Here is a 143,767-nt window from a genome sequence, read left to right on the forward strand (position 1 = left end):
ACCTCTTGAATGTCTCCTGTTCCTCTCCTCCACCCTCTATCCTGTTTTAATCCCACTACAAATGTTTTGACAGCAATAAAAAATCATTTAAAAAAGATCAGCACATGCAAATCCTTTGTTACTGATCCTTCAGCTCTCTCCCAACCTCCCTCTATCTCTCACTCTCTCTCACTCTAGCTCTCTCCCTCCCTCTCTCCCAACCTCCCTCTATCTCTCACTCTATCTCTCACTCTAGCTCGCTATCTCCCTCCCTCTATCTCTCACTCTATCTCTCACTCTAGCTCGCTATCTCCCTCCCTCTATCTCTCACTCTAGCTCTCTCCCTCCCTCTCTCCCATCCTCCCTCTATCTCTCACTCTAGCTCGCTCTCTCCCTCTCTCCCTCCCTCTCTCCCACCCTCCCTCTATCTCTCACTCTAGCTCGCTCTCTCCCACCCTCCTTCTATCTCTCACTCTAGCTCGCTCTCTCCCTCTCTCCCACCCTCCCTCTATCTCTCACTCTAGCTCGCTCTCTCCCTCCCTCTCTCCCACCCTCCCTCTATCTCTCACTCTAGCTCGCTCTCTCCCACCCTCCTTCTATCTCTCACTCTAGCTCCCTCTCTCCCTCTCTCCCACCCTCCCTCTATCTCTCACTCTAGCTCGCTCTCTCCCTCCCTCTCTCCCACCCTCCCTCTATCTCTCACTCTAGCTCGCTCTCTCCCTCCCTCTCTCCCACCCTCCCTCTATCTCACACTCTAGCTTGCTCTCTCTCCTCTCTTTCTCTATATTGGGTGTAGGGAGAAGAGCAGTGATGCTTATTTAATTGGTTGTGGACCTCCCAGAGTTTCAGTATTTCCAATTATCAACAAATTCTATGCTAAACTATTCTAATGTATGGTTTGTATTGAAAAGCAGTATAGTCTCATGTTATTTTGTGTTATTCTATTGTGGTACAATGTAATGTACAATGTAATTGTAATAGCAATAATAAAGAGATTAAATCACATTAGGCCTTGTACTTGTTGCACCCTCCCCTAACACACACACAGCTATACACCATTACACCACCAGATGGCAGTGTGAGAGGTTAAGGTCATGGGGAGATTCTAGTGACCACACACGTACCTACCTACCTACCCCATCCCCAAGTCAGGTAGCACCAGACGCCAGCCTCAAGGCAGGGAGCACCAGACCCCAGCCCCAAGGCAGGGAGCATCAGATCCCAGCCCCAAGACAGGGAGCACCAGACCCCAGCCCCAAGGCAGGGAGCACCAGACCCCAGCCATAAGGCAGGCAGCACCAGATCCCAGCCCCAGGGCAGGGAGCACCAGATCCCAGCCCCAAGGCAATTAGTACCAGATCCCAGCCCCAAGGCAGGGAGTACCAGACCCCAGCCCCAAGGCAGGGAGCACCAGACCCCAGCCTTAAGGCAGGGAGCACCAGACCCCAGACTTAAGGCAGGGAGGACCAGATCCCAGCCCCAAGGCAGGGAGCACCAGACCCCAGCCTTAAGGCAAGGAGCACCAGATCCCAGCCCCAAGGCAGGGAGCACCAGATCCCAGCCCCAAGGCAATGAGTACCAGATCCCAGCCCCAAGGCAGGGAGCACCAGATTCCAGCCCCAAGGCAGGGAGCACCAGACCCCAGCCCCAAGGCAGGGAGCACATGACCCTAGCCCCAAGGCAGGGAGCACCAGACCCCAGCCATAAGGCAGGCAGCACCAGATCCCAGCCCCAAGGCAGGGAGCACCAGATCCCAGCCCCAAGGCAATGAGTACCAGATCCCAGCCCCAAGGCAGGGAGCACCAGACCCCAGCCCCAAGGCAGGGAGCACCAGACCCCAGCCTTAAGGCAGGGAGCACCAGACCCCAGACTTAAGGCAGGGAGCACCAGATCCCAGCCCCAAGCAGTGCAGGCTAGGGCCGAGACTGACAAGCCAGAGGGCCACTGGGGCAGACGACGGGGGGAGTTGTGTGGCTTTCAGAGGAAGGACGGAAACAGGGGAGGTAAACAGGGTCAGGGGAGGGGAGGGATTGCTGGGGTAAGAGTGCATGAGGGGGAGAGAGAAGAAGTGAAGAGAAAATAAGATGCATAATGGTGGGGAGATTGAAAGAGGGGGAGAGAAAGAGAGAAGGGAGAGAGGGTGAGGGTGAGGGAATGGTAGTTAGTCTCTCCTAACGTGTGGATCCGGTGTGGGATAGTTCATTTATCATCCTCACATGTTGGGTATTTACTTTGTCAATGATAGGGAGTGGAGACTCCGTGCCACTACAGAGATAATGAATGTGTGTGTGTGCATATGTTTTGTGAGTATGTAGAGGGGGAGGGGTATGGTCTGGCTCTAACAGACACACAAACATTCTAGTTCGAGTTGCGTCCTCTTTTATTCAGGTTGTACAGTCAGTGTGGCTAGCTCTCTGGGATCCTATCTCACCCGCCCCCCTCCCCATCAAAACTACCCCCCCCCCCCCCCCCCCCCCCCCCCCTAGCTACATTGTCTGGGTCGAGACAGGATGCTTGTTGCTGGCCTTCTGTCTTTGTATGCTGAGTGCTTGACCATGGGATGTTTTTTTTTAAATACACAGACAATCAATATAAAGAAAAATCCCTACCTCCTGTCTGTTATTGTCACTATTTTAAAAAGTTGACCTTCTAAACTTCTCCTTTTTTTCTTCAGATTTAATGCTTTATTCACTTCATTTGAATCCCATGGCACAAATGCAAACATTTAATTTCATGGCATTTGGCATAGAAAAATGTAGCATTGAGAAGTTTATTGTGAGATGCTTTTTATGACCCCTTTATGTATACTCTTTTTCTCTAGTTTGACGTCAATAAAACATTCTGAAAAGGATAAGCTTGTCATCATACTTTAACGATTTTTCTAATATACTTAACAACTTGTCTAGCTGATGCAACAAAGTATCACATATGGCTTCATTAAAATCCATACAGAAAGACTTCTAATTCTCTGACAGAAACAGTGATGCCAAACAGTCATCTCCATCAAATCAGCCTTTTATTGTAAATCAGTGTCATTTTACCTCCAACAATTTGTGCAGTTTGCGGTTGTGGGTTGTTTAAGATCAATCTTCCCTATGAAGCCGGACATTTAATACAGTCCTAATTAGTATTGATGTTTGTAACTTCACAGATACTGTTAGCGAGGGTTGAGGAGTAGGGGGGAGGAGTGTGTCAGTAGAGAGCGGGAACAATGGCTAAACCAGATGTTTAGATGGGGGAGGTTGTGTGTGTGGGTGAGGGAGGTGGAGGGTATCAGTGGAGTGTCACTGGGTCGAAACGACCCCTCCCGCAGCTGATAAGCATGGCATATGCCACCCCTCTCCCTCTCTGTACCTCTCCCCTTCCATACCTGCCGATGAAATGAATAACGAGAAACACTCACACAAGTGGTTGTTTAGCCTATGTGCAGGAACCTCAACCGGCCTCCTACTCCTACTCTCTCACACACATATGCTCACATGAGTACACACACACACTAACACTCACAAAAACACACACACTCAATGATATAATGTGGAGGTCCCTAACTAATCAAACTGAAAGAGTCCCACCCCTACTCTCTGTGGTGCAGTCACATACACACGCACACGCACACACCAATATGACATCATAGTAGAAGATCACACTGCTGCAGCCCCAGCCCTCTCCGGGAGGTGATTCTTTGTTTGCAATGACATCAGCCTGAGAGAGTGTGTGTGTGTATGTGTGTCAGAGAGAGTTCAGGGTGAGGTCAGGTGACATAACAGATGACTCGGTTGGGATCTCAAACAATCCAGCGCTGCCATGACAAACAGAGGGGGTTCTCGAGTGGGGGCTCCCGAGTGGTGGCTCCCGAGTGGGGGCTCCCGAGTGGGGGCTCCCGAGTGGGGGCTCCCGAGTGGGGGCTCCCGAGTGGGGGCAGCAGTCTAAGGCACTGCACCTCAGTGCTGGAGACATCACTACAGACCCTGGTTCGATTCCAGACTGAAGGTTAATTAAAAAAGACTATGCAAGAGGTGGGAATGGGATGAGAAACTGGAATGTAGGGAGATTAAGTTTCTTAAACTATGGTGTGGGACCTGAGCATGTGAGAGGTGGGTCGCGAGTTATGAGTAAACCTTTAGAATCACACACTATTTCTACTTAATTTGGGTCGTTAGAGGACAGTATATTTCTCATTTGGGTGTCGAGCTGAAAAACGTAGGAACCTTAAGAAAAACTTAGATACTGATCTCCCACAGTTTCTCCTACCCCAAGCTTAAACTTAAACATTACTGTGAAAACATGAAACTGGCCTTAAATCAGAATCTATGGGCAACCTCACTCTATCCTCCAATGATTTCTCCTTCTGGCTGAGAGACTGAAAGGATGCTTTGGGACACCCCCTACTGGTAAAGACACCAAACGACATGTTGATGAGTGAAGGAGGAGGCAGAGGAGTATGGATAGAGTGAGTGTGAACAATATCATGTTCTATTGGTGACAAATGGATATTCGTAAAAGTGCTTTGAAAGCAGCATAACAAAAGCAGCATTCGGAAAGTATTCAGACCCCTTCCCTTTTCACACATTTTGTTACATTACAGCCTTATTCTTTTCCTCATCCATCTACACACAATACCCCAACTTGATTGGAGTCTACCTGTGATAAATTGAATTGATTGGACATGATTTGGAAAGGCAAACAGCTGTTTGGTCCCACTGTTAGTGCATGTCAGAGAAAAAACCAAGCCATGAGGTCGAAGGAATTGTCCGTAGAGCTCAGAGACAGGATTGTGTTAAAGCACATATCTAGGTAAGGGTACCACAACATTTCTGCAGCATTGAAGGTCCCCAAGAACACAGTGGCCTCCTTTATTCATAAATGGAAGAAGTTTGGAACCACCAAGACTCTTCCTAGAGCTGGCCGCCCGGCCAAACTGAGCAATCGGGAGAGAAGGGCCTTGATCAGGGAGGTGACCAAGAACCCGATGGTCACTCTGACAGAACTCCAAAGTTCCTCTGTGGAGAAGGGAGAACCTTCCAGAAGGACAAACGTCTCTGCAGCACTCCACCAATCAGGTCTTTTTGGTAGAGTGGCCTGACGGAAGGCACTCTTCAATAAATGGCACATGACAGCCCACTTGGAGTTTGCCAAGAGGCACCTAAAGGGCTCTCAGACAATGAGAAACAAGATTCTCTGGTCAGATGAAACCAAGATTGAACACTTTGGCCTGAATGCCATGCCAGGAAACCTGGCACCATCCCTACAGTGAAGCATGGTGGAGGCAGCATCATGCTGTGGGGAGGTTTTTCAGTGGCAGGGACTGGGAGACTATTGAGACTATTGAGGGAAAGATGAACGGAGCCAAGTACAGAGAGATCCTTGATGAAAACCTGCTCCAGAGTGTTCAGGACCTCAGACTGGGGTAAAGGTTCACCTTTCAACAGGACAACGACCCTAAGCACACAGCCAAGACAACGCAGGAGTGGCTTCGGGACAAGTCTCTGAATGTCCTTGAGTGGCCCAGCCAGAGCCCAGACTTGAACCCGATCGAACATCTCTGGAGAGACCTGAAAATAGCTGTGCAGCAACGCTCCCCATCCGACCTAACAGAGCTTTAGAGGATCAGCTGAGAATAATGGGAGAAACTCCCTAAATACAGGTGTGCCAACCTTGTAGCATGGGGGTGTGTCAAGGGGAGGGGTGGGGGTTTGTCAAGGGGAGGGGTGGGGGTGGACTGGGAGAGGAGGGGGTGTGTCAAGGGGAGGGGTATGTCAAGGAGAGGAGTGGGGTGTGTCAAGGTGAGGGGTGGGGATGGATGGGGAGGTTGGGGTTGTGTCAAGGGGAGGTTGGGGTGTGTCAAGGGGGGGGTAGGGGGTGTGTAAAGGGGATGAGTGGGGATGGACGGGTAGGGTTGGGTTGGGGCCGTGTCAAGGGGAGGTTGGGGGTGTGTCAAGGTGACGGGTGGTGGTGTGTCTAGGGGAGGGGAGGGGATGGACGGGGAGGGGAGGGGATGTGTCAAGGGGAGAGGTGGTGATGGACTGGGAGGGGGGGTGTCAAGGGGAGGGGTGGGGATGGACTGGGAGGGGAGGGGGTGTGTCAAGGGGAGGGGTGAGGATGGATGGGGAGGGTTGGGAGTGTGTCAAAGGGAACGGGTGTGTCAAGGGGAGGGTTAGGGGTGTGTCAAAGGGAGCGGGTGTGTCAAGGGAGGGGTGGATGGGGAGGGTTGGGAGTGTGTCAAGGGGAGGGTTAGGGGTGTGTCAAGGGGAGGTTGGGGGTGTGTCAAGGGGAGGGAGTGTGTCAAGGGGAGGGTCATATCAGCGAACTGTAACACCTGTAGTGTATGCTGTACTGTAATTGGTCATAACATGTAGAGGCACACACACACACAGAGGCATGAACATGCAAACACAGACACAAACACACACACACATGCACGAACATGCAAACACACACACACGCACATACACACAGGGACACACACACACGCACGCACATACACACAGAGACACACACAGACAAACGCACACACACGCACAAACACACACACACACAGACATGCACAGAGGCAAACATCTGTCAGGGATTTGTACAGTGAGATGATACCCGATAATAAATAATGCCAACATTTGGAACTGATTTTGGTTCCCGTCTATCTGACCCCAAATAGGGTCAGAGGTGTGTGTGTCTGTATGTGTGTGTAGTTTGAGAATTCTTTGAAGCATATAACTATGGCAGGGGACGGGGATGGGGGTGGGTTGATGGACAGTTGTGTGTGTGTGTGTGTGTGTGTGTTCGTCAGCGTGTGTGTCAGTGAGTGACTTGATGAGAAATGAGGATGATCTTTAAGTGGCAGAATGAGGGAGAGGGCTCCTAATACATCATGCTACTACCCGAGAGGCAGGGGTCACACAGGACTACATAAGGCTACATAGAGATGCACATAATGTTACATAGATTTGCATAGAATAACCCATAACTACATAGAATTTTGTATTTAATACTTGTTGAGGAGTGACACACAGACAGAGAGAAAGAAAGAGTGAGAGAAAGAGAGAGAGAAAGAGAGGCAGAGAGAGAGAGATAGAGAAAGAGAGAGAGAAAGAGAGTGCGAGAGAGAGAAGGAGAGAGGGACAGAGAGAGAGAGAGATAGAGACAGAGAAAGAGAGTGCGAGAGAGAGAAGGAGAGAGAGACACAGAGAGAGAGAGAGATAGAGACAGAGAAAGAGAGAGAGAGAATGAGAGAGAGACAGAGATATATAAAGAGAAAGAGAGAGAGAGAGAGAGAGAGAGAGAGAGAGAGATAGATAGAGAGAAAAGGATTGAGAGATGGAGAGAGAGGAGAGAGAGAACGAGAGAGAGAGAGAGAGAAAAGGAGAGAGAGATGGAGAGAGAGAACAAGAGTGACAGAGAGAGTGAGATATAGCGAATGAGAGAGAGAGAGAGAGAGAGAGAGGTAACTTCCACAAAGCTGTGAACGATCTGAGAGACAAGGCAAGAAGGGCATTCTATGCCATCAAAAGGAACATAAATTTCAACATACCAATTAAGATCAGGCTAAAAATACTTGAATCAGTCATAGAGCCCATTGCCCTTTATGGTTGTGAGGTCTGGGATCCGCTCAACAACCAAGACTTCACAAAATGGGACAAACACCAAATTGAGACTCTGCATGCAGAATTCTGCAAAAATATCCTCAGTGTACAACGTAGAACACCAACTAATGCATGCATAGCAGAATTAAGCCGATACCCACTAATTATCAAAATCCAGAAAAGAGCCGTTAAATTCTACAACCACCTAAAAGGAAGCGATTCCAAAACCTTCCATAACAAAGCCATCACCTACAGAGAGATGAACCTGGAGAAGAGTCCCCTAAGCAAGCTGGTCCTGGGGCTCTGTTCACAAACACAAACACACCCCACAGAGCCCCAGGACAACAGCACAATTAAACCCAACCAAATCACGAGAAAACAAAAAGAGAATTACTTGACACATTGGAAAGAATTAACAAAAAAACAGAGCAAACTAGAATGCTATTTGGCCCTACACAGAGAGTACACAGCGGCAGAATACCTGACCACTGTGACTGACCCAAACTTAAGGAAAGCTTTGACTTTGTACAGACTCAGTGAGCATAGCCTTGCTATTGAGAAAGGCTGCCGTAGGCAGACATGGCTCTCAAGAGAAGACAGGCTATGTGCTCACTGCCCACAAAATGAGGTGGAAACTGAGCTGCACTTCCTAACCTCCTTCCCAATGTATCACCATATTAGAGAGACATATTTCCCTCAGATTACACAGATCCACAAAGAATTTGAAAACAAATCCAATTTTGATAAACTCCCATATCTACTGGGTGAAATTCCACAGTGTGCCATCACAGCAGCAAGATTTGTGACCTGTTGCCACAAGAAAACCAGTGAAGAACAAACACCATTGTAAATACAACCCATATTTATGCTTATTTATTTTCCCTTGTGTACTTTAATAATTTGTACATTGTTACAACACTGTATTTTTATATATATAATATGACATTTGTAATGTCTTTATTGTTTTGTAACTTCTGTATGTGTAATGTTTACTCTTAATATCTATTGTTTATTTCACTTTGGTCTATTATCTACCTCACTTGCTTTGGCAATGTTAACACATGTTTCCCATGCCAATAAAGCCCCTTGAATTGAATTGAATTGGATTGAGACAGAGAGATATATATATAGAGAGAAAGAGAGAGAGAAAACGAGAAAGAGAGAAATAGAGACAGAGAGAGCGAAAGAGAGAGAGAGAGAAAGAGAAAGGAGAGAGCGAGATGGAGAGAGAGAGAGAAAAACAGAGAGAAGGAGTCCTTGGCAGAGGCTAAATGTGGAAAAGTAAAGCCACCTTGTTTCTCTTCTGTTCAGAAAGAGAAGCGGAAGATGTAATCACAAAGGAAACCCGTGTCTTTTCTTCTTAAACCACAGTGGTACTGCTCTCCCCTTCTCCCCCCTCTCCCTTCCTTTCTCCGCTGTCTTTTCTTCTTAAACCACAGTGGTACTGCTCTCCCCTTCTCCCCCCTCTCCCTTCCTTTCTCCGCTGTCTTTTCTTCTTAAACCACAGTGGTACTGCTCTCCCCTTCTCCCCCCTCTCCCTTCCTTTCTCCGCTGTCTTTTCTTCTTAAACCACAGTGGTACTGCTCTCCCCTTCTCCCCCCTCTCCCTTCCTTTCTCCGCTGTCTTTTCTTCTTAAACCACAGTGGTACTGCTCTCCCCTTCTCCCCCCTCTCCCTCCCTTTCTCCGCTGTCTTTTCTTCTTAAACCACAGTGGTACTGCTCTCCCCTTCTCCCCCCTCTCCCTCCCTTTCTCCCCTTCTCCCTCCCTCCCTCTCTCCCTTCCTTTCTCCGCTGTCTTTTCTTCTTAAACCACAGTGGTACTGCTCTCCCCTTCTCCCCCCTCTCCCTTCCTTTCTCCGCTGTCTTTTCTTCTTAAACCACAGTGGTACTGCTCTCCCCTTCTCCCCCATCTCCCTCCCTTTCTCCCCTTCTCCCTCCCTCCCTCTCTCCCTTCCTTTCTCCGCTGTCTTTTCTTCTTAAACCACAGTGGTACTGCTCTCCCCTTCTCCCCCCTCTCCCTTCCTTTCTCCGCTGTCTTTTCTTCTTAAACCACAGTGGTACTGCTCTCCCCTTCTCCCCCCTCTCCCTTCCTTTCTCCGCTGTCTTTTCTTCTTAAACCACAGTGGTACTGCTCTCCCCTTCTCCCCCCTCTCCCTCCCTTTCTCCGCTGTCTTTTCTTCTTAAACCACAGTGGTACTGCTCTCCCCTTCTCCCCCCTCTCCCTTCCTTTCTCCGCTGTCTTTTCTTCTTAAACCACAGTGGTACTGCTCTCCCCTTCTCCCCCCTCTCCCTCCCTTTCTCCCCTTCTCCCTCCCTCCCTCTCTCCCTTCCTTTCTCCGCTGTCTCTTTTCTCTCTCTGACTTAAAATCCCCCTTTACCCAGTTGATGTTTCTCAAACGTGTAGGACGCAGATCAATCAGGTCCTCCGAGAGAGAATTACACAGCTGAATTTGGATGAGGGAAGAAGAAAGCAATACGAGACTAGAACTGAGCATGGGAGAAGAGGGGAGTGGTGATGGATCATCTGGACTGTAAAGTGTTTAGTGTGGCCAGGGTTGGAGAGGACAAACATTTATGGAGTGCTGAGTACACATACAAAACACAAATATGTTAAGGGCAGGAACCAAGAGCACACACATTCAGAGTTAAGCATACACATGTTAAGGTTATCTTTATTGCACAATTTCTACACTCTTAGAAAAAAAGGTGCTATCAATAACCAAAAGAGGTTCTTTGGCTGTTCCCATAGGAGAACCCTTTGAAGAACCCATTTTGGCTCCAGGTAGAACCCTTTTGATTCCAGGTAGAACACTTTTGGATTCCAGGTAGAACACTTTTGGATTCCAGGTAGAACGCTTTTCAATAGAGGGTTCTATATGGAACCCAAAAGAGTTCTACCTGGAACCAAAAAAGGTTCTCCTATGGGGACCACCACAGAACCCTTTTGGAACCCTTTTTTTAAAGTCTGTAATACATTTGACATTCCCTTATAAAGAAGATCCACCTCCATCATGATCTGTTTACGTTGCGGTACATAATGTCCACTACTGCTGTACATGTTGATCATGAAACAGGACAGGCAGCCATGTTATGAGGTCATGGTTCGCAAGGAATAGGCAGCCATGTTATGAGGTCAGGGTTCGCTGGGCACAGGCAGCCATGTAATGAGGTCAGGGTTCGCTGGGGATAATGAACGGCTGTGTTTCTATTCTATTTATTGGTATTAAAGAGATATTTGAGATATGTGTTTAAATGTTAATGTGTGTGTGTGTACTTTTTTATTTTATTTTTTACTTTAGTTTATTTGGTAAATATTTTCTTAACTCTTTCTTGAACAGCATTGTTGGTTAAGGGCTTGTAAAGTAAACATTTCATGGTGAGGTCTACACCTGTTGTATTCGGCGCACGCGAGAAATAAAGTTTCATTTGATTTGAATGTGTGTGTGTGTGTGGGGGGGGGGGTCAGTATGCATGTGTATGTGCGTTATGTGTGTCTGTGTGTGTGTGTGTGTGTGTGTGTGTGTGTGTGTGTGTGTGTGTGTGTGTGTGTGGCGTAAGTATGCATGTGTGCGCGTGTCCAGTGTGTGTGTAGAGTTCAGTGTGTGTGTAGAGTCCATTGTGTGAGAAGAGTCCAGTGTGTGTGTAGAGTCCAGTGTGTGTGTAGAGTCCAGTGTGTGAGAAGAGTCCAGTGTGTGTGTAGAGTCCAGTGTGTGTGTAGAGTCCAGTGTGTGAGAAGAGTCCAGTGTGTGTGTAGAGTCCAGTGTGTGTGTAGAGTCCAGTGTGTGTGTAGAGTCCAGTGTGTGGGTAGAGTCCAGTGTGTGGGTAGAGTCCAGTGTGTGAGAAGAGTCCAGTGTGTGTGTAGAGTCCAGTGTGTGGGTAGAGTAAAGTGTGTGTGTAGAGTCCAGTGTGTGAGAAGAGTCCAGTGTGTGTGTAGAGTCCAGTGTGTGTGTAGAGTCCAGTGTGTGTGTAGAGTCCAGTGTGTGGGTAGAGTTCAGTGTGTGAGAAGAGTCCAGTGTGTGTGTAGAGTCCAGTGTGTGTGTAGAGTCCAGTGTGTGTGTAGAGTCCAGTGTGTGTGTAGAGTCCAGTGTGTGGGTAGAGTCCAGTGTGTGAGAAGAGTCCAGTGTGTGTGTAGAGTCCAGTGTGTGGGTAGAGTAAAGTGTGTGTGTAGAGTCCAGTGTGTGAGAAGAGTCCAGTGTGTGTGTAGAGTCCAGTGTGTGTGTAGAGTCCAGTGTGTGTGTAGAGTCCAGTGTGTGGGTAGAGTCCAGTGTGTGAGAAGAGTCCAGTGTGTGTGTAGAGTCCAGTGTGTGTGTAGAGTCCAGTGTGTGGGTAGAGTCCAGTGTGTGTGTAGAGTCCAGTGTGTGTGTAGAGTCTAGTGTGTGAGAAGAGTCCAGTGTGTGGGTAGAGTCCAGTGTGTGAGAAGAGTCCAGTGTGTGTGTGGAGTCCAGTATGTGTGTAGAGTAGAGTCCAGTGTGTGTGTGTAGAGTCCAGTATGGGTGTAGAGTAGTCCAGTGCAAGAGAGTTAGTGCAGAAAAGGGTCAAGGCAGGTAGTCTGGGTAGCCATTTGTTTAGCTGTTTAGCAGTCTTGTGGTTTGGGGGTAGAAGCTGTTCAGGGTCCTGTTGCTTCCAGATTTGCAGTGGTACCTCTTGCAATGCAGTAGCAGAGAGAACAGTCTATCGCTTCCGTGGCTGGAGTCTTCGACAATTTTTAGGGCCTTCCTCTGACACCGCCTATTAAAGAGGTCCTGGATGGCAGGGAGCTAAGCCCCAGTGGTGTACTGGGCTGTCCGCACCAATCTCTGTAGCGCCTTACAGACGGTTTAACACTTTTTCGTTTACTACATGATTCCATATGTATTATTTCATAGTTGTGATGTCTTCACTATGATTATACAATGTAGAAAATAGTGAAAATAAAGAAAACCCCTTGAATGAGTAAGTTTGTTTGACCGGTTGTGTATGTGAGTGCTACTGGTCGATAGTCATTTAGTCAGGTTACCTTGGCATTCTTTGGCACAGGGACAGGGACAGGCACAGGGACTGTGGTGAAACATGTTACCTGTTTATAGGTCAACCGGCTACGGAGAGCGAGATCACACAGTCCTCCGGAACAGCTGGTGGTCTCATGCATGGTGTTGCTTTAGTGTTGCTTGCCTTGAACTGAACATAGAAGGCATTTAGCTCATCTGGTAGGTTCGTGTCACTGGGCAAATAGACAGTGGTTGTAAATAGACAGCTATCAAAAATATAGATGAAAACTCTTGGTAAATAGTATTGTCTGCAGCTTATCATGAGGTATTCTAACTCAGTGAAAGTGGGAATACATTTATTTTATTACCCAAAGTCGCAAAGAAAATGTTGTGATCCATTTAATAAACACAAGACAGCAAAATGTATAAAAGTGGCAGCAACAGCAACAGGAACAGCGACATCTAGTGGGCAAAACCAGATACTTCCACACTAAATTATTGTAAAAAATGCAAGAGACTTCAATGGCTAATCCCCCCCCCCCCCCTCTCCTCCCCTCCCCCCAGAGTCACAGGGATAAAGAAGCAATAGGATGAAGAAGCAATACTCCAAGCCACAGCTCCATACTATACTGGTTGTTAGGGGGGGTTTGTTGGGTGGCTTTTGATCATTTTATTGGATCTCTAAGATCTTACTCATTGTTAGGAAGAATGATGTTCTAAATCAAATCTTTGGTACTATAGCTATTGAAGATTTGAAGACTTTGAATCCTATAAATTAAAATCGTCAATTTTAAAATCGCCACCCCTTCAAATTGTTATAAAATAAATATATTGGCAATTTGGTGCAATCAATTAGCTTAATTTCTCAGAGAGCTAATTATATGTTTCAGTAATGCTAATTTAGTCTACTTCTAACTACATAAATGATTTCAGCACAATCTGAGATGAAGGGTGTCGAAATCCTCTTGTGCTCTTTGAGGTGGAACGTACAATCACACAGTGTTGGTAGACTAAGTTATGAAAGAGAGGAATGGAAGGGTGGAGGGAAGGAAGGAAGTGAAGGGATGAAGGGAGGGAGGGAGGGGTAACAGTAGAGGTAGTGGGGGTGGTGTCAATTTAGAAGAAATACGACAGGGTTCATTTCCACTAGTCACTGAGTGACTTCTTTACTTTACTTTACTTGACTGACTTTATTGTCCCCATGGGTAAATTTGGTTGCAGTGTCATGTACACGTTTAAAGTGGCTTTTAATTAAATAACAAAAAACAAATTGACAATACAACTTTCATAACAGTTACCTAGCAATAAAAAGAGATTAGGCTGCTGGCCTTACTGGGTTGATAGGAACATTAACCCAAGCTATTTAGGAGGGATATCACACCTGGCACAAATGATTGTCTAGTTGTGTTTTTCCTGCCGAGGGGTGCCTTATACCTGTGCCCAGAGAGGAATAGAATAAAGTCTGGGTACAGGGGGTTGCTTGGGTCTAAAATGATTTTGTGAGCCTTACAGAGGGCCCTGACCTTAAAGATCTCATCCAGGCCTGTCTGTTTGACTCCAAGTAACTTGCTTGCTGTGGTGATAATCCTTCTCAGCATATTTCTCTGGCTGACAGTGGCATTGCCAAAACAACAAACAATACAAGAAGTTAAAATACTCTCAATGAAAGATTTGTAAAACAGTCAGTACAGTACACTTAACTTCAAAAGATCCCAGCTTTTTGAGAAAGTACAGGGGCAGCAGGGTAGCCTAGTGGTTAGAGCATTGGACTAGTAACTGGAAGGTTGCAAGTTCAAACCCCCGAGCTGTCAAGGTACAAATCTGTCGTTCTGCCCCTGAACAGGCAGTTAACCCACTGTTCCTAGACTGTCAATTATTTATTTTTTTAAACAGTCTTATGTAGATGTAGATCAGGTCTGTACATTTACTCCACTGAAGCTTATTGTCCAAGAGGACACACAGATATGTATATTCCTCTACAATCTCTATGATCTGTCCTCTGATAGATGTTGCAGAGGTAGGTGTTGTATGCTTCCTGAAGTCTATGGTCTTATTGGCATTGAGGATCAAGTGTGATTCGTCACACCACTCTACAAAGTCATTTAGGACCGGGCCACGGTGTTCCTCGTCATCATGCAACAGGCTGATCAAGGCAGTGTCATCAGCGAACTTAACAAGGTGTCTGTCAGGATGGGAACTAGTACAACTATTAGTGAACAAGATGTACAGGAGTGGGGACAAAACACATCCCTGAGGAGAGCCAGTGTTGGTGTTGTATATGTCTGACACGTGGGGACCTGTTTTGACTCGCTGTGACCACAAAATCAGCCCCCCATCTAAGGAGAAGTCCCAAATGAGTCTCTGTGCCAGAATGTAAGGCTGGGTTGTGTTGAAGGCAGAAGAAAAGTCAACAAACTAAGAGACTAAGGAGACTAAGAATGGCATCATCAACTCCTCTGCTGTGCTGATAGGCAAACTGAAATGGATGGAGGAGCTTCTCGAGAATATGACTTTTCACAAGTTTATCAAGGTATTTCATAACTAAGGATGTCAAGGCAACAGGGCGGTAGTCATTCAGCACAGAGGGACTAGATGCTTTAGGAATTGGAATAATTATTGAGTTTTTCCACTTCAGTTACACCCCGGCCGGTCAGTAAGTGAAAAGCCTGTGTAAATTAAATCCCTCAAACCCCACCAAAGAGACTTTAAATGTGAAGGAATGTCTTCCCTTTTCGCACTGAACTACACTCATCAGCACACACACACACACACACACACACACACACACACAGCTCACAGGGGTGGGCAGGAATGTCAGACACACTGCGCCTTTTAGTGGGTTTAGCAGAGGAGACCAAGCAATCCACACAGACACTCTGTTCCATTCACTCACACAGGTAACAGTCTCCGCCATTCACACTGCACACTGTCCCCAGAGGGTAATATACCGTCTCTCTCTATATGTGTGTGCGACTGTGTATCCCTATGTGTGTATGTGTGTTCCAGAAAGTGTGTTTCTGCATGTGTTTGTGTGCGTGTGTGTGTGCGTGTGTGTGTGTTCAGGCCTAAAAGAGGTGATGCTGAGAAAGAGGCACCATTCGTATAGGAGAAGAGTGTGAGAGGGAGGATTGGTTGTTCTCCTTATCAAGAATGTTACACGGACACTTTTACTGTCCCAAGCTCCCGCTACACACCCTATCTGTATATCTTTGACATTATAACTTTATCAGAAAACATTGACTTGCCGGCGTTAATAAAAGTATTAACAAGATTTCTCATGACCAAAATACTTAGAACATAACCCTCCATTTTTCAAGGACAGAATGAACAAGAACTCACTGAAATTCCAAGTAAAAAAAAGCATTTTAAAGCTTATTAATTCAGATTCTACATGGCCTCCCCAATTTAACCACGACAACACCAGACCTACCCATCCAGCCCAAAATACATATTTCGTCCATTCCTTCCTTCTATCTGAAGCTTAGGAGCCTATGAGCAGAGTGGTTGTTAGGGCCTAGCTTCAAGACCCCAGTGTATTATTGATGGTCAAATGACAGGGGGTTAATAGAATGTAGAGGGGCGAGGGACAAAGGTAGGCAATGTTCAGTTAGACAGACAGAGCCATGCAGTCTCTCTCTCCCTCTCTGTGTAAGAGGCTGGTTGAAAACCCCATTCAAGGCCAGGGCTAATGCTGCGTTGCAATTAACTGTGATTACTGGAGCAGAGGGTTCTCTCTCTCTCTCTCTTTCTCTCTCTCTCTCTCTCTCTCTCTCTCTTTCTCTCTCTCTATCTCTCTTTCTCTTTCTCTCTCTCTCTCTCTCTCTCTCTCTCTCTTTCTCTCTCTCTCTCTATCAAACACATAGCAATATGCATGCGTTCTGTGATTACTGGAGCAGAGGGTTCTCTCTCTCTCTCTTGAACACACAGCAATATGCATGTGTTCTTTAAGAGTTACAGACAAGGATGCACTATCAATGCCACACACACAATTCATTGTCCCAAAGCCTGGGAGGAATCAGAGAGCTTAGCTTCCAGGTCAGTAGCTTCAACCCAGCATCACATATACACACACATACATACATACACCCACTGATGCTCACAAGCGCCTGATTGACTGACTATTACCTAAACAGTGTTTTATTTTACTTATTTATTTACATATTACATATTTCTCTGATAAGCTACCCAGAAAAGGGCTAAGAATAGCACATACGAATATACAGTTGAAGTCGGAAGTTTATATACACCTTAGCTGAAAACATTTAAACTCAGTTTTTCACAATTCCTGACATTTAAAAATAGTAGTAAAAATTCCCTGTCTTAGGTCAGTTAGGATCACCACTTTATTTTAAGAATTTGAAATGTCAGAATAATAGTAGAGAGCATTAATGATTTCAGTTTTTATTTCTTTCATCTCATTCCCAGTGGGTCAGAAGTGTACATACACTCAATTAGTATTTGGTAGCATTGCATTTAAATAGTTTAACTTGGGTCAAATGTTTCAGGTAGCCTTCCACAAGCTTCCTAAAATAAGTTGGATGAATTTTGGCCCATTCCTCCTGACAGAGCTGGTGTAACTGAGTCAGGTTTGTAGGCCTCTTTGCTCACGCACACACTTTCCAAGTCCTGCCCACACATTTTCTATAGTTTGAGGTCAGAGCTTTGTGATGGCCACTCTAATACCTTGACTTTGTTGTCCTTAAGCCATTTTGCCACAACTTTGGAAGTATGCTTGGGGTCATTGTCCATTTGGAAGACCCATTTGCGACCAAGCTTTAACTTCCTGACTGATGTCTTGAGATGTTGCTTCAATATATCCACATAATATTCCTACCTCATGATGCCATCTATTTTGTGAAGTGCACCAGTCCCACCTGCAGCAAAGCATCCTCATAATATGATGCTGCCACCCCCGTGCTTCACGGTTGGGATGGTATTCTTCGGCTTGCAAGCTTCCCCCTTTTTCCTCCAAACATAACGATGGTCATTATGGCCAAACAGTTATATTTTTGTTTCATCAGACCAGAGGACATTTCTCCAAAAAGTATGATCTTGTCCCCATGTGCAGTCGCAAACCGTAGTCTGGCTTTTTTATGGCGGTTTTGGAGCAGTGGCTTCTTCCTTGCTGAGCGGCCTTTCAGGTTATGTCGAAATAGGACTTGTTTTACTGTGGATATAGATAATTTTCTACCTGTTTCCTCCAGTATCTTCACAAGGTCCTTTGCTGTTGTTCTGGGATTGATTTGCACTTTTCACACCAAAGTATGTTCATCTCTAGGAGACAGAACGCATCTCCTTCCTGAGCGGTATGACGGCTGCATGGTCCTATGGTGTTTATGCTTGCGTACTTCTGTTTGTACAGATGAATGTGGTACCTTCAGGCGTTTGGAAATTGCTGCCAAGGATGAACCAGACTTGTGGAGGTCTACTATTTTTTTTCTGAGGTCTTGGCTGATTTCTTTTGATTTTCTCATGATGTCAAGCAAAGAGGCACTGAGGTTGAAGGTAGGCTTTGAAATACATCCACTCGTCCATCTCCAATTGACTCAAATTATGTCAATTAGTTAATTTTCTGGAATTTTCCAAGCTGTTTAAAGGCACAGTCAACTATGTATGTATGTAAACTTCTGACCCACATACTACCTCAATCCGCCTGACTAACCGGTGTCTGTATATAGCCTCGCTACTTTTATAGCCTCGCTACATTTATAGCCTCGCTACATTTATAGCCTCGCTACATTTATAGCCTCGCTACATTTATAGCCTCGCTACATTTATAGCCTCGCTACATTTATAGCCTCGCTACATTTATAGCCTCGCTACATTTATAGCCTCGCTACTGTATATAGCCTGTCTTTTTTTAAATTTTATTTCTTTTATTTCTTTTTAAAATAAATTTTACCCCCTTTTTGTGGTATCCAATTGTTTAGTAGTTAATATCTTGTCTCATCGCTACAACTCCCGCACGTGACAAATAAACGTTGATTTGATTTGAAACATGCAATTGTTAAGAAACTGTTTCAGCCTCCTGGATTGATGATGAATTTAATATTTATATGATTCAAAGAAATAATGCAAACGAGGTGGAAAAAAAGTAATGATGCTGATTGGTAAAATATATGTTCCTTTATTGTTCTCCACTAACCCTACTACCCCTCCCCTAATTGGAGTAAACTAGTGAACAACAATATCTAGGCCTCTATTTCCCACTTATACATACTATATACATTTTATGGACAAAATCTATTTTACGGTAGTTATATATTTTTTTTCTCCTGTCCTTCCTCTACCCTCAACATGTCCCATCTATTTCTGATGACCATCCAGTTTCTATTTGCCATTTTTAACTGTGCTGTTTCACAAAAGTTCTGAACCTAAATAAAGTCAGCAAAAAAAGATACGTCCCTTTTTCAGGACCCTGTCTTTCAAAGATAATTTGTAAAAATCCAAATAACTTTGCAGATCTTCATTGTAAAGGGTTTAAACACTGTTTCCCATGCTTGTTCAATGAACCATAAACAATTAATGAACATGCACCTGTGGAATTGTCATTAAGACACTGACAGCTTACAGACAGTAGGCAATTAAGGTCACAGTTATGAAAACTTAGGACACTAAAGAGGCCTTTCTACTGACTCTGAAAAAAACTAAAGGAAAGCTGCCCAGGGTTCCTGCTGATCTGCGTGAACGTGCCTTAGTCATGCTGCAAGGAGCCTGCGTTACAGGGAAGACATCCTCCTCCCTCATGTGGTACCCTTCCTGCAGGCTCACCCTGACATGACCCTCTAGCATGACAATGCCACCAGCCATACTGCTCGTTCTGTGTGTGATTTCCTGCAAGACAGGAATGTCAGTGTTCTGCCATGGCCAGCAAAGAGCCCGGATCTCAATCCCATTGAGCATGTTTGGGACCTGTTGGATCGGAGGGTGAGGGCTAGGGCCATTCCCCCCAGAAATTTCCGGGAACTTGCAGGTACCTTGGTGGAAGAGTCTGGTAACATCTCACAGCAAGAATTCTGGTGCAGTCCATGAGGAGGAGATGCACTGCAGTACTTAATGCAGCTGGTGGCCACACCAGATACTGACTGTTACTTTTGATTTTGACCCCCCTTTGTTCAGGGACACATTATTAAATTTCTGTTAGTCACATGTCTGTGGATCTTGTTCAGTTTATGTGTTAGTTGTTGAATCTTGTTATGTTCACACAAATATTTGCACATGTTAAGTTTGCTGAAAATAAACGCAGTTGACAGTGAGAGGACGTTTCTTTTTTTGCTGAGTTTACATTTTACAAACACTATATTTGACATTAGTTATCGTGTTGTTATCAGTCCCACATTTCAGCTCCATTCAACCCCTCCCATCTATCTCTTAACACCATCCATAGTGGACTTCTATTTGCCATATATTTTTCAACTGTGCTGTGATGTTTCACAAAAGTTCTGAGCTTTTCTATTCTCATAGTTTTTTCAGAATGTAAATTAAAGGTAAACATTTTTGTTAAAGTATTATTATATTATTGATCTATTGACTATAACTTTTCAGATCACCCAGTAGTGCTGTCTGCAGAGTTAGCTCCATGTAAATATTGCAATTCTTCAGCCATTCCTGGACCGGTGACCAAAAACAAGCTACATATAGACATTACCAAAATAAATGATCTAATGACTCCGTCTCTTCGCAGCAAAATCTGCAGAACTGGGAAGGTTATATCCCCCCCCCCCCCCCCATATATTTAACATGTTGGGTGCAAGAATGTTGTATAATAATTTAAATTGAAAAATTCAACGGTTTGAATCCGGTGTCGTTTTGCGTATCAATTCATAAACCATGTGCCATGGAATCGGTACATCAAAAATCTCTTCCCAACTATTTTGCAATCTATATGGCACGGCTGTCAATTTTTTGGTCCTTAAACGAAACTGGCATATTATTTTATTTATCACAATTTTCTTTAGCAAATTTTGGTAGTTAATGCAGATGAGTTTCTTACTTTTCCCACTTCTACTTGCCTCTTCCATTTTTGTGGTAATACTGCAAATAGTTGATTAGAACACTGAACACTGACCATATTGGGTAGAGCAGACATTTCCATATATTTTTGTTAGCTACATGTGTGACATAACTCCACCAGTCCTGTTTATCATATCATTTACAAAGATTATACCTTTTTTTCTAAATTTTATAAAAAATTGTTTTTTTAATCAATTAGTATATTTGACTTAAACCACAATATGTGCCATATTACTTGTTCTGTCTTTTCTGGTGGATTGAACTGAAATTTCAACCAACGTTCTATGGCTTCTTTAAAAAAAGCGATATTTTGGAGATTATTTCATTTTCAAATAACCGAAAGTGAGAGGTTGTAATCTGATTAAAGGGAAAAATGCCATTATTGAACATGGGGTGAGACATTCTTACTAATTTGCTAGAGAACCAGTTCAGATTTAAGTATAACTTTTGTATGACTGACAGCTTTAGTGAGAGGGCTAATGCTTTAATATTTAATCATTGCTGCCCTCATATTCATTATATACAGTTGAAGTTAACATACATTTAGGTTGGAGTCATTAAAACTTGTTTTTCAACCACTCCACAAATGTATTGTTTACAAACTATAGTTTTGGCAAGTCGGTTAGGACATCTACTTTGTGCATGACACAAGTCATTTTTCCAACAATTGTTTAATAGCCAACATTTTGATGGTAATGTCGATAGTAAACAACCTTGTTTTACACCTCTAGATAGTTTGAAACTTTCTGAGATGTAGCCATTATTTACTATTTTACACCTAGGGTTACTATACATAACTTTAACCCATTTTATTAGAGATAATCTGAAATTGAAAAATTCCAGGCATTTACAGTGCCTTGCGAAAGTATTCGGCCCCCTTGAACTTTGCGACCTTTTGCCACATTTCAGGCTTCAAACATAAAGATATAAAAATGTATTTTTTTGTGAAGAATCAACAACAAGTGGGACACAATCATGAAGTGGAATGACATTTATTGGATATTTCAAACTTTTTTAACAAATCAAAAACTGAAAAATTGGGCGTGCAAAATTATTCAGCCCCTTTACTTTCAGTGCAGCAAACTCTCTCCAGAAGTTCAGTGAGGATCTCTGAATGATCCAATGTTGACCTAAATGACTAATGATGATACATACAATCCACCTGTGTGTAATCAAGTCTCCGTATAAATGCACCTGCACTGTGATAGTCTCAGAGGTCCGTTAAAAGCGCAGAGAGCATCATGAAGAACAAGGAACACACCAGGCAGGTCCGAGATACTGTTGTGAAGAAGTTTAAAGTCGGATTTGGATACAAAAAGATTTCCCAAGCTTTAAACATCCCAAGGAGCACTGTGCAAGCGATAATATTGAAATGGAAGGAGTATCAGACCACTGCAAATCTACCAAGACCTGGCCGTCCCTCTAAACTTTCAGCTCATACAAGGAGAAGACTGATCAGAGATGCAGCCAAGAGGCCCATGATCACTCTGGATGAACTGCAGAGATCTACAGCTGAGGTGGGAGACTCTGTCCATAGGACAACAATCAGTCGTATATTGCACAAATCTGGCCTTTATGGAAGAGTGGCAAGAAGAAAGCTATTTCTTAAAGATATCCATAAAAAGTGTCGGTTAAAGTTTGCCACAAGCCACCTGGGAGACACACCAAACGTGGAAGAAGGTGCTCTGGTCAGATGAAACCAAAATTTAACTTTTTGGCAACAATGCAAAACGTTATGTTTGGCGTAAAAGCAACACACCATCCCCACTGTCAAACATGGTGGTGGCAGCATCATGGTTTGGGCCTGCTTTTCTTCAGCTGGGACAGGGAAGATGGTTAAAATTGATGGGAAGATGGATGGAGCCAAATACAGGACCATTCTGGAAGAAAACCTGATGGAGTCTGCAAAAGACCTGAGACTGGGACGGAGATTTGTCTTCAAACCTGTCTGATTAGAATGAATAATGTACGACAATACCTTTTTAATTCTATGCGCGATGCATTTTGCTATACTTTTAAAAAAATGGACTGGATCTTTATATTTACCACTTGGATCCTGTTTCAGTAATAATGAAATAAGAACATCTTGTTGAGTGTGAAATTCTACAATTTATAGGAGTTAACACATGCTAATAACGGTTCTCTGAGAATATCTATTTTTTGGGGGGTATACCTCAACTGGTATACCATCCAGTCCTGGAGTTTTCCAGGACTTTAAGGCTTTAATTGCATCAATAAGTTCCTCCTCTCTAATTTGGCCTTAACATGAGTCTTTCTGTACAGCTCTTCATTTCACATAATTAATAGAAAAAAAATACATACAATTAGCTTCGGTTAGAGGAGATGTAGGAGACTGAAACTGAAACATATGCTTAAAGTATTTTGCTTCCTCTTTCATGATATTGTTTGGTGAATCATGGGTGGCTCAGTAATTTGTAACAAGTTTCAATAAAATCTTTTTGGTAGCATTTCTATGTTGAAGATTTAAAAAATAATTTGGCTTTTTTCTCCCATATTCCATCCAGTTAGCTTTATTTTTTATCATATTTTACACTTGATCTTTATTGAATAAGTTCCTCAATAGCTTATTCTGAGCGTCTATGGTACAGTTGTTATTGTAATATATCTGCTCTTTCCATTTCCTTTGTTAATATGGACTCTTTTGCCCTAAATTGCTTTTGTTTTAGAGATGGGTACTGAATTGCATGGCCTCTAAAGGCACATTTGTCACGACTCCTTCCCGTTCGGGTGGCGCTCGGCGGTCGTCGTCACCGGCCTACTAGCTGCCACTGATTCTTTCCTCCCCCTCCTTGTCTGTTTATTGGTTACACCTGTTGTGTATTTGCTGATTAGTTGGGCTTTATTAGCCAGCCGGCCCGCCTGCTCTTTGTGCGGGCTTGTTTTGTGTAACTTGTGTGCACGGCTGTGGGTTACGTGTTTCCCATTTCGTGGGTTTTGCTGGACAGTTTAAGTCCCCGTGTTTGGGGCGTTTGTTTTGTTATACGCCCTGTGTTTTCGTGGGGTTGTGCATTAAAGTAGCACTACCCTGAACTCTCTGCTTCCTGCACCTGACTTCTCACCCACTACACCCAGAACGTTACAACATTTAAAAATGTCCCATACAATAAGGGGATCTGCTGTACCTATGTTATGTCGGGAAAAGTCTGTTATAAATTACTCTGTCCTAATTAAAAGCAAGTTATCCTCAAATAGGCTTGATTAGATTTCCAATATCCTCGCCCACGTGGAAATTCTGTAAGAGTAATATATATGCCAATTATGTGATGGTTCGCCACATTCTGTCCCCTATGAACACTTTTGTTAAACTTTTGACGAGAATTACATAAGAAAGTAGTCAAGGCGACTAGCTTGATTGAGCCTTCGCCATGTATATCTCACTAGGTCAGGATATTTAAGCCTCCATATATCCACTAGTTCCAATATATCCATGACATTCATGATTTCTTTAAGAGCATGAGGGTGATTGTTTGTAGTGTGATTTCTTTAAGAGCATGAGGGTGATAGTTTGTAGTGTGATTTCTTTAAGTGCATGAGGGTGATAGTTTGTAGTGTGATTTCTTTAAGAGCCTGAGGGTGATAGATTGTAGTATGATTTCCTTTATGGTCCATAGAGCTATTTAAACCTTTTTATAATCTCCTACCATAATAATAGAGTATTGCATTGCTTGTAGGTTTGATCAATTATTGTAGATATTTTCAAAGAAGCATGGATCAATAATTATTTGGAACGTATAGGTTAATAAAGCCATAACTGTTTATGGTCCAGTAACATATTTAAAATCATCCATCTACCTTTAGGATCTGTTTGTCTTTCCTGGTTGAGGGTTGATGAGAGATCAACTGCTTCTCTACTAGTTTTCATGAGAAGTGTTGCTGTAATGAAAATTCCAGATGATCTGCAAAATATTGAAGAATCTACAATATGACATATTTTTTGATTTGTTTAACACTTTTTTGGTTACTAGATGATTCCATGTGTGTTATTTCATAGTTTTATATGTTCACTAATATTCTACAATATAGAAAATAGTAAAAATTAAGAAAAACCCTTGAATGAGAAGATGTGTCCAAACTTTTGACTGGTACTGTATCTCTTGCTTTATTTCTCTCTTTCACACACACACACACACACACACACACACACACACACACACACACACACACACACACACACACACATCTCTCCTCATCTCTGTACACTGGTTTCCTGGGCAGACTCAGGACCTCAAACCCCCGGTGCTCATAGGATATTGTGTGCATGCCTGGCCCCACAAAGACCTCCATTCAGCCGCCCTCATGCTTGACCTCTCGGGGGTCAGTGCTCTGCTTTGTGCCCCGCGACCCCACCGCGACCTGTGGTCACCCCCAGAGGTCAGGAGGTCAAATCCAGATGCCTGTGTCTAATTTCACCCGACTGGGTTATCCTCCCAAATCTGCCCTGAAATGTGCCATCTGAAAAATCCCCCCAACTACAACTGCTGCCCATGTACCTTGTCCTGCCTCTGCCAGTCTTGCCAAGGCAACTACCCTCGATATCTGCTCGCACCTACCAGCCTCACACACACACACACACACACACACACACACCAGCCCTATCCCAACCCAGGTCATGGACCTGCCTTGAGGGATTAGGTGTGGACAGACAGGACCCTCCAGCCAATCAACCAGTCTGTCACATTGATTTTGAGGGGTCACTGGAGCACAATGTCCAGGCTTTTCCTGTCTTAACCTCCCCTACCTCCCTGACGCACACACACACACATGCTCGCACATTATCACAGACACACACTCACTCACTCACACATGCTCTCTCTCCCCTTCTCTCCCACCCCCCAAAGCTCCATCGGATCCCTGCCTCTCAAATCCCCTTCCCCAGAGACCAGAGCCCTAGCTGGGGTAAAGTGGTCAGGTCATTCCCCTCCCTTGGTCCCCCACCTTTTTAGCCAGACAACAAAATAACCACCTCAACAGAGCTAAGGTTCAGGTTGGATGTTAACCTTAACCAAATTGACCCATGATCAGTTTACCCTCCCCCAATCCTAACCGTAACATTAGGAAGAAACACACAAAATTTACCTCGAATCCGCGTCTAGGGAACCTAGTAGAAACCTCTTTCAGAGTCAGGATTCTATTGCTCTGATTCCAGCTCCCACATCAACCATTCCTGTTTTCCCGTCCTCCTGGAATCTCTAAGGGATTTAGAAAAACAGAACATCATGGATGTCATCTGTATGTTTGTCGCTTTCACTTAATTTGGGACGAGTTGTGGCTGTGTGTTTGTGATGATAACAAAGTCTCTTACTGTAGGCCTATTCAATCTCTGCCTGCACTTTGTAAATAGAAAGTAATTATGAAAAATGGCTACACCATGATCATGTGACAAATGTGTAATTTCTCAGATGTTATACACTAACTGAAAAATGCCAGACAGTCATTCGTAACATGAACCTGGAGTTTTTTTTTCAAGTTGTCACGGCTGCTTAAAGGCAATTAATGTATTGCATCTTGGGACACTACCCTTTTGAAATGCAGTAACACGGCTGGCCACTAGAGGGCACCCAAGCCTTCCAAATGCATCACGAGACACAGTTGTTATACTTTGATTGTTGTATTGCCAGGAGTTGTCGAGCGAGATTCATACTTCCTGGTCAAGCGTTCAGGAAAAAGTGATTTTCGAAGCTTTTGTAGTCGTCTGTTTCATGGTAAATATATAAAATGTTATGTGATGGATATACATTTATAACGCTATTTTCCAACACAGTGGATCAAAGTAGAATAATCACCGATGATAACATAGCTAATACGATAGCTACGTACGGTTAACCAGTTTTTGTAACAACAGTTCGATTTCCTTTCAGTTGTCAAACTGTCCTTTTAAACGCACATGCACCATGCAGATGAACGTACTTTATTTAATCGAAATGTCTCATACATATTTTAGCTGAATGATCTAGTTTGCCTGATCGGTAGATGCAGTGATGTTTTGTTGTTGTTTCTCCAAGTTCGCTAGCCTACAAGCGTCACGTCACAAACACTTGAGGGATACGTTTTGGAAAAAGCAAACCAGTCACCGGATTCAACTACTGTCATCATCGCAACTTGGACCAGATAACGGCCGCCACTGCTAGCGATTTCCTGTTCTCAACGTAGCTAGCTAGTTCGGTGAACGGTTTTGGGTGGTGAAAAACATCGAACCGTGCAAAATGACGGTGGCGGCTTCAAACTGGGGTTTGATCACGAACGTGGTCAACAGCATCGTTGGAGTGAGCGTGCTGACCATGCCTTTCTGTTTCAAACAGGTACCGCTATCTCACACCGGCCAAACGAGTATTCCTATAGCAGATCTAGTTTTTTATACAGTGTGTATAACTAATTTGTGAACTCACGATAACCTACTGGTGTGACATATGACAGTGAAGAAGGCATTATATGTTCCGTTTTTACCTTTCCACGCATCCTAACAGGTGTAATATACAGGCTGTGGATCCATTTTATTTCTTATGTTAACGCCTTTGTATTGAATTGCCCCTTTAGTCCCTCGTCATGCACCTGTCAATATGAAATGTGTATGACAGATTGCCTTATTTGCTGAGTTTTGACATCTCCCTCTCTCTGTTTCTCTCTAGTGTGGGATAGTGCTGGGGACTCTGTTGCTGTTCTTCTGTTCGTGGATGACCCACAAGTCATGTATGTTTCTGGTCTACACGGCCAGCAGCACCAAACGCAGGACCTATGCTGGCCTAGCGTTCCATGCCTATGGTAAACCAGGAAAAACACTGGTGGAGACCAGGTAGGTGTCCTTTCCTTTGAGAGCCAATGCTTTTGCAGTTAGGGCTGTCCCTGAATACAAACAGACAGACAGTTAGGGCTGTCCCTGAATACAAACAGACAGACAGTTAGGGCTGTCCCTGAATACAAACAGACAGACAGTTAGGGCTGTCCCTGAATACAAACAGACAGACAGTTAGGGCTGTCCCTGAATACAAACAGACAGACAGTTAGGGCTGTCCCTGAAAACAAACAGACAGACAGTTAGGGCTGTCCCTGAATACAAACAGACAGACAGTTAGGGCTGTCCCTGAATACAAACAGACAGACAGTTAGGGCAGTCCCTGAATACAAACAGACAGACAGTTAGGGCTGTCCCTGAATACAAACAGACAGACAGTTAGGGCTGTCCCTGAATACAAACAGACAGACAGTTAGGGCTGTCCCTGAATACAAACAGACAGACAGTTAGGGCTGTCCCTGAATACAAACAGACAGACAGTTAGGGCTGTCCCTGAATACAAACAGACAGACAGTTAGGGCTGTCCCTGAATACAAACAGACAGACAGTTAGGGCTGTCCCTGAATACAAACAGACAGACAGTTAGGGCTGTCCCTGAATACAAACAGACAGACAGTTAGGGCTGTCCCTGAATACAAACAGACAGACAGTTAGGGCTGTCCCTGAATACAAACAGACAGACAGTTAGGGCTGTCCCTGAATACAAACAGACAGACAGTTAGGGCTGTCCCTGAATACAAACAGACAGACAGTTAGGGCTGTCCCTGAATACAAACAGACAGACAGTTAGGGCTGTCCCTGAATACAAACAGACAGACAGTTAGGGCTGTCCCTGAATACAAACAGACAGACAGTTAGGGCTGTCCCTGAATACAAACAGACAGACAGTTAGGGCTGTCCCTGAATACAAACAGACAGACAGTTAGGGCTGTCCCTGAATACAAACAGACAGACAGTTAGGGCTGTCCCTGAATACAAACAGACAGACAGTTAGGGCTGTCCCTGAATACAAACAGACAGACAGTTAGGGCTGTCCCTGAATACAAACAGACAGACAGTTAGGGCTGTCCCTGAATACAAACAGACAGACAGTTAGGGCTGTCCCTGAATACAAACAGACAGACAGTTAGGGCTGTCCCTGAATACAAACAGACAGACAGTTAGGGCTGTCCCTGAATACAAACAGACAGACAGTTAGGGCTGTCCCTGAATACAAACAGACAGACAGTTAGGGCTGTCCCTGAATACAAACAGACAGACAGTTAGGGCTGTCCCTGAATACAAACAGACAGACAGTTAGGGCTGTCCCTGAATACAAACAGACAGACAGTTAGGGCTGTCCCTGAATACAAACAGACAGACAGTTAGGGCTGTCCCTGAATACAAACAGACAGACAGTTAGGGCTGTCCCTGAATACAAACAGACAGACAGTTAGGGCTGTCCCTGAATACAAACAGACAGACAGTTAGGGCTGTCCCTGAATACAAACAGACAGACAGTTAGGGCTGTCCCTGAATACAAACAGACAGACAGTTAGGGCTGTCCCTGAATACAAACAGACAGACAGTTAGGGCTGTCCCTGAATACAAACAGACAGACAGTTAGGGCTGTCCCTGAATACAAACAGACAGACAGTTAGGGCTGTCCCTGAATACAAACAGACAGACAGTTAGGGCTGTCCCTGAATACAAACAGACAGACAGTTAGGGCTGTCCCTGAATACAAACAGACAGACAGTTAGGGCTGTCCCTGAATACAAACAGACAGACAGTTAGGGCTGTCCCTGAATACAAACAGACAGACAGTTAGGGCTGTCCCTGAATACAAACAGACAGACAGTTAGGGCTGTCCCTGAATACAAACAGACAGACAGTTAGGGCTGTCCCTGAATACAAACAGACAGACAGTTAGGGCTGTCCCTGAATACAAACAGACAGACAGTTAGGGCTGTCCCTGAATACAAACAGACAGACAGTTAGGGCTGTCCCTGAATACAAACAGACAGACAGTTAGGGCTGTCCCTGAATACAAACAGACAGACAGTTAGGGCTGTCCCTGAATACAAACAGACAGACAGTTAGGGCTGTCCCTGAATACAAACAGACAGACAGTTAGGGCTGTCCCTGAATACAAACAGACAGACAGTTAGGGCTGTCCCTGAATACAAACAGACAGACAGTTAGGGCTGTCCCTGAATACAAACAGACAGACAGTTAGGGCTGTCCCTGAATACAAACAGACAGACAGTTAGGGCTGTCCCTGAATACAAACAGACAGACAGTTAGGGCTGTCCCTGAATACAAACAGACAGACAGTTAGGGCTGTCCCTGAATACAAACAGACAGACAGTTAGGGCTGTCCCTGAATACAAACAGACAGACAGTTAGGGCTGTCCCTGAATACAAACAGACAGACAGTTAGGGCTGTCCCTGAATACAAACAGACAGACAGTTAGGGCTGTCCCTGAATACAAACAGACAGACAGTTAGGGCTGTCCCTGAATACAAACAGACAGACAGTTAGGGCTGTCCCTGAATACAAACAGACAGACAGTTAGGGCTGTCCCTGAATACAAACAGACAGACAGTTAGGGCTGTCCCTGAATACAAACAGACAGACAGTTAGGGCTGTCCCTGAATACAAACAGACAGACAGTTAGGGCTGTCCCTGAATACAAACAGACAGACAGTTAGGGCTGTCCCTGAATACAAACAGACAGACAGTTAGGGCTGTCCCTGAATACAAACAGACAGACAGTTAGGGCTGTCCCTGAATACAAACAGACAGACAGTTAGGGCTGTCCCTGAATACAAACAGACAGACAGTTAGGGCTGTCCCTGAATACAAACAGACAGACAGTTAGGGCTGTCCCTGAATACAAACAGACAGACAGTTAGGGCTGTCCCTGAATACAAACAGACAGACAGTTAGGGCTGTCCCTGAATACAAACAGACAGACAGTTAGGGCTGTCCCTGAATACAAACAGACAGACAGTTAGGGCTGTCCCTGAATACAAACAGACAGACAGTTAGGGCTGTCCCTGAATACAAACAGACAGACAGTTAGGGCTGTCCCTGAATACAAACAGACAGACAGTTAGGGCTGTCCCTGAATACAAACAGACAGACAGTTAGGGCTGTCCCTGAATACAAACAGACAGACAGTTAGGGCTGTCCCTGAATACAAACAGACAGACAGTTAGGGCTGTCCCTGAATACAAACAGACAGACAGTTAGGGCTGTCCCTGAATACAAACAGACAGACAGTTAGGGCTGTCCCTGAATACAAACAGACAGACAGTTAGGGCTGTCCCTGAATACAAACAGACAGACAGTTAGGGCTGTCCCTGAATACAAACAGACAGACAGTTAGGGCTGTCCCTGAATACAAACAGACAGACAGTTAGGGCTGTCCCTGAATACAAACAGACAGACAGTTAGGGCTGTCCCTGAATACAAACAGACAGACAGTTAGGGCTGTCCCTGAATACAAACAGACAGACAGTTAGGGCTGTCCCTGAATACAAACAGACAGACAGTTAGGGCTGTCCCTGAATACAAACAGACAGACAGTTAGGGCTGTCCCTGAATACAAACAGACAGACAGTTAGGGCTGTCCCTGAATACAAACAGACAGACAGTTAGGGCTGTCCCTGAATACAAACAGACAGACAGTTAGGGCTGTCCCTGAATACAAACAGACAGACAGTTAGGGCTGTCCCTGAATACAAACAGACAGACAGTTAGGGCTGTCCCTGAATACAAACAGACAGACAGTTAGGGCTGTCCCTGAATACAAACAGACAGACAGTTAGGGCTGTCCCTGAATACAAACAGACAGACAGTTAGGGCTGTCCCTGAATACAAACAGACAGACAGTTAGGGCTGTCCCTGAATACAAACAGACAGACAGTTAGGGCTGTCCCTGAATACAAACAGACAGACAGTTAGGGCTGTCCCTGAATACAAACAGACAGACAGTTAGGGCTGTCCCTGAATACAAACAGACAGACAGTTAGGGCTGTCCCTGAATACAAACAGACAGACAGTTAGGGCTGTCCCTGAATACAAACAGACAGACAGTTAGGGCTGTCCCTGAATACAAACAGACAGACAGTTAGGGCTGTCCCTGAATACAAACAGACAGACAGTTAGGGCTGTCCCTGAATACAAACAGACAGACAGTTAGGGCTGTCCCTGAATACAAACAGACAGACAGTTAGGGCTGTCCCTGAATACAAACAGACAGACAGTTAGGGCTGTCCCTGAATACAAACAGACAGACAGTTAGGGCTGTCCCTGAATACAAACAGACAGACAGTTAGGGCTGTCCCTGAATACAAACAGACAGACAGTTAGGGCTGTCCCTGAATACAAACAGACAGACAGTTAGGGCTGTCCCTGAATACAAACAGACAGACAGTTAGGGCTGTCCCTGAATACAAACAGACAGACAGTTAGGGCTGTCCCTGAATACAAACAGACAGACAGTTAGGGCTGTCCCTGAATACAAACAGACAGACAGTTAGGGCTGTCCCTGAATACAAACAGACAGACAGTTAGGGCTGTCCCTGAATACAAACAGACAGACAGTTAGGGCTGTCCCTGAATACAAACAGACAGACAGTTAGGGCTGTCCCTGAATACAAACAGACAGACAGTTAGGGCTGTCCCTGAATACAAACAGACAGACAGTTAGGGCTGTCCCTGAATACAAACAGACAGACAGTTAGGGCTGTCCCTGAATACAAACAGACAGACAGTTAGGGCTGTCCCTGAATACAAACAGACAGACAGTTAGGGCTGTCCCTGAATACAAACAGACAGACAGTTAGGGCTGTCCCTGAATACAAACAGACAGACAGTTAGGGCTGTCCCTGAATACAAACAGACAGACAGTTAGGGCTGTCCCTGAATACAAACAGACAGACAGTTAGGGCTGTCCCTGAATACAAACAGACAGACAGTTAGGGCTGTCCCTGAATACAAACAGACAGACAGTTGGGGCTGTCCCTGAATACAAACAGACAGACAGTTGGGGCTGTCCCTGAATACAAACAGACAGACAGTTGGGGCTGTCCCTGAATACAAACAGACAGACAGTTGGGGCTGTCCCTGAATACAAACAGACAGACAGTTGGGGCTGTCCCTGAATACAAACAGACAGACAGTTGGGGCTGTCCCTGAATACAAACAGACAGACAGTTGGGGCTGTCCCTGAATACAAACAGACAGACAGTTGGGGCTGTCCCTGAATACAAACAGACAGACAGTTGGGGCTGTCCCTGAATACAAACAGACAGACAGTTGGGGCTGTCCCTGAATACAAACAGACAGACAGTTAGGGGCTGTCCCTGAATACAAACAGACAGACAGTTAGGGCTGTCCCTGAATACAAACAGACAGACAGTTAGGGCTGTCCCTGAATACAAACAGACAGACAGTTAGGGCTGTCCCTGAATACAAACAGACAGACAGTTAGGGCTGTCCCTGAATACAAACAGACAGACAGTTAGGGCTGTCCCTGAATACAAACAGACAGACAGTTAGGGCTGTCCCTGAATACAAACAGACAGACAGTTAGGGCTGTCCCTGAATACAAACAGACAGACAGTTAGGGCTGTCCCTGAATACAAACAGACAGACAGTTAGGGCTGTCCCTGAATACAAACAGACAGACAGTTAGGGCTGTCCCTGAATACAAACAGACAGACAGTTAGGGCTGTCCCTGAATACAAACAGACAGACAGTTAGGGCTGTCCCTGAATACAAACAGACAGACAGTTAGGGCTGTCCCTGAATACAAACAGACAGACAGTTAGGGCTGTCCCTGAATACAAACAGACAGACAGTTAGGGCTGTCCCTGAATACAAACAGACAGACAGTTAGGGCTGTCCCTGAATACAAACAGACAGACAGTTAGGGCTGTCCCTGAATACAAACAGACAGACAGTTAGGGCTGTCCCTGAATACAAACAGACAGACAGTTAGGGCTGTCCCTGAATACAAACAGACAGACAGTTAGGGCTGTCCCTGAATACAAACAGACATGACAGTTAGGGCTGTCCCTGAATACAAACAGACTGACAGTTAGGGCTGTCCCTGAATACAAACAGACTGACAGTTAGGGCTGTCCCTGAATACAAACAGACATGACAGTTAGGGCTGTCCCTGAATACAAACAGACTGACAGTTAGGGCTGTCCCTGAATACAAACAGACATGACAGTTAGGGCTGTCCCTGAATACAAACAGACAGACAGTTAGGGCTGTCCCTGAATACAAACAGACAGACAGTTAGGGCTGTCCCTGAATACAAACAGACAGACAGTTAGGGCTGTCCCTGAATACAAACAGACAGACAGTTAGGGCTGTCCCTGAATACAAACAGACAGACAGTTAGGGCTGTCCCTGAATACAAACAGACAGACAGTTAGGGCTGTCCCTGAATACAAACAGACAGACAGTTAGGGCTGTCCCTGAATACAAACAGACAGACAGTTAGGGCTGTCCCTGAATACAAACAGACAGACAGTTAGGGCTGTCCCTGAATACAAACAGACAGACAGTTAGGGCTGTCCCTGAATACAAACAGACAGACAGTTAGGGCTGTCCCTGAATACAAACAGACAGACAGTTAGGGCTGTCCCTGAATACAAACAGACAGACAGTTAGGGCTGTCCCTGAATACAAACAGACAGACAGTTAGGGCTGTCCCTGAATACAAACAGACAGACAGTTAGGGCTGTCCCTGAATACAAACAGACAGACAGTTAGGGCTGTCCCTGAATACAAACAGACAGACAGTTAGGGCTGTCCCTGAATACAAACAGACAGACAGTTAGGGCTGTCCCTGAATACAAACAGACAGACAGTTAGGGCTGTCCCTGAATACAAACAGACAGACAGTTAGGGCTGTCCCTGAATACAAACAGACAGACAGTTAGGGCTGTCCCTGAATACAAACAGACAGACAGTTAGGGCTGTCCCTGAATACAAACAGACAGACAGTTAGGGCTGTCCCTGAATACAAACAGACAGACAGTTAGGGCTGTCCCTGAATACAAACAGACAGACAGTTAGGGCTGTCCCTGAATACAAACAGACAGACAGTTAGGGCTGTCCCTGAATACAAACAGACAGACAGTTAGGGCTGTCCCTGAATACAAACAGACAGACAGTTAGGGCTGTCCCTGAATACAAACAGACAGACAGTTAGGGCTGTCCCTGAATACAAACAGACAGACAGTTAGGGCTGTCCCTGAATACAAACAGACAGACAGTTAGGGCTGTCCCTGAATACAAACAGACAGACAGTTAGGGCTGTCCCTGAATACAAACAGACAGACAGTTAGGGCTGTCCCTGAATACAAACAGACAGACAGTTAGGGCTGTCCCTGAATACAAACAGACAGACAGTTAGGGCTGTCCCTGAATACAAACAGACAGACAGTTAGGGCTGTCCCTGAATACAAACAGACAGACAGTTAGGGCTGTCCCTGAATACAAACAGACAGACAGTTAGGGCTGTCCCTGAATACAAACAGACAGACAGTTAGGGCTGTCCCTGAATACAAACAGACAGACAGTTAGGGCTGTCCCTGAATACAAACAGACAGACAGTTAGGGCTGTCCCTGAATACAAACAGACAGACAGTTAGGGCTGTCCCTGAATACAAACAGACAGACAGTTAGGGCTGTCCCTGAATACAAACAGACAGACAGTTAGGGCTGTCCCTGAATACAAACAGACAGACAGTTAGGGCTGTCCCTGAATACAAACAGACAGACAGTTAGGGCTGTCCCTGAATACAAACAGACAGACAGTTAGGGCTGTCCCTGAATACAAACAGACAGACAGTTAGGGCTGTCCCTGAATACAAACAGACAGACAGTTAGGGCTGTCCCTGAATACAAACAGACAGACAGTTAGGGCTGTCCCTGAATACAAACAGACAGACAGTTAGGGCTGTCCCTGAATACAAACAGACAGACAGTTAGGGCTGTCCCTGAATACAAACAGACAGACAGTTAGGGCTGTCCCTGAATACAAACAGACAGACAGTTAGGGCTGTCCCTGAATACAAACAGACAGACAGTTAGGGCTGTCCCTGAATACAAACAGACAGACAGTTAGGGCTGTCCCTGAATACAAACAGACAGACAGTTAGGGCTGTCCCTGAATACAAACAGACAGACAGTTAGGGCTGTCCCTGAATACAAACAGACAGACAGTTAGGGCTGTCCCTGAATACAAACAGACAGACAGTTAGGGCTGTCCCTGAATACAAACAGACAGACAGTTAGGGCTGTCCCTGAATACAAACAGACAGACAGTTAGGGCTGTCCCTGAATACAAACAGACAGACAGTTAGGGCTGTCCCTGAATACAAACAGACAGACAGTTAGGGCTGTCCCTGAATACAAACAGACAGACAGTTAGGGCTGTCCCTGAATACAAACAGACAGACAGTTAGGGCTGTCCCTGAATACAAACAGACAGACAGTTAGGGCTGTCCCTGAATACAAACAGACAGACAGTTAGGGCTGTCCCTGAATACAAACAGACAGACAGTTAGGGCTGTCCCTGAATACAAACAGACAGACAGTTAGGGCTGTCCCTGAATACAAACAGACAGACAGTTAGGGCTGTCCCTGAATACAAACAGACAGACAGTTAGGGCTGTCCCTGAATACAAACAGACAGACAGTTAGGGCTGTCCCTGAATACAAACAGACAGACAGTTAGGGCTGTCCCTGAATACAAACAGACAGACAGTTAGGGCTGTTCCTGAATACAGACAGACAGACAGTTAGGGCTGTCCCTGAATACAGACAGACAGACAGTTAGGGCTGTCCCTGAATACAAACAGACAGACAGTTAGGGCTGTCCCTGAATACAAACAGACAGACAGTTAGGGCTGTCCCTGAATACAAACAGACAGACAGTTAGGGCTGTCCCTGAATACAAACAGACTGACAGTTAGGGCTGTCCCTGAATACAAACAGACAGACAGTTAGGGCTGTCCCTGAATACAAACAGACAGACAGTTAGGGCTGTCCCTGAATACAAACAGACAGACAGTTAGGGCTGTCCCTGAATACAAACAGACAGACAGTTAGGGCTGTCCCTGAATACAAACAGACAGACAGTTAGGGCTGTCCCTGAATACAAACAGACAGACAGTTAGGGCTGTCCCTGAATACAAACAGACAGACAGTTAGGGCTGTCCCTGAATACAAACAGACAGACAGTTAGGGCTGTCCCTGAATACAAACAGACAGACAGTTAGGACTGTCCCTGAATACAAACAGACAGACAGTTAGGGCTGTCCCTGAATACAAACAGACAGACAGTTAGGGCTGTCCCTGAATACAAACAGACAGACAGTTAGGGCTGTCCCTGAATACAAACAGACAGACAGTTAGGGCTGTCCCTGAAAACAAACAGACAGACAGTTAGGGCTGTCCCTGAATACAAACAGACAGACAGTTAGGGCTGTCCCTGAATACAAACAGACAGACAGTTAGGGCTGTCCCTGAATACAAACAGACAGACAGTTAGGGCTGTCCCTGAATACAAACAGACAGACAGTTAGGGCTGTCCCTGAATACAAACAGACAGACAGTTAGGGCTGTCCCTGAATACAAACAGACAGACAGTTAGGGCTGTCCCTGAAAACAAACAGACAGACAGTTAGGGCTGTCCCTGAATACAAACAGACAGACAGTTAGGGCTGTCCCTGAAAACAAACAGACAGACAGTTAGGGCTGTCCCTGAATACAAACAGACTGACAGTTAGGGCTGTCCCTGAATACAAACAGACTGACAGTTAGGGCTGTCCCTGAATACAAACAGACAGACAGTTAGGGCTGTCCCTGAAAACAAACAGACAGACAGTTAGGGCTGTCCCTGAATACAAACAGACAGACAGTTAGGGCTGTCCCTGAATACAAACAGACAGACAGTTAGGGCTGTCCCTGAATAAAAACAGACAGACAGTTAGGGCTGTCCCTGAAAACAAACAGACAGACAGTTAGGGCTGTCCCTGAATACAAACAGACAGACAGTTAGGGCTGTCCCTGAATACAAACAGACAGACAGTTAGGGCTGTCCCTGAATAAAAACAGACAGACAGTTAGGGCTGTCCCTGAATACAAACAGACAGACAGTTAGGGCTGTCCCTGAATACAAACAGACAGACAGTTAGGGCTGTCCCTGAATACAAACAGACAGACAGTTAGGGCTGTCCCTGAATACAAACAGACAGACAGTTAGGGCTGTCCCTGAATACAAACAGACAGACAGTTAGGGCTGTCCCTGAATACAAACAGACAGACAAGAGTTGTCTGTTCTTTTGACATATTGAAACGTGTATTTTCCATATTGACACTCCAATGTGTTTTATTCAAATCAAAATCAATTCAACTATATTCACTGAGCTTGTCTGATGTGTTAAGCACCTGGTTTGATTAAATCATTAAGACACAAATGACTAGAGGCCGACCAGCAAATGATTTGATTGTGCCGGACCTCAGACTTGCTGTGCTGTGTATTCTTTTTTTTAAAGACAGCGAGTGACTGACTAGCACCCGTTGTCTCTCTCCTCACTGCTGCAGCGACCACCACAGAACATCAACAGTGTTTATAGTGTTGTCTCTCTCTCCTCTCTGCTGCAGTGACCACCACAGAACATCAACAGTGTTTATAGTGTTGTCTCTCTCTCCTCTCTGCTGCAGCGACCACCACAGAACATCAACAGTGTTTATAGTGTTGTCTCTCTCTCCTCTCTGCTGCAGCGACCACCACAGAACATCAACAGTGTTTATAGTGTTGTCTCTCTCTCCTCTCTGCTGCAGCGACCACCACAGAACATCAACAGTGTTTATAGTGTTGTCTCTCTCTCCTCTCTGCTGCAGCGACCACCACATAACATCAACAGTGTTTATAGTGTTGTCTCTCTCTCCTCCCTGCTGCAGTGACCACCACAGAACATCAACAGTGTTTATAGTGTTGTCTCTCTCTCCTCTCTGCTGCAGCGACCACCACATAACATCAACAGTGTTTATAGTGTTGTCTCTCTCTCCTCCCTGCTGCAGCGACCACCACAGAACATCAACAGTGTTTATAGTGTTGTCTCTCTCTCCTCTCTGCTGCAGCGACCACCACAGAACATCAACAGTGTTTATAGTGTTGTCTCTCTCTCCTCTCTGCTGCAGCGACCACCACAGAACATCAACAGTGTTTATAGTGTTGTCTCTCTCTCCTCTCTGCTGCAGCGACCACCACAGAACATCAACAGTGTTTATAGTGTTGTCTCTCTCTCCTCTCTGCTGCAGCGACCACCACAGAACATCAACAGTGTTTATAGTGTTGTCTCTCTCTCCTCTCTGCTGCAGCGACCACCACAGAACATCAACAGTGTTTATAGTGTTGTCTCTCTCTCCTCTCTGCTGCAGCGACCACCACAGAACATCAACAGTGTTTATAGTGTTGTCTCTCTCTCCTCCCTGCTGCAGTGACCATCACAGAACATCAACAGTGTTTATAGTGTTGTCTCTCTCTCCTCTCTGCTGCAGCGACCACCACAGAACATCCACAGTGTTTATAGTGTTGTCTCTCTCCTCCCTGCTGCAGTGACCATCACAGAACATCAACAGTGTTTATAGTGTTGTCTCTCTCTCCTCTCTGCTGCAGCGACCACCACAGAACATCAAGTGTTTATAGTGTTGTCTCTCTCTCCTCTCTGCTGCAGCGACCACCACAGAACATCAACAGTGTTTATAGTGTTGTCTCTCTCTCCTCTCTGCTGCAGCGACCACCACAGAACATCAACAGTGTTTATAGTGTTGTCTCTCTCTCCTCTCTGCTGCAGCGACCACCACAGAACATCAACAGTGTTTATAGTGTTGTCTCTCTCTCCTCTCTGCTGCAGCGACCACCACAGAACATCAACAGTGTTTATAGTGTTGTCTCTCTCCTCCCTGCTGCAGTGACCACCACAGAACATCAACAGTGTTTATAGTGTTGTCTCTCTCTCCTCTCTGCTGCAGCGACCACCACAGAACATCAACAGTGTTTATAGTGTTGTCTCTCTCTCCTCTCTGCTGCAGCGACCACCACAGAACATCAACAGTGTTTATAGTGTTGTCTCTCTCTCCTCCCTGCTGCAGCGACCACCACAGAACATCAACAGACACTCTAATGTTCTTGTCCTCTTGCTCAGTTGTGCATCGGGGCCTCCCACTCTTTCTATTCTGGTTAGAGCCAGTTTGTGTTGTTCTGTGAAGGGAGTATTACACAGCGTTGTAAGAGATCTTCAGTTAGTTGGCAATTTCTCGCATGGAATAGCCTTCATTTCTCAGAGCAGGAATAGACAGACGAGTTTCAGAAGAAAGGTCTTTGTTTGTGACCCCAATCTTTTGAACAGTTGTGTGTGTGTAATATATATTATATTTATATATTATATGTATTGCTACTGCTCGACAAAATTAATCTAATCCTGGATTGCAATTGCAACACCTGGAGAAAACCTGTCTCCATCCCTATGGTGAAGCGTGGTGGTGGCAGCATCGTGTTGTGGGGATGGTTTTCAGTGGCAGGGACTGGGAGACTAGTCAGGATTGAGGGAAAGATGAATGGCGCAAAGTACAGAGGGATCCTTGAGAAAAACCTGCTCCAGAGTGCTCAGGACCGCAGACTGGGGCGAAGGTTCACCTTGCAACAGGACAACGACCCTAAGCACACAGCCAAGACAACGCAGAAGTGGCTTCGGGACAAGTCTCTGAACATCCTTGAATGGCCCAGCCAGAACCCGGACTTGAACCCGATCGAACATCTCTGGAGATACCTGAAAATATCTGTGCAGCAACGCTCCCAATCCAACCTGACAGAGATTGAGAGGATCCGCAGAGAAGAATGGGAGAAACTCCCCAAATACAGGTGTGCCAAGCTTGTGGCGTCATACCCAAGAAGACTCAAGGCTGTAATCGCTGCCAAAGGTGCTTCAACAAAGTACTGAGTAAAGGGTCTGAATACTCATGTAAATGTGATATTTCAGGGCCTCCCAAGTGACGCAGTGGTCTAAGACACTGCATCGCAGTGCTAGTTGTGCCACTAGAGATCCTTGTTCGAATGCAGGCTCTGTCACAGCCGGCAGCGACTGGGAACCCATTGGGGTGGCGCCCAATTGGCCAAGCGTCGTCCGGTTAGGGGAGGGTTTGGCCAGCAGGGATGTTCCTGTGTCATCGCACACTAGCGACTACTGTGGCGGGTCGGGCGCAATGCACGCTGACATGGTCGCCAGGTTTCCGTTGTTTCCTCTGACACATTGGTGCGGCTAGCTTCCGGGTTAAGCGTTGTGTCAAGAAGAAGTGCGGCTAGCTTCCGGGTTAAGCGAGCGTTGTGTCAAGAAGAAGTGCGGCTAGCTTCCGGGTTAAGCGTTGTGTCAAGAAGAAGTGCGGCTAGCTTCCGGGTTAAGCGAGCGTTGTGTCAAGAAGAAGTGCGGCTAGCTTCCGGGTTAAGCGAGCGTTGTGTCAAGAAGAAGTGCGGCTAGCTTCCGGGTTAAGCGAGTGTTGTGTCAAGAAGAAGTGCGGCTCGGCTGGGTCGTGTTTCGGAGGACACACGGTTCTTGACCTTCGCCTCTCCTGAGTCCATACGGGTTGCAGCGATGAGACAGGACTTTAACTACCAATTGGATACCGCGAAATTGGGGGGAAAAAGTTCATATTTCATTTTTTTTATATATATATATATATTTGCAAAAATGTATAAAAACCTGTCATTGTGGGGTATTGTGTGTAGATTGATTACATGTTTTCCTTCCCCCTCATCAATTTTAGAATAAGGCTGTAACGTAACAAAAGGTGGAAAACATTGAGGGGTCTGAATACTTCCTGAATGCACTGTATATCTTGTGTCTTTAGAGCCTCGCTATTGTCTAAATGTCGCTCTCACTTCGTCCCCTCTCTCTCCTGGTCTCTCTGTCTTTCTCTCTTTCTCTCTACAGTATGATAGGTCTGATGTTGGGGACCTGTATTGCCTTCTATGTCGTCATCGCTGACCTGGGCTCTAATTTCTTTGCCCAGTTGTTGGGCCTACCGGTAGGAGTCATGAGTTTTGAGTTACAGAATACAATCAGAGAATAGAACCAGAGAATATAATTCCTTTTTCCGTAACCTAGTTTACATATGAACAGCACATCATAAATCACCTGCATATAGACAAATTAGAATGTCATCATAAACAATACATAAACATTCATAAATGCTCTGATTGGATGTACACTCTCAGAACTGACCGTGTGATATGATTGGTCTGATTCGTTTCCTGTCCCACCCTCCCAGGGCTGCGTTCAGCACCAAAAAATGTATTTGTTCAATTAAACGGAAACGGTGCTGTACTTAACTACCAGTTGAAAAACTGGGAGGTTGTAGGTTGGGGAACGCTGCAATTTACATACTTCACTCATTACTTTAAGCCATGCCCGGCCATCACCCAGCCACGCCCAGCCATCACCCAGCCATCACCCAGCCATCACCCAGCCACGCCCAGCCATCACCCAGCCATCACCCAGCCACGCCCAGCCATCACCCAGCCACGCCCGGCCACGCCCAGCCATCACCCAGCCTCGCCCGCCATCACCCAGCCACGCCCAGCCATCACCCAGCCACGCCCAGCCATCGCCCGGCCACACCCCGCCATCACCCAGCCTCGCCCGGCCACACCCCGCCATCACCCAGCCACGCCCGGCCACACCCCGCCATCACCCAGCCACGCCCGGCCACACCCCGCCATCACCCAGCCACGCCCGGCCACACCCCGCCATCACCCCGCCACGCCCAGCCACACCCCGCCATCACCCAGCCACGCCCAGCCACGCCCAGCCACACCCCGCCATCACCCAGCCACGCCCAGCCACACCCCGCCATCACCCAGCCACACCCCGCCATCACCCAGCCACGCCAAGCCACACCCCGCCATCACCCAGCCTCGCCCAGCCACACCCCGCCATCACCCAGCCACGCCCAGCCACACCCCGCCATCACCCAGCCACGCCCAGCCACACCCCGCCATGCCCAGCCACACCCCGCCATCACCCAGCCACACCCTGCCATCACCCAGTCACACCCCGCCATCACCCAGCCACGCCCAGCCACACCCCGCCATCACCCAGCCACACCCCGCCATCACCCAGCCACGCCCTGCCATCACCCAGCCACGCCAAGCCACACCCCGCCATCACCCAGCCACGCCCAGCCACACCCCCCCATCACCAATGCACACCCAACAAAAGGAGCAATAATACCTCAGTCTATTCAAGAATGTACAAGAGGTTTTGGGGAAACGTGTCATTCAGTACAAACCGTTCCACAACGTAGCAAACATTCAATTGAACATTTCCATGTACTGTTGCTGATTGGTTTGAACTGACTGTATGTGTGATAGGATTGGTTAGAGCTTGTGTCCCGCCCTCTGCAGGTGACATTTGGTTTCCGTGTGCTGCTGCTGATGGCGGTGTCTCTGTTCATCGTGCTGCCTCTCAGTCTGCTGAGGAACATGATGTCATCTATCCAGTCCTTCTCTGCCATGGCCCTCATGTTCTACACGTTCTTCATGTTCACGGTGAGACCAAAACCACAGCGGGGAACGGGTAGGGGTACAGGACTGCCTGGTGTAAAAGAGAGTCCTGTTCAGATGGGGTAAATGTTCAGAGTTTTACTTACAGAAATGTAACTCAATAGATGACTCATTGTTTCTAATACCAAGTTTGATGATATGTTACCTTTCTTGTCCTGTTTCACACTGACAGAATAAGGGATGTGGACAGTGTGACTCCCTTGCCTTTTCTTTGACCCCATTGTGAAATGAATTGAGGTTGGGAGTGTTATTGTTGTTAATCTTGTTGTCGCTGTCTATTTCTGTAGTGTTTGCACTGCTTACACAGTTAGCCTTTAGTACTGCTACTGTAGTATAGTATAGCCTCGTAGTGCTATCATGTGCTCTGCCCCAACCTCCTGTAGTAAAACCATGACATCTCTACTGAACACCACTGTGAGTTGAGGTACTGTGGTGTCTGGGATTAGAACCAGACCCAGTCTTGGCCCCGACCACCGCCCACCCTGGTCCAGACCACTAACCCTCTAACTGTGATGTATTCCTTCCTCCTCTCCTCCTTCCTTCTCTCTCTCACTGTTGTTCCTGACTCTCTCCCTTCCTTGCCGACACCTCCTTTCCAATTCTCTCTACCTTCCTCTCTGTGACGGTTTCTCTCTACCTTCCTCTCTGTGACTGTTTCTCTCTACCTTCCTCTCTGTGACTGTTTCTCTCTACCTTCCTCTCTGTGACGGTTTCTCTCTACCGTCCTCTCTGTGACTGTTTCTCTCTACCTTCCTCTCTGTGACTGTTTCTCTCTACCTTCCTCTCTGTGACTGTTTCTCTCTACCTTCCTCTCTGTGACTGTTTCTCTCTACCTTCCTCTCTGTGACTGTTTCTCTCTACCTTCCTCTCTGTGACTGTTTCTCTCTACCTTCCTCTCTGCGACTGTTTCTCTCTACCTTCCTCTCTGCGACTGTTTCTCTCTACCTTCCACACTGCGACTGTTTCTCTCTACCTTCCACACTGCGACTGTTTCTCTCTACCTTCCACACTGCGACTGTTTCTCTCTACCTTCCACACTGCGACTGTTTCTCTCTACCTTCCACACTGCGACTGTTTCTCTCTACCTTCCACACTGCGACTGTTTCTCTCTACCTTCCTCTCTTATGTTGCTGCTGACTGCTGTCTGGCTGGCTGCTGTAGATAGTCATGTCTTCTCTGCGTTACGGCCTGATCTCAGGCTCCTGGTTCGAGCATGTTCATCTGTGGCGGGTCAGGGGCGTCATACAGTGCCTGCCCATTATCGCCACCACCTTCTGCTGTCACCCGTAAGTAACCATGGAAAGGACCCTTGAACCCCGACCTGGGGGAAGCTATCAACTCCAACGCTAAGGGGAAGAAATTCAACTCTCCCCCACTAATAGCCTCCTCCCTCTTAATCTCCAGTCCTCGCATTCCCATTTCCTGTCCCCTCTTCAAAGTTACTCTTTAGGTTGTTTGTGTTTCTGGTGTCTGGTTGGGAAGCAATGGGGTTTACAGTTGTTGCTCAACCTCTGCCCCCCTCAACTACCATCTTCTGATGTGGAGGATGCTCTTGGAGCTCTCTCTCTCTGGTCCTCTGGAGCTCAATATGGGAAGCAGATACACACCGTAAATGCCCCTCAGAAATACATACAGTGGGGCAAAATAGTTTTTAGTCAGCCACCAATTGTGCAAGTTCTCCCACTTAAAATGATGAGAGGCCTGTAATTTTCATCATAGGTATACTTTACTATGACAGACAAAATGAGAGAAAAAAATCTAGAAAATCACATTGTAGGATTTTTATTTAATTTATTTGCAAATTATGGTGGAAAATAATTATTTGGTCACCTACAAACAAGCAAGATTTCTGGCTCTCACAGACCTGTAACTTCTTCTTTAAGAGGCTCCTCTGTCCTCCACTCATTACCTGTATTAATGGCACCTGTTTGAACTTGTTATCAGTATAAAAGACACCTGTCCACAAACTCCACTATGGCCAAGACCAAAGACCTGTCAAAGGACACCAGAAACAAAATTGTAGACCTGCACCAGGCTGGGAAGACTGAATCTGCAATAGGTAAGCAGCTTGGTTTGAAGAAATCAACTGTGGGAGCAATTATTAGGAAATGGAAGACATACAAGACCACTGATAATCTCCCTCGATCTGGGGCTCCACACAAGATCTCACCCCGTGGGGTCAAAATGATCACAAGAACGGTGAGCAAATATCCCAGAACCACACGGGGGGACCTAGTGAATGACCTGCAGAGAGCTGGGACCAAAGTTACAAAGCCTACCATCAGTAACACACTACGCCGCCAGGAACTCAAATCCTGCAGTGACAGACGGGTCCCCCTGCTTAAGCCAGTACATGTCCAGCCCCGTCTGAAGTTTGCTAGAGAGCATTTGGATGATCCAAAAGAAGATTGGGAGAATGTCATATGGTCAGATGAAACCAAAATATAACTTTTTGGTAAAAACTCAACTCGTGTTTGGAGGACAAAGAATACGGAGTTGCATCCAAAGAACACCATACCTACTGTGAAGCATGGGGGTGGAAACATCATGCTTTGGGGCTGTTTTTTTGCAAAGGGACCAGGACAACTGATCCGTGTAAAGGAAAGAATGAATGGGGCCATTTTGCGTGAAAACATCCTTCCATCAGCAAGGGCATTGAAGATGAAACGTGGCTGGGTCTTTCAGCATGACAATGATCCCAAACACACCGCCCGGGCAACGAAGGAGTGGCTTCGTAAGAAGCATTTCAAGGTCCTGGAGTGGCCTAGCCAGTCTCCAGATCTCAACCCCGTAGAAAATCTTTGGAGGGAGTTGAAAGTCTGTGTTGCCTAACAACTGCTCCAAAACATCACTGCTCTAGAGGAGATCTGTATTGAGGAATGGGCCAAAATACCAGCAACCGTGTTTGATAACCTTGTGAAGAATTACAGAAAACGTTTGACCTCTGTCATTGCCAAAAAAGGGTACATAACAAAGTATTAAGATAAACTAAATCCCTCCCTCAGATGGTGCTGTCCTCATTCAAACACGGGCTACTCAGTGGCTTTTGGCTGGGGCGGGTCAGTATGGTGCGCTGGGACGGCATCTTTCGCTGCCTCCCTATCTGTGGCATGGCCTTCGCCTGTCAGTCGTAAGTACCTCCCAGTCCCTCTCCGCCCTTCCAGCTCATTAGTACGAATCGTATCCCGTAGCGCGTATTGTCTCCTGGTCCCTGAAAGGGTGATAGGATAGGGGTTGTGTTCATTAGGCATAAAAATGGGAGACACCGCCTTTTTTCAAATGGAGGGGTACCTACCTACCAATACATCTTAAAAGGTCCTGTTTTGTGCCAATTGAACATGACCTAGGTTGAATATAATAAAGGTTAGGACAAGTTATGATTCCATGTGGAAGCTTTTTGAGAAATAAAAAGATTCATGGGACCAGCACCGCAGCGACCTACCAGCACCGCAGCGACCTACCAGCATTGCAGCGACCTACCAGCACCGCAGCGACCTACCAGCACCGCAGCGACCTACTAGCACCACAGCGACCTACCAGCACCGCAGCGAACTACCAGCACCGCAGCGACCTACCAGCACCGCAGCGACCTACCAGCACCGCAGCGACCTACCAGCACCGCAGCGACCTACCAGCACCACAGCGACCTACCAGCACCGCAGCGAACTACCAGCACCGCAGCGAACTACCAGAACCCTCTACAAGCATAGCTAAACCAATTGTTGCAAAGTGTTATGGGATATTAGAACAGTGGTTCTTAACCTTGTTGGAGGTACTGAACCCCACCAATTTCATATGCGCATTCCCCGAACCCTTCTTAATTGGAATAATAAAATATGATTTAAAAAAAATTCAAAACATAGGTACATACACTGCCCAGCAACAGTCTCCATGAAGACGCTTCCAATGAGTCATCCGTTTCATAGAAAACGTTCCTATGTTGTCCAGCTGGGAGCGGCCGGTATCATTCATGCCTGACCTTTGACCTCCATGTAGCTGACTGGACTTCAATGAAGCGGCCGTCAACAGGCAGGGATGAGGGAGATTAGAGGAATATACACTGCTCAAAAAAATAAAGGGAACACTAAAATAACACATCCTAGATCTGAATGAAATATTCTTATTAAATACTTTTTTCTTTACATAGTTGAATGTGCTGACAACAAAATCACACAAATTATCAATGGAAATCAAATTTATCAACCCATGGAGGTCTGGATTTGGAGTCACACTCAAAATTAAAGTGGAAAACCACACTACAGGCTGATCCAACTTTGATGTAATGTCCTTAAAACAAGTCAAAATGAGGCTCAGTAGTTTGTGTTGCCTCCACGTGCCTGTATGACCTCCCTACAACGCCTGGGCATGCTCCTGATGAGGTGGCGGATGGTCTCCTGAGGGATCTCCTCCCAGACCTGGACTAAAGCATCCGCCAACTCCTGGACAGTCTGTGGTGCAATGTGGCGTTGGTGGATGGAGCGAGACATGATGTCCCAGATGTGCTCAATTTGTGGCCTGCTGGAGGTCACTTTGCAGCGCTCTAGCAGTGCTCCTCCTTGCACAAAGGCGGAGGTAGCGGTCCTGCTGCTGGGTTGTTGCCCTCCTACGGCCTCCTCCACGTCTCCTGATGTACTGGCCTGTCTCCTGGTAGCGCCTCCATGCTCTGGACACTACGCTGACAGACACAGCAAAGCTTCTTGCCACAATCCTGGATGAGCTGCACTACCTGAGACACTTGTGTGGGTTGTAGACTCCGTCTCATGCTACCACTAGAGTGAAAGTACCGCCAGCATTCAAAAGTGACCAAAACATCAGCCAGGAAGCATAGGAACTAGGAAGTGGTCTGTGGTCACCACCTGCAGAACCACTCCTTTATTGGGGGTGTCTTGCTAATTGCCTATAATTTCCACCTGTTGTCTATTCCATTTGCACAACAGCATGTGAAATTTATTGTCAGTCAGTGTTGCTTCCTAAGTGGACAGTTTGATTTAACACAAGTGTAATTGACATGGAGTTACATTGCGTTGTTTAAGTGTTCCCTTTATTTTTTTGAGCAGTGTATTTTACTGGTGCACAAAATGAACCGTGCATCAACATCACTGTGTTTAAAGAACAAAATCATAAAAACATGATTTTCTCACAAAAACAAAAACATAATAATGAATATTTACTGCAAATCAGTGTGACTTCTGCTGTTGCCTTTCAGAGACCAGTTCAGAAATGCGCGGCTTCACCTTGGCAAGTGCCACTCATGTCATTTTTGCAAAAAAGTCTGTTCCTTTTCTTCGTTTTTATGTCCAGCATCCTTGAAAAGGATTGCTCGCAAAGATATGTTGTAACAAAAGGTATGAAAATCTCCAGAGCTTTCTTAGCAATAACAGGGTACGTTACCATTTGACACCAAAACGTTGAAAGCGTTGAGTTGCTGATGAACCTGGCTCTGCTGAATTTCAATGATTTCACCGAGGTATTCATCATTGACATCTGTTGTCTCAACACTAAACGTGAACGGCTGTCTCACCCATGCTGGATATATCCGTCGAGATACTTTGCAAGCTCATCTAAGGGCGTGGCAATTCTTGCTTCAGTTCCGCTGGTACAGAAATGTCTCCGATTCCAGATACATCTTCGATCTTACTTACACAGTCGTCCAGCAGGGGAAAGTTTGCGAAGTTATCGTTCTCTGTTCGTCGTTTCCATAACGGTAGCTTTTTTTGAAAAGCCTTCAGGTTTTCCTCCGCTTCGATGATGTTGACTCCACCGCCCTGCATCTTTTGATTGAGATGATTGAGAGCTGCGAAGATATCAGCCATGTACGCTAAAATGAGAATGAACTCTTGAAGCAATCTGCATGACAATATTGGTGCTCTTGCAAAAACAGGGATAATTCCACACGCACGGCAAAAACACGATTCAGCACCTGTCCCTGGGATAACCACTGAACTTTAGAATGGTACAGAAGTACCTCGAATTCAGAGCCCATTTCTTTACACAGCTCACTGAAGATGCGGTGCCTCAGAGCACTATTTCGCGCACAGTTCACGCATTCCACTACAATTTGTAATACTTCTGCCAGTTTTGGAGGCAAGGTTTTTGTTGCCAACGCATGCCTGTGCAGAATACAATGCGCAACAATGATGTGTGGTGCATCGGCTTTCACTAGCGCACCAAAACTGACTGGAGCTCAGTCCGAACAAACTGCAGAAACCATATCCCACGAAAGATTGTTGTCTTTGAAGAAGTCATCCACAAGTTTCTTCACATCGGCTGCCTTAGTTGTTGTTGTAAGAGGCTTACAAAATAAAAATTCTTCCTTTATCATGTCGTCTTTCACATAGCGCACGAATACAGCAAGCTGGCTTAGATTGGAAACGTCTGTGGTCTCGTCGAGTTGAAGGCTGAATTTTGCCGGGCTTGAAATCAGATCTGCAACTACTTTGCTCATGTCCTCTATTCTGTCGCTGATGGTGTCATTTGAAAGAGGAATTTGGGATAACTTAACTTCAGCCTCTTTTCCCAGCATGATATTCGCCATCTTCAACACAGCTGGTTTTATGAGTGTTTCACCAATGGTGTGTGGTTTGCCCTGCTTTGCGATCAGGTAAGCAACTTCGTACGATGCTGTGAGGATCGGTTTGTTGATGGGTACAAAGCCGAGAACAGGCAGAGTAGCCTTTTCATCGAATTCAGCAAGCGTTGTGTTCTTGTATTTTCCATCTCCATGCAGCTTAAGGAAGTGTTCTCTTAGTTTTGCCGGTGCTAGACTATAATTGCTCAACTTGGCATTGCAAATCATGCAGTTAGGACGCTGACTCCCATCACGTTCCGTTATACATGTGAATCCATATTGTACATATTCGTCTGACTACTTTCTTTTTTTGCTCGACATAGTAAGTATGAAGGGATTAAAATATTAAGAAAGAAATCACAAGACGTACCATCACGACAGTCACAAGTCGACTACTGAGCACACCAAATTCCCTGCAGCACAGATAGGCCAAGCGATGTAGCGTGATCACCTGCAGCCAATGATGGCCAAGCGGGGCGTGTCATCACGAATCATATTAGTCGAATGTGTGTCTTGACCTCCGCCGAACCCCTGAGACTGACTCACCGAACCCCTGGGGTTCAATCGAAACCAGGTTAAGAACCACTCACTGTATTAGAAGCATAGCTAAACCAATTGTTGCAAAGTGTTATGGGATATTAGAACCCTTTTGTCTTTACCTTTGTCATCTTCAACCTAGAACATGACCAGGATGTAGAGTCTCGAGACAGAACAATAATGGGTAGAATGGACTTGATAGTTCAGGTGGTGATCCATGCTGCACCTAATATGTTGAAATGTGCTTGTGACTGACTGTAACTGTGCTGCTGGCACACAATTTCATTTAAAAAAATGTGCAGACGTTTACTGACACTGGCCATATTCAACGGGTGTTGCACGTTCTTAAATTCATCAGTTATTCTGCTCTCTAGCACACTCAGATGAGAGTCCTCTGAAATTGGAGTAGATAGCCAGAGTAGATAGCCAGAGTGAATTTGCGATTGCACCCCAAGGCTATAGGGGTGGTTAGTTTGCAAGGGGATGGAGACAGAGTTTTTGGGTGGAGAGTTAGGGGGATGTTTGTAGGGGAGTTTGCTGATTTGCTGTTGCACTTTCACAGCTTCATGCTTAACCAATTGGCTTCTTTATTCCCTGTCCTTCCACCAGTTACTGCTACTTCTGGACACAGTGCTGTAAGTGGATCTGTCTAACAAAGTGCAGAATATTGTTTCGGTATGAATTTCAAGAGCTGCATTCTCGCCCTGGAAAATCTATTTTTTATAACAACGTCATAGTTTGCTGGTTAGTTTGGCTGTTGAAGAGTCGCCTGAATACGAGATGTTGATTGGAGATCTTGAGGAGAAAAGTCTCCCCCCTCTACGGCTTAATCCACCCATTCCTCTATCCCTCCCACCATCCATCCCTCCTCCTTCACCTCCATCTGCATGCTCTGTCGCTTCCTCCTCTCTTCTGTCATCGCCGTGGTGCCTGAGCTGCAGAGGGGAAGGGGTGGGGATTCTGGTTGTGGTTAGGGGTGTGTTGGGGTTGGACTGGGTTGGGATTTTGGGGTTAACTTAGTTTGGGACGCGCACTGGAGGTTTGCATGTATGAAGTGTCTTTTTAAGGAGTTGTATGTGAGTATGGAGGTGCTTGGGAGAGGTGGGGGAGGGTGAGGTAGGTGTTGGATGGGTGAGGCTGACTGGTGCTGGAACAAGGCTTTAATAATTATCTCACCGAGGTAACACTCCTCTCATCTGTGTGTGTGTGTGTGTGTGAGAGCGCGCACACTCGTCCCTGTGTGCATGCACGTGTGGGCCTGTCGCAGTCTGGCGGTGATGAGTGGTATTTGGCAGGGCCCTCTGTTGGCCAATGGAGAAACAGTGAACGGAGCGCTGCTCCAGCCAAACCACTAATCAGACCACTGGACGGCGGCCATCTTACGACACACTGATTTAAACAGCTTTCAACACATATGCTTTTTATGACCTTTATTAAAGCTGTTTACTTTCAGTTACAACATGATTTAACATCATTATTAACCAACAAGACTATAGAGTTATGAAACTGAGCAGTCATAGAATAGACTAACACTAATGAAAATGTCCCTCTGTGATACTGCTGTGGATTCAAACAAAACAAGATAAGCAATATGAAGACAATATGTGTTTAACTCTTCCCATGTGCTTGGGTGCTAGTTTCAGTTATCGCTTTCAATTTTACTAGCAGGAATAGCACAAATAATTGTGTATTGAAAGCTGTTTTACAGACCGTATGAACCAAATGAAAAAACATCCATTGGACTGTTTTACAGACGGTGTAAACGGAATGAAAAACAATGGAATGTGATCTATTGAGAGAATGTACAGGTTTGAGGTCTAGTTCCAGTAAGCTGTTTGATTTGCCCTCGGCTATAAGATGGAATAGTTCCTGAGTTTAAACAGGCGTCAAGGAAAAGCACCGTTGGGACAGTGCTACACACTCATAAAAACCACAGGAGAGGGAGAGAATGCAGTAGAGACACAGTAACTGTATTCTCTCCCTCCCTCCCTCCCTCTCTCACACACACACACACATGCACACACACACACACACACACACACACACACACACACACACACACACACACACACACACGAGTAAGTGCAAAAAAGACTGCCAAGAAACTTTCTAATGCTCTAACTCCGGGCTAGCACTAGGTGTAAAGTAGAAGGCCTGTAAGTTCCCCTTTTACAGGCTTGTTTTACAGTGCTGCTGGCCTGTTCTTTTACAGTGCTGCTGGCCTGTTCTTTTACAGTGCTGCTGGCCTGTTCTTTTACAGTGCTGCTCGATGACAGACAGCCCCTTCTCTCTTTGTTTCTCAGAGATAATAACCAGCACTGACATACAGTGCAGTAAAGTGCCCACTCATTCTCACACACACACACACACACACTTGTGTCGCACACACGCACACACTTGTATCGCACACACGCACACACTTGTGTCGCACACACACGTCTTTCTCACCCACTCTACCTACCAGATCATGGAAATACAACAGACTTTTTGTGAAATCGGCTGTTCTCTCCATGACATCTGTTTAGCATGTGTTTTATGTGATATGATACAAATGCTGGGGTGTATTCACTAGAAACCAGACTGAACCAAACGGTACAAAACAGGGAGGGACCTACCTAAATTTGTTCAATATAAACTCTAATTTTCGTTGCAAATTATTTGCGTTTTGAGTGCAATCATTGGACAAATGATTTCACCCCTGATCCTCACTTTTCAATCTAATCATCTATAATGACTAGAGATCTGAACTATCAGACAGAATTCACCTTTTTACCCTCATGGTTTGCCTTGTCTGTCTTGTTCTCTGCCTAGAATATTTTAGATTTTGATCAAATGATTATCTTAAGACCCCTGAAACATTTGATAATCCACAAAGTCTTGATGCTTTACTTCTCTAGTAGCCTATAAAGTTTGTCCTGAAACTTGAGCTCTCCGGTCCAGTCTGATGTGGCAGCTGTAGCTTGTGGGCTGGTTGTTTGTTTACAGGCAGGTGTTGCCTACCTACGACAGTCTGGACGAGCCCTCCATCAAACGCATGAGCACCATCTTCACCACCTCCCTCAACGTCGTCACCACCTTCTACATCACGGTGAGTGGTGCACGCTGATGATGTCACTACCTATCCCGATGTCTTCGCTGCATAGTACAGTACATTGTTCTATACTGCACGATGGTTTAGGTGTGTGTTACAGTGCCTTCAGTTAGTATTCATACCCATTGACTTATTCCACATTTTGTTGTTACAGCCTGAATTGAACATTTTAAAAATTATCGTTGTTTTTTTTCACCCATCTACACACACTATCCAACAATGACCAAGTGAAAATATGTTTTTAGATTTTTTTGCACATTTACTGAAAATGAAAAGCATAAATATCTCATTTCCATAAGAATTCTCACCCCTGAGTCAATACATGTTAGAATCACCTTTGACAAGTGATTACAGCTGTGAGTCTTTCTGGGTAAGTCTCTAAGAGCTTTCCACACCTGGATTGTATAATATGTGCACATTGTTGACCATTGCTAGACAGCCGTTTTCAAGTCTTGCCATCGATTTTTTTTTTAAGCCAATTTAAGTCAAAACTGTAACTAGGCCACTCAGGAACATTTAATGTCGTCTTGTTAAACAACTCCAGTGCATATTTGTGTTGTAGGTTATTGTTCTGCTGAAAGGTGAATTTGATTCCCAGTGTCTGTTGGAAAGCAGAATTAACCAAATTTTGCCTGTGCTTAGCTCTATTCCATTTCTTATGAACCCTTCCATCCTCTCCTCTCTAGGTGGGATTCTTTGGCTACGTCAGTTTCACGGAGGACATAGCCGGTAACGTTCTGATGAACTTCCCTTCTAACCCGGTGACTAAGATGATCCGGGTGGGCTTCATGATGTCAGTGGCGGTGGGCTTTCCCATGATGATACTGCCCTGTAGACAGGCAATCAACACCATGCTGTTCGAACAACAGGTGACTATATACACACATGCAGGTTAACACACACCAACACACACACATACTAGTGATGGGGGGGATCGATACCGTTAGATATCAAAATATTATTTTTGACAATGTATCTTTTTGACAATATTGCAACAATATTTTTGCGCTAGCTTGTACCTTCATAGCTTAGCTCTGTAGGCCATCTCCTGTCCCTCTGCAGCAGCAATATATTTGGAACATCGAATCGCAGTAAAATCACAGTATCGAATCACAATACATATAGAATCGTGAGAATCGCAATACATATCATATCGGCACCTAAGTATCGTGATAATATCGTGAGGCCCATGGCAATTCCCAGCCCTAACACGCAAACGCACGCACACGTTTATTTTACTGTCTTTGTGGAGACCAAACAATTTATTCCCATTCAAAATTCTATTTTCCCTAAAGCATGAAATTCACTGAGAATTTGAGTGCCAATAGGCTCTTAGCACAGTAGGAGGCCATTCCTTCTCTTGCTAGAATAAAAATACGTACCTGCTGTGTACCGATGAACCTGAAGTTTCTACTTGTAGAATCGCAGTGCTCGGCAGTGGCCGATAACTTGACTTTGAGACAATCAAAGCGCACAAACCTCCACGTGGAGGAGGTGACAGGAGTGACAAGGAAAAGGGGGAAAAGAAGGCCCATTTTCCCGTACAATCCACCGTTTTCATTCGAATCGTTCTAACTTAAACAAATCTGCATAATATATTTCTTTCCTAGAGCAAGTCTTTACATCTAGCTAAGGATTTTTGTGCTTAAATAAAAAAAAAAATTGTTCGGTTTGATTATGTGCACTAACTTATTTGTTTGAGCTAGCTAGCTAACGTTATCTTGATAACTGAGAAAGGCAGTCGCACACTTCATATGAAATGAAAGGGGTGGTTAGTGCAGCACAATGCACACAACACTAAATGCTTTACCAAGCTAGCTATCTGGCCACTATAGCAATCACAATTGATTTGTTTGCATGAAGCAGCTGCCGAAAGTCAATGCGGTGTCTTTACCTAGCTAGCAAGCGTATCATGTTAACAATTTAGCTAACGTTAGCTAGCTAGCTAAACATGTATCTATGGGCTGTATGCGATTATGGGGAATGAATTAAATAGTTTATTTGTGATCTTGCTAGCTAGTTATCTAGCTGTGGCCTTTTGGCTAGTATCAACAAAGGCTTTCTATAACAATAGCAACATTAGCGTATCTAACATTTGACTAAACCATGAAGCAACAGACATGGACATGCATTGCCCAACAATGCTACTCCACCTTCTGGTTTGGAGTATTTTAACAAGGCTGAGTGGCTGACGACTTCAAGATCTTTGCTGTGTGGACACAAAAGAGATTGACTGCTGACACTCCATTCAGAGGTGCTAAGTACTGTCGGCAGGCAAACGTTTGACAATCCCACCGGTGTGTCTGAGCTATAAACCTAATCCTAACTCCTAAACCGAAACCCTAACTGTAATTGTAACCCGAACTCTGAATCTAACCCCCAAACCCAAAATAGTCTGTTTCCTTGTGGGGACCCACTGTTGTCCTTATTTTACTATCTGGTCCCCACAAGGAAAGTAAATCCAAACACGGAGACACACTGTGAACAGTGATATGATATTATAATGACCTAACCTGGAAGAGCTTTACTGTACAACACTGTTATAATGAATATTTCTCTCTCCCCTCTTTTTGTCCCTCAGCAGAAGGATGGCACGTTTACTGCAGGGGGGTACATGCCTCCAATGCGCTTTAAGATGATCACCCTCGCCATCGTCTTTGGAACCATGCTGGGAGGCATCCTCATCCCCAATGGTGTGTGTGTGTGCGACTGTGTGTGTGTGACTGCAGGTCTTTAAGGTGCATGTGTTGTGTCGTGCATTGTAGCACAGGCTGTGTGAATATGAGTTTACGACTCAGTGAATGTCACACTCTAACCCACTCCTTAAATCACACCTTTTATAGAGCTATTATTCTCTCTTCTCAGACACCCAGACACACACACCCTCTCTGGCTCATAGCCCCCCCACAAAACACACACACCCTCTCTGGCTCATAGCACCCCCCACAAAACACACACACCCTCTCTGGCTCATAGCCCCACCCCCCACAAAACACACACACCCTCTCTGGCTCATAGCCCCACCCCCCACAAAACACTCACACCCTCTCTGGCTCATAGCCACCCCCCACAAAACACACACACCCTCTCTGGCTCATAGCCCCCCCCCACAAAACACACACACCCTCTCTGGCTCATAGCCACCCCCCACAAAACACACACACCCTCTCTGGCTCATAGCCACCCCCCACAAAACACACACACTCTCTCTGGCTCATAGCCCCCCCCCCCACAAAACACACACACCCTCTCTGGCTCATAGCCACCCCCACAAAACACACACACACACTCTGGCTCAAATACGATTTGATTTGAATAAAATTGGATTTGATTTGATTTCATAGCCCCCCCCCCCCCCCTCTATTATTCTCTCTTCTCAGACACCCAGACACACACACCCTCTCTGGCTCATAGCCCCCCCCCCCCCCCCCCCCCCCCCCACAAAACACACAAACCGCACGCACACTTGTTCTTTAGAGGTCTCTGTTGTGTGTTTTCTGTAACGATGATCTAGAGGTTTGGGTTAGTTTGCATGTTTTATTCATCTTATGTGGTAAGGCTATTAGTTAGGGTTGTGTTTGGGTAGGGACACACGCACGCACACACACACACCAGCGTATGTGTGTGTGTGTACCTAATCAGGCTAATAGAGTGATGGGGGGACTCAGAGGGGAAACGGACACTAAATCTGAGGCACATAATATGGCCTGGGTTCCCAGGAGGAGAGACTGGTACTGGCTTGAAACACAGGGTCTGAGAGTGAAGCTTGTGCTAGATTAGATTAAGGGGGGGTAGGTTTCTGCTTCATTTGGTACAGGGCCAAGGGCCAGATGGGTTGGAACGGGGCCATGGGCCAGATGGGTTGGAATGGGGCCAGATGGGTTGGAATGGGGCCAGATGGGTTGGAACGGGGCCATGGGCCAGATGGGTTGGAACGGGGCCAGATGGGTTGGAACGGGGCCATGGGCCAGATGGGTTGGAACGGGGCCATGGGCCAGATGGGTTGGAACATGGGGATTCTGACTTCTGATTGAATAGGAAGGCTTAGCCATGTCCTTGTCTGTCTGGAAAAAGTTGAGGAGGTGCGGGAAGACATGGAGAGAATGAGGAACGTGGAAGAGTAGAATGAGGATTGTTACCTGGCTGACACGTAGACTCATGTGGTACACTGGCAGTATGTGGCTTTAGCCATGCAAGTGGATTGTGTGACTTAATGTTTGTCTATGCTACTCCCTCTGTAGTGGAGACCATCCTGGGTCTGACTGGAGCCACCATGGGCTCCCTCATCTGCTTCATCTGCCCTGCCCTCATCTACAGAAAGATCCAGAAGAATGGACTCACCGCACAGGTACCACACACACACACACAGTTGAGGTCGGAAGTTTACTTACACCTTAGTCAAATACATTTAAACTCAGTTTTTCACAATTCCTGACATTCAATCCTAGTAAAAATTCCCTGTCATAGGTCAGTTAGGATCACCACTTTATTTTAAGAATGTGAAATGTCAGAATAATAGTAGAGGGAATTAATTATTTCAGCTTTTATTTCTTTCATCACATTCCCAGTGGGTCAGAAGTTTACATACACATAATTAGTATTTGGTAGCATTGCCTTTAAATTGTTTCACTTGGGTCAAACGTTTTCTAAGGATTGAGGTCAGGGCTTTATGATTGCCACTCCAATACCTTGACTTTGTTGTCCTTAAGCCATTTTGCCACAACTTTGGAAGTATGCTTGGGGTCATTGTCCATTTGGAAGACCCATTTGCGACCAAGCTTTAACTTCCTGACTGATGTCTTGAGATGTTGATTCAATATATCCACATAATTTTCCTCCCTCATGATGCCATTTATTTTGTGAAGTGCACCAGTCCGTCCTGCAGCAAAGCACCCCCACAACATGATGCTGCCACCCCCATGCTTCACGGTTGGGAGGGTGTTCTTCGACTTGCAAGCCTCCCTTTTTTCTCCAAGTTGTCATTATGGCCAAACAGTTATATTTTTGTTTCGTCAGAGAAGAGGAAATGTCTTCAAAAAGTACCATCTTTGTCCACATGTGCAGTTGCAAACCGTAGTCTGGCTTTCTTATGGCGGTTTTGGAGCAGTGGCTTCTTCCTTGCTGAGCGGCCTTTCAGGTTATGTCAATATAGGACTCGTATTACTGTGGATATAGATACTTTTGTACCGGTTTCCGCCAGCATCTTCACAAGGTCCGTTGCTGTTGTTCTGGGATTGATTTGCACTTTTCGCACCAAAGTCTGTTCATCTCTAGGAGACAGAACGCGTCTCCTTCCTGAGCGGTATGACGGCTGCGTGGTCCCATGGTGTTTATACTTGCGTACTATTGTTTGTACAGATGAACGTGGTACCTTCAGGCATTTGGAAATTGCTCCCAAGGATGAACCATACTTGTGGAGGTCTACAATTTATTTTCTGAGGTCTTGGGTGATTTCTTTAGATTTTCCCATGATGTCAAGCAAAGAGGCACTGAGTTTGAAGGTAGGCCTTGAAATACATCCACTGGTACGCCTCCCATTGACTCAAATGATGTCAATTAGCCTTCTGGAATTTTCCAAGCTGTTTAAAGGCACAGTCAACTTAGTGTATGTAAACTTCTGACCCACTGGAATTGTGATACAGTGAATTATAAGTGAAATAATCTGTCTGTACACAATTGTTGGAAAAATGATTTATGTCATGCACAAAGTAGATGTCCTAACCGACTTGCCAAACTATAGTTTGTTTACAATACATTTTTGGAGTGGTTGAAAAAAATAGTTTTCATGACTCCAACCTAAGTGTATGTAAACTTCCGACTTCAACTGTACATACACTGTATGTACAGTGGGGTAAAAAAGTATTTAGTCAGCCAAGTTCTCCCACTTAAAAAGATGAGAGGCCTGTAATTTTCATCAAAGGTACACTTCAACTATGACAGACAAAATGAGAAAAACAATCCAGAAAATCACATTGTAGGATTTTTAATGAATTTATTTGCAAATTATGGTGGAAAATAAGTATTTGGTCACCTACAAACAAGCAAGATTTCTGGCTCTCACAGACCTTTAACTTCTTCTTTAAGAGGCTCCTCTGTCCTCCACTCGTTACCTGTATTAATGGCACCTGTTTGAACTTGTTATCAGTATAAAAGACACCTGTCCACAACCTCAAACAGTCACACTCCAAACTCCACTATGGCCAAGACCAAAGATCTGTCAAAGGACACCAGAAACAAAATTGTAGACCTGCACCAGGTTAGGAAGACTGAATCTGCAATAGGTAAGCAGCTTGGTTTGAAGAAATCAACTGTGGGAACAATTATTAGGAAATGGAAGACATACAAAACCACTGATAATCTCCCTCGATCTGGGGATCCACGCAAGATCTCACCCCGTGGGGTCAAAATGATCACAAGAACAGTGAGCAAAAATCCCAGAACCACACGGGGGGGACCTAGTGAATGACCTGCAGAGAGCTGGGACCAAAGTAACAGAGCCTACCATCAGTAACACACTACGGCACCAGGGACTCAAATCCTGCAGTGCCAGACGTGTCCCCCTGCTTAAGCCAGTACATGTCCAGGCCCGTCTGAAGTTTGCTAGAGAGCATTTGGATGATCCAGAAGAAGATTGGGAGAATGTCAAATGGTCAGATGAAACCAAAATATAACTTTTTGGTAAAAACTCAACTCGTCGTGTTTGGAGTACAAAGAATGCTGAGTTGTATCCAAAGAACACCATACCTACTGTGAAGCGTATGAAGCATTTGAAGGTCCTGGAGTGGCCTAGAGGAGATCTGCATGGAGGAAATAACAGCAACAGTGTGTGAAAATCTTGTGAAGACTTACAGAAAACGTTTGACCTCTATCATTGCCAACAAAGGGTATATAACAAAGTATTGAGAAACTTTTGTTATTGACCAAATACTTATTTTCCACCATAATTTGCAAATAAATTCATTAAAAATCCTACAATGTGATTTTCTGGATTTTTGCAAAATTATTCAGCCCCCTTAAGTTAATACTTTGTAGCGCCACCTTTTGCTGCGATTACAGCTGTAAGTCGCTTGGGGTATGTCTCTATCAGTTTTGCACATCGAGAGACTGAATTTTTTTCCCATTCCTCCTTGCAAAACAGCTCGAGCTCAGTGAGGTTGGATGGAGAGCATTTGTGAACAGCAGTTTTCAGTTCTTTCCACAGATTCTCGATTGGATTCAGGTCTGGACTTTGACTTGGCCATTCTAACACCTGGATATGTTTATTTTTGAACCATTCCATTGTAGATTTTGCTTTATGTTTTGGATCATTGTCTTGTTGGAAGACAAATCTCCTTCCCAGTCTCAGGTCTTTTGCAGACTCCATCAGGTTTTCTTCCAGAATGGTCCTGTATTTGGCTCCATCCATCTTCCCATCAATTTTAATCATCTTCCCTGTCCCTGCTGAAGAAAAGCAGGCCCAAACCATGATGCTGCCACCACCATGTTTGACAGTGGGGATGGTGTGTTCAGCTGTGTTGCTTTTACGCCAAACATAATGTTTTGCATTGTTGCCAAAAAGTTCAATTTTGGTTTCATCTGACCAGAGCACCTTCTTCCACATGGTTGGTGTGTCTCCCAGGTGGCTTGTGGCAAACTTTAAATGACACTTTTTATGGATATCTTTAAGAAATGGCTTTCTTCTTGCCACTCTTCCATAAAGGCCAGATTTGTGCAATATACGACTGACTGATTGTTGTCCTATGGACAGAGTCTCCCACCTCAGCTGTAGATCTCTGCAGTTCATCCAGAGTGATCATGGGCCTCTTGGCTGCATCTCTGATCAGTCTTCTCCTTGTATGAGCTGAAAGTTTAGAGGGACTGCCAGGTCTTGGTAGATTTGCAGTGGTCTGATACTCCTTCCATTTCAATATTATCGCTTGCACAGTGCTCCTTGGGATGTTTAAAGCTTGGGAAATCTTTTTGTATCCAAATACGGCTTTAAACTTCTTCACAACAGTATCTCGGACCTGCCTGGTGTGTTCCTTGTTCTTCATGATGCTCTCTGCGCTTTTAACGGACCTCTGAGACTATCACAGTGCAGGTGCATTTATACGGAGACTTGATTACACACAGGTGGATTGTATTTATCATCATTAGTCATTTAGGTCAACATTGGATCATTCAGAGATCCTCACTGAACTTCTGGAGAGATTTTGCTGCACTGAAAGTAAAGGGGCTGAATAATTTTGCACGCCCAATTTTTCAGTTTTTGATTTGTTAAAAAAGTTCCAATAAATATCCAATAAATGTCGTTCCACTTCATGATTGTGTCCCACTTGTTGTTGATTCTTCACAAAAAAATACAGTTTTATATCTTTATGTTTGAAGCCTGAAATGTGGCAAAAGGTCGCAAAGTTCAAGGGGGCCGAATACTTTCGCAAGGCACTGTACATACATGCATGCATACATGCATGCATTATCTCGACTAATCTCATCACTCACCAACATCTCTCTCTCTCTCTATAGTTGGTGCTGTGGGTTGGGTTAGGCATCTTGCTGGTCAGCACCTTCACCACGGTGTCAATCTCAGCCAGTGACTCCACCCCCAAGCATGCCCCTCCTCCCCCTGCAGCTGACAAGAGTGCCATCTTGAGAGTCCTTCCTGACATGGCTGATTTATTGAACGGTATGGATGATATTACAATGTTCCTTCCTTGAGTCAGCTATTCTATTCAGTTCTATTCAGTTCTAAGTCTGAGATGCGCCGAACTCCAAAGATCACATTTTGGTGAGAGTAGAGAGACCAAGAGCCAAAAGGTCACAGCAATCTTAAAACAAAGAAAGATGGAACTGCAGATAAATGGATGTCATGAGAATTTTTATCCCAATGTTCTAACTGAACTATTTTATAACTTTGACCAATTCCCATAAGTTTGTAAGACCCTGGTTAATGAAGAATTAGACTAAGTCCCCAGTCTGCAATAGATCAATCCTTTATTCAGAGAGTAATCTGAAAATCATACAATGCACATAGCCTTTTATACCTCACACACACAGACAAGAACTCACATCAGTAGAAACTCCACCTCTCTTTAGGTGGGCTGTATTTTTCCAAAGTTAACATACATTGTTTATCACCCTTCTGCAACATGGTAAATCTTTATCACAAGTCGACAGTTCAGTTGTCCTTGAATGTCTACCCAGCTCATATTGCAAAATAGTAACACAACGGCCTAGTCACACACATTGTTGAATTATGACTCTAACACATAGCCTTATAATTCTAATACATTTCACACAGTTATACCGTTTCAGGGTGGAATACTTTAGTCATTACTTTAAACATATAAATTCCTTTATCAATGCGGGAATATATTGAATGTTTGACTGACAGACAGCTAGACAGACGGGGTAGAGGATAAGAGGAGCAGCCTTTGACATTGATGGATCCAGAATGATGCTCTTCAAACTCCGGTGGTTTCTCACCCACCCCCATCTCGCTCTCCCCTCTCTCCCCCTCTCCTACTTCATTTTCTCTCTCCTCTTCCCTCTCTCCTTCTCTTTCCCCCTCTCCTGGGCAGCTGAAATGCCTGCTCTCTTTCCTGTAACGGGATAAGATGGAGGGAGACGATTCAGAGGAACGGACAGAGGAAATGAGGGGAGAGATGAGTGAGACAGGAGGGCCGGTGTTTGGAGTGGTTAGGGGTTTGGGTAAGAGAAGAGGGGGGGTCATTAAAATGACAGAGAGTTACACACACTGGAGCAAGGACAGTTCACACAGCCTCATCCTTCCTTCCATTCTCCTCTTTCCATCTCTACCTCTATCACTGTCTTTCTTTCTTTATCTCTCTCTCCCTCTGACTGATACAGTCATCCACTTCCACACCTGTTTCCTGTTTATTGCAGATGAATGATAACGGAAGCATGGGTCCCTGTCTCTCCCTAGCTCTCTGTCTCTCTCCCTAGCTCTCTCTCTCTCCCTAGCTCTCTGTCTCTCTCCCTAGCTCTCTGTCTCTCTCCCTAGCTCTCTGTCTCTCTCCCTAGCTCTCTGTCTCTCTCCCTAGCTCTCTGTCTCTCTCCCTAGCTCTCTGTCTCTCTCCCTAGCTCTCTGTCTCTCTCCCTAGCTCTATGTCTCTCTCCCTAGCTCTCTGTCTCTCTCCCTAGCCTTCCTTCCATTCTCCTCTTTCCATCTCTACCTCTGAGGCTGTGTGAACTGTCCTTGCTCCAGTGTGTGTAACTCTCTGTCATTTTAATGACCCCCTAGCTCTCTGTCTCTCTCCCTAGCTCTCTGTCTCTCTCCCTAGCTCTCTGTCTCTCTCCCTAGCTCTCTGTCTCTCTCCCTAGCTCTCTGTCTCTCTCCCTAGCGCTCTGTCTCTCTCCCTAGCGCTCTGTCTCTCTCCCTAGCTCTCTGTCTGTCTGTCTGTCTGTCTCGCTCGCTGTCTGTCTCGCTCGCTGTCTGTCTCGCTCGCTGTCTGTCTCGCTCGCTGTCTGTCTCGCTCGCTGTCTGTCTCGCTCGCTGTCTGTCTCGCTCGCTGTCTGTCTCGCTCGCTGTCTGTCTCGCTCGCTGTCTGTCTCGCTCGCTGTCTGTCTCGCTCGCTGTCTGTCTCGCTCGCTGTCTGTCTGTCTCGCTCGCTGTCTGTCTGTCTCGCTCGCTGTCTGTCTGTCTGTCTCGCTCGCTGTCTGTCTGTCTCGCTCGCTGTCTGTCTGTCTCGCTCGCTGTCTGTCTGTCTGTCTCGCTCGCTGTCTGTCTGTCTCGCTCGCTGTCTGTCTCGCTCGCTGTCTGTCTGTCTGTCTGTCTGTCTCGCTCGCTGTCTGTCTGTCTGTCTGTCTCGCTCGCTGTCTGTCTGTCTGTCTGTCTGTCTGTCTGTCTCGCTCGCTGTCTGTCTGTCTCTCGCTCGCAGCTGTCTGTCTCGCTCGCAGCTGTCTGTCTCGCTCGCTGTCTGTCTGTCTGTCTCGCTGTCTGTCTGTCTGTCTCGCTGTCTGTCTGTCTCGCTCGCTGTCTGTCTGTCTCGCTCGCTGTCTGTCTGTCTCGCTCGCTGTCTGTCTGTCTGTCTGTCTCGCTCGCTGTCTGTCTGTCTGTCTGTCTGTCTCGCTCGCTGTCTGTCTGTCTGTCTCTCGCTCGCAGCTGTCTGTCTCGCTCGCAGCTGTCTGTCTCGCTCGCAGCTGTCTGTCTCGCTCGCTGTCTGTCTGTCTGTCTCGCTGTCTGTCTGTCTCGCTCGCTGTCTTTCTGTCTCGCTCGCTGTCTGTCTGTCTCGCTCGCTGTCTGTCTGTCTGTCTCGCTCGCTGTCTGTCTGTCTGTCTCGCTGTCTGTCTGTCTGTCTCGCTCGCTGTCTGTCTGTCTCGCTCGCTGTCTGTCTGTCTCGCTCGCTGTCTGTCTCGCTGTCTGTCTGTCTCGCTGTCTGTCTGTCTCGCTCGCTGTCTGTCTGGCTCGCTGTCTGTCTGTCTGTCTGTCTGGCTCACTCGCTGTCTGTCTGTCTGTCTCTCGCTCGCAGCTGTCTGTCTCGCTCGCAGCTGTCTGTCTCGCTCGCTGTCTGTCTGTCTGTCTCGCTCGCTGTCTGTCTGTCTCGCTCGCTGTCTGTCTGTCTCGCTCGCTGTCTGTCTGTCTGTCTCGCTCGCTGTCTGTCTGTCTGTCTCGCTCGCTGTCTGTCTCGCTCGCTGTCTGTCTCGCTCGCTGTCTGTCTGTCTCACTCGCTGTCTGTCTCGCTGTCTGTCTGTCTGTTTCGCTGTCTGTCTGTCTCGCTCGCTGTCTGTCTGGCTCGCTCGCTGTCTGTCTGTCTGTCTGTCTGGCTCACTCGCTGTCTGTCTGGCTCGCTCGCTGTCTGTCTGTCTCGCTCGCTGTCTGTCTCGCTCGCTGTCTGTCTGTCTCGCTCGCTGTCTGTCTGTCTCGCTCGCTGTCTGTCTGTCTCGCTCGCTGTCTGTCTGTCTCGCTCGCTGTCTGTCCTGTCTCGCTCGCTCGCTGTCCTGGCTCGCTCGCTGTCTGTCTTGCTCGCTCGCTGTCGCTCGCTGTCTGTCTCGCTCGCTCACTGTGTCGCTCGCTCACTGTCTTGGGAAGTGGGAGGAGCTGAGGTGCAGTCCAATGAGGTGCTGGAGAAGCCTGACTGCTGCTGTCTCTCTCGCTCGCTGTCTCTCTCGCTCGCTGTCTCTCTCGGTCGCTGTCTCTCTCGCTCTCTGTCGCTGTCTGTCTTCTCTGTCACCTTCTCATTCTCTTAGGTTGTATTGTAGGTCCGTATTAGAGATGTATTAGTGTTGCATCTCTTTATAGCTTAGATTTCTGCTGCCATCTAGTGGCTCTTACACATACAAACAAATTGTTCCTTCCCAGCAGTAGAGAAGCCGGTGGTAGCGAAACAGCCTGAGGTGAAGCCTGTGTTGGTGGAGAGGCATAAGGCCCCTGCTGCTTTAGAGCCAGTCCGTCCAGTAGAGAGACAGCAGGAACAAGCCCCCCAGATCAAAGGACCTGAACAAGGAGTTCCAGACAGGAAAGAGGAGGAGGAAGTGCAGCTGGACCGCCCTGATGCAGGTACAGAACCAGGGGGAACCCTTTAGAACCAGGGGGGAACCCTTTAGAACCAGGGGGGAACCCTTTAGAACCAGGGGGGAACCCTTTAGAACCAGGGGGAATGCTATAGAACCAGGGGGAACACTATAGAACCAGGGGGAACGCTATAGAACCAGGGGGAATCCACTAGACTAGAACATAGAAGAAAAGCAATCATCTATTAGTGATGGGTTGTTTGTCAGAATACTATTTACAGCAACACCTGAAACTCCATGTGTTATAGCTGTGTGTATTCCCCCTCCTCCAGGTGTGGCGGTACCTGACGGGGAGGCCCATCGGCACGAGCCGCCCATCCCCCATGATGAGGTCCAGATAGAGAAGAGGAAGAATGACGCAGAGCTGGAGGAGGAGAACCAACCTGCAGCGGGAGGAGAAGAGTCTGAGGGTCAGGGAGTGGCGGACCAGGAAGAGGTGAAGAATAAAGAGGGAGGAGAGGAGGAGGAGAAACTTTCTTTGTTGGTGAAAAAGGAGGAAGTGGAAGTGGGAGGAGCTGAGGTGCAGTCCAATGCGGTGCTGGAGAAGCCGGGGGCGGGGAAGAAACAGGAAGTCCCACCCCTAAAGCAAGTGGAGAAAATTGCCCCAATGAAAGAGGTGCTTGTTGGGAAGGATGTGGTGGCTGAGCAGGCGCTGGTTGATGCGGCCAAAGCCCCAGAGGTTGCTGGGAAACGTGAGTATGACTGGTCTTTATCCAGAACATTCAATCATTTCAGATGCTCTCGGTGATTTGATTGGCTGTAGATGTGTTGGACACCTGGCCTTTGACCATGTGGTTTAGGTGAGCCGGTGGCCCCAGTTGCTGAAGCAGTGGTTCCCGTGGCAGCAGAGGGGGCTGCTGTTCCAGAAGTTAAGGAGAGAGGAGTGGAGGATAAGATGGATGGTAAAGTAGTGGAAATTGCACTAAGGATAAGCAAGATTAAAGAAAGAAAAATAAGAGTAGGATTGAAGTACAGAACAAGCACCAGGGTTAACAGTTCACAGACAAGACAGACCAGACCAGGGTAGACAGACAGACAGACCAGACCAGGGTAGACAGACAGACCAGACCAGGGTAGACAGACAGACCAGACCAGGGTAGACAGACAGACCAGACCAGGGTAGACAGACAGACCAGACCAGGGTAGACAGACAGACCAAGGCAGACAGACAGACAGACCACGGCAGACTGACAGACAGACCACGGCAGGGCAGACTGACTGACAGACCAGGGCAGGGCAGACTGACAGAGACCAGGGCAGGGCAGACTGACAGAGACCAGGGCAGGGCAGACAGACAGACCAGGGCAGGGCAGACAGACCAGGGCAGACAGACCACGGCAGACAGACAGACAGACCAGGGCAGACAGACAGACAGACAGACAGACTTGGGTTGATTCACTCAGGATACTCCACATCAGGTTTTTGGTTTCTCTCCTCTAACTCTTGTCTCTCTCCTTTCTTTTCCTGTATACTGGCTCCTGTCACAGTGATAAAAAAGCTGGTTGCAGGTATGAACTCATCCCTCGCCTTCTGTCGCTCTGTCGTTCTCTCTACTTGTTATGGAAGGTTTGGGAATCGCTTCCTTTTAGGTGGTTGTAGAACTTACGGCTCTTTTCTGAATTGTGTAAGTTAGCTGGTATCAGCCTAAATCTGCTCTGCATGTATTTGGTGTTTTACGTTGTACACAGAGGATATTTTTGCAGATTTTTGCATTCAGAGTCTAAATTTTGTGTTTTGTTCCATTTTGTGAATTCTTGGTTGGTGAGCGGATCCCAGACCTCACAACCATAAAGGGCAATGGGTTCTATAACTGATTCAAGTATTTTTAGCCAGGTCCTAATTGGTTTGTCGAATGTTATTATGTTCCTTTTGATGGCGTAGAATTCCCTTCTTGCCTTGTATCTCAGATCGTTCACAGCTCTGTGGAAGTTACCTGTGGCGCTGATGTTTAGGCCGAGGTGTGTATAGTTTGTTGTGTGCTCTAGGGCAGGTATTCCCAAACTGGGGTACTACGTGCAATGCCGTCGGGGGTACGTCAAATAAAAATGTGATTCACATGTATTTTTTAAATAACATTTATATTTCAAAATGGGGCTATACATTTGGGTGAGTTTTTTTTTTTCTCGCCCGAGTAGCTTCGTTTCACTGCCAAAAATAAAATGAAACCATCTAGTGTTCAGCTAAATAACATCACAATGTCAAATACAGGTAGCCTAGTCAAATTATTAACATCCAATCACATTACCCGTTACTCTCTTGCGGGAATTCCATTAACGGTCCGTATGTAGCCAAACGTAGCTGCTGCTCATTCCGTTTGCTCGACAATTGATAGATGTGTCCATAGAGACACATACCAGCTCTACTGGTAGTACTGCTACTACTATTAGGACATCATACTGCTACTACTACTAGGACATCATACTGCTACTACTACTAGGACATCATACTGCTACTACTAGTAGGACATCATACTGCTACTACTACTAGGACATCATACTGCTTCTACTACTAGGACATCATACTGCTACTACCAGCAGTACTTCACTTGCACCTGTCGACGACACAAGTTGTTCTGCTTCCACGAGCAGATTCAATGCTAGCATCAGTAATTCTACATTTGTTGTTAGCCCAGCTAGCAAGGACACTGAGGGTTGTGAATGTGATGCAGCCAAAGAGCTATTGCCCCCTTACCAGGGAAAGCACCGAACAACAGACAGGGACGTTGGACCATCGAAGAGGCGCAAATATGATGAGCTCTACATTGATTTGGGCTTCACTTATATTGGGAGTAGTGCCTTTCCTCAGCCACAGTGTGTTATATGTGCAAAGTACTATCTCACAACTCGATGAAACTTTCACTGTTGCGCAGACATTTAGAAACAAAACATGCCAATTTGAAAAATAAGCCACAGGAGTTATTTGAGCGAGAATTAAGACGACTTTCGAGAAGTAAGACGTGTAAAAGCAACAGATACCATTAATAAGAAGGGGCTAGAAGTCTCTTATATGGTGAGCTACTGAGTGGCTAGGACAGACAAGCCCCATACTATTGTGGAGGACTTAATTCTTCCTGCTACTGCGGATATGGCTGGGACAATGCTGGGGGAAAAGGCCCAAAAAATCTATACAGACAATATCTTCATCAAACAACACTGTTTCATGACGCTTCAGTGACGTGACAGGAGATGTTTTGAAACCATTACTGCTTCGCATACAAGCCAGTGAATTCTATGATGGCGCAAAAGAGAGAGATATAGTGGAGTGATAATGCACATGCAAGCAGTTGCTCCCTATGCCACTTGGGTACAGTGCAGCATCCACCAAGAGGCTCTTGCTGCCATAGGAATGCCTGACCGTTTGAAAGACGTTTTGGACACTACAGTGAAAATGGTTAACTTTGTTAACGCAAGACCCCTGAACTCTCATGTATTTTCTGCACTATGCAATGATATGGGCAACGACCATGTAACGCTTTTACAACAAATAGAAGTGTGCTGATTATCAAGGGGCAAAGTATTGACAAGTTTAAAAAAAATTGAGAGACAAGTGTAAAGTTTTATTTACTGACAATAATTTTTACTTGACTGACTGCTAGCATGATGACAAGTTTTTCACACGACTGGATGGTTTTTTTCTCACCTGAATGACCTGAATCAAGGATTTAAAGGGACTCTCCGCAACTATAATCAGTGTGCGGGACAACATTGAGGCTATGATTAAGAAGTTGGAGCTCCTTTCTGTCTGCATCAACAAGGACAACACACAGATCTTTCCATCATTGTATCATATTTTGTGTGCAAATGAACTCAAGCTTACGGACAATGTCACATTTGATATAGCGAACCACCTGAGTGAGTTGGTTGCGTAATTACGCAGGTACTTTCCCAAAACAGATGACACCAACAACTAGATTTGTTAGCCCTTTCATGCCCTGCTTCCAGTCCACTTACTTATATCTGAAGAAGAGAGCCTCATCAAAATTGCAACAAGTGGTTCTGTGAGAACTGATTTTAATCAGAAGCCACTGACAGATTTCTGGATCGAGCTGCGCTCAGAGTATCCTGCCTTGGCAAATCGCGCTGTTAAGGCACTGATGCCCTATGCAACCATGTACCTACAGTTGAAGTCGGAAGTTTACATACACTTAAGTTGGAGTCATTAAAACTCGGTTTTCAACCACTCCACAAATTTCTTGTTAACAAACTATGGTTTTGGCAAGTCGGTTAGGATATCTACTTTGTGCATGGCACAAGTACTTTTCCCAACAATTGTTTACAGACAGATTATTTCACACATAATTCACTGTATCACAATTCCAGTGGGTCAGAAGTTTACATACACTAAATTGACTGTGCCTTTAAACAGCTTGGAAAATTCCAGAAAATGATGTCATGCCTTTAGAAGCTTCTGTTAAGCTAATTGACATCATTTGAGTCAATTGGAGGTGTACCTGTGGATGTATTTCAAGGCCTACCTTCAAACTTTGTGCCTCTTTGCTTGACATCATGGGAAAATCAAAATAAATCAGCCAAGACCTCAGAAAAACAATTGTAGACCTCCACTATTCTAGTTCATCCTTAGAAGCAATTTCAAAACGCCTGTAGGTACCACGTTCATCTGTACAAACAATAGTACGCAAGTATAAACACCAAGAGACCACGCAGCAGTTATACCGCTCAGGAAGGAGATGCATTCTGTCTCCTAGAGATGAACGTACTTTGGTACGAAAGTGCAAATCAATCCCAGAAAAACAGCAAAGGACCTTGTGAAGATGCTGACGGAAACAGGTACAAAAGTATCTATATCCACAGTAAAACGAGTCCTATATCGACATATCCTGAAAGGCCGCTCAGCAAGGAAGAAGCCACTGCTCCAAACCCACCATAAAAAAGCCAGACTATGGTTTGCAACTGCACATGTGGACAAAGATCGTACTTTTTGGAGAAATGTCCTCTGGTCTGATGAAACAAAAATAGAACTGTTTGGCTATAATGACCATCGTTACTGTTTGGAGGAAAAAGGGGGTGGCTTGCAAGCCGAAGAACACCATCCCAACCGTGAAGCACGGGGGTGACAGCGTCATGTTGTGGGGGTGCTTTGCTGCAGGAGGGACTGGTGCACTAAACAAAATTGATGGCATCATGAGGTAGGAAAATTATGTGAATATTTTGAAGCAACATGTCAGGAAGTTAAAGCTTGGTCGCAAATGGGTCTTCCAAATGGACAATGACCCCAAGCATACTTCCACAGTTGTGGCAAAATGGCTTAAGGACAACAACGTCAAGGTATTGGAGTGGCCATCACAAAGCCCTGACCTCAATCCCATAGAAAATTTGTGGGCAGAACTGAAAAAGCCTGTGCGGGCAAGGAGGCCTACAAACCTAACTCAGTTACACCAGCTCTGTCAGGAGGAATGGGCCAATATTCACCCAACATATTGTGGGACGCTTGTGGAAGGCTACCCGAAACGTTTGACCCAAGTTAAACAATTTTGAGGAAATGCTACCATACTAATTGAGTGTATGTAAATTTATGACCCACTGGGAATGTGATGAAAGAAATAAAAGCTGAAATTAATCATTCTCTCTACTATTATTCTGACATTTCACATTTTTAAAATAAAGTGATGATATTAATTTTTACAACGATAAAATGTCAGGAATTATGAAAACTGAGTTTAAATGTATTTGGCTAAGGTGTATGTAAACTTCCGACTTCAACTGTAAGTGAGAGTGGATTCTCTGCCATCATTAGTAGAGGTCAACCGACTATGATTTTTCAACACCGATACCGATTATTGGAGGACAAAAAACCCTATACCGATTTAATCTACCGATTTTTATTTTATTTTTAAAAATATATATTTGTAATAATGACAATTACAACAATACTGAATTAACACTTATTTTAACTCAATGTAATGCATCAATAAAATCAATTTAGTCTCAAATAAATAATTAAACATGTTCAATTTGGTTTAAATAATGCAAAAACCAAGTGTTGGAGAAGAAAGTAAAAGTGCAATATGTGCCATGTAAAAAAGCTAACGTTTAAGTTCCTTGCTCAGAACATGAGAACATATGAAAGCTGGTGGTTCCTTTTAACATGAGTCTTTAATATTCCCAGGTAAGAAGTTTTAGGTTGTAGTTATTATAGAACTATTTCTCTCTATACCATTTGTATTTCATATACCTTTGACTATTGGATGTTCTAATAGGTACTTTAATATTGCCAGCCTAATCTCGGGAGTTGATAGGCTTGAAGTTATAAACAGTGCAATGCTTGAAGCACAGTGAAGAGCTGATGACAAATGCAGGAAAGTGCTGTTTGAATGAATGCTTACGAGCCTGCTGCTGCCTACCATCCCTCAGACTGCTCTGTCAAATCATAGACTTACTTATAATAACACACAGAAATACGAGCCTTGGGTCATTAATATGGTCAAATCCGGAAACTGTCATTTCGGAAACAAAACGTTTATTCTTTCAGTGAAATATGGAACCGTTCCGTATTTTATCTAATGGGTGGCATCCCTAAGTCTAAATATTGCTGTTACATTGCACAACCTTCAATGTTATGTCATAATTATGTACAATTCTGACAAATTAATTACGGTCTTTGTTAGTAAGAAATGGTCTTCACACAGTTCGCAACGAGTCAGGCGGCCCAAACTGCTGCATATACCCTGACTCTGCTTGCACAGAACGCAAGAGAAGTGACCCAATTTCCCTAGTTAAAAGAAATTCATGTTAGCAAGCAATTAACACCTCACACTAAATATGCAGGTTTAAAAATATATACAGTGGGGAGAACAAGTATTTGATACACTGCCGATTTTTGCAGGTTTTCCTACTTACAAAGCATGTAGAGTTCTGTAATTTTTATCATAGGTACACTTCAACTGTGAGAGACGGAATCTAAAAAAAAATCCAGAAAATCACATTGTATGATTTTTAAGTAATTAATTAGCATTTTATTGCATGACATAAGTATTTGATCGCCTACCAACCAGTAAGAATTCCGGCTCTCACAGACCTGTTTGTTTTTCTTTAAGAAGCCCTCCTGTTCTCCACTCATTACGTGTATTAACTGCACCTGTTTGAACTCGTTACCTGTATAAAAGACACCTGTCCATACACTCAATCAAACAGACTCCAACCTCTCCACAATGGCCAAGACCAGAGAGCTGTGTAAGGATATCAGGGATAAAATTGTAGACCTGCACAAGGCTGGGTTGGGCTACAGGACAATAGGCAAGCAGCTTGGTGAGAAGGCAACAACTGTTGGTGTAATTATTAGAAAATGGAAGAAGTTCAAGATGACGGTCAATCACCCTTGGTCTGGGGCTCCATACAAGATCTCACCTCGTGGGGCATCAATGATCATGAGGAAAGTGAGGGATCAGCCCAGAAATACATGGCAGGACCTGGTCAATGACCTGAAGAGAGCTGGGACCACAGTCTCAAAGAAAACCATTAGTAACACACTACGCCGTCATGGATTAAAATCCTGCAGCGCACGCAAGGTCCCCCTGCTCAAGCCAGCGCATGTCCAGGCCCATCTGAAGTTTGCCAATGACCATCTGGATGATCCAGAGGAGGAATGGGAGAAGGTCATGTGGTCTGATGAGACAAAAATTGAGCTTTTTAGTCTAAACTCCACTTGCCGTATTAGGAGGAAGAAGAATGATGAGTACAACCCCAAGAACACAATCGTGGAGCATGGAGGTGGAAACAACATTCTTTGGGGATGCTTTTCTGCAAAGGGGACAGGATGACTGCACCGTATTGAGGGGAGGATGGATAGGGCCATATATCGCGAGATCTTGGCCAACAACCTCCTTCCCTCAGTGAGAGCATTGAAGATGGGTCGTGGCTGGGTCTTCCAGCATGACAACGACCCGAAACACACAGCCAGGGGAACTAAGGAGTGGCTCCGTAAGAATCATCTCAAGGTCCTGGAGAGGCTTAGCCAGTCTCCAGACCTGAACCCAATAGAACATATTTGGAGGGAGCTGAAAGTCCGTATTGCCCAGCGACAGCCCCGAAACCTGAAGGATCTGGAGAAGGTCTGTATGGAGGAGTGGGCCAAAATCCCTGCTGCAGTGTGTGCAAACCTGGTCAAGAACTACAGGAAATGTGTGATCTCTGTAATTGAAAACAAAAGTTTCTGTACCAAATATTAAGTTCTGCTTTTCTGATGTATCAAATACTTATGTCATGCAATAAAATGCTAATTAATTACTTAAAAATCATACAATGTGATTTTCTGGATTTTTCTTTTAGATTCCGTCTCACAGTTGAAGTGTACCTATGATAAAAATTACAGACCTCTACATGCTTTGTAAGTTGGAAAACCTGCAGAATCGGCAGTGTATCAAATACTTGTTCTCCCCACTGTACTTGTGTATTGATTTTAAGAAAGGCATTGATGTTTATGGTTAGGTACATTGGTGCAATGACAGTGCTTTTTTCGTGAATGCGCTCTTTAAATCATCACCTGTTTGTCGAAGTAGGCTGTGATTCAATGAGAAATTAACAGGCACCGCATCGATTATATGAAACGCAGGACAAGCTAGATAAACTAGTAATATCATCAACCATGTGTAGTTAACTAGTGATTATGTTAAGATTAATTGTTTTTTTTATAAGATATGTTTAATGCCAGCTAGCACCTTACCTTGGCTCCTTGCTGCACTTGCATAACAGGTCAGTCAGCCTGCCACGCAGTCTCCTCGTGGAGTGCAATGCAATCGGCCATAATCGGTGTGCAGATTACCGATTTGTTATGAAAACTTGAAATCAGCCCTATTAATCAGTCGACCTCTAATCACTAGCATGAAAACTAAATACAGGCACAGACTGTGTGTGGAAAATGATATAAGATTGAGACTCTCTCCCATACAACCCAACATTGCAGAGTTATGTGCATCCTTTCGAGCACATCCTTGTCATTAACCTGTGGTGAGTTATTCACAATTTTTGATGAACAATTTAAGGTTTTATATGTAAGATTGCTAAATAAAGAGCAAAATTATTGATTATTATTATTTGGGCCCTAGTCCTATAAGAGCTCTCTGTCACTTCTCACAAGCTGGGTTCTGACAACACCTCACACTCATTCTTATGTTTAATAATCCGCCACAGGAAAGGAAGACAAAGAGTTACCTCTCCCGGAGAGGATAAATTCATTAGAGTTAACTGCACCTCAGATTACAGCCCAAATAAACATCTCAACATCATCTGTTCAGAGGAGACTGCGTGAATCAGGCCTTCATGGTTGAATTGCTTCAAAGAAACCACTACTAAAGGGCACCAATAATAAGAAGAGACTTGCTTGGGCCAAGAAACACGAGAAATGGACATGAGACCGGTGGAAATCTGTCCTTTGATCTGATCCAACATTCGTGTCTTTGAGACGTAGAGTAGGTGATTGGATGATCTCCGCATGTGTGGTTCCCACCGTGAAGCATGGAGGAGGAGTTGTGATGGTTTGGGGGGTGCTTTGCTCGTGACACTGTCTGATTTATTTAGAATTGAAGGCACACTTAACCAGCATGGCTACCACAGCATTCTGCAGTGATATGTCACCCCATCTGGTTTGCGCTTAGTGGGACTATAATTTGTTTTTCAACAAGACAATGACCCAAAATGCACCTCCAGGCTATGTAAGGGCTATTTGATCAAGAAGGAGAGTGATGGAGTGCTGCATCAGATGACCTGGCCTCCACAATCACCCGATTTCAACCCAAATTGATATGGTTTGGGATGAGTTGGACCGCAGAGTGAAGGAAAAACAGCCAACAAGTACTCAGCATATGTGGGAACTCCTTCAAGACTATTAGAAAAGCATTCCTCATGAAGCTGGTTGAGAGAATGCCAAGTGTGTGCAAAGCTGTTGTCATGGAAACTTTGAAGAATCTCAAATCTCAAATATATTTGGATTTGTTTAACATGTTTTTGGTTACTATATGATTCCATGTGTTATTTCATAGTTTTGATGTCTTCACTATTATTATATAATGTAGAAAATAGTCAAAATAAAGAAAAACCCTTGATTGAGTAGGTGTGTCTAAACTTTTGACTGGTACTGTACATCCCTGTCTCACCCCACAGCCCTGTGGAAAGAAATGTGTTTTTTTGCCCATTTTAAGCGCGCAATGTTGTATTTTTCTCCCTCAACACCACTTTCCATCAATTTGAATAGCAGACCCTCATGCCAAATTGTGTTAAGCTTTTTTTAAATCAAGAAAGCATGGGAAGACTTTGCATTCGTTTTGGTTTGTTTGTCAATTAGGGTGTGCAGGGTGAATATTTGGTAAAAAGCCAATTTGACAATTTCTCAGTACTTTGTTTTCACTGAGGAAATGTCTTCTGTTGATGATGCAGGAGATTTCCCCAAGTTTGCTGTTGACGCATATCCCACGGAAGTTATTGGGGTCAAGTTTGTCTCCACTTTCATGGATTGGGGTGATATGTCCTTGGTTCCAAATATTGCGGAAGTTGCAAGAGCTGAGGATGATGTTACAAAGTTTAATTATAGCCAATTGGAATTTGTAGTTTGTATATTTTATCATTTCATTGAGGATATCATCAACACCACAGACCTTTTGGGGTTGGAGGGTTTGTATTTTGTCCTGTAGTTCAATAAATGTAATTGGAGAATCTGGTAGTCTTTAATAGTTGATTCTAAGATTTGTATTTGATCATGTATATGTTTTTGCTATTTGTTCTTTGTTATAGAGACAAAAGGATTGGAGTAGTGGTTTATCCATACATCTCTGTTTTGGATAGATAACTCATGTTTGTTTAGCGTGTTCAAAGTGTTTCTCTCACTCCCTGTATTCACATCGTCACTCACCTTTCTAATTCTGTGTCCCCCTAACCCAAATGTCCATAACCCTCAAGTTCTAAATCACCTCACCCCCTCTCACACAGGACCCCCCCACACACCTTGTCCAAACTGTTGTTGTTTGTAGCAACCATACCCAACATTAATTTGACTGAGTTATCCCTTCGCTAGCCCCCCCCACCCTTAAACACATCCCTATACTGTTTGTCTGGATAAATCGAATACCCTTTCTCCCTCCAATACCTCCAAATATATGATTTGTGAATGGTATATTCAACCCAACCCACTTGTAATTGACTCCCCCTGTGTGTGTTTGGTGTGTTGTAACCCTGTCTCCCCCACATAGAGGGTCAGTTGGACCATGCTGCTTTGCTGCAGGTTATAAAGGAGCAGCAGGAGCAGCAGAAGAGGCTGTTGGACCAGCAGGAGAAACTACTGGCTGTCATACAGGAACAACACCAGGAGATGCACCCCAGAAAGACCGGTACAGACGCACAGCGTGTGCACACTCATACGTGTTCTGTCTTTATATCGTGATGTGTATCTAAGTGTTGAGTAATTCAACTGTTTGGTTATTAAAAGGGAAAGTAAATAACGATCTTTGTAATACGACAGATGGAGCTCCAGAGGCCAATGCAGAGAAGGGGGTCCAGGAGGAGGGGGGCGCATCCAAACCCAAAGACCCAGCTCAAGGTGGTCCTGCCCTGGCCTCAGACACCATGGAGCCTGGGGAGCCCGCTGGAGCGCCACAGGCCGGAGGGGCCGAGCCTCACATCCAGCCCCACAATGAGGTCCTCCCTGTGGAGAAGAGTGCAGAAGAGCAGGTCTTCAAAGTGGTTGCCTCTGTTATCGCCAAACAAGAAGTACTTCTGGAGGTCCCTAAACGGCCCGTTTTGGCTGAGGCAGCAATCGTGGCAGGGGCAGAGGTGGAGGCCCCTAAGGAGGGGGACCTTGGGGCTAGGGGAGTACCGCTGGGTCAGAAGGTGACAGAGGGGATTAAGGTAGAACCAGCCCAGCCGCCACCTGCCAAAGGTGAGGACGGGGTAGTTAAAGGAGGGGTGGAGGTAGTGGACAAGGTGAAGGAGAGGATAGAGAAAGCGAGACTGGAGGAAGTGAGGATTGATAGAGCGGTGCAGGGGAGGGTGGAGGAGGAACGGTTGGATAGGGAGAGGAGGGAGAAACTGTTGAGAGAGCAGGAGATCGAAAAATCCAGAGTAGAGAAGGAGGGAATAGAGAATGAGAGGCTGGAAAAGGAGCGAGCAGAGAGGCAGAGAGCGGAGCGAGAGAGGATCCAGTGAGAGAAGACAGAGAGAGAGGTGATGGAGAGAGCGGAGAAGGAGAAAAAGGACCAGGAGCAGAAGGAGAAATTGGCACAGCTGGAGAGCGCCATCAAGGCCCGGGAGGAGCAGGCTTTGGCTGCAGCTGGGCCAGGACCTGTCGGGCCAGGACCTGTCAAACCAGGATTAGGAGAAGGACTAGGGGCTGTGAAGAAGAGTGGACGGGACCTGAAGGAGAGGGCGACCGTCCAGTCAGACTCCAGCGATGTTGTTGAAGAGAAGACCCACAAAGGCCAGGTCCAGGAGAAGGCCAGGGACCAAGGAGACATGGACCTGAGAAGGAGGAGGAGAGCTCTGGGGGTAGGGGAGGCTGGGGGTTCCAGGAGGGGTGTGCCGGGGCTGGAGCCCTTCTTGGACATGAGGGGGTGGGATCTCCATGCAGCCCTGGAGGCACCGCTACTCGGGGCACAGGTACACACACGCCAGATAAAACAGACCTCTGAGCTTGAGAGAGACGAGTAACTGGGAGTGGGTAACGGTATACACTCACATGAATACGGTATAACATACACTCACGGACAGTTGGGTTGGACTGTGCAAGTCCTTTTTATTTACACAAACACTCGCATAGAGTTGGTTGGAATGTGCACACCCTATTCTCTCTCTCTCACACACACACACACACACACGTACAGTTGGTCATTATACACGCGTTCATACTATTCACAACACACATTCTTTCACTCCCACACACAGTCATGTACCATGGATCACACTCTGCCTTACCACCTGTCTTCATAATACCTGACCAGTACAGGAGGATTGTGAGTGTGTGAGGTGCATTGATTGTTATAGGGAACATTCTGGCTGCGTTTACACAGGTGACCCAATTCTGAGCTTTTTACCAATTATTGGCAAAAGATCTGATTGGTCAAAATACCATTTATTGGCTGAAGATAGATCAGCATTGGGCTGCCTGTGTGTCTTCATTTGACCCTAGTCTGTGTTCTTCTACCAAATAGGAATGTTTTTTTTTTTAGCATGCTCCTTCCATGATTCCAGAAGACATTGCAGATATAGTGATGATAAAGATATTGTAGCAATGATCAAATATATTGTAGACTATTCTATAATAATATGCTGTATTATGCTGCCATAAATCTATTTAAAATATATTTGTATGTAAATATTAACTTATTTTAGTTTTTTTTTATTAAGAAGCTCAATGCTCTACTGTAATATATGTTAAGCTATGCAATACCACATGCCAAGTTTCCTTCTGTCCTGTGTGTGTGAGAGAGCAATGCACCACCTATCCGGCTTTCCAATGGCTGCGTTTCACTTTAAATCCCTTGATACTTCTAGATGATGTGGAGTTTTCGTTTTGGCTCTGTAGAGATTACTTGTGGTTGTTTTTGTTACTGTAGTGCTTTTGTTAAGCCCTTTGAAATGTATGTTAGTTATTGTGAGCTGTAAATAGTGTATATGTTATTTTCTGAACGTAGTTAAATGTTCTCATGCTGCTTTTTTTTTTACATAATATTTTTGGAAAACATTCATAGTACATTTAATTAAGGATAAATCGGTTAGCTTCCTTGCTTACATTTTCCTCTCGATTTTAAACCAGACTTCCATTTTGATGAGTACAAACTGCTACTGTAGTGTTGTATAGTGTAGCCTTATTTCTACACTGACTGGTCAAAACATTAAGAACACCTTCCTAATATTGAGTTGCAACAACCCCCCCCCCCCCCCCCTTTTGTCCTCACAACAGCCTCGACTCTACAAGGTGTCAAAAGCACCCCAGAGGGATGCTTCCCACAGTTGTAAAGTTGGCTTGGATGTCCTTTGGGTGGTGGGCCATTCTTGATACACACAGGAAACTGTTGAGTGTGAAAAACCCAGCAGTATAGGAGTTCTTGACACACTCAAACCGGTGCGGCTGGCACCTACTACCATACCCCATTCACCCTCTGAATGGCACACATACATGTCTCAAGGCTTAAAAATCCTTCTTTAACCTGTCTCATCTACACTGATTGAAGTGGATTTAACAAGTGACATCAATAAGGGGTCATAGCATTCACCTGGTCAGTCTGTCATGGAAAAAGCAGGTGTCCATAATGTTTTGTACACTCAGTGTAATGTACAATTCCCAAACGTTTTACCCACAAAGGAGTTCTGAATCCATAACACTGGTTCTACATTCCATGTTCTGGTTCTATTCTCCACGACTTAAAGTAATGTGGTTATTTTGTTTAGTCATATCCTGTGTGTGTGTGTGTGCCACTGCTTTGTGCCTTTTATTGTAACTTGCAGTGAAATGAGTGGGCCAAAGTGAGTAACTGTATTGAGATGTAAATGTAAGTTTCCTTAGCCCTGTCTGAATTTGTCCTATGAAGTGGCTTCTCTAGCAGTGACAATGTAAGGCAAAATACTGGAATACTTGTAGAGGTGGTTTATTTATGGAATTTAATTGTCATCTCTCTGTTTTTGTAGCATTTGAAACAGTGGCTTTGACTTCTACAATGGTGCACTGTGCTGTAACTACTATAAGGACAGAGAATGAAATGGACTCCACAGAGAGAGGACATCAATAGTGGCTTCATAACTGCTCATGACTTCTTTAGAATAAGAGTTTATTTTTCTGTAAAGCTTTCAACTCATTGTATTTTTTGAAAATGTGCAAAATATTCAGTTGTCAAAATGTGTGTTGTGTACATGAACAAAAGCGACCCCATACACATGTATTTACATAACAATATTCCATTTAGCAGACGCTTTTATCCAAATTGACTGAGTCATCCTTTTACGTATCAGTGACCCCAGGACACAAACCCACAATCCTGCCGTTGCAAGCGCCATGCTCTACCAGCTGAGCCATAAAGGACATTATATTATAAAGAAACAGTCCTACAAGTCTTCGGTAGTGGGCTCCATGTTAGTACACAGCATTAATGCATTAATGCATTAAAGCATTATTGAAAAGTGTTGTCCAAACACTGTCCTGGCATTACCCCTGGAACCAATTTTAAACAGGTGAGACAAGAAGTCTTTCAGCACCTGCCAGCACATTACTGATACAGTACTATATGATGTTCATGGAACATGGAGGGGACATTGGGTCCATTGCCTGGTTGTGTTGAAGATACAACATGGGGGGGGGGACATTGGGTCCATTGCCTGGTTGTGTTGAAGATACAACATGGGGGGGACATTGGGTCCATTGCCTGGTTGTGTTGAAGATACAACATGGGGGGGGGGACATTGGGTCCATTGCCTGGTTGTGTTGAAGATACAACATGGGGGGCACATTGGGTCCATTGCCTGGTTATGTTGAAGATACAACATGGAGGGGGCATTGGGTCCATTGCCTGGTTATGTTGAAGATACAACATGGGGGGGGGGACATTGGGTCCATTGCCTGGTTATGTTGAAGATACAACATGGAGGGGACATTGGGTCCATTACCTGGTTGTGTTGAAGATACAACATGGGGGGGGGGCTGGGGACTTTGGGTCCATTGCCTGGTTGTGTTGAAGATACTTCTTGGCCTGCAAGACAATTTGATGATAAAGTAAATTGATACATCAAAAACAGACAATTTGATCAAATGTACAATGAAACCCCTGTAATATGCCACTCACAGCTGTAACAAAGCAAGCCTTCAGAGCATCAAACTAACACACAGGTCCTTTCTCAGCTCCTGTCTGCCTGTGGTGGAAGTAGTCACACACTTCCCATAAACTGCAGCCTGAGGAGAACAAGATATTCAGAAGTAAGTATTTTGATAAGATTTTAGAGGATGACTTCACTGGTTAGAATAGATAAATCTATGGTCCAAGTCATTTCTAGTCCACACTCAGTTTCCTCTTGATTATTCCCTAAGAGTCCCCATAGCAACATCGGGGGCCACTGGCACCATGCATAACAATTGAAGCCAAATTCCTTGGCAGGCAATTCCTGTCCTTCTGAGTTCTCCCACTTACATACAGTACATCACCAAAAGTATGTGGACACCCCTTCAAATGAGTGGATTCGGCTATTTCAGCCACACCCGCTGCTGACAGGTGTAATCGAGCACACAGCCATGCAATCTCCATGGACAGAAATTGGCAGTAGAATGGCCCGTACTGAAGAGCTCAGTGACTTTCAATGTGGCACCGTCGTAGGATGCCACCTTTCCAACAAGCCAGTTAGTCAAATTTCTGCCCTGCTAGAACTGCCCCGGTCAACAGTAAGTGCTATTGTGAAGTGGCAATGTCTAGGAGCAACAACGGCTCAACCGCAAATCGGTAGGCCACACAAGCTCAAAGAACGGGACCGCTGTCCCGGTTGCAACACTCACTACCGAGTTCAAAACTGCCTCTGGAAGCAATGTCAACACAATAACTGTTCGTCAGGAGCTTCATGAAATGGGTTTCCATGGCCGAGCAGCCACACACAAGCCTTAGATCACCAAGCGCAATGCCAAGCGTCGGCTGGAGTGGTGTAAAGCTCACCACAATTGGAAACGCGCTCTCTGGAGTGATGAATCACGCTTCACCATCTGGCAGTCCGACTGATGAATCTGGGTTTGGCGGATGCAAGGAGAACGCTACTTGCCTGAAGGCATATTGCAGAGGAATAGCGGTCTGGGGCTGTTTATCATGGTTTGTGCTAGGCTCCTTAGTTCCAGTGAAGGGAAATCTTAACACTACAGTATACAAATTACATTCTAGATGAAGCTGTTCCCCTAACTGTTGCCACAAAGTTGGAAGAAGGCCCTTTCCTGTTTCAGCATGACAATGCCCCCGTGCACAAAGCGAGGTCCATACAGAAATGGTTTGTTGAGATCGGTGTGGAAGAACTTGACTGGACTGCGCAGAGCCCTGACCTCAACCCTTTCGAACACCTTTGGGATGAATTGAAATGCTGACTGTGAGCCAGGCCTAATCGCCCAACATCAATGCCCAACCTCACTAATGCTCATGGCTGACTGGAAGCAAGTCCCTGCAGCAATGTTTCAACATCTAGTGGAAAGTTGTTGTAGCAGCAAAGGGGGGTGACCAACTCCATATTAATGTCCATGATTTTGGAATGAGATGTTTGAAGAGCAGGTGTCTACATACTTTTGGTCATGTAGCGTATGATGACCACTGAGGTATAGATGCTTTTGGATTATGAATGGCTACAGTGCCCATATTTGTTAGGTAGCTACATACGCACCCCACCAGTACACTGGGGAAACAGCTCTGGAAACCATCTCATCCTCTCTCGACTGCGAGTCCACACGTTTGATCAATAGGTGGACACTTGATCAATAGTCTTTGACGATGGAAAAAAAAACGACGAATACAATCAATTGAATAACGATCTAATGCCTCTGCATAAGCTCTTGTACAATATTAAGTAAGTATCATAGAAATAGATGGCACTCGTAGGAAAATATCACTCAAACCATTTGATGACATAGTCCATGGACAGCGCCATGTTGTTGACCCTGAATCAGGAAATTACATGCATGCAATCTACGAACGTGATTTGTTAAGGCAATATGGATTATGGACTTTTTGATTTGCCAATGGTTACCCTTACGCAAAAGCATTGGACCAATGGTATCGTATGAGTACTACCCATAGTTGTTTGATTGGCTACCTGTCATTGTAGACCCCGCCTTCGTTGTCTGTCCCGAGGAAGAGATGTGTAGCCTCCAGTTATTGCAAAATCATGGCAACATTCATGGAACGACTATCTTTCCTTCAGAAAGTAGGTGTTATTTTCCTATATAAACACTTGCAAATAACATTTTGATATAATGCGTATATGTCATTTTATGGGGGAACAGTACATTGTTTTGTAAATCCCATTACGCCCACTGTTTACTGTACCACAGCAACCTAGTTAGCTAACGTTAGCATGCTAGCACATGAAATGATATCACACTCCCAGGACAGAAATCGTCTGTCATGATCAGACGTATATAAGACTTTAACGCTATTGTCAATTGGTATGATTTCTCCCCACAGTGTATTACGCTGGACCCACCACCCTGTGCTTTTCGCTATAAACCCAAACATAAAATGACAAATCCTAGCTAAATGGTCTATTCTGGTGTTCATCTGTTGGCCAATCCATGCATGATCTCTTACCCTCTCAGGTTCCCACTCTGATGAAAGCAACAGCAGATGACGAAAAGCCCTGTCCTGGCTACCTCTTTGAAGACATCGGAAGTATCCTTTTATCCACATCACCTCCCACTGTGTGCTGATACAGTACTGTGTTCTGATATTAAAGATCATGTAGTGAGATACTATTCTTTTCAATGTCAACCAAAATACAGTACAGTTTGTATCCTTTACCCTCCTGGTGCTGCAGAAATCTCCCAGGAGTCCACTGGGTGTGGTCAGTGCCTGTTGGAGTACCTGTTGGAGAGGCTGCAGGTAGAATCCTGCCATGTCAAAATAAAGGTGAGCTCAGCTAGCCAGGTTACCAGGCTTTCAGCTGCATTAAGAGGCCCCCAAACACTGAATTTGACCTTGATTTGTTAACTGAGGCTGAAGAGGAATCATGTAGAAGAATGCATCTTCACCATATATCATATCAGCTATTCATCTGTTCCTCCTGTGCCTCTTCCCTTTCCATCGTTTCTGTCCTTCCAGGTTCTGAAGATCTTCGTCCATCTCTGTGGTCACGGATCACCTCACTTTCTGACGGAACTCAGACGGAACTCCACCTTCATCCAGCAGGCCTCAGGTGAGATGATGGTGGCCACTAATGCATCTCAGTGTCTCCATTTCATCCTTCTCTTTATGACAGTAGGGTTTCGGAGAGCTATGAGTGTTATACTGAATCTGTGTGTTATGCTGAATATCAGTTTACAGTGGTCCTCTTGACCCCATCCATGGCACCGCTATGTACCAGAAAGTGAGGGCCACGGCACAGGTGAGCCAAAACAATGTCGAAAACAATTACTATCCCCCAATGCGTCTTTTTGAAAGTCACAAACTCTCTGTCTTTATCGGTCTTCAGGAATTAGCCAGGTTACTCTTCACAGAGACAGTCTCTCACCAGAGCAGCACGTCTCCATGCAAACTAGCCATGGCCAACATGGGTGAGTACATTGTGTTGTTATTGCATGTGTATCTCTCTTATTAGTTAACAAACAATCTCTGACCTAATACTGCTACTAATGACAGACATCTGGCTACTGAATGAATGGATGTGACCTCAATTACAATCAAGTTAAACCAATCCTTGGGAGATTGATTGAGATATTGAGGAAGAGAAAAGGAGGGAGGGTGGAGAAGAAGAAAGAAGCAGGGAGGAGTGAGGAAGAGACAGGTGGAAAAGAGGGAGTGGATGGGAAGAGTGGGGAAAGGCAGGCACACAAGTACAATGGTTGTCTTTTATCGTTGAGGTCTTTTGTTCCAGGGATGGGGTCAGAGTCTGCCCACGGATCCAGAATGCAGGGGTTTGGCTACAGCCCAGGGAAGAACACAACAAGTAGGTGGCAGCAACAAGGCCACCATTTTTGTTTCATGTGGCTCAGTGGACCTGTTTGAATAGATTTTAAATACACCCAGTCAAATCCATATCACGTCCTGTTTCCGGCAGGCGGTGAGACCCTGATGGACAAGATCCGCAAGGCTACTGAGTTTGTGGCCAGTGCCGTCCTGCCCCCGATGGAACACCAGGGTATCCGACTCCATGACAACCACTACCGGGCGGTGGTGGCGCCTTCGGGCCCCGTAGAGGTGGCAGTGCCAGCATGTGCCTACACTGTGCCTCCTCACAGACCCAAAGGTGTTTTTAAATCAGCTGTTATATTGATTAGATCGTTAGGCTTTTATTACATAGTTGTTACATATGTTTGACAGGACTGAAAGCCTTCTTCGCCTGTACTTCTCTCAAAATCCTGGCCTGTTCCCTCTCTCTCTTCCCCTACTCTTAGTTTCCCAGCGGTGTCCAGGGCAGGTGGGTGGGGGCTGGGAGGAGATTGACAGCAGCCATAGCTCCTCCCACAACTCCTGTCAGGAGACCGCAGACCATTGCCAGGTCTCGGGGGGCGGTAGCAGCAATTCGGGTGGCACCGGGAGCCAATCGGGAGCCAGTAGGGAGAGCTCCGGAGACCTATCAGAACGGTGGAAATATTACATGATATAAAAAGTCTTTACCAGCAAAATACTAAATGAGTCAACCATGCTGAGTCTCCCTCTCTCTCCCTCCATCCACCTTTCTCTGTCAGGGTGGAGGCTATGCAGTTAGGGGACTGTGGGCAGGAGATGGCGCTGATCAGAAGGATGACTGAGGGCTCCAAGGTCTTCCTGTCCAGAGAGGAGAACCAGCACTTCATCAAGGAGTCAGTACAGACCAATAGGTTGCATGTTATTAGAGCATTGGCTTCGACCTTTGTTCCAGTCTGCCTTCACCTTGATTTTTGTCCAGTGTTTTTTGGGATGTTTTAATTCCCTCCCATCTGTCGCCAGGTGTTCCACTCTGAACTGTGAGGTGGTGGTGGAGCTGCTCTCTCGCAGACTGCAGGACCCGTCACAGACTGCCCAGATGGTAGAGTCAATATACATGTGTCTTGAATGTGCTGCTATTTTGACCAGGTTTCTCTTGAAAAATAAACATCAAATTTCAAATATGTGTGAATGTGCTGCTTCCCTCCTTCCCACCAGAGGGCGCTGTGTGCTGTGGCCTGTCTCATGACGTCTGATCTGCTGTCTCTGGAGCAAATCTTCGGGGTGACCCAGAGGAGGCTGGTCCAGCTGAGTGAGGGACCTCCAGGGCCTGTAGCCAACAAGACCATCAAGGTAACACATAGTCTAGTTATTACCTTTTAAAGCTGCAATATGTAACTTTTTGGGCGACTAAACCAAATTCAAATAGAAATGAGTTATAGATATTTCATTCCCATTGAAAGCAAGTCTACGAAGCGGTAAATCGGTTCTGTGTGCTATTTCTATGCTTTCCGTTCTTGCGTCTTTTTTACTTTTGGTTTCACACCTGCTCGTCGTACATCTTATCCCAAAACGATGGGCATTAATATGGAGTTGGTCTCCCCCCTTTGCTGCTATAACATCCTCCATTCTTCTGAGAAGGGGCGGCAGGGTAGCCTAGTGGTTAGAGCGTTGGACTAGTAACTGGAAGGTTGCAAGTTCAAATCCCAGAGCTGACAGAACGACAGTTGATCTGTTAAATAGTTGATCTGTCGTTCTGCCCCTGAACTGGCAGTTAACCCACTGCAGTTAACCCACTGTTCTGAGGCCGTCATTGAAAATAAGAATTTGTTCTTAACTGACTTGCCTAAATAAAGGTAAAAAATAAATAAAAAGAAGGCTTTCCACAAAATATTGCAACATTGCTGGAACAAGGGGCCTAGACCGAACCATGAAAAACAGCCCCAGACCATTATTCCTCATCCACCAAACTTTACAGTTGGCACTATGCATTCGGGCAGGTAGCATTCTCCTGGCATCCGCCAAACCCAGATTCATCTGTCGGACTGCCAGTGTGATTCATCACTCCAGAGAATGTGTTTCCACTGCTCCAGAGTCCAATGGCGGCGAGCTTTACACCATTCTAGCCCACGCTTGTCATTGCGCATGGTGGTCTTAGGCTTGTGTGAAGCTCCTGTTGCTTCCAGAGGCAGTTTTGAACTCAGTAGTGAGTGTTGCAACCGAGGACAGGCGACTTTTAACGCTTCAGCACTCGGTGGTTCCGTTCTTTGAGCTTGTGTGGCCTACCACTTTGCGGCTGAGCCATTGTTGCTCCTAGACGTTTCCACTTCACAATAACAGCACTTACAGTTGACCGGAGCAGTTCTAGCAGGGCAGAAATTTGACGAACTGACTTGTTGAAAAGGTGCCACATTGAAAGCTCTTTAGTAAGGCCATTCTACTGACAATGTTTGTCTATGGAGATTGCCTGGCTTCGTGCTCGGTTTTATACACATTTCAGCAACGGGTGTGGCTGAAATAGCCAAATCCACTCATTTGAAGGGGTGTCCTCATACTTTTGGTGATGTACTGTATGTAAGTGGGAGAACTCGGAAGGACAGGAATTGCCTGCCAAGGAATTAGGCTTCAATTGTTATGCATGGTGCCAGTGGCCCCCGATGTTGCTATGGGGACTCTTAGGGAATAATCAAGAGGAAACTGAGTGTGGACTAGAAATTACTTGGACCATAGATTCATCTATTCTAACCAGTGAAGTCACTCTAAAATCTTATCAAAATACTTACTTCTGAATATCTTGTTCTCCTCAGGCTGCAGTTTATGGGAAGTGTGTGACTGCTTCCACCACAGGCAGACAGGAGCTGAGAAAGGACCTGTGTGTTAGTTTGATGCTCTGAAGGCTTGCCGTGCGGTAGCAGAGAAAAAAGTATATAACATGGGTGACTGGAGTCTTTGACAATTTTATGGGCTTTCCTCTGACACCACCTATTGTATAGGTCCTGGATGGCAGGAAGCTTGGCCCCAGTGATGTACTGGGCCATTCGCACTACCCTCTGTAGAGCCTTAAAGGTCAGATGCCGAGCAGTTGCCATACCAGGCAGTGATGCAACCGGTCAGGATGCTCTCGATGGTGCAGCTGTAGAACCTTTTGAAGACCTTGGGGCCCATGCCAAATCTTTTCATTCTTCTGAGGGGGAAAAGGTGTTGTCGTGACCTCTTCACGACTGTCTTGGTGTGTTTGGACCATGATAGTTCATTGCTGATGTGGACACCAAGGAACTTGAAACTCTCAACCTGCTCACAGCAGCTTACATGGAACAATGATTCTCTACACTATATTGCTTGTTTTGTCACAAACTGAAATGAAGCGAACTATTAGAATTTTAGCAACCAGGGAATGGCAGGGTGATTTCTGCATATCGAACCTTTAATAATAAGTAAACACCAGAGAGGCAGAGTGTGATGAGCCTGGGTGTTATAATCGAAGACGATGATCTACGATGGTTGACTCTTGGTATATACACTATGTCGTTTTGCATTGTAAAAAAGGATGGTTTTGCCTTCCAGATCCTTCGTCAGTTTAAGGCTCTGATGGGCGGGCCAATCATTGGTGCCGGATGTGATGCAGCAGCAGCCAATGGTGTTCCTCTATCCTCCTCGGACCAGCCCCCCACTCCCACAAGTCCCGCACTGCTACTGCCAACACGCCCAGGTGACATCACAGTCTTTAACCATCACAGAGGGAGAGACCCTGGGACTGAGCAGTCACCTGGGGGGCAAGCTCAACCCCCTCCCCTGCCTGACCTGGGCTGGGCCCAAAGGGGTACATCTGAGAGGTTACTAAATCTCAACCTTGATGATGAGAGAGGGTCTGCTAATCAGGATGAAGAGTTCATGGACAGTCAGATTGGGTTTAGGACTGGTGAGACCCAGCTCACCTCAAATGTTACAGTTAAAGACTCAGAGCTCCAGACAGAGAGGGACCCATTCCGAGTCACAGACCCCCAGATCGAGCAGCCCTGTGGGGGTAGACTCTCTTTGTTCAGTGGCATGGAGCTGGTGGCCAGAGGGACATCTGTGTGTCCATCAACCCTTACAGAGAGGAATGGAGATCTGCAGCTTCAGGTGGAAAAGAGAGACGGGAGGGAGTGTCTGAGTGTTACCCCTACAAACACACCGCTACTCTGTGTCGATGACAGCGATACAACGCCTACGTACAACCTCACGTCCACCAGCAGCCAATCAGCCTTCTCTTTCCTTAACCTCTGATCTCCAACACAGAACAGGAATGTTTAGGATCATGCTGGCACCATAGGCATCTCTGCTCTGAAAACATGACTACAATTTGTCAGGGGTGCCCAGCTCCCAGTCCTGAAGGTATGCAATGTTTGCTGTGAATCGTAATATTAACTTAATTTCCATAATCCCCAGAGGTAAAAACTCTACACAGTATGCCTGGAGTATGTTCAGTTTGCAGAGTTATGTTTAACAAATGAGGTAATTTTCACGAGCTAGTTAATGGTTACTTTGACTCAGGATTTTGCACTACAATGATTTTATGTTAGAGTAATCCACTTGGGCACACACTGATTGAATCAACATTGCTTCCACGTCATTTCATTGAAAGGACGTTGAGCCAACGTGGAATAGATGTTGAATTGACATCTGTGCCCAGTGGGATGTGTCTTCCGCTCTTCTCTGGCACTAGGTGCCCTTCTTACTACCTTAAATATAAACATTGAGTGTTATTTCACAAGTGTGTTTTATTTCTACTCTTGATTCACATTCAGTAGGAATGGGACTGGTTGTAGATTGCATGGACGATTTGCCAAAACCTCAGTGAAATATAATGAAGTAATGTTTGAACAAGGAGTTGTCCTTCTCTATGTCCTGTCTGTTGGTCAGAGCGCTACAGTATACGACAGATTGAAAGCATATTGGTACATTCAGTGGTGATACTGTGTCTATTTCAACTAAAGCCATGCTGTTGCACCACTGTGTGACTAGAATAAAACCTGCTGTATTTTTGTTGCAGCACTAAGTAGAAGAAAGGCCTTTCATGGTGGGCCATTACATAACATTAGCAGCACCCCGCCCTACAGGCGTTAAATAAATGAATCTGATTCACTGCAATTCCTCCCTTGTCAGAAATGTGTTATCTGTTCAGTAGTTTTTTGGTCTCTGGATATGCCACTAGGGCTGCGTTTACACAGGCAGCCCGATTCTGATCCTTTTTCACTAATTGGTCTTTTGAGCAATCACATCAGCTCTGAAAATATCAGATTTGAGCTGCCTGTATAAACACAGCCTAATATTCAACTCCCCAGGGGACCATGGCACTGCAATGTTTTGAATCAAATGTCCCCCTCTCCAGTGTGGGCTGACTAATCTACCAGCTCACATTTGTTGCATGTGTTTTAAATTTGATTGAAAACATTGGGGTAGGGAAAAGTCAGATCATAGAAGTTAGGTAATCTAGTAGGTCTTTCAGTCAGCAGGGAGTTGTCTCATATGTGGTTCAGCTTTGCTATGTGCCCGGAGGGGCCCCATGTTAGAACAAAAACACATTCCTGCACTACAAGAACAACAGGTATGTCACTATGGAAAAGTGCCCATGGGACATCACAACTCTGACATCACCTCATTGAAGATTACATTTAAAAGGTTTAGGGTCGGGATGTCCCAAGGATAACATATAGCATTAACCATGTCACTATAGGGCAGGGGGTGTCAAACTCCGTGGAGGTCCGAGTGTCTGCTGGTCTGTTACTTCCTTTCAATTATTGTCAAACGAAGACTTAGGACCTCCCCTCACCTGGTAGTCAAACTAATCAATTAAGACCTAGATAACCAGGTGAGGGGAGGTCCTAACTAATCAATTACAAGGGAGGAGTGAAAACCCACAGACATTGAAGTCTCTGGAATGAGTTTGACACCTGTGATAGTGCACCATTTCAGATGCAGATATTCTTTGCCGATGGACCGACCTGTCAAAATTGTCTGTCTATGTACTCAATCACTGCCCAGCGGGGTCTGAGTCACTATCCCTGGAGTCCAACACCGAGTCCTTTATACTTGAGTCCCAAGTCACTTGGCAGTGCTAAAAGCTGCGGTCCAACAATCTTTAAAGTAATTCTTCATCAGGTAGAAAGCTAAGTAAGGCTAGACTGCTAGTACAGTAACTATGTAACATTTTCTGTTGTAGCTAGCATGTTGAATCATGCAAGAGAGAGAGAGACTGAAAGTCATCACTGGTCGAGTCATGAAAGTCGTGATTTAAGTCCTAGTTAAAATGCCTCCGTTTAAAAGAGTATTTCCATAAGGGAAAACATTTATTTAGTAAAACAATGTTCTATTTATTCACTCATCTTGGATGCATGTCATAGTAGTTTTTATAGGGAGCAAACCAACTGAAATAAGACAGGGTAAATATCAATCAAATCCAATTTATTGCAACCTCCCTGGGCAGAATACTGCAACAGATGTTCCCAAAAGACAAGAGTATTCAGAGGTTGTTGATTATGTGCTACACAACTTAAAGAGTCACTCAGCCATAGCTATGGAAACACAAATTCCCTAGAATAACACTAGTGCCTTCACCCCAAAAAAGGCTGGGATTAGGACCCAGTCCTGATGGAAAAACAGCATGACTGGACTTCACTGTAAAGTAAACCCAACAGGCTGTGGTTCTAGAGGGGGGTGGAGACGATGGTGGGTAGCTCCCCAACAGGCGGAGGGTTGTACTTCTCCACTCTCATCAGTCGACGTAGGATGTCGTCTCTGTCCTTTGGCCAGGTGTAGACTAGAGTGTTCTGGAGCCAGGCAGGAACATGGCACTGAGACAGAAAGAAGACCTGTTTATACCTGGTTCTAACATGCATCCTTTGTCCTGATCTTGTCCACATTCTGATTGTGCCCACATTTTTAGATAGGTGTAGACGATTAAAAGAAGCATCTGATTGTGATCAGATCTTCCTGCCCACCTCTGGAGGTAGTCAGGCACGCATTGTGTCTGGATATTGTACAAGTGTAAACAGATCTGAACAGTGAAACCATTTAAATCATAATTTCCCACCCTCTAATACCATTGACGTGTGGCATCAATGTGTCTTAAAATAAATCATACATATTCATTTGAAACAATATCTGTCATATCATTTGCATACAGGGAGGGACCAGGAAATCTGGTCACAATGCAGACACAGTGGACAGAAAATACACATTAATAGCACGTGGACACATCTGAAGTGGGTACAATTGTTTTGCTGAGGGGGGGGGACAGATCATATTAATGGCTGGAATGGAGTAAATGGAATGCTATCAAACACATAGAATTCATGTGTTTGATACCATTCATTCCGTTCCAGCCATTACTATGAGCCCGTCCTCCCCAATTAAGGTGCCACCAACCTCCAGTGGTGTTAGCGCAAGGTATAAATGGGCTAGAGGGGGAGAGGCTGCTAGAAAGAGGCCATTGATCCGACTGAATTCAGTAAATAAGAGCTATTGTCTTTCAGTTTCCTAGTAAAGTGTTTTAGTGCTTAAAAAAACAAAAACATTTATTTCCACATAAGTCCAATACCTTTTTAGCTCCTGGAAACAGTATGGGAATGAATCTGAAGTTCTGGCATCCATTCTGAATGAACTCATTCTGCAGCTGTAACATAGTCACACTTTCATATCCCTTTCTAGAAGTGAAGCATGAAATCGATGAAAACATTATTTTTGATAGATTATCATTAGGTTTCTTTATGGACTGCCATAAGCTCACCTGCTTATAGATATAGACTGTGTGTAACATCCTCTCGTCTTTCTCCATATGGATATTAGCCCCCGTTACGGTCTCATGATACTTGGGACTGATAACAATGATGATAAGGTAATATTTCTGAGAAGGTAAAGATAGATAGGATTAGCCCTCAGCCCAGGCCACTTCATGTTGACACATGCTAACTTGACTTCATGACTTCATTTGTGATGTAACATAGCATTGATTAAAAGGTTACGAAGCATTTCTACCATCTTGTCAAAGTCATCTGAGGTTGAATCAGCCATTTTACCTCATTGATGTATTTTTCCATGAAGTCAATGGCGCTAATACTTATGAGCTGCTGCTCAAATACATCCACCTGAAACCATACAGGAAGAGAAACAGCACTAATATACTACTATATCAGTAAATGGCAAGTGAAATTCTTTGATTCTGAACTGTAAAAAGTGATGAGGAATAAAGTAACCTTACACTAGTGTCAAAGCCGTTGTGACGCAGCAGGGAAACAAAGTTCATGGTCTCTTTAAAATGGTTGTCGCTGTCTCTCTCATAGGTGACAAAGACCTTTCCTAAAATAAACAAATAACGTGTTACTCAATAGCACTGTGTGCTGTTAAATAGCACACAGTATGGACCAACAGAAACAAGTGTGTAATCACTCGTATTTGTATAATAGCACAAACATTTGACATTTTTGTCATTTAGCAGATGCTCCTATCCAGAGCGACTTACAGTTAGTCACATTCCTCTTAAGGTAGCTAGGTGAGACAACCACATATCACAATCATAGTAAGTAAAAATGTTCCTTAATAAAGTAACTATCTGCGAAGTCAGTGCTAGTAAGAAGACAACAAATTCCATGTTGATACTATTAGCAGTTTTGGTCTACCATACTCTGTACAGCACTTACTTTGCTCCAATGACAGCTGTGTACTACTCCCAGGTCTGTCACTTTGTCTGTGTTGGGGGACAAAGCTCTCACTGTGATGGGAGAGACAAGCCAAATCATAGTGCCAGTCAAGAACTTGACAATGTAACTTACATTAAGCGTAATTTATATTTACATTTTTGTCATTTAGCAGATGCTCTTGTCCAGAGCAACTTACAGTAGTGAGTGGATTCATTTTTGTACTTTTTCCCGTACTGGTCCCCGTGGGAATCAAACCCACAATCCTGGTGTTGTAAGTGCCATGCTCTAACTGAGCCAATACTTCATTTATCTCTCGTGTGGAAATTGTCCAGGCAGTCATTGGCCTTTTAGATATGAGTTCCCACTTTCTGTTTGGTTGCTTGGAACCCTTGTCTATTGGTCTGTACTAAACCATTACCTATGATATGTGTTCACCAGTGGAGGCTGGTGGGAGGTGCTATGGGAGGACAGGCTCATTGTAATGGATGGAATGGAATGTGTCTAACGTGTGGTTTCCATATGTTTGATGTGTTTGATACCGTTCCATTAATTACATTCTTTACAATGAGCCCGTCCTCCTATAGCTCCACCCACCAGCCTCCTGTGGTGTCCACCTTATAGCTAACGCTGTGTTACGGCCTGTACTGTTTGTGTACGACTTCAGTGGCATGCAGAGTCCGGAACCGAAAACGTTATTATTAAAAGAAGCACATGCCTGTTCCAATGGAAATAGAGTATATTACATGTAATTGACATAATTAGATTGTCAGAACTCTTCTCTGTCGAAGAATTTACAGTATGCATTCCTTAAATCATCCTCTTCAAATGACTTGATATTGTCACAGATGTCATTGTTTACACAAGACCGTTTTTAAAATGTAACCAAGGAAGTAAAACATTGAGGGGAAGTTGTAACATCAGAGCCTGTCCAACATTTCCTAATCTCCCAACACTTCTAATGCGACCTTCCCCGATGCTTCTCCCTCTTTTTCCCCTGCCCCGCTACAAAATTTCTCCCTGCAGGCAGTCACTGAGTTGGAGTTCCTAAAGGAGCTGCTTAAACTTGACCCCCCAAAAAAACATCTGGGTCAGATGGTTTAGACCTTTTCTTCTTTAAGGTTGTTGCCCCCATCATCGCCAAGCCTGTCTCTCCTTTCTGGGGAGGTTCCCTTTGCTTAGAAGGCAGCGATCAAGCTGATCCTAGCTGTCATGGACGTGTCACTGCAACCTTAAAAGGTCCTCAATGATGTCCCCATTGCCCTTGATTCTAAGCAATATTGTGTGGCTATTTTTATTGACTTGGCCAAAGCTTTTGATACGGTAGACCATTTCATTCTTGTGGGCCGGCTAAGGAGCATTGGTGTCTCTGAGGGGTCTTTGGCCTGGTTTGCTAACTACCTCGCTCAAAGAGTGCAGTGTATAAAGTCAGAAAATCTGCTGTCTCAGCCACTGCCTGTCACCAAGGCTCGATCCTAGGCCCCACGCCCTTCTCAATTTACATCAACAACATAGCTCAGGCAGTAGGAAGCTCTCTCATCCATTTATGCACAGATGATAGTTTTATACTTAGCTGGCCCTTCTCTGGATGTTGTGTTAAACGCTTTACAACAAAGCTTTCTTAAGTGTCCAACAAGCTTTCTCTGCCCTTAACCTTGTCCTGAACACCTCCAAAACAAAGGTATTGTGGTTTAGTAAGAAGAATGCCCCTCTTTCCACAGGTGTTATTACTACCTCTAAAGGTTTAGAGCTTGAGATAGTCACCTCAAACAAGTACTTGGGAGTATGGCTAGATGGTGCACTGTACTTCTCTCAGCACATATCAAAGCTGCAGGCTAAAGTTAAATCTCTTTCACTTCAGCTACAAAACTAACCCTGATTCAGATGACCATCCTACCCATACTAGATTACGGAGACATAATTTATAGATCGGCAGGTAAGGGTGCTCTCGAGCGGCTAGATGTTCTTTACCTTTCGACCATCAGATTTGCCACCTTCGCTCCTTGTAGGATACATAACTGCACTATAAACTCCTCTGGAAAATTGTCATCTCTGTATACCTGTCGCAAGACCCACTGGTTGATGCTTATTTATAAAACCTGCTTAGGCCTCACTCCCCCTACCTGAGTTGGGTAGATTGAGTTTGATTGAGTTTCTCAATCTCTTCATTCAAAGACTCAATCATGGACACTGACAGTTGTGGCTGCTTTGTGTGATGTATTGTCGTCTCTACCTTCTTGCCTTTTGTGCTGTTGTCTGTGCCCAATAATATTTGTACCATGTTTTGTGCTGCTACCATGTTTTTTTTATGTTGTGTTGCTATCATGCTGTGTAGTCATGTGTTGCTGCCTTGCTATATTTATATTGTATTCGTTGTATTTATTCTTTATTTTTAATCCCAGGCCCCCGTCCCTGCAGGAGGCCTTTTGGTAGGCCTTCATTGTAGAAAAATGTAAAGGATGGGTTAGTTCGACAACTCACCTTTGAGTGGTGCCAGCTGCATCTTGATGTCTGCAGTGGTCCGGACCTGATATGACACCAATATATTTATTTAAAAAAATAGTACCAGTCAAAAGTTTGGACACACCTACTCATTCAAGGGTTTTTACATTGTAGAATAATAGTGAAGACAAACTATGAAATAACACATCACAATATATTTTATATCTGACATTCTTCAAAGCAGCCTCCCTTTGCCTTGATGACAGCTTTGCGCACCATTTGCATTCTCTCAATAAGCTTCATGAGGTAGTCACCTGGAATGCATTTCAGTTAACAGGTGTGCCTTGTTAAAAGTTAATTTGTGGAATTTCTTTGCTTCTTAATACGTTTGAGCCAATCAGTTGTGTTGTGACATGGTATGGGTTGTATACAGAAGATAAATCAAATCAAAGTTTATTTGTCATGTGCGCCGAATACAACATGTTTCTTCACCTTACAGTGAAATGCTTACTTACAGGCTCTGACCAATAGTGCGGAGAAAAAAAAGTATGTCTGTGTGTTGGTAAATAAATAAAACAACAATAAAAATACATTTGAAAATAAGAGTAGCAAGGCTATATACAGACAGCGGTTAGTTAGGCTTATTGAGGTAGTATGTACATGAATGTATTGTTAAAGTGACTATGCATAAGATAAACAGAGATTAGCAGCAGCGCAAAAGATAGCCCTATTTGGTAAAAACCAAGTCCATTTATGGCATGAACAGCTGAATGAAGCAAAGAGAAACAACAGTCCATCATTAGTTTAAGACATGATGGTCAGTCAATCAGGAAAATTTCAAGAACTTTGAAAGTATCTTCAAGTGCAGTCGCAAAAAACATCAAGCGCTATGATGAAACTGGCTCTCATGAGGAACCCCACAGGAAAGGAAGACCCAGAGTTACCTCTGCTCAGAGGATAAGTTCATTAGTTACCAGCCTTAGAAATTGCATTCCAAAAAACAATGCTTCAGAGTTTAAAGTTACAGACATCCACATCAACTGTTCAGGGAAGACGGCCTAAAATCAGGACTTCATGGTCGAATTGCTGCAAAGAAACCACTACCACAGGACACCAATAATAAGAAGAGACTTGCTTGTGCCAAGAAACATGAGCAATGGAAAATAGACTGTCCATTCCTTTGGTCTGATGAGTCCACATTTTTGGTTCCAACTGCCGTGTCTTTGTGAGTAGATGAGTAGATGATCTCCGCATGTGTGGTTCCCACCATGAAGCATGGAGAAGGAAGTGGTGTGATGGTGCTTTGCTGGTGAGACTGTCTGTGATTGATTTAGAATTCAAGGCACACTTCACCAGCATGGCTACCACAGCATTCTGCAGCGATACGCCATACCATCTGGTTTGCGCTTATTGAGACTATCATTTGTTTTTCAACAGGACAGTGACTCAAAACACACCTCCAGGCTGTGTAAGGGCTATTTGACCAAGGAGAGTGATGGAGTTTTGCATCAGATGACCTGGCCTCCACCGCAGAGTGAAGGAAAAGCCACCAACAAGTGCTCAGCATATGTGGGAACTCCTTCAAAGCTGTTGGAAAAGCATTCCAGGTGAAGTTGGTTGAGAGAATGCTATGAGTGTTGCAAAGCTGTCATCAAGGCAAAGGGTGGCAACTTTGAACAATCTAAAATATATTTTGATTTGATTAACACTTTTTTGGTTACTACATGATTCCATATGTGTTATTTCACAGTTTTGATGTCTTCTATTATTCTACAATGTAGAAAATAGTAAATATAAAGATATTATTGTTGCTCCTTAATAATTTGTTATATTTAAAAACAAATTCTCTCCTTAAAAACTGCATTGTTGGTTAAGGTCTTCTAAGTAAGCATTTCACTATAATGTTGTATTCGGCGCATGTGACAAATACAATTTCATATTGACCAGTGGACGCTCATCAATAGTAAAAATAAAGAAAAACCCTTGAATGAGTGGGTGTTAACTTTTGATTGGTACTCATTTTTTTGTAGACATAAATGCTTACACACACACACACACATAGTAACAAATACATACAAAGAGTATAATTTTAATTGTCATTAGCTAGGTTTCCATCCAATTGATGACAAACTTCCATGGGAATATTCTAAAACCCACATAAAACAATAACAGCATTTTCCCACCAGAGATGTGTTTCCATCAAATTGACTTGTTTGCGGACAAAAGGCTGTGCGTGATGACGTAGTGCACATGAAAGTAACTTTTGCGGTTCAAATCCCATGTACCGAATAAAGTACAAGTTAAATAGGTTTCCATCGCATTTTCAACTCTACTAATGGTTTTGTCACAATTTTTGGCGGGTTATATAGCGAATGTGCACACTCTGGTCTTGGCACACGCACTCTAGGCAACAACTCGCAGATACAGTGCAGGTATGGACTACATGATGAGATTATTATGGGCAAAAGAGCAAGGTTATTGTTATTTGTCAAACGGCAGGAAAGCATGGATGAGCTTGTCACCAGAAAATATTTTAAATGGAAAGGAGAATCAAGCTTATCACCAAGCACCTTCACCACCCTGTGAAGTTCATCATCATTTATTTCATCTGTAGCGGGGAGTCGTAGTGGGAAGACCACACACCATGTCAACGCGTGACTCCAAGTTTACTTCGATATGTGCAAATATTGATCTAATAGCCATCATAAGGCGCCTCCATCACTATTTCTCGCATTATACATTTTTACCGACTCAAAAAGATCCCACCTTGTCTAGCGTATTTCGTTTTGTTGACATTTGGAAAGTTTACCGTCAAATGTTCTGTTTCCATCAGGCCTGTCATTACATTTTTATCTGACATGTACTTTACTCACTTAAAAAAAGGTTGGATGGGAACCTGTTTATAGACAGAATATGTTGCTGCATGCACTGTGGATGATCTAACATTTTAGGAGGTGGAAGGCCAAAATAGGAGTGCCTCTGAGGAATAGGATGCCACATATGGCCTGGGATGCTTGTGACATACACAGTGTACAAAACATTAAGAACACCTGCTCTTTCCATGACAGACTGACCAGGATAATCCAGGTGAAAACTATGATCCCTTATTAATGTCACCTGTTAAATCCACTTCAAGCAGTGGGAGACGGGTTAAAGAGGTATTTTTAAGCCTGGAGATGTGTGTCATTTAGAGGATGAATGGGCAAGACAGCAGGGTATGGTAGTAGGTGCCAGGCGCACTGGTTTGTGTCAACAACTGCAACACTGCTGTGTTTTTTTCACGCTCAACAGTTTCCTGTGTGTATCAAGAATGGCCCACCACCCAAAGGACATCCAGCCAACTTAACACAACTGTGGGACGCACTGGAGTCAACATGGGTCAGCATTCCTGTGGAATACTTTAGACACCTTGCAGCGTCCATGGCCCGACGAATTGAAGCTGTTCAGAGGGCGAAAGGGGGGGTGCAACTCAATATACTAAATATAGTTTTACATATCAAATCAAATGTATTTATAAAGCCCTTCGTACATCAGCTGATATCTCAAAGTGCTGTACAGAAACCCAGCCTAAAACCCCAAACAGCAAGCAATGCAGGTGTAAAAGCACAGTGGCTAGGAAAAACTCCCTAGAAAGGCCAAAACCTAGGAAGAAACCTAGAGAGGAACCAGGCTACGTACACACCCACCCCCCTATATGACTGGAACTGGAACTCACCATAGTAGGGTGGACGGTAACTTGGCCTTGGAACGAGCTGTAGGACAGGGCCCATTCCGAGCCCCTGTGCAGGGCACTGTGCACAGCAGACCGGGCCCTGAGTTGGGTAGGGGTACGGGGGAAGGAAAGGGTAGCGGAGGGCAGCCTCTGGTGGGCAGGAGAGCAGAGAGTACGGCTGCTCCAGGCTACTGATGCTGGGGCTGTATTGCCCAGGGAGTGAGTGGTGGGATTTACCCTGGTGATGATGGCCCTCCTCTACTGGGCAACTGGCAAAGTCTGCACAGTGTGGGTATGAGTAGGATGGCAGGCTGTCTGGGTATGGCCCTCCAGTGCGTCCGTCGCTGCTGTTGGCAAAGCTGGATTTCAGCCAGGCGTACCTCTGGTGGTCCAGGGCACTCAGACACATCTCTTCCTGTCCGGGGTAGGGTATCTGGGGGCTGTAGCCAGCACATAGTCCCTGGGGTGGCCAGTTTGGGCTGGATCTTGACGGTGGTTCTTCTTGGCTGCCGTGTGGCTCTCTATTGGCCATCCTGCTCTGGCTGAGGACTTCTGGATAATTGAGTTGACTATGGGGTCTTAAGCGTATGGCACTAGATATGGATACGTCACTCATTGTCTCATCATTCTCCTCACACTGACTGTGACTGTCCAGCAGGGGAGGGAGTCTACAGAGAGTGAAGAGACAGAGCCGGCCCTAAGTTACATTTTGTTGCCCCCCCCCCCCCCCCATCCCTACCTTGCGGGCAAAACATTTTACTGGCTCCCCTCTTGACAGCAGAGAGAATAAAAGTTTTAGAGTTAATTTCCTGTAATTCTACTCATTTTGCCATGAGGCGGAGAGAAGATTTGGCAATTTATACTGTAACTCATTTCCTATATATAATTCAACACATTTTTGCCATGGGGAGGGAAGAAATATTTGCAGTTTTTAATATGATATCTGAATGACAGTGACTAACAAAATCAATGGGGGCTTCCTGGTCGGTAATATGACCATGATTACTAGAAGTTTAGATAGTCTCTCCAGCTAACTTAACAATCTAAAAAATGGTAGCTGACATGGGATAATTGACTGACTGTCAGTGACAGGCATAACAAGTGAAAAGCTGCTGATGCACAACCAATTTTCAAAACTGCACCTTGTGAATTCTACCATTCTAACTGGGGCCAGTTGCCCATCCCTGACCTAGAAAGTACTCCATAGTGAGATGCCAGTGAATGACAGCTCTCAAATACAGTGCCTTCAGTTAGTATTCATACCTATTGACTTATTCCACATTTTGAGTTACAGCCTGAATTCAAAATGAATTAAATTGACTGAGTCAATACTTATTATTTAGGCTTGCCATAACAAAAGGGGTTAAATATACAGAACAATATATTTTTTTAAATGCAACATAACCAATTTCAACGATTTTACTGAGTTACAGTTCGGAAATCAGTCACTTGATATAAATAAATTAGGCTCTAATCTATGGATTTCACATGACAGGGCAGGGGTGCAGTCAGTTGGGAAACAGGCCCACCCAATCAGAACTAGTTTTTCTCCACAAAAAGGCTTTATTACAGACAAAAATATGCCTCAGTTTCATCAGCTGTCCGGGTGGCTGGTCTCAGATGATCCCGCAGGTGAAGAAGCCAGATGTGGAGCTCCTGGGCTGGCATGGTTACACGTGGTCTGTGGTTGTGAGGCCGGTTGGACATACTGACAAATTCTCTAAATCGACATTGGAGGCTTATGGTAGAGAAATGAACATTAAATCATCAGGCAACGGCTCTGGTGGCCATTCCTGCAGTCAGCATGCCAATTGCACGCTCTCTCAAAACTTGAGACATCTGTGGTATTGTGTTGTGTGACAAAACTGCACATCTTAGAGTTGCCTTTTGTCCCCAGCTCAAGGTGCACCTGTGTAATGATCATGCTGTTTAATCAGCTTATGATATGCCATGTCTGTCCGGTGGATGGATCATCTTGGCAAAGGAGAAATGCTCACTCACAGGGATGTAAACAAATTTGTGCACAAAATGAGAGAAATAATATTTTTGTGTGTATGGAACATGTCTGGGATATTTTATTTCAGCTCATGAAATCAACACTTTACATGTTGTGTTTATGTTTTTGTTCAGTTTACTTATTGACTCGACATTTCAGCTTGACCTTTTTCATGAATTTGTGAAAATGACAACAAATGTAATTATACTTTCACATTATGGGCTAGTGACAAAATCTAAATTGAATACATTTTAAATTCAGTTTGTAACAACATGTGGAAAAGGTCAAGAGGCGTGAATACTTTCTGAAGGCACTGTGAGAGTTATGTGGTGATCTTTATCATCAACCGAGTAACTACCACACAACTGTTCAAAGCCACTGTAATTAATAGAAGCCATTTTGCTACAGTAAGCAACGTGTCGTGCGAGCTTGTGAGGCGATTACCTTGGAGATGCACTTTGCAGAGAGGGTAACATCGTTCACTTATTCCAAGGACACCAAAGGATTTCACAAACCTGTCATTAAAATTATTACTGAGACCCCAGCGCAAGAGTTACAGGTCAAACCACAAACAGACTCAAAACAAAAGTGTCTAGGCAACAGGTTTTACAATGCACGCTTGGATATGCAGAACAAGATCTTCAGGCTACTGGTGTATCTGGTAAGGCACAGAAATACCTACTTTTCACATCTAGTTTTGTAGCTCAGGAAAAATAATAGCTAAGAAAAAGTTTAAGTGTGAAGTGACTTCTACCTAGGAATATGCTTAGGATTGACTATGAGTATGACTGCTGCATAAATATGATTCGTTTTTTCTGATGTATTAACTTTGACCACATCAGCCTAAAACTGACACAAAACAAAGGCAGTGTAAAGGAGAAAGCGAACTTACCTTAGGAATGATTCAAGGTAGGAATGACAGGTTATGACTCTGTCATGAAAAATGCACGTTTACTTCTCTTTTTACCAAACTCTACATAACAATTTACATTCCTAACCGGATGAAATCTGTATTAAGTTCCGACGAGCGCACTGTACCTTTCGAGACAACGGACTATTCAGTAACAGCCCCGTCCGAGCTACCGAGGTAGACCTTCCTTTCTCCCAAGCCCCGCCCATCCCGCGTTGAACGTCAAATAAGAGTGTGAAACCTATTTGAGATACCAAAACAACACACAACTACATTGTAGGAGCTATTTATCATATGTTGTCTAATATCTATTTAATTCCCAATATTTGCATATGAATACAAACGATGTAGAGTTCAGTTTGCATGTCTGTAGACATACATATAAGATATTGAGGTGTAGACAGTCCATTTTAAAATCAGCACACATGCTACAAATGTGCTTTACTGCAGGGCCTGCCCATACAGCACTCTGTCATGGCTTGGATGGGCAGTCGGGGAAAAGCTGTGTTTATATGACGAAGTGTATAGAGCTTTATGTAACATTGACAAACTTGAAAGATGGATTATGAAGAAATCACGCCATTTCCTGTTGGTACAATTTTAAAAGGTCGCCTAATTTCATTTTGTTGCAAAACAAAATAAGTGCAAATAATCTTTGTACCATCTAAACCGCTGTGAAATGTATTTTCAATAACCAAAAATATTGTATTTTCAACTTTTTGAAACTGGTGTACAAAACCGAAAGTAAAATACACAAAAACTAAATTTAAGAACGGGAAGCATAAAAATAGTGCACATAGAACAAACCTCATAGACTTGCTTTCAATGCGAAAGACAAATCTATAACTCATATATTTCTATGTGCATTTGGTCAGGCCGCCCAAAAAGTTACATATTGCAGCTTTAACATTGATGTTGAACTGTAAAGATCTTTGACTGAAGCTCATTGTGGCATTGTACTCAGCTCAACTCATAATCTGACTTGAAAGAGCTCCAGCTGGTTGCAACCTGGACTCAGTGGTAGACGTAACATAGTAAATGGATTTCCGTGACAGTCAAATTAGTATGATATGTTACGTTTGGTATTGTACATGCACTATATATACAAAGGTATGTGGACACCCCTTCAAATTAGTGGATTTGGCCATTTCAGCCACCCAGCCATGCAATCTCCATAAACAAACATTGGCAGTAGAATGGCCTTACTGAAGAGCTCAGTGACTTTCAACATGGCACCGTCATAGGATGCCACCTTTCCAACAAGTTCGTCAAATGTCAGCCCTGCTAGTGCAGCCCTGGTCCTATAAGTGCACCAAAAATCCTTACATTTCCATCCCTAACTATAACATTTTCCGACAAGATAGAACTGCCAAAGGGGGCGGAGTTGCAATCTACTGCAGTGATAGCCTGTAGAGTTCTGTCAGACATATAACTATCCTACAACAAACATTCTAAGGTCTTTGAAAGCCAAGTTAACAAACAGATCACCGACCATTTTGAATCCCACCGTACCTTCTTTTTATTTATTTTTCTTTTATTTCACCTTTATTTAACCGGGTAGGCAAGTTGAGAACAACTTCTCATTTACAATTGCGACCTGGCCAAGATAAAGCAAAGCAGTTCGACACATACAACGACACAGAGTTACACATGGAGTAAAATAAACATACAGTCAATAATACAGTAGAAACAAGTCTATATACGATGTGAGCAAATGAGGTGAGATAAGGGAGGTAAAGGCAAAAAAAAAGGCCATGGTGGCAAAGTAAATACAATATAGCAAGTAAAACACTGGAATGGTAGATTTGCAGTGGAAGAATGTGCAAAGTAGAAATAAAAATAATGGTGTGCAAAGGAGCAAAATCAATAAATAAATAAAATAAATACAGTAGGGAAAGAGGTAGTTGTTTGGGCTAAATTATAGGTGGGCTATGTACAGGTGCAGTAATCTGTGAGCTGCTCTGACAGCTGGTGCTTAAAGCTAGTGAGGGAGATAAGTGTTTCCAGTTTCAGAGATTTTTGTAGTTCGTTCCAGTCATTGGCAGCAGAGAACTGGAAGGAGACGCGGCCAAATAAATAATTGGTTTTGGGGGTGACAAGAGAGATATACCTGCTGGAGCGCGTGCTACAGGTGGGTGATGCTATGGTGACCAGCGAGCTGAGATAAGGGGGGACTTTACCTAGCAAGGGCTTGTAGATGACATGGAGCCAGTGGGTTTGGCGACGAGTATGAAGTGAGGGCCAGCCAACGAGAGCGTACAGGTCGCAATGGTGGGTAGTATATGGTGGGTAGGCTCTACAGTGAAATAAGCAAATAAACACTAACCAGAACAGCAATGGACAAGTCATATTGACATATTGACATATTGACATTAACCTTTCTGATCTCCCCATCCCGGATCCGGGATCGTGAATACAGACTCAAGCTCATTACCATAACGCAACGTTAACTATTCATGAAAATTGCAAATGAAATGAAATATATGCCATCTCTCAAGCTTAGCCTTTTGTAAACAACACTGTCATCTCAGATTTTCAAAATATGCTTCTCAACCATAGGAAAACAATCATTTGTGTAAAAGTAGCTAGCTAGCGTAGCATTTAGCGTTAGCATTAGCGTTAGCATCCAGCACGCAACATTTCAACAAAAACATAAATGCCTTCAAATAAAATCATTTACCTTTGAAGAACTTTGGATGTTTTCAATGAGGAGACTCTCAGTTAGATAGCAAATGCTCAGTTTTTCCAAAAATATTCTTTGTGTATTAGAAATAGCTCCGTTTTGTACATCACATTTGGCTACCAAAAAAAAACGAAAATTCAGTCCTCAAAACGCGAACTTTTTTCCAAATTAACTCCATAATATCGACTGAAAACATGGCAAACGTTGTTTAGAATCAATCCTCAAGGTGTTTTTCACATATCTCTTCGATGATATATCGTTCGTGGAAGCATGGTTTCTCTTCTCAATCAAATGGAAAAATACTTGCATCTGGCTTTGTGCACCAGTTTTGACGCAGGACACCAGGCGGACACTTGGAAAATGTAGTCTCTTATGGTCAATCTTCCAATGATATGCCTACAAATACGTCACAATGCTGCCGACATCTTGGGGAAACGGCAGAAGGTCTAAGCTTATTCCTGTCGCATTCACAGCCATATAAGGAGACATTAGAAAACAGAGCTTCAGAAATTCTGCTCATTTCCTGTTTGACGTTTCATCTTGGTTTCGCCTGTAGAATGAGTTCTGGGGCACTTACAGACAAAATCTTTGCAGATTCTGAAACTTCAGAGTGTTTTCTTTCCAAAACTGTCAAGAATATGCATAGTCGAACAAAGTCGACAAAATATTGCGCTTAAAACGGGAACGTTTTTTATCCAAAAAATGAAATAGCGCCCCTAGAGATGCAACAGGTTAAGGAGAGGCATGCTTAGTCGAGTGATCAAAAGGGTCCAGTGAGTAGTGAGGTTGGTTGGGGTCACGGCGATTCAGACAGCTAGCCGGGCCATCGGTAGCCAGCTAGCATAGGATGGAGGTCTGTTTTTAGCCACCTCGTGCGTTTCCGTCGGTAGGATTAGTGGGGTTCCGTGTGGTAGAGGGGATCAATCCAATTTGCAAAAAAAAATAGATAGCAGCCGATAAGACAGCTAACAATTAGCGGACTGCAGATGGGCGTTCAGGTAACGTCGCGACGGAGGAGCCAGCTGGATAACTCCCTCGGGCAGATAACGTCAGTAGTCCAGTTGTGAAGGCCGGGTGGGGCTCCGCGTTGGCAGTAAAACGGGTCCGGATAGGTGATTGTAGCCCAGGAGTGACTGATGGAACTCTTCAGCTGGCTAGCTCCGGAATAATTGATGTTTGCTCCGGAATCGACGTAAGCCGATAGTCACACGGATAGCAGCTAGCTAGCTGCGAGATCCCGGTATAAATGTCCAGAGCTTGCGGTTGAAATCCGGGGACATGGAGAGAAAAATAGGTCCGGTATGTTCCGGTCCGAGCCGCGCCAGACAAAACTGGCGATAGATTTTCGAGCTAAAGGATAGCTGATGACCACCAACCGTGGTTAGCTGAATACTAACGATTAGCCAGTAAGGAAGCTAACTAGCTTCTGGTTAGCTTCAGGCTAGCTTCTGGCTAGCTTCTGGTTAGCTTCTATGGAGGATTACAGATTTGAGGTAAATAATACTTTCTTTTTCATATATAAATTGGTGAGGCGGGTTGCAGGAGAGTGTTTTGAAGATGAGTTTATGGAAAAGAAAATATATATATATAAAAAGGTATGCGAAGAAAGTTGTAAATATATATATATATATATATATATACGGGACACGACAAGACGAGGACAAAAGACGTCTGACTGCTATGCCATCTTGGTGATACCATCTTGGTGATCTCCGCTATTCAATCTGGTTTCCGAGCTGGCCATCGGTGCACCTCAGCCACGCTTTAAGTCCTAAACGATATCATAACCGCCATCGATAAGAGACAATACTGTACAGCTGTATTCATTGACCTGGCCAAGGCTTTCGACTCTGTCAATCACCACATTCTTATCGGCAGACTCAACAGCCTTGGTTTCTCTAATGACTGACTTGCCTGGTTCACCAACTACTTCTCAGATAGAGTTAAGTGTGTCAAATCAGAGGGCCTGTGGTCCAGACGTCTGGTAGTCTCTATGGGGGTGCCAAAGGGCTCAATTCTCGGGCCGACTCTTTACTCTGTATATATCAATGATGGAGCTCTTGCTACTATTGATTATCTGATCCACCTCTACACAGACGACACCATTCTGTATACATCTGGCACTTCTTTGTGTTAACAAACCTCCAAACGAGCTTCAACGCCATACAACACTCCTTCAACTGCATTTAAATGCAAGTAGAACTAAGTGCATGCTCTTCAACCGATTACTGCCCGCACCCTCCCACCTGACTAGCATCACTACTCTGGACGGTTCTGACCTAGAATATGTGGACAACTACAAATACCTAGGTGTCTGGTTAGACTGTAAACTCTCCTTCTAGACTCATTAACCTGTTATGGCTGCATCCCTTTGTTCTCAATTTCCGCCTGAAGACATACCCTAATCTTCTGTAGCCCCAGAGGCAAGGATATGCATATTCTTGGTATCATTTGAATGGAAACATTCTGAAGTTTGTGGAAATGTTAATTGAATGTAGGAGAATAACACAGTAGATCTGGTGGAAGAAAACAGAAAGAAAGAGCATACGTTTTCTGTTTTTTATTGTTGTAGCATCATCTTTCACATGTACTAGAATAGCCACACAGTCAGGTAGGATGCTGGAGATAATTTTGATGGATAACACAAGAGGGCAACTGTAGGTGTGCAAAGTTTCAGACTGATAACTTCAGGAATGGGTGAGCTACATTACATTTAGCATGGTCACCCAGGTGTCCCACACAAGTTGCCCAAATGTACCCAAGTGGCCGAATTGGTGAAATGAACTATAACTATATACAACAGTGCAAATAACTATATACAACATATCAAAAAGTAATTCTAACACACACAAAAACAAAACAAAAATGTTTTAAAAAATATTAGAAAATAAATATTTTTAAAAAACAGTGCACCCTTTGGAAGTCCTCGACACAATATTTTGCTGCCTGTGCCATGTCCCATAGCAATCTCTTTCTGATGTAAAGCAGAGGCAAACTGAACAAGTGGTGCAGTTCATGCGACACAGAACACAACGACGCCTCCATGCTGTGCCCTTTTGGCCCTGAGGCACAGTCATGCCTGCAGTAATGAACTGTGGCATATGAACACCACTGGGGGCAGAGGTAGAGCGGGCAGCTTGGCACCGGGGGCTCCCAGTCGGAGTCGCTATCACTGTGAAAGAAAACATTTAAAGAATATTTGTATTGTATGAGCCTTTTATCATCACAGAAAATAAACAGATATGTATTGTATAGAGCAGAGGGAACAGTCACATTCAACTCCGGCCATTGTTGTGGGCCTGCCCTCCCCTGAACAGCACCCAATGGCTATTTCATATGGAAATGGAGAGGAGTAGCAGGCGCAGTGGCCATGTGTGTGATTGTTGTTCTACTCCATTCCATTTGAATAAAAAAATGGAAAATATAATCTGACATGGAAAATATATACATACATACACACACACACACACACACACACACACACACACACACACACACACACACACACACACACACACACACACACACACACACACACACACACACACACACACACACACACACACACACACACACACACACACACAGTTAGGTGAGTGAATGAGGACCCAAAAGCGAATTAACTTAAACAGAGCTTCTTTAATTACCAAACATAGGTAGGCTCAGACGGACCGGCAGATTCCGACAGGACAAGACAAGGTTACAGCAAACATGACGACAGTCTGGTTCAGGCATGAAACACAACAAACAAGAATCCGACAAGGACAGGAACAAAAACAGAGAGAGATATAGGGGACTAATCAGAGGGAAAAGGGGAACAGGTGGGAGAAGGGGTGACGAGGTAGTCAAGAGGAGACAAGGAACAGCTGGGGGAAAGCGGGGGAGAAAAGGTAACCTAACAACGACCAGCAGAGGGAGACAGGGTGAAGGGAAAGGACAGAGACAAGACACAACATGACAGTACATGACAGTACCCCCCCACTCACCGAGCGCCTCCTGGCGCACTCGAGGAGGAAACCTGGCGGCAACGGAGGAAATCCTCGATCAGCGCACGGTCCAGCACGTCCCGAGAGGGAACCCAACTCCTCTCCTCAGGACCGTACCCCTCCCAATCTACGAGGTACTGGTGACCACGGCCCCGAGGACGCATGTCCAAAATTCTACGGACCCTGTAGATGGGTGCGCCCTCGACAAGGATGGGGGGGGGGGGGGAAGACGAGCGGGGGCGCGAAGGACGGGCTTGATGCAGGAGACATGGAAGACCGGGTGGACGCGACGAAGGTAACGCGGAAGAAGAAGTCGAACTGCGACAGGATTAATGACCCGAGAAATACGGAACGGACCAATGAACCGCGGGGTCAACTTGCGAGAAGCCGTCTTAAGGGGAAGGTTCTGAGTGGAGAGCCAAACTCTCTGACCGCGACAATATCTAGGACTCTTAGTTCTACGCTTATTAGCAGCCCTCACAGTCTGCGTCCTATAACGGCAAAGTGCAGACCTGACCCTCTTCCAGGTGCGCTCGCAACGTTGGACAAAAGCCTGAGCGGAGGGGACGCTGGACTCGGCGAACTGAGATGAGAACAGCGGAGGCTGGTACCCGAGGCTACTCTGAAAAGGAGATAGCCCGGTCGCAGACGAAGGAAGCGAGTTGTGGGCGTATTCTGCCCAGGGGAGCTGTTCTGACCAAGACGCAGGGTTGCGAAAAGAAAGACTGCGTAAGATGCGACCAATAGTCTGATTGGCCCGTTCTGCTTGACCGTTAGACTGGGGGTGAAAGCCGGAAGAGAGACTGACGGAAGCCCCAATCAAACGGCAAAACTCCCTCCAAAATTGAGACGTGAATTGCGGACCTCTGTCCGAAACGACGTCTGACGGAAGGCCATGAATTCTGAAAACATTCTCGATGATGATTTGTGCCGTCTCTTTAGCAGAAGGAAGCTTAGCAAGGGGAATGAAATGAGCCGCCTTAGAGAACCTATCGACAACCGTAAGAATAACAGTCTTCCCCGCTGACGAAGGCAGTCCGGTGACAAAATCTAAGGCGATGTGAGACCACGGTCGAGAGGGAATAGGAAGCGGCCTGAGACGGCCGGCAGGAGGAGAGTTACCGGACTTAGTCTGCGCGCAGACCGAACAAGCAGCCACGAAACGACGCGTGTCATGCTCCCGGGTGGGCCACCAAAAACGCTGGCGAATGGAAGCAAGCGTACCCCGAACGCCAGGGTGGCCGGCTAACTTGGCAGAGTGAGCCCACTGAAGAACGGCCAGACGAGTAGGAACGGGAACGAAAAGAAGGTTCCTAGGACAAGCGCGCGGCGACGGAGTGTGAGTGAGCGCTTGCTTTACCTGCCTCTCAATTCCCCAGACAGTCAACCCGACAACACGCCCCTCAGGGAGAATCCCCTCGGGGTCAGTGGAGGCTACTGAAGAACTGAAGAGACGAGACAAAGCATCAGGCTTGGTGTTCTTAGAGCCCGGACGATAAGAAATCACGAACTCGAAACGAGCGAAAAACAGCGCCCAACGCGCCTGACGCGCATTAAGTCGTTTGGCAGAACGGATGTACTCAAGGTTCCTATGGTCAGTCCAAACGACAAAAGGAACGGTCGCCCCCTCCAACCACTGTCGCCATTCGCCTAGGGCTAACCGGATGGCGAGCAGTTCGCGGTTACCCACATCATAGTTACGTTCCGACGGCGACAGGCGATGAGAAAAATACGCGCATGGGTGGACCTTGTCGTCAGAGAGGGAGCGCTGAGAAAGAATGGCTCCCACGCCCACCTCTGACGCGTCAACCTCGACAACAAACTGTCTAGAGACGTCAGGTGTAACAAGGATAGGAGCGGATGTAAAACGATTCTTGAGGAGATCAAAAGCTCCCTGGGCGGAAACGGACCACTTAAAGCACGTCTTGACAGAAGTAAGGGCTGTGAGAGGAGCTGCCACCTGACCGAAATTACGGATGAAACGACGATAGAAGTTCGCGAAGCCGAGAAAGCGCTGCAGCTCGACGCGTGACTTAGGGACGGGCCAATCAATGACAGCTTGGACCTTAGCGGGATCCATCTTAATGCCTTCAGCGGAAATAACAGAACCGAGAAATGTGACGGAGGAGGCATGAAAAGTGCACTTCTCAGCCTTCACAAAAAGACAATTCTCTAAAAGGCGCTGGAGGACACGTCGAACGTGCTGAACATGAATCTGGAGTGACGGTGAAAAAATCAGGATATCGTCAAGGTAAACGAAAACAAAGATGTTCAGCATGTCTCTCAGGACATCATTGACTAATGCCTGAAAGACAGCTGGAGCGTTAGCGAGGCCGAAAGGAAGAACCCGGTATTCAAAGTGCCCTAACGGAGTGTTAAACGCCGTCTTCCACTCGTCCCCCTCCCTGATGCGCACGAGATGGTAAGCGTTACGAAGGTCCAACTTAGTGAAAAACCTGGCTCCCTGCAGGATCTCGAAGGCTGAAGACATAAGAGGAAGCGGATAACGATTCTTCACTGTTATGTCATTCAGCCCTCGATAATCTATGCAGGGGCGCAGAGACCCGTCCTTCTTCTTGACAAAAAAAAACCCCCGCTCCGGCGGGAGAGGAGGAGGGGACTATGGTACCGGCGTCAAGAGCTACAGACAAATAATCTTCGAGAGCCTTACGTTCGGGAGCCGACAGAGAGTATAGTCTACCCCGGGGGGGGGTGGTTCCCGGAAGGAGATCAATACTACAATCATACGACCGGTGTGGAGGAAGAGAGGTGGCCCTGGACCGACTGAACACCGTGCGCAGATCGTGATATTCCTCCGGCACCCCTGTCAAATCACCAGGCTCCTCCTGTGAAGAAGAGACAGAGGAAACAGGAGGGATAGCAGACATTAAACATTTCACATGACAAGAGACGTTCCAGGAGAGGATAGAATTACTAGACCAATTAATGGAAGGATTATGACAAACTAGCCAGGGATGGCCCAAAACAACAGGTGTAAAAGGTGAACGAAAAATTAAAAAAGAAATGGTTTCGCTATGATTACCAGAAACAGTGAGGGTTAAAGGTAGCGTCTCACGCTGAATCCTGGGGAGAGGACTACCATCCAGGGCGAACAAGGCCGTGGGCTCCTTTAACTGTCTGAGAGGAATGTCATGTTCCCGAGCCCAGGTCTCGTCCATAAAACAGCCCTCCGCCCCAGAGTCTATTAAGGCACTGCAGGAAGCTGACGAACCGGTCCAGCGTAGATGGACCGACAAGGTAGTGCAGGATCTTGAAGGAGAGACAGGAGTAGTAGCGCTCACCAGTAGCCCTCCGCTTACTGACGAGCTCTGGCCTTTTACTGGACATGAAGTGACAAAATGACCAGCGGAACCGCAATAGAGACAGAGGCGGTTGGTGATTCTCCGTTCCCTCTCCTTAGTCGAGATGCGGATACCTCCCAGCTGCATGGGCTCAGCACCCGAGCCGGCAGAGGAAGATGGTAGTGATGCGGAGAGGGGGGCGACGGAGAGCGCGAGCTCCTTTCCACGAGCTCGGTGACGAAGATCAACCCGTCGCTCAATGCGAATAGCGAGTTCAATCAAGGAATCCACGCTGGAAGGAACCTCCCGGGAGAGAATCTCATCCTTTACCTCTGCGCAGAGACCCTCCAGAAGACGAGCGAGCAAGGCCGGCTCGTTCCAGCCACTGGAGACAGCAAGAGTGCGAAACTCAATAGAGTAGTCTGTTATGGATCGATTGCCTTGACATAGGGAAGACAGGGCCCTGGAAGCCTCCTCCCCAAAAACAGATCGATCAAAAACCCGTATCATCTCCTCCTTAAAGTCCTGATACTGGTTAGTACACTCAGCCCTTGCCTCCCAGATTGCCGTGCCCCACTCACGAGCCCGTCCAATAAGGAGAGATATGACGTAGGCGACACGAGCAGTGCTCCTGGAGTAAGTGTTGGGCTGGAGAGAAAACACAATATCACACTGGGTGAGGAACGAGCGGCATTCAGTGGGCTCCCCAGAGTAACACGGCGGGTTATTGATTCTGGGCTCCGGAGATTCGAAAGCCCTGGAAGTGGCCGGTGGATCGAGGCGGAGATGGTGAACCTGTTCTGTGAGGTTGGAGACTTGGGTGGCCAGGGTCTCAACGGCATGTCGAGCAGCAGACACTTCCTGCTCGTGTCTGCCTAGCATCGCTCCCTGGATCCCGACGGCTGAGTGGAGAGGATCCGAAGTCGCTGGGTCCATTCTTGGTCGGATTCTTCTGTTAGGTGAGTGAATGAGGACCCAAAAGCGAATTAACTTAAACAGAGCTTCTTTAATTACCAAACATAGGTAGGCTCAGACGGACCGGCAGATTCCGACAGGACAAGACAAGGTTACAGCAAACATGACGACAGTCTGGTTCAGGCATGAAACACAACAAACAAGAATCCGACAAGGACAGGAACAAAAACAGAGAGAGATATAGGGGACTAATCAGAGGGAAAAGGGGAACAGGTGGGAGAAGGGGTGACGAGGTAGTCAAGAGGAGACAAGGAACAGCTGGGGGAAAGCGGGGGAGAAAAGGTAACCTAACAACGACCAGCAGAGGGAGACAGGGTGAAGGGAAAGGACAGAGACAAGACACAACATGACAGTACATGACACACACACACACACAAACCACACATTTCATTGCAAATTGCAAAAAATATATATTTATATTTCATAAAACGGCATTAGCACTTACCCGTCCAGAAGTACGTCCTCTCCTTGCAGAAACAGCTCCTCAGTTCCTGTTTGAATCATAACACTCAAAGATTCCTCAAACAAAAAATCTGTCTCACTTTTTCACTTTCACTTTAGACTTTGACTTCGCTTTTGCTGATTTATTCGCCATGATATCTTCAATGAAATCGTTGAAAATACAACTTTCCGAAATACTGCTGCACGTAACAAGCCTCACAGCAACTCCTCTGATCGTCAAGGCAAGAATGGAGTTCGTTACGCGTGCGATTACAAACAAGGAATGGTGGTCCAACCCAAAACCATTACATACTGGCGTTTACCTCAGCTCATTGGCTATCTACCCAGCTAGATTTCAAGAAGATCTGTGGTCATTGGGCAGAAATACAGTCCATCAACAAAGCTTCACTAAAATTATTGGTGCTCGTTGTCTTCAAATCAGTTCACTTCGGTCAATACTCCCAGCAAAAAAAACAGAGGTTTGGCTGTGTTGCAAACATCCAGAGGAATGCACTGAAACCAAACATGACTAGATAAACGATGGTTTACCGTGTGTAATTACGTCGAATGCTCCATAAAAAATTGATAGAGATGGAATTCGCGGCACAAACGGGTTACAAAATGTTTCGATTTAAGCTATAAAAATGGATTTTATCAAAGAAAACGGCACTTCATTTGATCACTGGGACCCTCAGGAAGAGAAATAAGAGCAGGATATCAGAATGTAAAGTCATAATTTTACCTTCAGATGTGAATGTGTAAAAACTGTCATGGCGGAAAATGTTTCTGTTGTTGATTGCTCTTCTCAAACAAAAGCATGGTATTTGTTCTCTGTAATAGCTATTTTAAATTGGAAAATGTAGTTTGATTACCAAGATGCTAATCTTTTGAAGGATGTAAGACACTTGCATTTTCAAGAATGTTTAATGTTACGTCACTCTGAAATTTCCCCTGATGTTGATCCCTGTACAGGGATCGCAGCCATAAACATCTCCAATCCAAAATTTAATCTAGACTAATGGTCTGGGGCTGTTTTGCAGGGTTCGGGCTAGTGTCGGGTTCACCTTGGGGTCATGATAGGGGCTATACCAAATGTTTGATGTATTATAATAATTGATTCTGCTTATGTTGTATTAATAGAAGGGGAGGGGTTATAAGACCTCCTTACATTTATAGGGTCCTATACTGCAGATTAACAATATATATTAATTATAATGTTTAATATTGTACCACAGTATTTCCAGTCTCTGCCTCTTATAAAGAAATGGTCTGAGAGATGTGTGACTGTGAGACAGAACTCTGCAGGGGAGTGTAAGAGATAAGAGACTAGTCAGACATTCCACTATAAATCAACTTGGGGAGTGGACATTTACTGCTGAGCCTTTAGATAACACTGAAACTCTTGTTTGTATAGCTGTGTAGGTATGGGTTTGGTTTCAGGAGTAGAAGGTAATGACGTAGGCAGTGACATCACTAAGATATGACTGCAGGCATAATAAAACAACTTGGACCCTTTTCTATTTTGCAGAACTTACTCGGAAACATGCGTGCTATGTTCCTGTTGTCAATTTCTGTCTGCAATTGCATTAATAAAGGTTTTTGACTGATTTAATTAAAGATATTGTATGAATGCTTATTTCATCAATGAGCCAATGATTGACAAGGAACAAGGAATGGACCCCAACACTAGTCCCCTTAGTTCCAGTGAAGGGAAATGTTAACGCTACAATGACATTGTAGATGATTCTCTGCTTACAACTTTGTTGCAACAGTTTGGGCAAGGCCCTTTCCTGTTTCAGAATGAAAATTCCCCTGTGGACAAAGAGAGGTCCAAACAGAAATGGTTTGTCGAGACAGAGCCCTGACCTCTACCCCATCGAACATCTTTGGGATGAATTGGAACGCCGACCATGAGCCAGCCAATGGAAGCAAGTCCCCGCAACAATGTTCCAACATCTAGTTGAAAGCTTCCCCAGAAGAGTAGAGGCTGTTATAGCAGTAAAGGGGGGACCAACTCCATATTGATCCCAATGTTGTTGGAATGAGATGTTCAAAGAGCAGGTGTCCACATACATTTGGTCATAGTGTGTAGTGTGTATACAATGCAATTCGTAAAGTATTCAGACCCCTTGACTTTTTCCACATTTTGTAACGTTACAGCCTTATTCTAAAATGGATCAAATATTTTTTCCCCTCAATCTACACACAATACCCCATAATGACAGAGCAAAAACAGGTTTTTAGACATTTTTGCAAATATATAATTAAAAAAAAACAGAAATATCTTATTTACATAAGTATTCAGACCCTTTGCTATGAGACTCGAAATTGAGCTCAGGTGCATCCTGTTTCCATTGGTCATCCTTGAGCTGTTTCTACAACTTGATTGGAGTCCAAGTCCACCTGTGGTAAATTCAAAATGATAAAACATGATTTGGAAAGGCTATATATAGTTGAAGTTGGGAGTTTACATACACCTTAGCCAAATACATTTAAGCTCAGTTTTTCACAATTCCTGACATTTAATCTTAGTAAAAATTGTTTTAGGTTAGTTAGGATCACCACCATATTTTAAGATTGTGAAATGTCAGAATAATAGTAGAGATAATTATTTCAGCTTTAATTTCTTTCATCACAATCCCAGTGGGTCAGAAGTTTACATACACTCAGTTTTTGGTCGCATTGCCTTTAAATTGTTTAACTTGGGTCAAACGTTTCAGGTAGCCTTCCACAAGCTTCCCACAATAAGTTGGGTGAAATTTGGCCCATTCCTACTGACAGAGTTGGTGTAACTGAGTCAAGATTGTAGGCCTCCTTGCTCGCACACGCTTTTTCAGTTCTGCCGACAAATTTTCTATAGGGTTGAGGTCAGGGCTTTGTGATGGCCACTCCAATACCTTGACTTTGTTGTCCTTAAGCCATTTTGCAACAACTTTGGAAGTATGCTTGGGGTCATTGTCCATTTGGAAGACCCATTTGCGACCAAGCTTTAACTTCCTGACTGATGTCTTGAGATGTTGTTTCAATATATCCACATAATTTTCCTCCCTCATGATGCCATCTATTTTGTCAAGTGCACCAGGCCCACCTGCAGCAAAGCACCCCCACAACATGATGCTGCCACCCCCGTGCTTCACGGTTGGGATGGTGTTCTTCGGCTTGCAAGCCTCCCCCTTTTTCCTCCAAACACAACGATGGTCATTATGGCCAAACAGTTCTATTTTTGTTTCATCAGACCAGAGGACATTTCTCCAAAAAGTACGATCTTTGTCCCCATGTGCAGTTGCAAACAGTAGTCTGGCTTTTTTATGGCAATTTTGGCACAGTGGCATCTTCCTTGCTGAGGGGCCTTTCAGGTTATGTCAATATAGGGCTTGTTTTACTGTGGATATATATACTTTTGTACCTGTTTCCTCCAGCATCTTCACAAGGTCCTTTGCTGTTGTTTTGGGATTGATTTGCACTTTTTGCACCAAAGTATGTTCAATGCCAAAGTATGTTCAATGTCATCTCAATGTCAATGTCCTTGAGTGGCCCAGCCAGAGCTTGGACTTGAACCCAAACTAACATCTCTGGAGAGAACTGAAAATAGCTGTGCAGCGATGCTCTCCATCCAACCTGACAGAGCTTGAGAGGATCTGCAGAGAATGGGAGAAACTCCCTAAATACAGGTGTGCCAAGCGTGTAGGGTCAAACCCAGGAAGACTTGAGGCTGTAGTCGCTGCCAAAGGTGCTTCAACAAAGTACTGAGTAAACGGTCCGAATACTTGTGTAAATGTGATTTCAGCTTTTGTTTTTAATACATTTGCAATAATTTATAAAAATCTGTTTTTGCTTCATCATTTCATTTGATGATTGATGAGTAAAAAAAAATATTTAATCCATTTTAGAATAAAGCTAACGTTAAAAAATTGGAAAAGTCAAGGGGTCTGAATACTTTCCAAATGCACTATATATACACACATATATTGGACACACCTACTCATTCAAGGGTTTTACTTTATTTGGACTATTTTCTACATTGTAGAACAATAGTGAAGACATCAACACTATGAACTATGAAATAACACATATGGAATCATGTAGTAACAAAAAAAGTGTTAAACAAATATATTTTAGATTCTTCAAAGTAGCCACCCCATCTCAATTGGGTTGAGGTCGGATGATTGTGGATGCCAGGTCATCTGATGCAGCACTCCATCACTCTCCTTCTTGGTCAAATAGCCTTTGCTGGTTAATTGTGCCTTTGAATTCTAAATAAATCACTAACAGTGTCACCAGCAAACACCTCCATACCATCACACCTCCTCCTCCATGCTTCACGGTGGGAACCACACATGCTGAGACACGGCTGTTGGATCCAAAAATCTGAAATTTGGACTCATCAGACCAAAGGACAGATTTCCACCGGTCTTATGTCCATTACTCATGTTTTTTGGTAAGTCTTATTATTATTGGTGTCCTTTAGTAGTGGTTTCTTTGCAGAAAGAAACCTTTGACCATGAAGGCCTGATTCACACAGTTTCCTCTGAACAGTTGATGTTGAGATGTGTCTGTTACTTGAACTCTGTGAAGCATTTATTTCCTGTGGCGATTCTCATGAGAGCCAGTGTCGTCATAGCAATTGATGTTTTTTGCAACTGCACTTGAAGAAACTTTCAAAGTTCTTGAAATGTTCCTGATTGACTGACCTTCATGTCTTAAAGTAATAATTGACTGTTGTTTCCCTTTGCTTATTTGAGCTGTTCTTGCCATAATATGGACTTGGTCTTTTATCAAATAGGGCTATCTTATGTATACCACCCCTACCTTGTCACAACTGATTGGCTCAAATGCATTAAGAAGGAGTGGCAGGGTAGTCTAGTGCTTAGAGCGTTGGACTAGTAACCGGAAGGTTGCAAGTTCAAATCCCCGAGCTGACATGGTACAAATCTTTCGTTCTGCCCCTGAACAGGCAGTTAACACACTGTTCCTAGGCCGTCAATAAGAATTTGTTCTTAACTGACTTGCCTAGTAAAATAAGAAAGGAATTCCACAAATGAACTTTTAACAAGGCACACCTGTTAACAGAATTGCTTTCCAGGTGACAACCTCATTGGAGCTGGTTGAGAGAATGCCAATAGTTTCCGAAGCTATAAACTATATTTTGATTTGTTTAACACTTTTTTGGGTACTACTATGTGTTATTTCAGTTGATGTCTTCACTATTCTACAATGTAGAAAATAAAGAAAAACCCTTGACCGATACTGTATACACGCACACACACAAATAGATTATATTTTCACCAGCTGAGCTTTGCACCCCTGTGTCAGTATACCGAACTGTGTCACAAATCACTAATTGGCTGTTAAGTGACCGTTTTCGATGCCATATCAAAAGCCAACCCCACTGTGGTTACAGAGCTTCCCGTCTTCCTCTCAGTGCTCATCTCGCCTGCTGTTTAGATGCTACTGTCTTCCAGATTTCAGTCAGACCACGAAGGTGATGCTACTAATTGTTTACCTGCACATCCTTTATCATGAACATTGGTTGACACCAAGTGTTCTTAGGGCCAACCTGGTCTCAGAGCATTTTATATTGTTCTGTATGTAAATTTGAGACACTCCTTTTAGTATATGTTACGTATTAATTTGTGGATGTCCATCACCCATTTCGTATGATATGTTAAGATTTACAATTCATATATGTTACGGATTTGGAAGTAATACAATATGTTACGAATTCGCAAGACGTAGAATATGTTACCAATTTTCAAAATGTATGATATAATTCCAATTTGTTGTGGGTAACGTTACCTAGGTGGCTAACATTATCTAGCTGGCTAACGTTTTCTATGCTCGGGTTAGGGATAAGGTTATGAGTTGGGTTGCAGTTAAGGTTAGGGAAAGGGTTAGCTAACAACATGCTAAGTAGTAGTGTTATATGCCCAACCAACCTCCCTCCGTTTTTGCCTTAAGAAACCTTCCGTCTTATTTCACCATACCAAACTGTAACAAATCTTACTAATTTGAGTGTCCCGGATTTACATGTACTATGTCTTTGAGACCAGGGCAGGCTGACTTAATCGGTGTGCATGATGGCAATGATAAAACAGCAACAATTGATATCCTTATTTGGTCCTGTTAGACATCTGTTTCCTTGTCAACTCTACTCACCTCCATTTTCATCATTCCATCAACTTTGCTCTCCTCCTTTCCATCATCTTCCTTTCAGTGTCTAGTATATCATGACAGGCGGTTCTGGATCTTTCCATTGGTGGTGTCAGAGTGCTCACTAGTTACCACAGCCACAAATGTATAATGCCTGCCTATTTCTACAATTTCTCTTCTCAAACTTTGATTTTCAACCTAACATTAAACCCTAACCTTAACCACACTGGTAGCCTTATGCCTAACCTTAAATTAAGACCATAAAGCTCATTTATGTTTTCATTAATTTTTACGATATAGCTGAGCCACGAAGTCAAAATTGGCTATCTAGTGGAAATCCCACCTACCTATCTTGTCATCTGTGATCCCAGTTGAGCCTTTAGTACTGGTGTTTGATGGATCTGAACCATATGTGTGAAGGCTTTCCCTAATTTATTTAATACTATAGTTTTTATAAGGATATGGAATATTGGACATTGTTATAGCATCTATTTCAATTGATTGGTCAATGATCATACAGTACCAGTTAGATACAACTCAAAAATGACTTGTCCATCATACAGAACCTACCTATACGGACTGTAGTTATGGCAACATACTACAACCAATCCAATCGCGCCATACATCTGACAGTAATCTTCTTAACTCATGGTCGCTGTCCTTAAAGCACCATTAAATGCGGATTGAAGGCATGGAAACTTTGAGCGTTAACCCAGACTCATGTGGTTTTACCATCGCCTAAATTTTACTTGTCAAAATTGTACTTTGTATGGAATGATAACGTTTTGAAACAATATATATCGTTTAATTCGAGATTGACTATGGTATTCCGAGTAGATTACCGCTTTCTCGGCGTGTTTTACGCACCGGATTTGAAAGGCATAATAATCGGTTAGGCGCCACCCGTTATTTCACTAAAGATTAACGACCAAAATACTGCCCTGGTATGTTATCTCTGTTGAGATTGTTGTGTTTTTACGCACTGGGACTGGGCTATGAGAAGTTTGTGCGTGGACAGGATGACAATCCGGATACGGGAGCCCGGTTCCTATGCCGATCCATGACGGTTGGCGCTGACACATGTTTGGTCCCCGTAGTTCCCGAACCAAACACGGCAGCTCAGGAGGAAGTGTTGAGGAACACAGTCATGCAGCTCCGTGAAACGGTTCTCCAACAGAAAGAGACGATAGTCAACCAACTTGGGACCATAAACGAGCTGACCACCAAGCTCTCCCTCTGCGAGTCAGCCTCCGAGGAAGGGAAGTATGAAAGTGGTGGATCTTGGAGTAAAAACAAAAATAATCAGAACACAATGGGAGATTTACCCAGAGATCCCAATGATACAATCGACAACCTCGGTAAGACCATGCAGAGTCTGAAGGACCGACTGGAGAACCTAGAGGTAAGACACGGGACAGTAACCATAAATTACTCTTTGGTTCCTAAATCATGGAAAGGGAGTGCTGAAAATTATCGTCACCAGTGTGACTTAAATACATCTGAAATAGGCCTAATGTTTAAAATTGTTGCCCCTTGCATGATTGTCTGCTTATTAAGTAATTGAGTCCAAAGTGAACACCTGTTGCTGTGGTCAACTTTGTGGCCATTAAATTTGCTCCCATTTTGGCCTGTGGCCTATAATATTCTATTTTTGCCACCATGTGGAGGCATACCCTAAATGGATTAGCCTTTTATCTCCTTTACCTTCCAGTGATTAAGTTCCCTATGTCACCTTACTCAACAAATGCATCAGCTCTTAATAAAAGCAGCTCATTCAAATGACCAAGGATATAATGTGTTTCTTGGGATATTTAGGTCTCTTGCAGAGCTGTTTCATTCCAGATCGAAACACAATTTCAGTAAATCCAATCCTAGCTTGTGTAGGTGTAGTACCATCTGTTAGTTTAGAGCTTCCTGAACCACAGGTAATCCCCATTAGGTCATGCAGTAAAAGTACATTGGGAAACAAACGCATGACGGTATCAAGCTAAACCACACAATAGATGGTGTTTAAGCTCATTATGCATTAACAGGCTTTGGAAACTGGTGAGACAATTGGAGAGACCCAATGTTCTCCATGATTTACAATAAGGGGCCAGAGTCATGTGGCCAGGAAAACAACTCCTGGGCCTTCTGATAACATACTGGCCTACACACAGTGTAGTCGATTTCCACTCAGCCAATGATCTTTGAAAATTACACCCATTAAATAGGTGACAAACATAAGAGACGGGAAGCAGCGCATCTCAGACCTCAATACAAATTGACCTGAAGTCTATCAACCTCCACAGACTGTCTGCGTTAACCTCCACTATTTGTCTGTGACCATCTTGTATTGTCTCCACTTATTTAATTGTCTAATGACGTCTCCATCTTGTCCCCGCAGCAGCAGCAGCAGAGAGCAAACATGTCGGGAGCGTTGTTCCCCAGCGAGCTGCGAGACCTGCTGCAGCACAGGCTGGGAGACCTGGAAAAACAGCTGCTCAGTAAGGTCAACAACCTGGAGGAAGAGAAGTCTCTGCTCTACAACGAGACCACAGCCCACAGGCAGAAGACAGAGAGCACCCTCAACTCCCTGCTGACCAGGATCAATGAGCTGGAGAAAGGTAAATCACTGGAAAAGGAAAGATATGACAGACGCATACAGACATACTCACGTACGCACAAACATATGTCTGTGTACACAATCCGATGACAGTAGTACACACCTGCAGCACAAACCGGGAGACTCACACATTGTAAACACAATGAGTCATTCATTCTATCAACTATCCCACCAACTGACCCAATTACTGACACTCACACACTGTACCCCACTGCAGTAAACAACTGAGGCTTTAGATCAAATCTGACAAATGTTCATTTTGTTCTCGTAATTTGTGTATAAGTGACTTCATAGACAACTCTCCCATTATTCTCTCTGTAGGTGGCAGTGGGTTCAAGTCCCCCGAGCAGTTTAAGCTGGTCCTCCCCCTGCGTACGAACTATCTGTACGGCCGCATGGCCAAGAGCCTTCCTGAGATGTACTCTTTCACTCTGTGCATGTGGCTGCGGTCCAGCGCCGGCCCTGGCATAGGCACCCCCTTCTCCTATGGGGTGCCAGGACAGGCCAATGAGATTGTCCTCATGGAGTGGGGCAACAACCCCATAGAGCTGCTCATCAATGACAAGGTAAGGGCACTCTAAATGACTCAGTGATTCTCAGTATCGCTGATCTGTGGGAGAGCTTACCGTTATTGACAGGAGTCTTTGTTTTAAATTAGATCTGGCTTTAATGAGGTTGCTGATTTTTAATTTTTTACCAGCTTTACCAAATCCTAACCTTCCTCAATCTAATGTGTATTTCTCCTTTCTGTTTGTAAGCATCTGTACCTACCTTACACTCCTCTCCTATGTTACCTGTCCAGGTGGCTCAGCTACCTCTATCAGTGCGTGATGGGAGGTGGCAACACATCTGTATCACCTGGACCACCAGGGATGGTCTATGGGAAGCCTACCAGGATGGTCAGAAGCTGGGGGCAGGGGATAACCTGGCCCCCTGGCACCGCATCAAGCCTGGAGGAGCCATCATACTGGGGCAGGAACAAGTGAGTCTGCTGACTAGCGCCCCTTATCTGTAGGATACACAATTACATATTTGTATGGGAAATATTTAGCCTATTTTACTCTTGGTTTACAAAAGCACATCAGGTTTTCAGATTTGAATGGTACAGGTTCTTAGCCATGGCCATGAGTACTGAGCTATAGGCTCTAGAGTGTAGACCAAATTTGAAAAGCCCCATCGCTAACAGAAATCCTAAAGATCAGTTACATGAGAAAATAAATGCATTTTTTTTTAGAGCGAATAAAGTAGAGACCAGACAGGTCAAGTTTGTCTGGCTCAGCCTGGCAGTCCACACAGTGATATGTTGTTGTTTTTAACGAGGCCTGTTGTTTATGGCCTCAACAGGACATGGTGGGCGGACGCTTTGACGCCACACAGGCCTTTGTGGGTGAGCTGAGCCAGGTTAACATCTGGGACAAGGTCCTGAAGCCAGCCGACATCCTTACCATGGCCAACTGCTCCTCCTACACCCCCGGGAACGTGGTGTCCTGGCTGGACAGTGATGTGGAGGTGTTTGGAGGGGGAGCAGCCAAATTGCCTCTAGAGATATGCCAGGACCAGCTGTCTGAGACTGAGTCTTAGGATGGATGTCTGTCTGTGGCGTGTTGAGAATAATTTTGTCAATCTTGACGCCTACTGTACCTGCTACGTGTAATGCTGGTCATGTGTTTCGTTTGTCTGTCTAAGGAAAGGCTGATCTACCTCATTCCAGATGATTCTACTACTCACAGATCCAGTTTTACACACACATTGGCAAACATACTTAATGACACTGGATTTGGCATGTGAGGCTGGTTTAGGCATGCGTGTGGCATGGGAGGTGTAAGGTGCACAGATTAGCCGTCCCACGAATGACAGTCATTTATGTCCCAGGCCACAAACTGTAACCTACATCCTAGGACTTACATACAGTAATCTACATCTCCTGATGGAAGTCATTAAAGCCTGTTCCACCTTGAGTGGAGAGCAGATTTAGGGGAATATCCAATCAAACATCAGCCAGTTGACCGCTATGTTGAAGGTTTTCAATAACCTTTTGCAGAGATGAGGGACTAGTTTTGATCTTTGAGTTAGTTGGTAAACATTCCATAGTTATGTGTGGAAATCTGTGTTCTTGTGGCATCATGTCTGTTGTACTATAATGTTAAGGTTTCATTATCCATTACTACCCATACTGTTTTCAATACCCCAAGTCCACCTCAATGCCTGCAGCAGTATATGTTGTCTCAAAACTGTTCTGTAATTATCCTCTTGTTGTTAGGGACACGTTGGTTTGTTTAGGCCTACAATGTCTGCGCAGTGGTAGTTTTCAAGAACAAACAAAGCGTAATTTATATGGGCGCATTGTTACTGTTAAATGTGTACATATCATTTTTCAAGCAGATATGAACAATTCATTCATGTGTACGAGTGTCTCTTTCCATGAAAACAATGATTTTGCTCAAGAGACAATGCTTACTTTTCATGTGGCCTTTTGAAGATGTTCCAGATGCACTTTACTATGTTAACTATTGCCAAATTAACAAGAATGTGGAAAATGAAAAGGACAAATAAAACACTATTGAAAAGCAGTGTTTAAATAGTGGTTAAATTGCATAGACCAGTAGCTTTAACCAACAGCGGGCCAAGGCAGCATTAGTCATGCTTAATTAAGACATGAGAGCAGCTCAAAGGTGGCGTCACTCATTTAGGCAGACTTCTACCTAGTGACTCCTACAGACCAGTGGGAAAACATCTCCCTGACTCTCTCTATTGGAAAATACATGGAATTTGGTATGTTTTAAATGGAAGTGGGCCAGGGTTAGTATCTACACATTCTTGCAATGCAGTCCTGTATCTTATAAAAACCCTTGGTTTTTTTGTGTTCTACCAGAGGCTGTTTAGTTGAAGGTAAGTTTGTCTGGAATTCTGGGTCAGGTTAACTAACATTATAAAAGTACAACTCAAGTTATTCGAATGGTATTGTAAGATACAATTCTAATACATAACATTTGGTAGTCATGAGCAGCACAGATGTCAATTACCTAACAAGTATGCTGAGTGTACAAAACATTAACACCTGCTCGTTCCATGACAGACTGACAAGGTGAAAACTATGATCCCTTATTGATGTTACCTGTTAAATCAGTGTAGATGAAGGGGAGGAGAGGTTAAAGAAGGATTTTTAAGCCTTGAGACATGGATGTGTGTGTGCCATTGAGGGTGAATGGGCAAGACAATATTTAAGTGTCTTTGAACGGGGTATGGTAGAAGGTGTCAGGTGCACCGGTTTGTGTCAAGAACTGCAATGATGCTGAGTTTTTCACACTCAGTTTCCTCTATCAAGAACGGGAGAAACAAACAGCTCATTTCCATTGGAACATTCTGAACAATGGAGAATGTGGCCTGTTGTCACAGAAAAAATACTTCTGTGCAAGTGAGTGTAATCATGGTCCCCTCATTTTTTTTGTGGTGGGAGGATGAAGGTAACCACAGTGACTAATCAACACCAACTCACACTCAGCTTTGCAAACAAAACAGCATGATGAGTATTGGCCTGGACAAAAAACAGGCAGAATAAAGTGCTTCTCTTTATTAATTAGGATACAGCAAGCACTTTAGACACTCCTACAAATGTCTGTCAGTAGATAGCACCAGTGGTGATGTTAATGTCCAACAAGAAGTCACTAATTTAAGGAGACTAGCACAGAGCAGTAGACCCCCTCGGTAAAGTGCTGGAGTACATACATACTGCATATAGTAGTACCACAGTGGGTGGGCCATTGGATATGTAGGTGTGCTTCATGTATGTAAGATGTACGGCACAGGGACGATGGTATGGATTTGGCCCAGAGCCCAAAGGATGTATATCCTCATCTGCCACGTCATGGATGACAATAGGTTGAAGTTGCTCCTAGACACAAATCTGACTAAAGTTGATTCTAGATTTGAGCCTACGGGCAACTTCTACCTGAACCGACCCTGCCCAGTTGGGGCAACGGGGGTCAGGAGTGATGGGTCAGGGGTGAGTTGAGGTCACGTAGATCCTGGTTGACCTCTGGTCTGCAGACTGCTGAAATGGGCCTCCCTCAGAACACTGTTGATGTGGTCATAGGGAGTGCTGCCGCCATAGAGACTCAACGAGGAAATTGAAGGGTCTTCTTGCGAGGGACTGAGGAGACTCTGGGAAGTGCAGTTCTTCTGGCTCTGTGTACATGTGCTGGTGCTGGCTCCTCCCCCTGCCCTCTCAGGACTACTGATACCACTACTGCTGTCACTGCCGGACGACTGGAACAGAGAGAGAGAAAACAGGAATGACTTACAGAAAATACTTTTTGCACAAACCATCACAAGTGTGTGTGTCCTGTCACCTCAGAGTCCCAGACGTCTTGGCCCAGCTTGGACACCAGGGCGTGACCCTCCTGTCCCCCTCCTGACCTTTTCGCCAGCTGGTCCCCCTCATTGTCTCCACCCCGCCGCCGCTTCCTGTACACAGTGACAGAGAGGCCAGGGAGGGAGGAAGTGAGTTTGTGCCTGTGTTGCTCAGTCAATAGGGCATGGTGCTTGCAATACCAAGGACTGAGTTCGATTCCTGCTGGGGCCCCTCATACATAACATGTATACAGTAAGTTGCTTTGGATAAAAGCTTATATTAAATGGCATATTTTATTAGGCCTATATTGAGAAAGTGGGTGTACAGTGCATTCAGAAAGTATTCAGACCTTCACTTTTTCCTCATTTTGTTACGTTACAGCCTTATTCTAAAATTGATTAAATCAAAATTCCAGGTGTTTTTCCCTAGAACTGGCCGCCCGTCAGGGAGGTGACCAACAACCGGATGGTCACTGACAAAGCTCCAGAGTTCCACTGTGGAGATGGGAGATCCTTTCAGAAGGACAATCATCTCTGCGGCACTCCACCAATCCGGCCTTTATGGTAGAGTGGCCAGATGGAAGCCACTCCTCAGTAAAAGGCACATGACAGCCCGCTTGGAGTTTGCCAAAAGGCACTTAAAGGTGATAATGTCCTTGAGTGGCTGTTACGGATACCTGTATCCTGTGTGTGTGTGTGTATCCTGTGTTCTTTTCTCTCCTTCTCCCCTCACAGGTGAAAATCATCACTCCCCACTCAGTCACCAATCCAATCATCATCAATCAGAAGACACACCTCCTCCTGTTTCCTACCCTATCACAGTTCCTTTCCCTTGGTTTAAAAACCCTGTCAGTAGTTTGCTCTGGAGCTCAATCTCTCTGTAAATGCCATGTCTGTAGGTCTCTGTGTTTCACGCTCTCTTTGTGTATTAACCTATCTTTTGTTTGAGCACCTCCATAGCACTTTGTCCTCACCTGTGAGTATTGTTTTTGGTTATGGTGTTTGTTTGCTGGTGGGAAAAGGGGAAATCAAGACAAGTCGCCCATGGGCATACACTACCCGTAGGTAGACTTTGTTAAATACACTAGTTAGAACTGGGCGGACCACCCACTGTATTTTTGGTTAGTTAGTTAGCTGTTGTTGAAATAGGCTAGTCTAGCTTAGGGGTGTTTTTGAATACTTATTGTTTCTTTCCTTGGGTCCAGCTCAGCCCCTTTTCCTGCTTCCCCCCATTACCGTGTGTTTTCAAATAAACCTTGAGTTTGACGGTAGATTTCAGTTGTCCTGGTTATTTCGTTCACACTTTTGCTTTGTCACTATTATAATTTGCCTGAGTTATGTTACGGGTATCATTACCATCCCCCCTAGACTGTCGGGCCAAAAGGGATTCGTAACAGTGGCCCAGCCAGAGCCCGGACTTGAACCCGATCAAACTTTTCTGAAGACACCTGAAAATAGCTGTGCATCGACGCTCCCCATTCAACCTGACAGAGCTTGAGAGGATCTGCAGAGAAGAATGGAAGAAACTCCCCAAATACAAGTGTGCCAAGCTTGTAGCATCATACCCAAGAAGACTCAAAGGTGTAATCGCTGCCAACGGTGCTTCAACAAAGTACTGAGTAAAGGGTCTGAATACTTACAGTACCAGTCAAAAGGTTGGACACCTGCTCATTGAATGGTTTTTATTTTTACTAAGACATCAAAACTATGAAATAACACATATGGAATAATGTAGTAACCCTACCAAAAAGTGTTAAACAAATCAAAATATATTTTGAGACTCTTCAAAGTAGCCACCCTTTGCCTTGATAACAGCGTTTCGCACTATTTGCACTCTCTCAACCAGCTTCATGAGGTCACCTGGAATGCATTTCAATTAACAGGTGTGCCTTGTTAAAAGTTAATTTGTTGAATTTCTTTCCTTCTTAATGTGTTTGAGCCAATCAGTTGTGTTGTGATAAGGTATGGATGGTAGGAATGCACGATATATCGGTGAACATATCGGAATCGACAAATATAAGTTAAAAATGCCAACATCGGTATCGGCCCGATGTCTAGTTTAATGCCGATGTGAAAAACCGATGTCAAAGCTGACGTGCATACCTATATAACACAGATAGATGAGAACATCTTTGTATATAACGTAGGTAGGTACATGACATAATGATGCCACTTAAAATGTTGCACTACACGTGTAACACAGCATTCCTAACCTAGCCCACATCTGCTGTGTGGAACAAGCAGTCATTTGAAAGAGACAACTCAAAGGCGAAATCCATTAAAGCCAAGATAATGGAATTCATTGCCGTTCTCTGTCGTGGGTGATGTTGGCTTTCGCCAACTGGTCGAGCACCGGTAGACTTTTGTTTAAATGTTGGTACTATTTTTCAGATGTTGCCCTACTGTAGTTGCACAGTAATAGGTGTCACTGCTATTAGTTTCACGACTGACATTTGGACCAGCGTTATCAGCCCCATGAGCATGCGGAGTCTGACAGCACAGTGGGTCGATGAGGATTTCGTACGGAGGAAAGTCATATTGCATGCTCAGGAATATGCTGGTTGTCATACCACTGCTGCCATTTCAATGGCATTTGAGAACATGGTTGAAACTTGGAAACATGAATACACTAGCTAGCTCCATTCAAACAACTGACTCATGGCATTGAAACACCTGCTCAACAAAAACTGACAGGGATATAAACAAATGTGCACAACATTTGAGATCAGCTTTATGTGTGTATGGAACATTTCTGGGATCTTTTTTTTAGCTGATGAAACACTTTACATGTTGATTTATATTTTTGTTCAGTGTAGTATTCTAATTCCTAATTCTAACGCCACCGATTCTGTCACAACAGTGGAGTGCGCATGCCCATTCTGACTTTGCTAATGTTAAGCTAACCAGTTAGCTAGCAGCTAGTGTGCGACGTTAGTGCTGGCTAGTTTCTATGGAGTGAAGATGGCCCCTTTTCCAGACAAGGTGGATGTTCCTACTGGCCCTAATTGGCGAATGAAACAGTTGCCCTTGACAAAAGTTTGCCCCAGCGAAAAAACTGCCCACTCAGACTGTGAACAAGTGATTCGGTGGAATTCTCTCTTTACTGTGTCGCCACCATGTTCGATGCTATGTACAAGGACCGCTACTTCAATGCAGACAAGAAACAGAGTTTCCGTGAAATGCTACATTCGCAGCTGGACAAGATGAAAACGGACAGTGACAGTGCGCACCGAGGAAGAGGCGCAACGGACAGACAGAGCTGAAACTTCACTGCTTGACATGTATGATGAAATCCTGGTTGAGAATGAAACTACTGAACAAATGAACAACAAAACAGCACAGCAAGTAAGTGAAAGAAATAGGTTGATTGTTTTACAGGTAATGGGGGCATAAGTAAATGCCAACAAAATAACCAATTGTGTGCCGCCCTATGGGACTCCCAATCACGGCCAGATGTGATACAGCCTGGATTTGAACCAGGGACTGCAGTGCCTTAGACAGCTGTGTCCATATGTGTGTTATCGGTTTCTGGTTTTTTTTGCTAAGGAAAATATCAGATATCGGTCAAAAATGTAATATCGGTGTGTCACTAACGGGTGGTATACAGAAGATAGCCCTATTTGGTAAAAGACCAAGTCCATATTATGGCAAGAACAGCTCAAATAATCAAAGAGAAACAATAGTCCATCATAACTTTAAGACATGAAGGTCAGTCAATCAGGAAAATTTCAAGAACTTTGAAAGTGTCTTCAAGTGCAGCCCAAATAAATGCTTCAGACTTCAATTAGACACATCTCAACATCAACTTTTCGGAGGAGACTGCGTAAATCAGGCCTTCATGGTCGAATTGCTGCAAAGAAACCACTACTAAAGGACACCTAAAACCCACAAACTTTCAGATGCACAATTTAGAGCATCCTTACGGGCTGTATCACTACTGAGTACGGCAACTGCACCACCCACAACCGCAAGTCTCTCCAGAGGGTGGTGCGGTCTGCCCTCCAGGACACCTACAGCACCTGATGTCACAGGAAGGCCAAAAAGATCATCAAGGACAACAACCACTCGAGCCAGTGTCTGTTCACCCCGCACTACCATCCAGAAGGTGAGGTCAGTACAATCAAAGCTGGGACCAAGAGACTGAAAAACAGCTTACATCTCAAGGCCATCAGACTGAAACAACGATCACTAAACACAGAGAGGCTGCTGCCTACATACAGACAAACTCATTGACCACTTTAATAAAATGGATCACTAGTCATTTTAATAATAATAATAATAATAATAATATCTTACAGTATATACATATGAGATGAGTAATGTATTTTATACCATCTTGTCTATGCCACTCTGTCATTGCTCATCCATATATCTATGTATATATTCTCATTCCATTCCTTTACTTAGATTTGTGTGTATTAGGTAGTTGTTGTGGAATTGTTAGATTACATGTTAGATATTGCTGCACTGTCGGAACTAGACGCACAAGCACTTCGCTACACTCACAATAACATCGGCTAACGGCAGCGTAGTGGTTAGAGTGTTGGACTAGTAGCCGAAAGGTTGCAAGTTCAAATCCCCAAGCTGACACGGTACAAATCTGTCGTTTTGCCCCTGAACAAGGCAGTTAAGGCCGTCATTGAAAATAAGAATTTGTTCTTAACTGACTTGTCTTGTTAAATAAAGGTAAATGTAAAAATAACCATGTGTATGTGACTAATAAAATGGTATATTATTTGGAATGCCAAGAGTGTGCAAAGGGTGGTTACTTTGAAGAATCTCAAATATAAAATATATTTTGATTTAATTAACACTTTTTTGGTTACTACATGATTCCATGTGTGTTATTTCATAGTTTTGTTGTCTTCACTATTATTCAACAATGTAGAAAATAGTAAAAATAAAGAAAACCCCTTGAATGAGTAGGTGTGTCCAAACCTTTGACTGGTACTGTACATAAATGTGATATTTCAGTTTTTGATTTGTAATACATTTGCAAAGAATTATCAATATGTTTTTGCTTTGTCGTTATGGGGTAGGTTGCGCAGATTGAGGGGAAACAATTATTGAATCAATTTTAGAATAAGGCTGTAACGTAATAAAATGTGGAAAAAGTCAAGAGGTGTGAATACTTTCCGAATGCATTGTGTGTGTGTGGGAGAGAGAGAGGCTATCTCAGCCACAGCATTATAGTTATAGGAGCAGGCATGTGCTCAAATTTTCAGCCATGAGTATTACAACTTATCTGGGAAGAAAACAACCATGTGAAATATTGTTCAAGTTAAACTGATACGCGGAGAGATCAATTAGCCTACTTGAAACATTAACAAATGTAACACTGGCCACAGAGGTTAATGGTACTTCAATAACTATACTATAAAACAAAGATTAATTATATAAATAATGATAATAAAACAACTTTGGAGTACCTTCAATTAAATATTGGGCAAAAAGGAAACTCCGCTCCATCATTCATTGAATCAGATGGCTCATTCATCACAAAACCAACTGATATTGCCAACTACTTTAATGATTTTTTAATTGGCAAGATTAGCTAACTTAGTCATGACATGCCAGCAACAAACACTGACCCTAAACACCCAAGTACAACTGATCAAAATATGAAAGACAAGCATTGTAATTTGAAAATGTGAACAAAATTACTGTTGTCTAGCAACAATGACAAGCCACCTGGGTCTGACAACTTCGATGGAAATTTACTAAGGATAATAGCAGACGATATTGCCACTCCGATTTGCCATATCTTCAATCTAAGCCTACAAGAAAGTGTGTGCCCTTAGGCCTGGAGGGAGATAAAGTGATTATAAAAAGATTGTGGGAGTTGTTTTGTTAGACTTCAGTGCAGCTTTTGACATTATCGATCAGTCTGCTGCAGGAAAAAGGTATGTGATATGGCTTTACACCTCTGCTATATTGTGGATAAAGGATTACCTGTCTAACAGAACAGTGTTCTTTAATGGAAGCCTCTCCAACATAATCCAGGTAGAATCAGACATTCCCCAGAGCAACTGTCTAGGCCCCTTACATTTTTCAATCTTTAGTAATGACATGCCATTCATTGGCTTTGAGTAAAGCAAATGTGTATGTATGCGGATGACTCAACACTATACACATCAGCTACTACAGCAAGTGAAATCAATTCAAGACTTAAAAAAGAGCTGCAGTCAGAATGGATGGCAAAAGTCCTAAATATTAAAAACATTTAAAAGTATTGTATTTGGGACAAATCATTCGCTAAACCATAAACCTCAACTAAATATTGTAATGAATAACGTATAAATGTAGCAAGTTGAGGTGAATAAACTTCTTAGAGTAACCCTGGATTGTCACTGTCATGGTCAAAACATCTTGATTCCACAGTAGCTAAGGTGGGGAGAAGTCTGTCCATAATAAAGTGCTGCTCTGCCTTCTTAACAACACTATCAACAAGGCAGGTCCTACAGGCCCTAGTTTTGTCACACCTGTACTAAATCAAATCAAATTTTATTTGTCACATACACATGGTTAGCAGATGTTAATGCGAGTGTAGCGAAATGCTTGTGCTTCTAGTTCCGACAATGCAGTAATAACCAACAAGTAATCTAACTAACAATTCCAAAACTACTGTCTTGTACACAGTGTGAGGGGATAAAGAATATGTACATAAGGATATATGAATGAGTGATGGTACAGAGCAGCATAGGCAAGATACAGTAGATGGTATCGAGTACAGTATATACATATGAGATGAGTATGTAAACAAAGTGGCATAGTTAAAGTGGCTAGTGATCCATGTATTACATAAGGATAGTCGATGATATAGAGTACAGTATATACGTATGCATATGAGATGAATAATGTAGGGTAAGTAACATTATATAAGGTAGCATTGTTTAAAGTGGCTAGCGATATATTTACATAATTTCCCATTATTAAAGTGGCTGGAGTTGAGTCAGTGTCAGTGTGTTGGCGACAGCCACTCAATGTTAGTGGTGGCTGTTTAACAGTCTGATGGCCTTGAGATAGAAGCTGTTTTTCAGTCTCTCGGTCCCAGCTTTGATGCACCTGTACTGACCTCGCCTTCTGGATGATAGCGGGGTGAACAGGCAGTGGCTCGGGTGGTTGATGTCCTTGATGATCTTTATGGCCTTCCTGTGACATCGGGTGGTGTAGGTGTCCTGGAGGGCAGGTAGTTTGCCCCCGGTGATGCGTTGTGCAGACCTCACCACCCTCTGGAGTGCCTTACGGTTGAGGGCGGAGCAGTTGCCGTACCAGGCGGTGATACAGCCCGCCAGGATGCTCTCGATTGTGCATCTGTAGAAGTTTGTGAGTGCTTTTGGTGACAAGCCAAATTTCTTCAGCCTCCTAAGGTTGAAGAGGCGCTGCTGCGCCTTCTTCACAATGCTGTCTGTGTGAGTGGACCAATTCAGTTTGTCTGTGATGTGTATGCCGAGGAACTTAAAACTTGCTACCCTCTCCACTACTGTTCCATCGATGTGGATAGGGGGGTGTTCCCTCTGCTGTTTCCTGAAGTCCACAATCATCTCCTTAGTTTTGTTGACGTTGAGTGTGAGGTTATTTTCCTGACACCACTACTGTCCAGTCATGTGGTGAGGTGCCTCAAAGAGGGTCTTAAGAAAATTACAATTGGCTCAGAACAGAGCAGCACAGTTGACCCTTAAATGTACACGGAGAGCTAACAATACTATGCATGTCAATCTCTTATGGCTCAAAGTAGAGGAGAGATTGACTTCATCATTACTTGTTTTTGTAAGAAGTGTTGACATGCTGAATGCACATAGGTGTCTGTTTAAACTACTAGCACACAGCTTGGACACCCATGCATACCCCACAAGACATGCCACCAGAGGTCTCTTCCAAGTCCAGAACAGATGAGAGACGCACATTACTAAATAGTGTCATGGCTACATGGAACTCTATTCAACATCAGCTAACTGATGCAAGTAGTAGAATCTGATTATTATAGGTATTAGGTATTTTTGTAAGAAAAACACTCACCTGTTTTCTGTCAACATTTGGCAGACGATTGTCAGTGGGTTGTTTTGGTTACAAAGAAGACTCTGAGCACGTTCGGATGTAAAGGAACGACTCCTCTCCCTCACAACTTTTGGTCGAGCAAAAATCTATTTTCGTACGTACAGCAGAGCGTTCCCCGCACGACCAGTCAGGGCATTCTGATCTTATCTGGTTGTTAGCTTGTTGAACAGCTTCTTTGGTTAGCAAGGAAACAACCCTTGACTGGTTAGTCTTGATAATTTAGCATTAACTGTCACTATCCTAGTATGTATGCAGATTATGTCAGTAAACAAGTTACTTCTCGGTTAACGTCTCATCGTCTCTTTCCGCCGTTATAAACTATCTAGCTATAAGCTACTTTAGCTAGCTAACCAGCTAAACTTATAACGAAACAATCGAGAGATTCCTCCAATCTGTCAATTGAACTCGAGTTTTGGTAGTATTTGATAGCAGTCAAACTATCATTCGGTATTGGTGAGATGACAGATCAGAAAGAATACAATACTACGAATCTGATCAAGCTAGCGAGTGTTCTGCTGCTAGCTAAAAGACCCAGCTGAAAGTGTTTACGTGACGTTTGATGACGTAACGATCCAATAACCTGAAAATCGACCGAATGCGCATCTGCAAGCTCTACAGTAGGCTACATGTTGCATATAAGAGAGGCAGTTACCCTGTTAACTTGTCGCAGGTAAACAACCTTTTAGTTCTACAAATATTTATATTTTCTATGAAATTCCATTATTGTGATGAAAGTTTTTTTTCTAACTTTATATGGGAACAGAATGTGCCTGCATTGTGTGGTCCCTAGTGTTATGCTCTGTAATCCTATCTACCTGTGAATGAAAATAATGGATGTTACTGGTGGTTGCATGAAGAGGCATTAGAAGTTATTTGTATTCCTCCACCAGGTATGGAATTATAGGGACTATTTAAACAATCCTCATTTGTAAACTTGTCCTTTACCTTAAAGACAACATACAAAAAGCAAATTTTATTTATTTTATTTTTTATTTTACCTTTATTTAACCAGGTAGGCAAGTTGAGAACAAGTTCTCATTTACAATTGCGACCTGGCCAAGATAAAGCAAAGCAGTTCGACAGATACAACAACACAGAGTTACACATGGAGTAAAACAAACATACAGTCAATAATAAAGTATAAACAAGTCTATATACAATGTGAGCAAATGAGGTGAGAAGGGAGGTAAAGGCAAAAAAAGGCCTTGGTGGCAAGGTAAATACAATATAGCAAGTAAAACACTGGAATGGTAGTTTTGCAATGGAAGAATGTGCAAAGTAGAAATAAAAATAATGGGGTGCAAAGGAGCAAAATAAATAAATAAATTAAATACAGTTGGGAAAGAGGTAGTTGATAGGGCTAAATTATATGTGGGCTATGTACAGGTGCAGTAATCTGTGAGCTGCTCTGACAGTTGGTGCTTAAAGCTAGTGAGGGAGATAAGTGTTTCAATATGCTATATTTATTAAGAATGTCAGGAGGCTTTTAGTTTATTTTGCCTCAGCCCCACCCATAAACTTTGTCTAACCTGTATAAATGCAGTCTTATTCTCACCTGTCCCTGTGCCATACAAGGCTCTGGAAGATGCCCCAAGGTACAGATATTAAACTCTAATCAATACCATTAGGAGGGAGCTACAGTGTCTAGGCCTTTTGGGCAACTTCATCATACTCTTACCTCACTGTATGTCACATTCTCTGACCTTCCCCTGACTGATCCACAGATGCAGGTGATCCAGCACCCCGCAGAGACACTTCGCACAGCACTGGTGTCCAGCCGCTGTGACCTGACTGATCGCTACCATAAGTACAGTCGAGAAGAGCGGAGGCTCCTGGAGGAGTGTCTCTGTCTGGGGGATGGGTCCTTGTTCCGGCCCATCACTGTGCACTCTGTCTCGGACTGGATCCACTCGCACCCAGAGGAGCCACAGGACTTCCAGAGTTTCTATAGCAACCCCTACCCCAGCAAACCCATCAAGGGTCACAGTACTATCTACTTACAGATCATCGGTAGGTGGGTCCACACTCTTTCTGTTTTAGCCGTCTCTCAAGCTCTATGGCCTATTAATACTTTTTACAGAGATACAGTTTCTCTGCAGTGGCAAAATCCTCTGAAAATAACAGTGAATCATTCAGATGCCAATAGCTGGTGCACCATGGACAACAAACTCATTTGTGTGTGATTGAGCTGACCACTACTGTTGAGCCACACACATCAGCTACTGTAAGTAATCAGAGTTAAGGGAGCAGCTACATGGATTCAACTAAAGCTAAAGGTCATGAAAGATAGAATCTTTGAACTGCCACAGTTAAAGGCAGTGTAGCAACCAATACAGAGCATGCACGACTTGAACCTCTTGCAAAGAGGCGTGCATGCACCTAGTTTGCCACTCTGTGCTCAGAACAAGAACCACAAATAGGGCATACACTACCAGTGCATCTCATACTTTTTATTTCCTTCTGAGTCAGGTGCAAAGACCACACAAACAGCATTCGGGGCTAGAGTACAAACACCAGCATGTTCCATTGAAACCAATAGAGGACAACATTTTACAGTTGGTGTGCCACAGAGCTATATGGGAGAGGATTCTCCACCGAAATAATGCAAGGTGAAACATTGAGTGGTACTATTCAGCTATCCATCTCTATGTGTGTTGTTTCCCAGGCTCCTTTAGGGAGGCAGAGGCTGAGACAGGCCAGTACGTGAGGTGGTTGAGGGACTACTGCCAGGCCTTCTATTATTGGCTGGTGGTTAAGCTGTTGCCTCCAGTGACCGTTGCTGCCACAGGCTGTGCCTTCAGGGTCAACAGCAGTTCACACAACCTACAGATCCACGCAGGTGAGAGAAACCAGCTCACGACACCGGGTCATGGGCCAGGGTTCCGCTTTGTGGGGGGTTTCTCCGGTGTTATGAGGCCCTCAACTGGCCGATGTGGGTATAAAAATAATAAATAAATGAAAGGTGGTTGTCATTGTTTCTTTCAGGGGATTTGCTGTGGTTTCTTCAGAAGAGCAAACCGTAAGATGCCTTCGGCATCATGGGCATCACCATGATAGATCTCTACCCCAAAGATTCCTGGAACTTTGTGTTTGGAAAGGCCTCTCTCACTGAAGGTAATTAAACACACACACACTTTAATGTAGTTGTATTCCTATAATATGGAGTTATCCCATTGCGCATGTTGATTTTGTCCTTCCAAACCAGACGCGATCAAAAAAATAAATATCTGAACCAATATATTTATTTGGGGACAGGTCTAAACACATGAAAATGTATGGACATTTAGCTAGCTAGCTTGTTGTTGCTAGCTACTTTGTCCTGGGATATAAACGTTGGGTTTTTATTTTACCTGAAATGCACAAGGTCCTTTTTTTCTAGATTTTTGTAGAATTTTGACCCATTTTGAATCACACAAAATCATGTGTTCTCTACTCTGACAATTAATCCACAAATAAAAGGGGAAACCTAGTTAGTTTCTAGTAATCTCTCTTCAGTCTTCTTCTTCTTTAGATTTTATATGGCAGTTGACAACCAACTTTAAGTTGCATTAGCAGCACCAACTGGACTGTGGACCTCAGTTCATCTTTCAATCACCCATGTGGGTATATGCTCCTAAAAACCAATGAGGAGAGGCAGGACATTTCATCCAAACAAGCAGTTTGGATGAAATTATTGAATAACGTGAATGTGTACATATATTTTGCAACGCTCACACGCGCAAACACAGGCGGTGTGGTCAGCATGTTACTCAAACAAAAATTATACATTGACTGAACATTTTCTTTCTGCAGGAATGGGAGTTTTCAGCTTTGCCAGGTACGACGACAACTTCTACTGCAGGAGTTACGTGTATCAGGCCTTGTCGGGGAGACTACTCTGTGTTTAAGGGCTACTACAGCACTCCTATCACGAGGGTGGCCTATTGAACATAAGTCTGATCTTTGGCCCTGTCTAGAAATGGATTGTTATTGGTTCAGTCTTATCCCCTACATTTATGCCTATCCCTCCTCTGTGTTTGGTTCCAGATGGTCACCCATGAGATAGAGCACATATTCGGGGTGAAATACTGCCAGTGGATGCAGTGTGTCATACAGGGTTCCAACCACCTGGAGCACTCAGACCGCGGGCCCCTGGACCTTTGCCTGGTCTGCCATCGGATTCAAAATGGCTGACAGATACAAGGTAAGCACGTAATTTGCATCGACTTTGATTCACTGTATTCTGTAGCCTGGTTGCCAGTCTATTTCCCATACTACAGTGTAATGGGGTGACTCTGGAGTGGCTACAGTGCCTTCGGAAAGTATTCAGACCCCTTGACTTTTTCCACAGTTACAGCTTTATTCTAAAATTGATCAAATAAAATAAATCCTCAGCAATCTACACACAATACCCTATATTGACAAAGCAAAACAGGTTTTTAGAAATGTTGACAGTTAACAGTGCATGTCATAGCAAAAACCAAGCCATGAGATTGAAGAAATTGTCCATAGATCTCCGAGACAGAATTGTGTCGAAGCACAGATCTGGGGAAGGGTACCAACAAATTTCTGCAGCATTGAAGGTCCTCAAGAACACAGTGGCCTCCATCATTCTTAATCCTCCTGCTGTGTTCCTGTAGAATTGGAAGTTTTCTCTCTGAAAACTGTAGTTAATTTAATCTGATTGTCATAAGGTTCCATGACTTTGTCCACACAGGGCATCTGAACACACAAAATAAACTTTTGACGATTTTCATTACATTTTGGGTGTTTTATTTAACTTTTTTACACCTGTGGTGTTCCCATTCAAAAATGACCGGTCATTATAAATGAATGGGTGACATTACAATTAGTGTATAAAATAGAGTTCAGGCACATGCCAATTCATCAGATGGACACACTTCCTCTCCCAGACCCCCACATGCATGTGTATTTTGAGCACACACACACACACCTCACTCCCCTTCTTGGCTTCCATGGCAACCCCACGGGAACCTTTCCCCAATAGAATCTTTCCCCCACGGGAACCACACCTGTTGGCATTCTCACAAACAATAGCAACATTGTTTCAATAATATATAGAACTTTCCTCACAGTTCTGGTATATAAAGCTTTTTTGAGGCCTTGCTCACAATTCTTTCTGTGGCAGCACAATGACCAAACGATATACTGTATGTAAGGCTCTTGATCATATCTTTGTTCATGACACTGGTGAGAAGGAGAGAGTCCTTGTTAAACCTCGACACAAAGTAGTCTGTGATAAATAGCACAATATGTTTCATCCGAGTATTCGTTACAGTCAAAATGATCCATACATTATGCTTTTTGTACTCAAAAACAAGTTGTATGAGCTCAGGTCAATGAGGCCTACAGGTCATAAAAAGCTAAAACAAGTTCAAAACTTGTAATGTTCACAAGAACTTAAGTTGATAAAACGATCTAACACAACATAAGGTGATAATATATGTATTAACACAGAATTAATTAACATGAAACGAACACAACATGAGGGTTAAATGGAAGAAGTTTGGAACCAGGAAGACATTTCCTAGCTGCCTGGCCAAACTGACCAATCGAGGGTGAAGGGCCTTGGTCAGGGAGGTGACCAAGAACCTGATGGTCACTCTGACAGTGCTCTAGAGTACCTATGTGGAGATGGGAGATCCTTCCAGAAGGACAACCATCTCTGCAGCACTCCACCAATCTGGCCTTTATGGTAGTGGCCAGAAGGAAGCCTCTCCTCAGTAAAAGCCACATGATAGCCCGCTTGGAGTTTGCCAAAATGCACCTAAAGACTCTCAGACCATGAGAAACAAGACTCTCTGGTCTGATGAAACCAAGATTGAACTCTTTGGTCTGAATGCCAAATGTCACATCTGGAGAAAACCTGGCATCATCCCTATGGTGAAGCATGGTAGTGGCAGCAGCATGATGGTGGCAGCATCATGCTGTGGGAATGTTTTTCAGCGGTAGAGCTGGGAGACTAGCCAGGGTTGAGGCAAAGAAGAACGGCGCAAAGTACAGAGAGATCCTTGATGAAAACCTGCTCCAAAGCGCTCAGGACCACAGACTGGGGCGACGGTTCACCTTCCAACAGGACAAAGACCCTAAGCACACAGCCAAGATAACGCAGGAGTGGCTTTGGGACAAGTCTCTGAATGTCCTTGAGTGGCCCAGCCAGAGCCCGGCCCAGACAGAACCCGACGAACATCTCTGGAGAGACCTGAAAAAAGCTGTGCAGCAATGCTGTCCATCCAACCTGACAGAGATTGAGAGGATCTGCAGAGAAGAATGGGAGAAACTCCCCAAAGGTGTGCCAAACTTGTAGCATCCTACCCAAGAAGACTCAAGGCTGTAAACGCTGCCAAAGGTGCTTCAACAAAGTACTGAGTAAATGGTCTGAATACTTATGTAAATGTGATATTTGCATCAATTTAAAAAAGTTTTTGCTTTGTCATTATGGGGTATTGTGTGTAGTTTGAGGGGAAAAAAACAATTTCATCCATTTTTGAATAAGGCTGTAACATAACAAAATGTGGGAAAAGTCTGAATACTTTCCAAACGCACTGTATATCTCGTCTCTCTCAGACCTTGCTGCGATGGATAGAGAAGGGGGGAACAGCTAGCCCTGGACAGCCCACTATCTCCTAGTCAGACTCCGAGCCCTACTGTCCCAAACCCACTCTGCCCTTCCAGACCTTCAGACAGTGGCTCAGGAGGTGTCTGGAGATAATAGAATCTCCAGATTTACCTCTAAATTCTAGAATGGTCACAATCAGGAAATGTATATGATTTATGAATATACACTAGGATGAGAGGAAGATCCTAGAATGTACATTTCTATTCAAAGCACTTCAATGACTTTACACATTATTGTGATATTTATGTTTTATTAGTACCAAGTGATTGCTTTGTCTAAAAAATGTAAAGTGAAGTTTAAAAAGTAATTGAATACAACATGATGTCATGGTGTTATTGTTTCTTCACAGCTGACTTCATGTATCTACATATTGTTTGTATCCTCTCTTACAATACCATGAGCCATGTTCATGTTCATGGGCTCCCGTGTGGCGCAGCAGTCTAAGGCACTGCATTTCAGCGTCGCTACAGACACCCTGGTTCGATTTCAGGCTGTATCACAACCGGCCGTGATTGGGATTTCCTTTGTTCAGTGTGAGCCACTCTCCAGACACCCAAAACCAGATCTGAAATCACAGGATAGATAGTCCATGGCAGTCTACATCTTTATTCAAACATTTGTCTGATTTATCTCAATCAGCACTAGTTCAACTAAGACTTCAGTTCAGACTCTTATGGGATTTCCTTCTGACCTTTGTGATGTCTTTTCAAGTAGAGATTGTCATCTGTTGGCCTTTTTCAGTAACGTTTTCTGGTCCAAATCAAGGTTAACTTCTAGGAAGTCCTGAGGACTGTCTCTGTCCTGGGCCTCCTTCCCCTCTCGCTGAGGTACAGGGTTCCCCGGCCCCACCTGCATGGGTTCTGGGAGGTTCTGATCCCCCCTCCTGCTGTACAACCTGGTCTCAGAGCACTTCGTATTATTCTGTAAGTAAAAACCCTAACCATTTTAGCTAATCCTAACCTTAACCATTTATCCTAACCCCTAAATCTTAACCCTAACCCTAACTCCTAGCCTAGCTAATGTTAGCGAGCTAGCTAATGTTAGCAATCTGGGCACCTAGCGAGATTTCGTAACATATCATACGTTTTGCAAATTCATAACATAAAATATGAATTGTAATTTGTACCATATCATACGATTTGGATGATGAACTTCCACAAATTAATACATACCGTACGAAATGTAACATATCATAGTAAATGTAGTGTCTCGGATTTACATACAGAATAATACGAAATGCTCTGAGGCCTGGTTGTGCTGCAGCAGAGCAGGCCTCTCTTCGCTGGTCGTACCAGACCCAGGAACACAGCCCCTAGACTCATTCCCACCGCACAGGAGTAGAACGCTGAGCCGTAGTTCTGAGTCAGGTCCACAAGAACACCTGAGAGAACACAATATAAATTGTATATGTTAAACAAACTCATTCATTAAAATGATGCACAAATTAAGCAAGTTTGTGTTATTTTCCTTTGATGACAATGAAAATAAAACTGGTGCTACATATCAGAGAGAGCAAAAGAGAGGTGACATGACAGAAGTCTGTGAAAAAGAGATTTGAATGCATCGCTTACCTCCCAGAGGTGGTCCCGCCAG

The 143,767-nt window shown here is 44.5% G+C and overlaps 7 protein-coding genes and 1 long non-coding RNA gene across 18 annotated transcripts in view; 4 read left to right on the forward strand and 4 right to left on the reverse strand.

Moving 5' to 3' along the window:
* Positions 1-26,119: 26,119 nt before the first annotated feature.
* LOC110503021 (putative sodium-coupled neutral amino acid transporter 10) lies at positions 26,120-79,189 on the forward strand. Of its 4 annotated transcripts, none has more exons than XM_036960710.1 (17): positions 26,120-26,259; positions 26,560-26,856; positions 27,184-27,347; positions 41,358-41,451; positions 42,830-42,973; positions 44,150-44,274; positions 53,079-53,181; positions 53,871-54,053; positions 55,766-55,877; positions 57,426-57,532; positions 61,690-61,849; positions 65,486-65,683; positions 65,970-66,389; positions 66,498-66,599; positions 67,185-67,205; positions 76,895-77,032; positions 77,164-79,189. In XM_036960710.1, the coding sequence occupies exons 2-17, from the start codon at positions 26,761-26,763 to the stop codon at positions 77,844-77,846; spliced, it is 2,850 nt and encodes a 949-aa protein (XP_036816605.1). In that variant the 5' UTR covers positions 26,120-26,259; positions 26,560-26,760; the 3' UTR covers positions 77,847-79,189. The 4 variants fall into 4 exon arrangements, with proteins under 4 accessions (XP_036816605.1, XP_036816606.1, XP_036816607.1 ...); XM_036960711.1 differs by having other exon boundaries at positions 65,489-65,683; XM_036960712.1 differs by lacking the exon at positions 67,185-67,205.
* Positions 62,140-83,331, reverse strand: LOC110502943. 2 transcript variants are annotated; one of them, XR_005039235.1, is made up of 4 exons: positions 83,034-83,331; positions 81,473-81,579; positions 81,297-81,379; positions 62,140-62,765 (listed from the first exon to the last, which is right to left on the reverse strand). It is a non-coding gene; the product is annotated as an uncharacterized LOC110502943 (long non-coding RNA). The 2 variants fall into 2 exon arrangements; XR_002470397.2 differs by lacking the exon at positions 62,140-62,765 and having other exon boundaries at positions 80,448-81,379.
* On the forward strand, positions 81,472-90,404 carry tepsin (TEPSIN adaptor related protein complex 4 accessory protein). Of its 3 annotated transcripts, none has more exons than XM_021581272.2 (14): positions 81,493-81,603; positions 83,475-83,573; positions 83,965-84,037; positions 84,183-84,274; positions 84,467-84,560; positions 84,682-84,749; positions 84,837-84,918; positions 85,239-85,310; positions 85,422-85,610; positions 85,759-85,948; positions 86,053-86,166; positions 86,294-86,372; positions 86,489-86,623; positions 88,835-90,404. In XM_021581272.2, the coding sequence occupies exons 2-14, from the start codon at positions 83,535-83,537 to the stop codon at positions 89,534-89,536; spliced, it is 1,929 nt and encodes a 642-aa protein (XP_021436947.2). In that variant the 5' UTR covers positions 81,493-81,603; positions 83,475-83,534; the 3' UTR covers positions 89,537-90,404. The 3 variants fall into 3 exon arrangements, with proteins under 3 accessions (XP_036816611.1, XP_021436947.2, XP_021436948.2); XM_021581273.2 differs by lacking the exon at positions 88,835-90,404 and adding an exon at positions 88,078-88,289; XM_036960716.1 differs by lacking the exon at positions 83,475-83,573 and having other exon boundaries at positions 81,472-81,603.
* Positions 90,405-91,694: 1,290 nt separating this feature from the next.
* LOC110502930 (adapter protein CIKS) lies at positions 91,695-103,186 on the reverse strand. Of its 3 annotated transcripts, none has more exons than XM_036960720.1 (10): positions 102,988-103,186; positions 102,540-102,628; positions 100,103-100,767; positions 96,427-96,472; positions 93,949-94,019; positions 93,510-93,607; positions 93,328-93,396; positions 93,039-93,155; positions 92,850-92,924; positions 91,695-92,103 (listed from the first exon to the last, which is right to left on the reverse strand). In XM_036960720.1, exons 2-10 carry the CDS (start codon positions 102,569-102,571, stop codon positions 91,957-91,959), a joined length of 1,320 nt encoding a protein of 439 aa, XP_036816615.1. In that variant the 5' UTR covers positions 102,572-102,628; positions 102,988-103,186; the 3' UTR covers positions 91,695-91,956. The 3 variants fall into 3 exon arrangements, with proteins under 3 accessions (XP_036816615.1, XP_021436954.2, XP_036816616.1); XM_021581279.2 differs by having other exon boundaries at positions 102,540-102,610; positions 102,988-103,185; XM_036960721.1 differs by lacking the exon at positions 102,540-102,628.
* Positions 103,187-121,120: 17,934 nt separating this feature from the next.
* On the forward strand, positions 121,121-125,435 carry LOC110502928 (neuronal pentraxin-2). The gene is made up of 5 exons (XM_021581278.2): positions 121,121-121,944; positions 122,929-123,148; positions 123,469-123,713; positions 123,950-124,129; positions 124,492-125,435. The coding sequence occupies exons 1-5, from the start codon at positions 121,489-121,491 to the stop codon at positions 124,726-124,728; spliced, it is 1,338 nt and encodes a 445-aa protein (XP_021436953.2). The 5' UTR covers positions 121,121-121,488; the 3' UTR covers positions 124,729-125,435.
* Positions 125,436-126,671: 1,236 nt separating this feature from the next.
* Positions 126,672-136,087, reverse strand: LOC110502940 (protein FAM104A). The gene is made up of 3 exons (XM_021581287.2): positions 135,517-136,087; positions 127,497-127,611; positions 126,672-127,413 (listed from the first exon to the last, which is right to left on the reverse strand). Exons 1-3 carry the CDS (start codon positions 135,531-135,533, stop codon positions 127,162-127,164), a joined length of 384 nt encoding a protein of 127 aa, XP_021436962.1. The 5' UTR covers positions 135,534-136,087; the 3' UTR covers positions 126,672-127,161.
* LOC110502942 (archaemetzincin-2) lies at positions 135,816-139,901 on the forward strand. The gene is given in 7 exon segments (XM_036960729.1): positions 135,816-136,225; positions 137,280-137,565; positions 138,221-138,394; positions 138,541-138,669; positions 139,348-139,402; positions 139,404-139,470; positions 139,534-139,901. Coding segments are annotated over 7 exon segments (981 nt in total). The 5' UTR covers positions 135,816-136,150; the 3' UTR covers positions 139,729-139,901.
* Positions 139,902-141,989: 2,088 nt separating this feature from the next.
* LOC110502925 (monocarboxylate transporter 7) overlaps positions 141,990-143,767 on the reverse strand; it is a 17,675-nt gene continuing 15,897 nt past the window's right edge. For all 3 annotated transcript variants that reach the window (XM_036960714.1, XM_036960715.1, XM_021581274.2), the window contains 4 exons: positions 143,746-143,767; positions 143,398-143,555; positions 142,866-143,095; positions 141,990-142,739 (listed from right to left, as the gene is read on the reverse strand). The exon at positions 143,746-143,767 is cut by the window's right edge and continues 950 nt beyond it. In XM_036960714.1, the coding sequence (XP_036816609.1) occupies positions 142,895-143,095; positions 143,398-143,555; positions 143,746-143,767 (381 nt within the window). In that variant the 3' untranslated portion in view covers positions 141,990-142,739; positions 142,866-142,894. The remainder of the gene's footprint in view (positions 142,740-142,865; positions 143,096-143,397; positions 143,556-143,745) is intronic.

The sequence above is a fragment of the Oncorhynchus mykiss genome, chromosome 23 (assembly GCF_013265735.2).
Source record: "Oncorhynchus mykiss isolate Arlee chromosome 23, USDA_OmykA_1.1, whole genome shotgun sequence".
In the NCBI taxonomy this organism is placed as follows: domain Eukaryota; kingdom Metazoa; phylum Chordata; class Actinopteri; order Salmoniformes; family Salmonidae; genus Oncorhynchus; species Oncorhynchus mykiss.

Bases quoted from the DNA above. Each gene is read 5' to 3' on its own strand.
- LOC110503021 (XM_036960710.1), top strand. From the start codon at position 26,761: ATGACGGTGGCGGCTTCAAACTGGGGTTTGATCACGAACGTGGTCAAC. The intron at 53,182-53,870 runs GTGAGTGGTGCA...TCTCCTCTCTAG, and splicing joins TCACCACCTTCTACATCACG to GTGGGATTCTTTGGCTACGT. The intron at 65,684-65,969 runs GTACAGAACCAG...CCCCTCCTCCAG, and splicing joins GCTGGACCGCCCTGATGCAG to GTGTGGCGGTACCTGACGGG.
- tepsin (XM_021581272.2), top strand. From the start codon at position 83,535: ATGGCAACATTCATGGAACGACTATCTTTCCTTCAGAAA. The intron at 84,038-84,182 runs GTATCCTTTTAT...CTGGTGCTGCAG, and splicing joins CCTCTTTGAAGACATCGGAA to AAATCTCCCAGGAGTCCACT. The intron at 84,561-84,681 runs GTGAGATGATGG...GCTGAATATCAG, and splicing joins CTTCATCCAGCAGGCCTCAG to TTTACAGTGGTCCTCTTGAC.
- LOC110502930 (XM_036960720.1), bottom strand. From the start codon at position 102,571: ATGTTACCCTCTCTGCAAAGTGCATCTCCAAG. The intron at 96,473-100,102 runs GTGAGTTCCAGT...GTGTCATATCAG, and splicing joins TTACCGTCCACCCTACTATG to GTCCGGACCACTGCAGACAT. The intron at 92,925-93,038 runs GTGAGCTTATGG...ACTATGTTACAG, and splicing joins CAGTCTATATCTATAAGCAG to CTGCAGAATGAGTTCATTCA.
- LOC110502928 (XM_021581278.2), top strand. From the start codon at position 121,489: ATGTTATCTCTGTTGAGATTGTTGTGTTTTTACGCACTGGGACTGGGC. The intron at 121,945-122,928 runs GTAAGACACGGG...TTGTCCCCGCAG, and splicing joins ACCGACTGGAGAACCTAGAG to CAGCAGCAGCAGAGAGCAAA. The intron at 123,149-123,468 runs GTAAATCACTGG...TTCTCTCTGTAG, and splicing joins GATCAATGAGCTGGAGAAAG to GTGGCAGTGGGTTCAAGTCC.
- LOC110502940 (XM_021581287.2), bottom strand. The intron at 127,414-127,496 runs GTGACAGGACAC...TCTCTGTTCCAG, and splicing joins AAGACGTCTGGGACTCTGAG to TCGTCCGGCAGTGACAGCAG.